The 134195-nt window shown below is 40.7% G+C and overlaps 3 protein-coding genes across 13 annotated transcripts; all 3 read right to left on the bottom strand.

Moving 5' to 3' along the window:
* Positions 1–25336: 25336 nt before the first annotated feature.
* On the bottom strand, positions 25337–59125 carry phactr4a (phosphatase and actin regulator 4a). Of its 9 annotated transcripts, XM_051390132.1 has the most exons (16): positions 54715–54737; positions 52947–53037; positions 50154–50201; positions 40025–40195; positions 39860–39940; positions 38671–39768; positions 36384–36746; positions 33165–33296; positions 32073–32670; positions 30811–31049; positions 29552–29714; positions 29259–29314; positions 27585–27646; positions 27326–27463; positions 26703–26779; positions 25337–26520 (listed from the first exon to the last, which is right to left on the bottom strand). In XM_051390132.1, exons 3-16 carry the CDS (start codon positions 50164–50166, stop codon positions 26505–26507), a joined length of 3207 nt encoding a protein of 1068 aa, XP_051246092.1. In that variant the 5' UTR covers positions 50167–50201; positions 52947–53037; positions 54715–54737; the 3' UTR covers positions 25337–26504. The 9 variants fall into 9 exon arrangements, with proteins under 9 accessions (XP_051246092.1, XP_051246089.1, XP_051246090.1 ...); XM_051390129.1 differs by lacking the exons at positions 50154–50201; positions 54715–54737 and adding an exon at positions 58786–59125; XM_051390130.1 differs by lacking the exons at positions 50154–50201; positions 54715–54737 and adding an exon at positions 57913–58005.
* Positions 59126–79265: 20140 nt separating this feature from the next.
* Positions 79266–82621, bottom strand: edn2 (endothelin 2). Its single transcript, XM_051390153.1, has 5 exons — positions 82447–82621; positions 81722–81875; positions 81503–81616; positions 80813–80893; positions 79266–80697 (listed from the first exon to the last, which is right to left on the bottom strand). The coding sequence occupies exons 1-5, from the start codon at positions 82511–82513 to the stop codon at positions 80598–80600; spliced, it is 516 nt and encodes a 171-aa protein (XP_051246113.1). The 5' UTR covers positions 82514–82621; the 3' UTR covers positions 79266–80597.
* A 7904-nt stretch (positions 82622–90525) lies between these two features.
* Positions 90526–131253, bottom strand: hivep3a (HIVEP zinc finger 3a). 3 transcript variants are annotated; one of them, XM_051390125.1, is made up of 8 exons: positions 130253–131253; positions 109057–109093; positions 100736–104960; positions 100005–100183; positions 97306–97475; positions 97140–97214; positions 94136–94737; positions 90526–91857 (listed from the first exon to the last, which is right to left on the bottom strand). In XM_051390125.1, the coding sequence occupies exons 3-8, from the start codon at positions 104570–104572 to the stop codon at positions 91321–91323; spliced, it is 5400 nt and encodes a 1799-aa protein (XP_051246085.1). In that variant the 5' UTR covers positions 104573–104960; positions 109057–109093; positions 130253–131253; the 3' UTR covers positions 90526–91320. The 3 variants fall into 3 exon arrangements, with proteins under 3 accessions (XP_051246085.1, XP_051246084.1, XP_051246086.1); XM_051390124.1 differs by lacking the exon at positions 109057–109093; XM_051390126.1 differs by lacking the exon at positions 109057–109093 and having other exon boundaries at positions 130766–131253.
* Positions 131254–134195: the final 2942 nt, after the last annotated feature.

Below are 134195 nucleotides of genomic sequence, written 5' to 3'. Positions count from 1 at the left end.
TTTAACAGTACCTCAAATATGGTCAAATATCTCTGGAGGCATAAATATGAGACTTTTATTTTGGCATTTCTCCACACTGGTGTAGTAAAGATACTTGATATAAACTGTTTTTTATTCATCAGGGGTGCATGAAATGTAACTTAAATGTAGGTTCAAATTAAGGCTTACGGTTCTAAATTATTCTTTATTTTGAAAACCGGAAGTAAATACGCTGTTACTCCGCATTTACCATAATGCTGAGAATACTTGTACACTCAAAATTTAAGTGCGGCTGATTTGACCACGGAGATCGGACTCACGGCTGGATTGACCGCAGACTACTAGCCTACTGTTTCTTCTACACAGCACGGTCCTGTAAATGACAACATCCGGTCTCAGAATATGAAAAAACAGGCCTTTTTTCCGTTTCTGTTTTCTCGTGATTTTATTTTTTGTTATATGAAATAGAAAATGAAAATCGAATAGTTTTTTTAATTTCACTCATCCCTTTTTGACCATGAAAAAGAAAAACACCTTGTATTTCAATTTTAATTTTTGTATTTTAAAACGAAAATCAAATAACTACTCGTTTCCTGCTTTTTAATACCCGTTTCTGAAAGGAAAATCGAATGACCAAATGATACACGGACCGTTGAAGTCCACCCGTAATAGACGGTGGCAGATGGATGGTTCATCCAATCACCAGCATTTTTTTAAAGTATCTGCCCTTTTCAAATTGCAGGAGGAAGGTACATTTGCAAAAACAGTTGTGATTGTTTTATAGTGAGAATAAAATGTTCTTCCAGTGAGAATAAAATCAATAGTAATTTGATGTCTGTTGTGCAGGGGACTGCTATGATTGGTGAAACTCGCAGGAGACAATGATTGGTCAAGTTGCGCCGATAGGACACAACTGCAAGGCAGAATTCACAGAATTGTTGCAGGGACAGATATTTTAATAAGTTAGTAATTTCCTAAAACAGCTCGGCACTGTAGTTTTCATCCAGTGTGACTCAAACAGGAGGAAATTGGTTGGGCACTATTTTCAGCCGCGGATTAATCCACATTTAGTGGTCTAGTCCAGCTGCGTAACTATCTTATATGCAAGGTATGCAGTTGTATAGCGGTCTGCAGCAATCCAAAGCCTGTAACAGACCACTTGTATCTGCACCGCTGCTATAATGTTGATTGACGTGATCTGAACCTACATCATATGCAGCCAATAAATGTACATGTTGTTGCGATACATATTTATAGTAGTCAGTGAGCTAATGAAACATGAACACATGAAACACTTTCATATAGAAAGATTTTATTGGCTCATACCTCTGCAGTATTTACATTTATGTTGTCCAATAATCAATCTACACACTTGTGTTTTATGTTTGTAATGCCTATAGAACACAAAAGAAACCGATAGGGTTAAGCATGCTAGTCTATCACTGTCTTAGTCTTGCTATTATGACTCATCTTCTATAGCACAGCTCTCTTTTTTCATTTATTTCATTTAAATGTAGGTGTCATCGGTGAAGTGAATCTCGCTGTTACTGGTCAGTTTAAAGCATGCTTTCACTTCTTTAATTGGCCGCTGAGATTACATCATGTTACAGCTGATTGTGATGGGAAGGCCTCCTCTGATCATCTTGCATTGGGGCCCGGCACTGACTCGTTACGCTGCTGGTCTAGTCGGTATCACTACAGTGTGTTAATGGTAATGAAGGAACATGTCAGCCAGTGCAACAGTGTGTCAGTGATGTGTATACACACACACACACACACACACACACACACACACACACACACACACACAACACTTATTAGTAGATAGATTCCATTGTTGGTTTTGGTCTTTTAATGGGACATACAATGTCCATACATAACCTCTATTACATAAATTGAAATTGTTCTGGTGGTGCATAATTCCAAATTCAGTTGTATGTTATAAGATTAGCACACATAAAGCCTTGGGGTCCTGTAATATTTCAACAGGAATACTGCACACATTGCACAGAGTGGGGAAGGAATAGGGTTCTCAAGCAGGTAATGATTGCCCCAGGGACTCCTAGCAGGTTAATACAGTGTAGTGTAGCCTCTTGTTCCATTGTGGGAATTTATAAGGGGAAGTATACTGTGCATAAAGTTACTCTTACATATAATGGTGGAAAGTAAAAACGCTGATTGCTTGGTTGACAATAAAAAAAGAGGATGTAAACATAATATATACAGGTCACCCAGGTACTTCGGCAAATTTGCAGCTACACCACCACACACTCTCTGCTTCCTGGCACAGTCAACAGTCTCTACTTGTGTTCTGAATTTGTGACCCGCAGTAGCAAGAAGGTTTGTGCAGCCAAGATAATTATCGGCATTTTCAGCTCAGGAGACATGAAACATGATCAATAGTTCTAAGGAGATGTAATGTCCTTAAGAGTCAGGCTACAAAAGCAGAGCAAGATCTAATGATTCCATAATGATCATGTGCATGACAACACCCCTGATTACTGCTAACAACGTATACCAGTAGTAGCTAATTAAAAGGTCTGTTGCTGTTAGCAACAAATGCAGATGGCTGTCACAATACCGAAGACATCTGATTTATGTAAAGCAGTGAGTTGTGCCCCCTTTAGGCACAGGGTCTCATTGGAGCTGCTTATTTGCATAGCATAACCACACATCAGTGACACACTATCCAATAAATACTGTATTTATACCTGTACATATTGATGTATGAAAGTGCAGTTTATCACCGTCACACATTCATGCTTCCAATAACATCTGAAATCGACAGCATAATTCAGGTTCATCTGTCAAGTGTTGCTGCAGGACAGTAAAGCATTTAAATGATTAAATATATAATGCTACATACTGCCAATGATACAAAATAGGTTTTTTTTTGTATTTTCTAGGTTGCTTAGAAAAACCTAGAAAGCATCTGGGTGGTGTTAGTAAAATCTTAGTGAAGCAATATTCAACTTATTCATCCAAAGGCTAATTGTTCTTACAGTCAGGATGAAACAGAAAACTTGAATATAATATGGAAAGAACATTATAAAATAAAAAAACTTTTTATTGGAACATTTTCCAAGCCTTAACATTTTGCTAACATACTGCAAAATGCCTTCACATTGCCAAATGACAATGTGCCAACAAGTATATGGCAGTGTGAAAGGAGTCACTGACAGAGATGAGCCAATTATCACCTGAACCTGCAGCTCCCCTTCTGCTTTACAGAACTTTATAGTGAGTTTCAGCCAAGCTGCAACCTCCATGGCTGGTGAAAGAAGCCAACACAGAAGTAGCAAAAACTGCAGTTCCTTGAACAGCAACTTGAGACTGGCTACATGTTTACAGCCTGGTACAAAAAAAGTTTTGGTCTCTATAGCTAATTTCCCTATTCATGACAACTGTACAGGGGTTGGGGGTTAGGATTAGGAGGTTCGAATTTTTATAGAAGTCACCCATTAAATTTATATTAAAGCTTAAAGTCATGCGTAATTAAGAACATAGCCTCTTTGAGTAACCACAGGTGGCTGTTTTCAGTAACCAGCCCGCCTCAGCTCCACCCATGCTGCACCATTTTTGGATTAGCTGGGAACTGGCGGAGTCAGAACTGCTAAAATGGCGACGGCCAGAGCAGACCTCACTGACCTTAGCGACGGCTTAAGGGTGACATCACAGAGACTACGTCCATCTTTCTAGAAGTAAAATACTAAATCACTCAAGTACCCCTCTGAGTTAAAACACAAAAAGATTAGTTTTTAGTATTAATCACTCACACACCATAGGCTTAAACAGAGGCAGTTACAAAGAATTTCAATACTGACACATTTTCAAAGCCAAACCGAAACTGTCAAAATGTCCACAGGGAATTTTCAAACCAATCTCACAGTCAATCTATTACTTCCCTGTTCACTCGTATTATTAAAATTATTCTAATTATATTGACAAAAGAAGCTTCTTGTAGAGGAAGATGTCAGATTTTTGTATTCTGAGCAGGATTCAATGAATTCCTAGGTGACCAATAACAGCAATGCTCTTCAGTGGGTAGAGCAGCAACACAGCAATGAGCTCTCACACACAAAAATAGTTTGAAGGGACAAAAGGAGGAAAAGAAAACAATAGAAAATCTTTAATAGTGTGACAAATGAAAAATGATTTAGGCCTCTTATGTCAAAGGATGAAAACTGTGCCCAGAATGTGTTCTGGACAAAAAATAAGAAGTGCATTGCGCTAAAGGTGCTAGAACATTGTGATCCTGCGAGACTGTGACATTACTTTTAGATGGACGGAACGACAGACGTGACAACATCATCACGGTTTAATTTAAAAAAGAAGAAAAAAGATGATCACAGAGAATCAAGTCAATGACTCTTCTCTGCAGCGTCCTCCTTGTTTATGTTGAATTAACACGTGGGATGTAACACGCACACTACACTAAAGACTTAATAGTTAGTTTAATTAAAAGCTCTCTACCTGAAAGCTCTCCATTCAGCCTTAGTGTTGGCTGCCCTGATTAATCTGTTATATTCCCAAAAATGCAACTAAATGGATCCCTTCAAAGAGATTCACAAATCATTCTAATGACCCAAGTTGATTAAATGTGACGTGTTCCATCAAAATGAGTCGGATGTCGCATTTGTGTAGAAACACGGTTTTACAAGAAAATACAATTTTATGCTATTTTCAGTTTTTACATGTTTCTAATTAAATAAAGTCTCAGCTTTAATACAATGTCAAAATTAATGTAAAATACAAAGGATAAATATAGCTAGCATAAATAAAACGAAACAGGTGTCAGATTTCAAAACATCGGCTAGCGTCATCATCTGCGTCATCTGTCAACTGTCAGTTTAGATAGACGAGGACACGGAGTCAGATTGACAGCCTAGACAAAATGAATTTTCGCGACGACCACATTGCTCGACTTTTAAATTCAATTCCTGTAAGACATGCTACTTCAGACGACAACTGGATCGACCTTATTACGGACTATTTCACCGCACCGGCAGCTGAGAGTGAGAGTGACAGCGGCGGCTCGACCTCCGAGTCTGACTCAGATTTCGCGCCACCGACACCGGCCGGCTCCGATCGTGATGGCGAAGAAAGTGAGTGTGACGGAGGCCAGGAGGAAGATATTCCACTCGTGGCTGACCCGATGGTAGCATACAATGTCTCTGATTATAATGATGTAAAGCATTTTGAATTGTAAGTTTATTTATTTGAATATAAACTGTTTATAAATGTCTTTCAATTCATTTGGAATATGGCGGAATGTTGATTGCTATCTTTAGAGCCCTTTTTCTCAAAAACAAGGTTTGGTGACAGTCGACCTTTGGAGGAGCGTGTCTCATACAATTTTGGAGTAGAAAAATAATTTGGCTTTACAGCCATGAAGAAAGCTCAAAATGTGTTTCTGGGTCAAAGTGACTCAAAATGATGGAGCAGGTGACAAATGCACTTGCCTTGTGTTTATCTTTTGCAAGTAGGTTTGTTTTTCCTTTTTTGCCACTTTTTGCACTCATTGATCAATAATACTGAATTACAACATTAAGTCGATTTCATTCCTTGCAGGCTAGCTGCATGTGGGCTCACACATTAAAAAGAAAGATATTCAATATCACAGCAACAGAAAACTGATGCAGATCAATCATTTAAACCTCACCTTTGTGCCTCTTGTGGAAATTTGGTTTTGGCAGCGCAATGGGTTTATTGTTGCCTGTTGTGGCCGTCAGGTTAAAAAAATATCCACTACTCGCTCTTCACCGACTAACGAGTACCAGTGAGTGTTCTCCAGCCTCTGGCCTCGAGGGGGGGGCAGAGATGAGCCTGTTATGGTTTGGCACACCACAATGCACTGAAAAAAGTATAACCTTGCTCAAACCAAAAAAAATGATGTCCAGATATCACATCTAAAATATTTGACTTCACAGAATCTAAATTGAGTAACTTCTTATGACCTAATTATATTATGTTGATGTAAACAATAATAATGCACTTAACTCAACCTTAATTCTTTGCCTTGATCCAAATTATTTTCTTAACATTTTAGTTATTGAACCAAACTAATAAATTGAAAGTGAACCAACCTAATGTATTCACTTTTAACTGAATTAACATGAATTAATGTTTGCATTGACACCAGTTAATTAATTTACACATATCCAAACTATATTTTTCACATTTTATTTGACTTAACTTCAAAAATAATTTGTGTTTCCCACCTTATAAACTCTATAAAAAAAGACACTTGGCCAACAGATTACGTTAAATGTATTTATTAATCTTTAACATATGAACATATTAACATTAGGTTTTAGTAGCTCAGATCGTTCTGAAAATGATTGCATTTCCACATCCGATAACTGAGAAAACAAAGGAAGAAATAGTGAATTCCCTTACAGGTGATACACTGATCTGTGTTGGCTCAATCAACAGAGCTAAAAAAAATACAGTAGTCCATTTGCTGCTATGAAAATGTATGAGTGAGGGTCTAATATTCAGGGTGATTTGTGAAATGGTTAAAAAGGCGATGTGCAGTGTAGATGCAATATGTTTCCTGTTCAGGTTGGATGAAGATATAGGCTACAGCCAGGGAACTGAAGAGAGCGGCCTTGTGGTTCTGAAAGCATACAAAATAAAATAAAATAAACAATTACTACTCTCTGAAGACCACATAATACAGAACCAAGAGGCTCCCGTTGTTATCGGCCCACGTCTCCAGCGCTTCAATCGGACTGTATTTCCTTTCCGGTCCTGACAACTGTTGCTGTCTACAGGAGGCTACACAGTTGAGTAGCCTGCTACAATCATGCCAGCTATCGCCCCATTTAAGTACTTAAATTGGGCTATTCTTTGCAATTTTGACACGCAAAACACTAAAACTTTAATTATCAGCAACTGCTTTGCTACTTACGTTTATTTTTGGACGAGATCCACCCAGGAGGTAAACGATATCCACGATGTTAAATGGTGCGTCTGGCCAGCATGCCGAGAGAGAGCTACGGGACTTAACATGTGCTCTGACTGTGCAGTGTGCAATGCGCATTCGACTCAAACTAAAAATATTACCTGCAGGTCATGAAGAAAAAAAAAAAGGAATTGAGAGAAATCAAAAACTTTGTTTTGGGTCATTTGGACGTATATTTAGTTCAGTATAAATCAAACTTGATGTCTCTAAATGCAAAAAGAATGAGTTTCACAATCAAATCAATAATTTTATCCTGTTTTAAATGGCAGTTATTAGTTTGAATGAACAACTGCATGTTACACTTTTTTCAGTGAGGCGAAGAAGAAAATGTACCTAGACAGCAACACCAAGGTGAGATTTATGTATTTAATCAAAGGAATAGTTTTATATTCTGGGACCTACACTTATTGACTTTGTTGTTTCTTGAGATATACGAGAAGATTGATACCACTGTTGCCTGCACACTAAATACTGTATGATGCTGCAGTTTTTTTTTAAAAAAAAAAAAAAAAAGATAGTTTTTTTTTTTTTTTTTTTATTAAAAAAAAAATCCCCCCCTCCCCCCTCCTTTTTTTTTTTTTTTTTTTTTTTTTATTTTCCAACCCTCAAACCATGTGCGGGTCTCGGCCCTCTCCCCCCCCCCCCCCCCCCCCCCCCCCCCCCCCTCATACCCCAAAGTGCCCCCTCTTTTTTTTTTTTTTTTTTTTTTTTTTTTTTTTTTTTTTTTTTTTTTTTTTTTTTGTTTTTACAATTCCTCTTTTTTTTTTTTTTTTTTTTTTTTTTAAAAAAAAAAAGTTTTTTTTTTTTTTTTTTTTTTTTTTTTTTTTTTTTTTTTTTTTTTTTTAAAACCATACCCACGTTATTTCTTTGGTTTTCATTCTAAAAAAAATTTTTTTGTTTTTGGGTTTGGTGTTGTGTTTGATTATTTCCCCCCACCCCCCCACCCACCCCCCCCCCCCTCCCTTCTTTTTTCCTCCCCCCCCACAAAAATATTTTTTTTTTTTTTTCTAAAAAAATTTTTTTTTTTAAAATTTTTTTTTTTTTTTTAAAAAAAAAGGATTATACAAATGAAATTCAACCTGGTGAGCGAGCATCAGTGAGCTGGTAGGTGTATTTTGTTACCTTTGGTGTAAACTGTAGGCAAGCTGATTCCCCCTGCTTTCAGTTTAAGCTAAGCAACCCAATTGTATCAATCAGCAAGTTAACATATAAACACATTTCCCAACATGTCAAACTGTTCTTTTTATTTAAAAGGAAAAAAAAACATTTAATACTCATATCTCTGTAAATCAGCCTGTCGATGGTCCCATGAATGTGAGCTGCCATGCATTATCAGTGTGACAGCTCAATGTTTTGCCTGTTGACAGTATTGTTAAGAGACAAACGACTGACCTGCTTGACTTATACATGATCAACAAAATCGATGCTGAGCACAGTAAAGACAAAAGAATAGAATGAGGAGAATATTATAACATGACAAAACTATATTAGGCAACTGTCTTACTTTAAGCCTAGTAATAATTTAGTCGGCAGGCAGTTATTTAATTTTAAAATGACCCACTTGCCCTTGTTTCTACTAATGGTACTGCACTGCAATAGAATTTTTGCACTCTTATTAACTACACCAGTTATGCTTAAAGGAACTAACTCCTATTACATGGACTGGAAATGTATTGGTTCCAAGCATCTTATCACAATTCCCTCTAGATGTTGAATTTGAGCATCTGCTGGGTACAAATGACAAACTGACAGGCTCCCCTGACAAATCAATGCATCTCCATGAGCCAATACTTATCTAAGCATATTGAAGAGCGGTAATAATCCTTACAACAAGGAAAACCCACAGAGGACACCTGAACTACAGCTGACTGGGGGGGGTTTTTTTTTGGGGGGGTTTTTTTTTTTCCCCTTTTGAATTAATAAATAAAATTATTTTGTTTTTTTAAAAAAAAATTTTTCCGTCACATTCTTACTGAAGCCAGTCTTGAAAAGCTATCAGCATTGTTCTTTGCTCTTTCAATGAAGAACTATCTTTTAGTTTTGACAGAAGTGATGATAGCAGCATCTACGCCAACCAATTGTTGTTTTGCAACTTTCTTCCCAAAATTTTTTTAAGGGAATGGTTTAAAGCGTGGGAAGAGAGGATGGGACAATATCCAACAGTATCTCCATTGTATAACATTTTTCAGAAATCACTGTCCTCAACCCATTATCATTGCAGTAAGTGTAAGTAAGTGCTGCATTTTCCCAGTTTGCACCATCAAATAATCAAAAAAATAAATTTTTTAAGAAAGTTTAAAGGGGTTAGGAACTAGGTCAGGTGTGCTGCTGCATGGTTGGAATGAAAACCTGCAGCCACACCGGCCCTTTCATGGATCAGTTTGACACCCCTGGTTTAGAGTCAGTGGAGTTCTGGGACACGAGGGGCTATTACTCACTTTAGTGAAGTTAGGAAACACTCACATCCATCTAGATCTTCAGCTGCAATTTCACCACTTCCAGTGTCTAGACCTCATCAGGGATGGCTCATACTGTGACAATGAAACATAAAATGATCAAATAATTTTATGATGAAGTCTAATCACTAAAGGCTCTTTCTTTATTTTTCCTATGTTCTGCAGCCTACATGGCACATATATTCATTTCACAAATAACTCTCCAAGTCCCCTCTTCAAATTAGTCTCTGCTGATTGAAATTTGAACTGAAACTGCTGATTGCAGCTACTTTATACTATTATATAATATATTCAAAGTTGGCCAAGAACATTTCAGAAAAAGTTAATTTCTGTGCCTGAAGTTGTCTTGGCTGACAGGTGGATAAAAGAAGTCCCTTGCAAATGTAAATACAAAAAGATAAAAAGCTCTTGCACAGAGTGTTGCTGTGTCATGACTGAAAGGTTGTATTATAGTTACTATTAAAGTATTAAAGTTGTTAGGTGCAGAGAGCATGAAGTTCTCTTCCTTACTGAAACATTTATTTCCTCCTCATCGTTTTTACTACTACTAGCTGAGACTGTCCCCATAGAGAAACAACAGGTGGTGGTTTGGCTGTGGTTGTTTTCATTCAGATATCAGCAAAAATGCAGCCACCTCATTCAATTTAGCGAGACGGTGACCAGACGTCCAGGCTTGTCCAGGATTGTCCCAGTTTTAAGCTGGGTGTCCAAAGTCCTGACAATTATCTGTAAAACACTAAAGTATCCTAGTTTTCATCCCTCACTTCCACACTGTTGTAACGGTCTTGCACAGTTTGGAAGGCACTGGCAAACTATGTCAGATCAGAAAACTGTCAAATGAGTTTAAAGGAGTTGTTACACTATACTTCTATAACTTCTATCCACTGCTAACTACTGAATCAATGGTCCTATTAGACATTGAGGTTAACTAGTGTGCCACTGATCAGTACTGCAATAATCCATGATATCAGATTTGTACATAAGCAACATGGTGCCGAACTGTTTTAGAGCCCGAAGCCTGCTCCTCTGGGGGAACACTGATGAGAACATTATGCAAGCAGATAAATGAGGACCTGGGGGACTTCAGACAGCTTTTTGTAAGAGTCTGAGAGCTGAGGAGTGCACGGCGGTGCAGTGATTGATCATCAGCCACGATGGCACTCAGCTGTGAGAACACGATGGCAACACCAATCTAGTCTCTAGTCCCCGCTACAGCTAATGTCACGCTGCTTCATAACAGTCTGTCTCTGTGTGGATTCTCCAGCTGTGCAGGCTGCACACTTCAGACACAACTAGATGATGAGGAATTCCTGGTAGAAATGAAAATGAATAATGGAGAGTTATTTGCTTTTCGAGGTTGCATTTAGTAGGGAGAGAGTATGTTCCTGGCATCTGTTTTCTTATACTTTATTTCTTTTAGACAGCAAATGAAAGTAGAAGGAAGTGAATAGACTTCAGATATTTTGGGCAGGACAGTCTGACATGAGTCTCGAAATTCAAGGCATCAGACTTCAGTTGAAAGTAAGTTGTCATTCAAGTTGAAGTAGTTCTTCCTGTCCAGTTTCTCCTCTTGCTATGACTGTTGTTTTTGAAGTGAAATAGTATGTTCTCTTTGTGTCTATGTGGGTTTCCTCACACAGTTTTCTCCAACAGTCCAAAGAAATGCAGTTAAAAGGGCCCCTCCACCTATTGCCATAGAGTTGGGGGACTTGCGAGAGACAGATCGGATAAAGTAATCAAAAAGGCAAAATCAGCAGATCCTGATTTTTAGGCCCTTTTATGAGGGAAGCTCTACAAACCCTACAAAAATGTCCTACATTTCCCAAAATGCAACTTGGTAGCACCTTTCATTAGACCCTCCAGATGTGGTAAATGCAAAAGCTTTTCAAATTTTAGAGCTCCAGTTCATGATGCAAGTACATTCTCAGACTTAAAGGACCAGTGTGTAGAATTTAGTGGTATCTAGCAGTTAAGTTGCAGATTGCAGCCAACTGAATACTGCTCACCTGTGATCTCCAACCTGTGGGTCGCGGGGTCTTCTTGATTTTTGAAGAAGCACAGTGTCGTCTGAAGTATCATTGTATGTTCCTTTTACTAAAACTAAGAAAACAGCCCCGGACCAAAAGTAAACTAAATTTGTCTACATAGTTCGGGCCACATAGTGTAAAACCCTGTTACTTCTGAAACTGTAGGTACGTTTCATTCAAACATCTTTATGTGTAATTCACTGGACTGAAAGACAATTTCCACAATAAGTGAGTTTACATTTAAATAACAATGGTATAAATTGAAGATAGTAAAAACAATGTATGACCCACTCCTTCAAATTCTCTGCAAACTGGTCTTCAGTTTCACTTATTTGAGCCTACATACTCGGAGCTCTGACTGTGAATTTATCTTGTTTTCCAGTGAGTGAAATTAAAAGAAAATATACTACAACTAAAAGCATTAAAGAAGCAGCTTCTAAGCTTCTGCACAGAGTTACAAAAAAAAAAAAAAAACATAAATATGAGGGCTTTCATATTTAGGAGTTGAGTAAAATTACACTAATCACTGTGTGGCAGGCGTGGGCTTTTTTTCTTGGGGGCTAATTTTCTAAAAGGTAATTGGTAGATCTGCAAGAATCTCTCTCTCTTAATGCCTGAGTGCTCCTAAATGGTGTTTTTTTTACATAATTTTACATAAAACACTCTCTCACATTTTAGCTGGAAACTAATGGGGAAGATAGAGCAAAAGCACACACTCAGGATAAATGAAGGCAAACAGTAGGTGCTGGGAGTTCAATTTCATTGAAATACAATGTAACAAATACTATAGGTGTAACTTTCACTATAAATGATACTTGAGTTCAAACATTATGTTAATAAGGCAAATTAATGTCAAATCTTGATCAGCTATCATACAAACATGTTGCCTTATGTCACATGCTCTTATTTCACTTAGTTACACTTGACAATGTACTCTTTTTGTAAGGTTTTTGAATTGGTTCCTTATTTTTCAGCAAATACCAGTTCATTGTTCACAGGAATGTGAGATTTTGTGCTTTTGGGAGGTAGTCACTATATTTCTCTGGCCAACTGCTGAATCTCCTACCAGATATTAGACACTCCTCACTGTATCACTTTAATTACTGGAGACTGCCAATAAAATGTTAAAAGTTACTTAGTAAAACTTAGTTTTGACTCAAAATTATGAGATACTAAATCAAAACACTCTACTCTTATTATCTCCTAAGTTTGCTTAATTGAGCCAAAAGGTTGACTTACGATCTCGTAATTATGATTTAATGTTAACACTTTATGGTGAGGGCACATGCATTTCTTCATGCAGTACTTCACAAACTATCAGGAATGTACAAGAATGAACATTATCTTGTGCATGACTCGAAGCAAGAATAATATGTTGATTAATGTAACAACTAATGTATCGTTCATTCGTTGATTTCTGGGTTTTTAACGATGCTTGTGTCTTCATTGGTTCAATTACAAGCATACCATAAAAATTCCCTATTTTCCAGAAACCAAGAAAAATATGTTCTCATACTAGATAAAAAAGTATTCTCCCGCTACTGGATTCTTTTTAGACGAAATCACTTATACAAACGCTGTTGCCACTAACTGAAACTCCACTTTCCCTTTGCTCTGGGTGCAATCAGTAAAGTATAAACCTCTTTTAGTTTGTAACAACTGCAGGTCGAGTGTACGAGGCTCCTGAAAGTTAACAGGCACTTTGAAGATTTCTTCACTGATAATTTGACACGGAGTTTTAAAGATGTGGGTGATACACGGGGCAAAAGTAATAATACAGCTAATGGCTTCAAATATGAAATACTAAGTGAAAGAGGTGCTTCAGGCATTTTATATGCATAGACTGGATTGTACGATGAGAGTTTTATGGAGAGAACGGACACATTTGTGGACGCTTTAATGCTTTCTGCTGACCATGATCTATTGAACAGAGAGAGAAATCAAAGAGAGAGTCGGATACATCCTCCCTTCTTTCTTTAACTCTTGTATTTGACCTCAGGTGAAAGAAAGATGTAAAGCAGAATTCATTAGATTTAGAAGACTAAAGGACTGTAGCCTACTTGAGCTAAATGCTAATGGCAGTATGCTTATATACTCACGATGACAACACTAGCATGCTGATGTTTATAAGTAGAGATGCACAATATGGATTTTTTTCACAGCCAATACGATATAAGTGATAATCTTTTTTCTAAAATGAATGGAAGAAAGATAAGGAAGGAAGCACTGAAGGATTCCCATAACTCTCCTAACTTAAAGGTCCAGTGTGTAGGATATTCAAGATTCAAGATGCTTTACATATCACAAGGGAAATTACTGTGCAACAGTTTCAATACAAAGGTAGTAAAGTACTATAGGGTTAGAGTAAAAATAATCTTACATAAAATAGAATAAAATAAAATAAAAGGCTAACATAAAATAAATCAAACAATTAACTAAATGCAACAAAATGCAAGCACTTACAGTTAACATAAGTAGAAAACAAGAAAACAAGTAACTAAATGTGACAAAGTGCAACAAAAATTGCAGTTAAACGTAGGTATATACAATATACAACAATACGCACTGTGCAGTTTAGCAGCATAAATTGAAATAAAATAAGTACAAACTAATTAAGTGACAAGGAGCGATTGGATAAAGTGGTAACAGTGCTAAAAGTGATAAAAATTGTAGCAGCATTTGTTATCAGCATAAATTAACTAAGGTACAGTACAACTAAATAAAGTGATGAAGTGAAAATTGGGTAAAAAATGATAAAGTGACATTTGCTCAGGGCACAGTGTCTCCACTGTCCCTTACGCAACCGGAGGTTGATGAGTTATACAGTCTGATGGCCACAGGAAGAAAAGACTTCCTCTGGCGTTCTGTGTTACACCGGGGGGAATGAGTCTGTTGCTGAAGGTGCTTCTGCTCGAGGTTAGCACCTGGTGGAGAGGGTGAGCGTTGTTGTCCAGGATACTGTGCAGTTTACACAGCATCCTCCTCTCAGACACCACCACCAAAGAGTCCAGTTGGACCCCCAGGACGGAGCCAGCCTTCAGCAAAGAAGATGGCACTGGCTACCACCGACTGGTAGAACATCCTCAGCATGATGTTACATACGTTGAATGACCGGAGCCTCCTCAGGAAATAAAGTCGACTCTGGCCCTTCTTGTAAACAGCCTCAGTGTTCTTGGCCCAGTCCAGTTTGTTATATAGTGGCATCTAGCAGTGATGTTGCAGATTGCAACTCCCTCACATCACCATTCTCTTCCAAATGTGAAGGAGTCACTAATAATAATGTGCGAACAGCCTTGTCTAGGGCCAGTATTTGGTTTGTCTGTTCTGGGCTACTGTAGAAACATGACAGACTCCATGGAAGGCAACCCACAGCGTCTGTAGATAAAAACAGCTCATTCCAAGGAAACAGAAACACAACTGTTCTTATTTTCAGCTGATAAAACAGTAATGAAAACATCGTATTTTGTAAATGCATATTCCATTTCTGCCAATAGATCTTCCAAACACTGGACCTTTAATACATTCCACTTGCTCTCATTATCTATTCACTCAAACAACACCACACAAAGTGTCAAAACCTGCCAGACTGTCACAAACTGTTGGATTCATAATGCACCCCACCACCCTTTAAGTTAAGTAAACAAAAGCTGGCTGGCTTATTGTGAGACAGTGTAAGAAAGCAGTGCCAGCATCTTTTTTGCCTCAGGAAATTGTTCTGGTTTATGTTCAGAAATAAACGACTACTCTTTATCGTGCTTTTATCACTGTTTTTATCAACCCTGTATTTTTCTCTGATATGCAGTTTGGAAACCTGTTTCTGAAACACAGAGATAGTCTGGGCACCTCACTGATAACAAAGGCATGATGTTACAACAAGCCTGTCATTACAGCAAAATTTGTTTAACATGGTGATCAGGGCCACATCAGGATTTAGCTCACCCTGATGGGCTTGTTAGGTAAGGTAATACATACACAACTACTTATCAAATGGGTTGACCTAAATGTAGATTAAAGCTGCAGTAGGTAACTTTTATAAAAATGTGTTTTTATCATATTTGCTGAAACTTTCACTACATCCTGACAGTAGTACATGAGAGATATTTTGAAGAAATCAGGTTCCTCTGGCTCCTCCTAGTGCTCCTAATGGCATTTGCAAGAATCCACCGGGCCTGAACGCAAACAACCAATCAGAGCAAAGCGTGATAGTTGAAAATTGGGCATCAAATACACACTTTGGCACTCTGGGAATGAAACTCATTGTGATGGCCCAAGCCACACAGGGTAACAGCCAGCAATGGTAATACAGTACACAAGGCTACCATGTTTCATTAAGTACACAGGTTAGGTTCTTTTTGCAGCTAGCCACACCTCAAACAATTCATAATTTCAAATTACAGATTACATAGTTTATTTGAGTTATAATATACATTTATTTGCTTTTGGCCATACACTGTTTGAATGGAGAGCACACATTTTCACATTGTAGGGTTAAGTAAATATTTTCTGTTATATTAATCATTGTTTCTTGTGTTACCATGTGGAAGAGGTCTGTCCTGGTGGAAGAAAGGCATGGCCAATGGTGGAGGATGGTTATATCCTGTGGCCTGTCAATGAAACCGTACCATGTGCTGCCATGTTGGAGGGGGATTTTGGGTTTAGTTTGTTTTACTTGTAGTAGTAGTTGGCATCCATTTTGTTTTCCCCTTGTGTGGAAATTGGTTTGGCCAAGCCACTATATATGTTCCCTTGTGTCTCATTCAGTTAGGTCAGTTTGTTCAGTTCATATTCTGTTTGTTGTATGCTGTTTTGAGTAGAGTTTTATTTTGTTGACCTCTTTTATAGGCCCAGACGTTAAAATTCTTGGTTTCTATTGTTTGGTATTTTTGGGTAAATAAAAAAAACCCTATTTTTCAACAAACTCCTGTTTTCCTCATTGCTTGACTGTTTGGTCCCTGACACTCATCAATCGACTATCTCCAAGCCTCCAACCCAAAGCGTCTTTGTATCTTTCTTGGCTCTGATTGGTTGTTTTTGTTCAGGCCAAGTGGATTCTTGTAAATACCGCTAAGAGCACTAGGACAGAACATAGTGGCTATTTTTATGAAAGTTAAAAAATTGATTTAATTCAGGCTAAAATTATTTACAGCTTTTCATTTAAAAAGCCCAGCAGGACAGCCAGCAGGAGCAAAGAGTAATGTCTTGAAACAGCAGTCTGTTATTTAGACCAAGAGGAATGTACAATGTCTTGAGCCAGTTAAAAGTAGGTTATTAACACAGGCGTTATGGCAGACAAAAATCAACTTCTTGTAATTGGGATATGCATTTTCCACTCTGTAGTGAGCTGGACTCCATTCCATAATGCTTTCAGCAACAAAGCAATGCAACATTTGCCTTATTTTCAAAGGTTTATTTGGCCATTATTTTTTGTGTTTTATTATGTAGTAATGACTGAGCTTTGTGAATATAGTAACATGGCTACAGCAAAGATGCTACAAGAAGGCAAAGTTGTTAGATCTGGGTAATAAAGACAAGCAGCGAGAGGATCACAGGTTGTAAATGAGTTAACTGTAGCCAGTTTATCAAGATAACAGTTCAGCCAGATAATCTAAATCACTTTTTTGGAGGTAAAACAGAGAAAATCCTTAATTGTTTAACACCAATAATACCAATAAGTGTAGTAGTTACAAGCATTTATAATAAATACATTTACAATGGACAGTTTGGGTCATAATTTTAGAGTTCAGGTGACAGACTGCTAGTGTTTCTTCCCTCTTTGAACACTTATTCTCAGTGATGAGTGACAGTATACAGAGTGTGAGGAGGGCCCACAAAGATACTACAATGACTATCCATTTTTGGGGAGAGGCCCATATAGATTGCCTGTGTACAGGTTCTAGAATGTTGTGCTACACCCCTGATTGTTTGAATTAAAGTTGAACTCATTCTTCTTTTGCCATTTTTTGTCACCTGGTACCAACCCCTGATTTACATGCAGCCCAGGAAATCCAAACGATGTGCTATAAATGTCATAGATAAGGAGCGCAGGACTTAAGCCATGTTCACGTCATATGGGATGGATGGTAGGGACTTGTGAATGTCATCTGACAAATCAAGGTGGTTGTATGAATGCAGAGTCGGGCACCTTCCTATTATTACTGCCTATAGTCAGATATGTCGGAAAAATTTGAGCTTCCCAGTACTTACTGGGACTTGAATCGTGACATGAATTCTATTTACAATTTGGAAACAAGTAATACGATTTCTCTTACACACTGGTGGGTAGAGTACTTCTATATAAAAAAATATTCAAGTAAAATTACCATTTGAGAAACAAGTGAAAGTAAAAAGGTACCTGGTTAATAAATTACTCAAATTACAAGTTACTGGGGCGGCCTGGTAGACTCCAACCTATGACCCTTTGCTGCATGCCATCCCCTCTCTCTCTCCCCCACTTCATGTCACTCTTTAGCTGTCACTATCAGTTAAAGACAATAAGTGTGTGCAGGATGCGTGAGGCTAAAATGAACCTCTCCTTCAGTGTACAATGCAGTTCACCTTCCTCTCTCTCCAGAGGAAACATCAAGTCACACTCACAAGACAGACAGACAATCAACAATATTTATACATCTGATTACCCCTCACTGAGTTGAGCATATTTTCTGTTTGCTCCATGTGGACTGAAAACTCAGCAAAGCTTTGCTAATTAGTCTGGTTTTCTAGGCACGCAGTAGCATTCCTCTAATTACACCACAGTTAGCATCATGCCTGTTGGAGCAGAGCTCAGCTCCTTCCTGCACCTCCCCTGGTGTTTTAAAGCGGGGACAAGGGGGGGTGGGGGACAATCACAGACGCTAAAGCGCAGGCGGGTAACACTCGCAGGGGCTCACGGGTAAAGATTTTTGAGAAGATAGGTAATGAAAAAAGTTTGAGCATAAAATTGTTGGCTGCGTTGAGAGAAGCTTGGCTGGAAAGAAGTAGATCAAATGAATCGTTTTTTGCACTCCACTGAAATGTATTCAATTTATGCTGCGGGGCAACAAAGTGTTCCCCGCCTAATAACCGAGCTGATAGGTTGTCACTGGAGATCCATTTTTTTGGAGAGCAGCACTGCCCTTACAGAGAGAGGGTCTATAGCACTCAAGCTTTCATCGCTGCAGCCCACATTTCAGTACTTCATTTCTGGCTTTTCTCTTCTATATCCCCTCTTTCTGACCCCCATTGCTTTTCTCCTTCTCTCTGCAGCTCCCATTCCTTTTGTAACACAGTCATTTTTCACGAGGGTCTTTCAGTGCAAAGGGCTCTGATTCAGCCTGTTGCAGGAAGGATGCATATTTCCAGTAGCCAGATGAAAGCTGAGGCAAATGGAAGCTTCACAATGGAGATGCCATGCAGGATACGGGTTCAGTACTGGCTGCATAGAAAATAAAAAGCTTCCAACACTGACAGGTCTGATTTTGAGCCTCAGGTAATTTCATTTTTTATTAAAAGAAAATTCTATAATTCGCACAATCATTTTGAGTTTAACGTAACTGTGAGTAGAATTACAAAGAGAGTGAGAAAGAGAAATCTGTAAGCCACTTACAGGCTGTGTAACTGTCTCCACAGTTCAGTTCACTTATCCGCCTTGAACACATCTGAGGTTATGACTCCTCTTTAGTGAAATTAACAAAGCTCGCCACGTGCTACAAAATTAAGGAGGTTTAGCCATGCTAGCAGTGGCATTTGGCGGTAAACTAATTTTATCCCTATTAGCATATAAAGCAGTTTGCTCCACCTCAACTAGCTACAATGTTAAAATGCATGCAACAATATAACACAAATTATTTTAAGTGCATTTTACTGACTAATCATTTTGTAATAGTGGTCAACTGATATGGGTTTTCAATGGCTGATGCCAATTTTTAGAGAGCAGGGCCACCAATAGCTGTTATATAATGCAGATATATAAACGAAGAGAAGTCCTGTTTAATTCTATTCTATTCTGTAGGAAAGTCATACGTATGATTACAGCAGGATGCAGGAGTTTTTCACAACGTTTCCAAAACTCATAAAGACGGAGCCCTGACATCGTTCCACAGCAGCTACACTGATGATACTGCCAGCAGATGTGTCTGAATCATTTTTTCTTCATAAGCCTCATCAGCCAGACATCAGCCAATGCTGATTATCTTAGACAGCCAGACAATAAGCCTATATATTATTCTAATGTAATAACTGATTTATTTTTTATTTTTTTGGTCACTTGAGGGCAGTGTAAACAACTTTTAATTCTTATGGCCAACTTGCTACAAAACCTCCAACAGATATGGTGTACAGTGGGTTTTTAGAGCTTTTCTTCTGAGCTGCCTGCTGGAGCTGAAAACAGAGCAATGAGAGCGGTGAGAGCAGTGAAGTTGCAGCCGGACAGCTAAACAATACGAGCAACTGTTCAGAATGTAAGCCCAGAGAAAGCTGGACTCATCAGCAATAGATGCACATTATCTTTTAACTGCCCCCACCCACCACCTTGGACATTTAGTTTAGAGGAGTGTGCACTTCACCGGTATTGTGTTTTTCTGGGATATGAAGTCATTTGACCTTTCAAAAACAGATAACATCAATAAAGTCAGCTATCACTTTACCCTCCAGTTTGTTAGGGTCATTTGCGATTTGAAATCTTACTCATTGCATTAACATCAGTGTAGTTCGACGCAGAGGAAGTTGAAATAGTGCCAAAAGGAATCCAATGCAACTCTTTCATCCTGGGCTTCCCACAAATTACATTCCAGGCAGCTGTGGAAGATGTGAAGAGAACCATGCAGCGTACATGGGAAATACTGAACCCATGCTGGGGAGGACATGTTTTAAATTGGTGTATTTTGATGTCTTCCTTCATCTACCTCCACCACAAATCGCCTCATCATGTGACAGAACGCAATCTCCTGATCTAGGGCCAATGCAGCATTCCCATGAGCTTCACGGGCTGCGAGTGCCAATCACCTGGCAGCAAGGCACCCCCGGGTTGCCTCCGCGGCGACAGAGAGTGGCAGCAGCAGGCTTTGTTATATTCATAAAATGTAATTACAGTCTTGCATCAGGAGCGACTGTTTGAAGACTCCAGGGGTTCTCTAATGATTCAGTGATGCCCCGCAGCCTCTTTTACAACCTATCTCTTGCTGCTTCATAAACAGCTTTCCTCCATTTGTGCTTTGTCAGCAGCAGTAGAAGGTGGTCAGCATTTGGTTTTGCTGTAATAACCTGGGATTTGATTAACGTAACTGGGACGCGACTAACGCATGGAAGCTAATTAATCTCTTCCACATTTAAAATCCCAAATCATGCATTGTAAAATGATCCATTATCATGACTAGACAATAGTGAAGCCTTAATGTGATGTGATATTGCGGTGAGATTATGAATAGTCCCTAATGGAGGTTTGTTATCTAAATGTGGCTGCCTGACGCTAAAACTCAATGCATCGATTAGTCCCCAGGAAGACAAATTGGGCATAAAAATTTCATCGACCCAGTGCAGTCATAAATATTCAATGCTCGTACTCGAGATGAAGTTGAGTTCAGCTCACGATTTCTTTTCCTTCTTTTTTTGGGTAAAAACATAATAACTCACAGACAAACACGGTCGATGTCAACATTTGGAATTCAGAGCTAATTATACATTCATGTCGTGCCGCTCTCCGAGAACAAAAGTACTTAGTGATTTTGTTTTTCTTGCTTGGTAATTTCTGAGGAGGTTTACGGATGCTGATAGGAGTAAAATGAATCAGCTTTTGTTTTGTGTCACATTACATTACATTTGTGGAAAAAAATATTATACAAAGTTTTGAGGTTGTGATGCAAAATTTAGCATATAAATCATATTTTGTCAAAAATGCTTTTATATATTCACAAGACAATGTGTGTTTATTAGAGGGGAAAAGTCACAAAGGGAACAATAGAACCAGAGTAGGAGTGTACAGACATGCCAGCTATGGGTCTATGGGACTTTACTTTTCTGTACTGTTCTGCTTTGATCTTAATGTTAAAGTCAGCATGCTAACAGGCTCACAGTGACAATGCTAACACGCCGATGTTTGGCAGGTATTACGTTTACCATGTTCACAATCTTAGTTTAATGTGGCGGCATGCAAATTTCATAGAAATCCATCCACTATTTGTTGAGACATTTCACTCAAAACTACAAATGTCAACCTCATGATTAATGTCTATAAACTGATATCTGTATATCAATGCAGAACTTGTTGGCAAGGGACCAACATTTTGGCATCAGAAGAGTTCTGGTTTCCATTTGTAGTTCAATTTCGTCAATTTACCTTTTTATGGGCTTCTTAAAAAATGTATCAGAGATTAGCTGAAGTCAGTTCATCATGTCGCTAATCAGACTTCAGAGGAAGTGTTGGGCCGGATGTCCTTTTCTCCAGGTATCTGCTGGCTACACCAGAAACACCAAAACATTGCCTGACGCCTACAGAGGATGAATCATTGTTCTGAGATTGACCTCAAGATGACACAAGAATAAATCAGAGGATCACCTGATCAGTCATTATCATCATCTGCAAACCATGAATGTCTGTACACAATTGTGCACCAATCCAACCAGTAGATATTTCTCACAAGAAACTTTAACCTGCTGCTGCTGCTGCTGGTGAACAGTCATATTAATGTGGTTGTGTCCAAACCCCAGTGGTTCTAAACAGCCAGCATCCTATGAGGAACTACTGGCAACTACAGGCGTATGACAACAGTGAAAACAACAATGGTGGCTCCCATATAGGTTAGTGTAGATGCTGCTAGCATCAGTTCTATCAGAACTGGGGAGTATTTCTTCATTGAAAGAAGAGCAAAGAACGACTCTGAAGGCTTTTCTCAATGAAAACGCTCTACTCCTGAATGCCTTTGGCAAGAGTTGGATTTACCAACTCGCTCCGCTGGAGGTCTGATTGGTACAAGTTTGCCTGTGATAGATGGTGATATACAGATGGTTCCTCCAATCACCCACCAAGTATTTTTTGAAAGTGCCTGCCTTTTTCCAAACAATGTCTACCCAGATGGTTCTGTGTGACCAACCATCTGGTGCGCCAGGTTAAAACTAACCCACCAACGTAGCCATCCATGCCACTAGCTGTTCTTCTCTGGCTGCATTTAGGCTACCAGCCAGGATGTCAGCAGCTCTAATTAGTTCCACACATGCTGCACTGTGCAAACTGTTCAACAGTGTGATAACTAGCTGACCAATTTAGAGATGAGATCGTCTGACAATCTGTTGAAAAGGACCTACATACTCAGAGTTCATGTAATTATAGGACTCATTTAGCCCTGGCTGTGAAGGCGCAGAGGCACCTGATCAAGCAAACAGGTTGACCTGATGCGGTTGGTCAAATCATTTTAAAGAACTAACGACTCAATCCTGTGAGTGATTATGACCAGCATTCAATCATTCAAGCTGCAGCCTTCAAAATGAGGCAGACTTATTTAAGTGGAGGATGTGTAATGGATGGAAATGAAAGCAGCTGATGAAGAAGAAAGTGAATCAAATGAGGCCTTATGGAGTTGCTTTCTATCATCACTGCCGGTTTGACATTATTACTAATGATTACTGACAGAGTGGGATTTAATATGGGCTCCAAGATGATTTATCAAGCCAGCACTTCTCACTCTCTGTGTAATCCCTTTTTTAAGCCAAGCTGCCAGTAGCATGTGAACAGAGCAGTACGGTCTGATCTATATACAGACTTGTTAGTGTGAATACATTAAATACACCTGCTCTTACATTACAGCGTTAGAGATAAAACTACAAACAATTATTTTCATTAGTGATTCATCTCTCCCATCCTTTAAGGAATTTCAAGGTCTCTTCTTTACCTTTCCATCATCCAGTGTGCTTTAAGATTAAATCTGATAAATTAAGCTGTGTGTGTATTATGAATGCTTTTCCAAACAGTATTACAATAATACTGACATCTTCATCTTCATCACGTTGCTTTGGCTAGCAGAGCTAACTGCTAACTGTCAGACATGGACGGAAAAGGTTTGTGAGCGAAACACACGAGGCCACAAGATTCTTCCTCTGCTCTCTGGACTTTATTTTACACTTTTATTGTAAAAACAGCGAGCTAAACAGAAATAGCGCAAATCTCCCGCTGTTGTACCTGTACGCAGACAAACCTTTTTCATTTACTGTTAAAACTCATTTTTAAAATACAATAAGTTTTGTTTGGTATTAAAACTTTGAATAATATTAAACATGATATGTGTATTTATATTGAACTATATTTTGTATGTTTGCGACCAGCACAAGGATACTTTTGTCTTAATGTTATTACCAAAGTGAGATTTCTGGATTGTATTTAATTGTACTGTACTTCTCTCAGTTAAGTAATACAATTATTCTTGTAGGTAAAATATTTATATTCAAAGCATATATATATTTAAATACATTGCAAGGCAAATATCTTTTGGGAACAATAATTACCATTAACCACTGCACATTAGAACAGCATAATAAGAGTGGGAAACTGCTGAATCCAAGGTCAGGAAGGAATTTTGAAACTTAACTTTTAGCCAAAGCAGTCCCTCAAGTGCTCAAATATGACAACATCTGGGACTCCATACTAGATGGACCTTGAGGTCGGGTTGCGTTTGTCAGCTCAAATATTGAATATGTTTTAACCCTTAAAGGAGAGGTTCACATTTTCTCAAGATAGTCTGGAAACAGTTTTTGGTGTTATCATCCAACCTCTTGCAATGGAAGTGATAAGGGTGCTGCACGTCATCCCCCCTCTCTCTCTCACTCTTCTGCTGTCACTATCAACAAAAAAAAAAATCCAGTCCTAATTCTGGCAAAAATACACTGCAGATTATCTGAAGTTATTATGAGGCCTCAGCAGCTGGAGTTAATTAATATTAGACATGTTCCAAAGTCGCTCTTTTTGAGCTGCGATAGAGGAATGCTAACAAAAAAAGAGAAAAGGAATTTTGTACTGGTAAGACTAAAAAGACTTTGGAAGAAATCCATTTGATTTGTCTGCCTCAGACTGATGAAGCCTCATATTAACTGCAGATAGAGGACTGTGGCATTTGTCCCGCATCACTTCCACTGGAAGAGGATGGATCTCCTCATGGCCACTATGGACAGGAAGAGTGATTACAGAAAGCAAAACAGCTTCAGTGTTCATATGGGCTTCTGTCCTTTAAGTCAATTGTTTTTGTATTTTTGTTGAAATATATCAATGACTGTAAAAAAGATATCAAAAGTTTGCAAGCAATTATTTGCAGCTCAGTCTGGACTGCATGAGTAATGGCAGACTCGAGGTTTGTGGTAATGTACCCATTCACTGTCATTATATCTCTAATATAAAATCATATTTAATGATTATTAGTCAATAAAACCAGATGAATTATATACTTTGCACCTTAAAGCGTTCCATTGTGCAGCAGGATGTACTGCAGTCTATTTGTTCTACACCTGAAGACACTAAAACAATGTATCAGATATAAGGTGCATCCCTCTAATGAGTTCATTTAGATAATTATTTGACATTCAGTTAGTGTCTGAACACTAAGTGGAGGAGAGCTGAGTCCCTGCCGACCATGTCTATTTCCTGCTAATTAGCATCCCAGTGGAGGTTAAAGGGACAAACAGCAGGTTTGTCCAAGATAAAGTCTGTTGCACTTGTTGTTCTGTGTGAGACATTGGAAGCACACAGGTACACAGCTCTGTGAGCGAAGACATGATTCCAATTAAGGGTCTCTTAGTCTTAGAGGACATTATTGGACTTTGTGAATCGGTCTGCACATTCTGTACAACACTGCCCTCATCTGGTCATGTTAAGAGGCCATACACTTACCATTTACCTCAGCTGTTTCCCCAGCAGACCAATGGATTACAATGTTAGGAATAATCACACAGTATTGAAATGAAAATCACAAGTTATTTTAATTTCTGAATGGATTGTTCATGTATTCAGTGTGGTTTGCAAAAACATGTTAAAGATCTCTGTATCAAAAAAAAAAAGAAATATTTTGTCTCATTACTACTTGGAAACAACATTTGAGAAATACTTTACAATTAAAACAGGTCAGCATTACTGTGGATGTACAATATAAAGTCAATCAAATCTACACAGTTGATCTATACAATTGCAGCCAACTATGGACTTACATATATAAAGTACCATAAAACAGCCAGGAAAATAAAAATATGTACATTTTCCTGCTTGAATAATTCAATTATAAACATAGATAGGCTCAAGACTTTTCCATTTTCTACACACCCAATTAAGGAACATAAGGTGCCTTATTAGAAAATAATCTAGTGATAATGTGCTCCATGAGAATCATTTAAAAATACAGTAAAATGCACGCTTTTCCGGATATTAGTTTGGAATCGGCGCTCTGGGGGTCTACACGCAGAGCGCAAACTGTTGATTCAAATAGAGCTACAAGTGAGTTTAAATAAGAAACACACTCCTGTACGCCGGAAGTCTTTCACATTATGTCTGAACCTTAAGTGTGAGATCATGTGAGGAGTAAGGCTTGGGTAGTACCTAACATATAAACACAGTGTTTAAACAGTCCAGATTAGTTTGGTGGTACCATCGACAGTGTTATAGAACCTCTTTATGTGCACAGTCTTCCTGTTCTGGAAGAGGAAGAGAGAGAATATAATGTGAAGGCAGGTAAAGGCATGGTGAGAGTGTGATAACCCTCCAATGGTTATCCTTTCAGTTCATTCTAATGCTCTCTGACCCCCCAGCAGAGGGAGGGCGGGAGGGCGGGCTACCTCGCCCCTTTTTAGTGTTGGCACCGGGTGCCTCCAACATGGACGCACCGACAAACTCCTCCTGTCCTGAACTCCAGTCTGAGAACTGGAGAACCACCTGAGGTTGAACTGATCCGCGGCCTCTTTCGCTTCAGTTCCAGTTATGGGCGTCTTCAGCTGAAGCAGATTAGCAGGCAGTCAGTAATAAAATAAAAAAACAGACCAAATGGGCCACACGTTCAGTTCATAGCAGGGGAAGAGGGGCTTGCGCCTCCTCACTGCTCCCAGTCTAAGTGCCTTATTGGTCAGCGTGGACAGCTAAGGCCGATGGAACCTAGCGGAAAGAGAGGGAGACATTGGTTATTCTGAGCCTTCATCATTCAAACGTCTTCAGAGTAAAAAACTGGAAATCTTTTAAAGAGAAAACAGAAGTCATAAAGTATTGATGACGCAGCTGAATAAACTCAGAGAACAGCTGAGGTGAATTATTGATGGGACGTTGTATATGAGCCTGACCGGGTGTAGATCCTGCTTTCTTCATGAACCTCCATCTCGGAACTCTTGAATTCGTTGAGCTCTTTGCGGATGGCAGCCTGACAGGAGACATGAAAGAAACAGCACTTCAGCCGAGATGGTTTCATCCATTTATAGCGAGGCACAAAAGAAGAAAGGAAGTGTGTGATCAAAGCTAGATTATTTCTGACTCCAAAAAACACCTGTTTTTACTTTTAGTGTAAATTAAACATATACAGAAAATGATGTAACTTCAACATGCATATCATTTCTGTCCCTACATATTTTCTGAGCTTCACTGGACCAGGTAATTCACTTGGTAAAGCCATTAAGCAGCGTCTGTATTGCATTCCTGGGATTTCTCCTCGATACTGAATCTGCTTGGAATGCAAATCCTCTCAGAGTCGACCATAGTTGAAGTTGCTGTTGGGGCTTAGGCGCTCTCTTGCTAAGATACTCTAAGCCTAAAGCACCCTGCTGGTATAAAGAGAGGTGTTGAGTGTGTGTGTGTGTGTGTGTTGTGTGTGTGTGTGTGTGTGTGTGTGTGTGTGTGTGTGTGTGTGTGTGTGTATATATGTATGTATGTATGTATATATATATGTGTAAGGTGAGGATGTGAGCCTCACCTTGTCAGCAGGAGTGAGCTTGGTCCACGGTTTGTCCGCTCGCCGGTCATAGTCGTGGGCGTGGGTGGACTCGACGTACTCGTGGAAGCGCAGGATCTTCCTCGCCTGGAGTTCGGCCACTGTGGGTCTCTGCGACAGCTGATGGCAGAACGGACAGCAGCACGTTAAATAAATGAGGTCTGTCTCAGTACCATAGGGGTCCGTTTCTTGTTCCTAATAATAACTGCTGTATGATAGAGTTTCTTGGTTGCATCCTGACCTTTCTCGTGAGCCTCCGTTTGATCTCGCATCTCTCTAATCGGCGATCTGCTTCATTCTTGGCTGCAGGGAGAAAAGACATTCCATGAGAGAGGGGAAACACTGCAGCCAGTCAGGTGGATTTCACCCGAGCTGCCGTCGGCACGCTGCGGTAACGGGAGTCTTTAATCACCGCCTCGCTCTCCGCACAAGGCGCTGCATTGTTTTAGCGCGGGCGCGGTGCGTCGTCTTGGCCGAGTCATTTGGGGACAAGCGAGACGTGGTGCGGTGGTATGAATCCTGGATCAAAACGTGTTGACAGATTCTGAGAAGTATTATGTTAATACTCGCTGCTGGGATCCAACTTGGCATCGCAGTGATGGCGCAGTGATGTTTCACCTGATTTTCACTGCGCTCGGTCTGCTGGTACACTCTGCTCATAATGCTCATGTGTTCATGTAGTTTTAACAGTTCGCCACAAGGGGGGTTCATTTTGTACAGCTGGAGCCAGAATCTGTGTGGATTTAGTCTAGAAATAAGAAGGCATATTTCTGTTTGTGTGATGGTTATTACAGGTAATTAAAACTAAATTGTGTAAAAAAAAACCATTTTAGTTAACTGAAACTAAAAAGACTAAAAAAAACACTACAGGAAATGTCTTTAGTTTTATTCTTTGTAAATTTGGTCAAATTTGTCAACACACAAAGCATGAGGACACATTGGAGCACATATTTATTGAGACAGGGATGTCTACATGACTATGAGTCATTGGGCCTCATGCAAGGAGTGATATATGAACACATTTGCTCTTATTTTTGTTTGTACCTGTGATTTGTTCTTATTTTGTTAGCACTTCTGCTGATTTCTGATTCTGTATTTTCTCATACTTGCTAACCTATGTAACTCCTCCGTAGTATTTTATCTAATTGCTGGAAGTACATTATTCAGTTATTGTTCTCTGTATTGTCACCTTTATCGAGCTTGATTAAAAATGTAATAAAATGTATTTCATTCAAGCAAGTTGCAAAACAACTCCCTGACAACAAGTGTGGAGAAAATCTAGTGTTAGCAAAACTGTATGGCAGTGGAGCTTTATCTCAGTCTTGATCATCAAACATCAGGACTAATCTGTAAAAATATACTTTATAGAACTGATAGCACAATAAAAGAGAGGATTAAAGTATTAAAAACACAGAGAGGTGATGAAACTAGAGAGAACAAAAGATGCATGACAAATAAAATGTAAACGCTCGCTGTGTAGACTCCATACAGTGAAACAGCCTATAAAATACTGGATGGATATTTGATTCAGTGTATCATCTTATTTAATCTCCCCATTACTAAATCACATGAACTCCATCTAGAAAAACATGTGCAAGTCTGGTGTGAACGATTGATGAGGTACCCAAATTCTTCTTCATAAATCCCAGCGTTTATCTATTATTCAAATCAGAAACATCTTAATAAAGTCAAATCACTAAAACTGCACAAACTGCAGTGTGTTTAGTGACCATCAATATGCCTGAGGCAAGAGGGGAAGAAAACCAGAGGACGAATGACTAATGCAAACTATTGATTGAAGCAAAGATGAGAAAAATGAAAAGTGTGCTTTCTGACCTTGTGGTGCAGAGATAAATCGAATGCAAATAAACACACCTGAGCGAAGAAGTGAGGGATGGAGGACGGAGAGCCTTACCTTGAAGGATGTTCCTCTGCTCCAGCTCGTCTGCTGTCGGCCTCTGACTCAGACGCCTGAGGACACAAAACACTGCTGACTACTCATTTTTAAAGGCTGATGGAGATCATTTAAAAAGGAACAGATTTTGTCTTGAGAGGTGACCCGTTCCACGACAAACTAAAAAGGTATGAGTGTGATTTATCCTTGGAGTGTCTCTCAAACGATACGAGTTCCACTATAAATAATGGATGTGATCGGTCAAACAGTGATGGATGGGTGACATATTGAATACAATATGACGATTGATTTACCGGTTCAGTGTGGTACCGATCCTGTTCCTCACTGCCACCCACTGGTCCCTGTTGTGCCAGCTCATGTCTTCGTGGTTCTCCTGCGCCTCCCTTTCCTCTCGCTCTTGTCTCTCCAGCTTCAGGGCTAATGTGTCTTTCCTCTTCACGCGGCTCGCCAGCCCACCTGTTACACATACGACCCATAAAAAAACATCATTAAGCGGCACTTGACACAATGAAGGGTTTTACATTAGGAGTGGTTCACTATGAAAATAAGGCTCAATGTGCAGTAAACAGTTTCAAACAATGAAACAATTCATATTCCTGGGTGGAAGTCAGTTTAAGAAAGTGAACTTTGATTCAGGTCAAACAGAGTCAGGATGCTCCTATTGTGCACATTGGCTCACTGGAAAGGGTTTAATACACTAAATGGAACAGAACCGTAGTATCATTAGTAACACCTGCATTTACCCTACTATTTCCTGTCAAAATGGCTGCTGTGAAAAAGGTCTTCTGATTCAGCTGCTGCTGGAGGCCCACTGTATTAGGCCTGCTGTATGTAAGCATTTGGCAAACAACATATGCAGCATTAATAAAAAAGATACACGATAAACTAATAACTATTAATATCGTATATTGTCCCATCCCTATTTCAGCAGAGCAGATTCATATTTGTGTGCATGTTAGCGTAAGTTTTATTTTATTTTTTTCTCCAGATATAGAAAAAAATTATTTTGAGATTCTGCTAGGCTAAATCCTTTTTTAAATTACATTTTTAAATTCAAGCCCTTTCAAGTACTTTCCAGACCTGTGGCAACTCTGAATAATTAAAACATGTAGTGTGTTCAGTTATTGTGCTTTTGGGAAACGCCTCTAAAGCTTAAGATGGTTCATAAGATGGTTGTAGCAGCAGTCCAAAACCCAAAGATACTTCATCTCAAAAGCAGTGAGTCAAGCACAGACGGGTGTTTTTAATCGCAATATATATTTTATAATATATTCCTCATTTTTTTGTTCTCTTATGAGTCTTGCTCTACTTGCTAGCCTGGAGCTCATTTTATTCTCGTTTTTTCATCCTCGAGAGCATTGTGAAGCTCCCCCAGTCTCACAGCACTCTTTAGCTGCACACATTTTACGGATCTTATGAGCTTCAATTACATATTGAAGACAATGATTACTTTGGAAACTGCAAATTAAAAAATCAGTTTAGGATTTAAATCATTTTGTTGTTTTTTGTGAAATCGTCACCATTTGTTGCACTTGAAGAAAGACCAACTTACTCGGAGGGCCTTCCTCGTCATCGTCGTCGTCGTCGTCGTCGTCTCTGTACAGGATGGGGCCGTCAGAGTCAGACTCCTCCTCGCTCTCCCCGGGTCCTCCACCCTCATGGATGACACTCACTCTGGGGTCTCCGACCAAACCCCTCCTGCTGCGGGGCTCCAGCTCGGCCTGGCGAGGAATCCTCTGAGGCTGTAGCTTCTGCAACTCTTCCTCCATGTCAAAGTCATCATCTTCTGGCCTGTGAACAAGCAGAGCTGTGAGAGAGCTGAAGAAGCTCAGACACTCAGATTCAGTCCTTTGTTCTATTGTATCCAAGTGTGAGAATAAACTAATAGTTTAGGCTTCTGGCAGCTGCAATCTGCCCTGATCTGTGCTAATCCTAGTACTGTTAGGTACAGTCGCAGGCAATTTGCAGCCTGTTCGCTAGGTAAGGGAATAAAGCTTGATTGTTTGCTGAAGAGATTAACAAACACAGTTCTACATAATGCTCATCTGGCTGACTAAGGAGTGTGGCTCTCTTGCTAGAAGCCTTAGAGCAATAGACTAAGAAAACCCAGGAAACAAAGTCCTCATGTCTTTTTTTTTTTAATTACAAACATTTACTTGAAACTGGGCAGAGTGAATGTGGGAGAATAGACCAGTGGTTCTCAACTTTTTTCCTTAAGGGAGCCTTTTTCTGTCATTGAGTACTGACCACCCCCGTGTAATCTTTACATCAGAGATGTCTCGAGTAGCCATTTCAAAATCTACGTCTTTGTTTTGGTTTGGCTCCTACAGCGCACTGAATCATGCAGGTGGGGGATCCCTCTTTGACCTGGCCCACCCAAGGATTCTTCCATTTGTCCTCTTAAGTTTTTCTTTGTTGATATTGCTTGTCTCCTATTACAATTTAGATTAAAGTATGCTTGTTATGTCTCTTAAACATGTCCGCCTGTTATTTGTTGAATTATGTCCTACTGCGTTTGGTCCTGTGACTGAGTATGGAATAATTCATCTAAAACAGACTCTTAGCTGTATAAATAAAGCTATAACATAACTCAACTTGTTTGGAGTGGTGGAGAATGATACTCTTTGCCTGAAAACCCGGGTCAGATACACTTTCAAGTTAACTGCAACATTGGTTGAAGTTGGTTTAATACAGGTAAATGTAACCAAATCAAAAACTGAAATTCCACAAAGTAAACGTAAGGCAAACTGCTCTCCTTCATTCTCAGCTTTCATCATTGATGTTTTATGTCTGAATATAATGTGGGCCACTTACAGCCTGAGAGGTTCGATGGTGATAGGGAGAGAATGCCTCGAGTTGCCCTGCCCCTCGATGAGGAATTCTGGAGGGGACTCAAACAGCAGTGAGTGTGCCCTCTGGGAGCCGTCTGGGTTGGGCTGAGCTGGGCCGGGGCTGGCAAGGGCTCTCTGGATGAGGATGTGTAAGGGGATGGCTGGAAGCTGGCTGGGAGGCTGGCTGGGAGGCTCGGTGGTCGGGCTCGGGGGATCAGCTTGCCCGGCGGGCACAGGACCAGAGGAGGAGATGCTGGGCGGCTGGGGTTGCTGGAGCGACTGAACTCTGGGAGGGGATGGAGGTATGTGGGACGGCAGTGAAGGCAGAGACTCGGCGGAGGTCTGAGGAGCTGCTGCAGTTGGCTTGTCCTCGCTGTTCTCTCCTTTAAGGACAGCAGGGGGCACCAGTACAGGGGCGGACACTGGGTCAGTGGTGGGAGACTCTGGGGCCTGACTGGGAGGAGATGGGTCCACAGAATGGCGCTTGGTGACAGGGGTCATCCTCTTTGGTGGCGTCGGTGGAGAGCGCTTAGTGGGTGCTGGCACTATGATGATACCACTGCCATGCTGTGAAAGCTCCGCTGTTTAAAAAAAGCAAAACAGCAGTAATCAATACTTTGTCCTATAGAATGATGGCCACAAACAGTGAGAACATGAAGATGCACAGTCAGTCTGTAGCAGGTGAAGTTAGTTTCATTAACAAAAACAAGCCAAAAAGCAATAAGAGCTTTGGAAGATGTTCCTGTTACTGCTGAGTCAGTGGAGGGTGACACACAAACATTAACATACAACTGTATCATCAGTCTGCAATGAGCATCCAATGGGACCAACAAACACATTCAATGCTATCCAGCACACTAAAATGTCCATCCAAGTTCCATGCAATGTTTTCTTGGTAGTATTTACATTAGTTCAGCTGTAAACGGCTCCAATGGCTGCAATACACATGCAATGCAGTACTGGTGTTAAAATGGAGGTGAGGTATTCCATTTGCTATGACGGTGAATCAATACGACCAGTCTTGCAGGCTCTGTTAAGGATGGATGGATTGAGATCTGGCTGCTCCACTGGGTACCTGAGCAGGTCTGGGCAGCCCTGTGCCGCAGGTATACAGGTAGAGAAAGGTACAGGCCGAGCTCACTCTGCCGTCTCCAGCTGGTCCAGTAACAAGGCTGCCTGACCTTAGAGCCCCTGTTCAATGAGGAGGCTGGCAAAAATGAGTGGATATGTCAGGGATAGGGGCTGGGTTTACATTCCAAGCTGGGAAAAAAAATACAAGAGGGTTTCCAGATAATGTTTGTCTTGGTTTTACACTGTCCAGAAGCAAAGTTTACTTCCATCCTTGGAACAACTTCTGTGGAAAAATAGCTTTCTGAGAATAAGATTAGGGCTGCTCGATTATGGAAAAAATCATAATCACGATTATTTGGGTCAAAATTGAAATCAAGATTATTAAAACGATTATTTTTTTAAACTTCAGCAACATGCTGCATTTATTGGACATTTGTCAAAAACACTTTGCAAGGAAGTCTTCAGATACACTTTCCTTTCCCCATAAACATTTGTAAGTCTCCAAGTTACCTGTTCAAACGAAAACAACGTGACAGGAGAAGACTGCAACTAGTGTCGCGACCACCAGCGCAAGTATAGGTAGTTACGGTGCTCCCTGGACTTCACATTGTGACTGATGTCACATTAGTTTTGAGATTGTTTGGCCCCAAAATTGTAATCATGATCAAATTTCGATTAATTGAGCAGCCTTAAATAAGATAAGAAATACTTTTGTTAAAGTCCCCCTCCACTCAGAAATCAGTGTGGTCCAGTATGCAACTTCTACAGCGTGATGTAGAAACTTGAACCCAGCAGTGCACATCCACTGAGAATGGACTTTACAGTGAAGAAGGAGACATCTTGTATCCAGCAGGAAAACAAAAATTTGCATTCATAGATTCTGGGACTTTTAATAAAGTAAAAAGGAGTAGAGGTCTTTTTAAGGGCTTCAATGCAGAAATTATAATTTTTTTTTTACAAAAACAGAGACACATTAGACACCAAGCAGTCTATTTGTATATGTATTTGACTGGAGGGGATTGTTAAGTACCACTGCAGACACAGTTTCGTTTTTCTGACATTCCTGCTAAGTCATTGGAGTAAAACGGTTATCTTGCAGGAAATTAATCTAATTTTTCCTAGTTTCGGCTAGTTCATCCCTATATGCATATATTTTGTATAGGCAAATGATTTCTCTACCAGGGAGCACTGACAATTAGATTTTATTGTAAAATAAGGGATCTATATCAAGATGTATTCATGTTATGTGATAACTATTGGCCCATATATTAAACTCCAAAATCATCAGTTTAAACCAGGCTATAATCCTTATAATCTGTTCAACATAAAAACCTTGCTTGCTAGGAACCATATTAGACAACACGTAATATATTACCCAACACACTGGAATGAAAGGGAAAAAATAGAGAACAGAAGATGTATTGTGGAGGAATTGCCTGCATGAGGCATGTGTGCGTACAGGAACAAGGTTCACAACAGTCTAATACACTGAAACACACACACTCTCCAATGTCAAAGTCCATTACCAATGTAATCTCAGACTGCCACTGAGGCAAGCTACTTTGCAGACTGTTGACTGTGAATGTGACAGTATGAAATGAAATGTAGGAACATATGTATAGAAACCTCGTCTAGTACATGGTAGTGGAATGTGTCAGCCTTCCCTGCCACAGACACTGTTTCAAAGAGACAGCGCTGGGATGGGCTGTAAACAAGAGCAGCTATGGCATGCTGGGACAAAGGATATGAAATACTAAAAGCCAATTCAGTTTCTATCTAACCTCCAGAGGAGTGCTGGCATTGCATAAATGGTGCAAAGACAAGCTGGTGCGTGTCCTCTCCTCAGAGACTGGTGGCTGTACACAGTGAAACTGCACACTAACAACATATTGGAAAACACCTACACAGCAATGAGCCACGGACTCACTACGCGACTCACATCACAGTTATTGGTTTTATTTTTGACATACTATACTTTCGAAGAATATCCTGCTTCACCACCTGCAGTGTTTTCCTCAATCCTTACCTCACACACTAACCATAGATGATCAGGTCTGTCAAAAAAAAACAACAGCCACACCAAACCGGCATCTTTGAAATAGGTGCGGGCCAAAACCTTGCACACCCAACATACCACGTAAATCCCAACCTTAACAGACACCTCACAACAGCTTTTCTGCTTGAATAAAAGAGCCTTTAATCCACAGGAATATTTCAGGTTGAAAAATGAGGTCAGAAATACACTGTTATCCACCTGCAGCCTGTTTCACCAGCTAAACAGAAGTCTGATGTTAACTTCTACCTTATAAATGAAGTAAGCGCTTTGTTTAGTTGCACCGTAATGGAAACAATGACACTTATGATAGCGTGTTTTATTGAAAAAGCAAAAGAGCTTCATTTTGTGGGACTGCTCTGTGATAAAACCTTTATGGGAAAAGAATATTCACTTCTATGGAAGACTGTGTAGGGATTTGTATACCAAAGTGCCCTAGGTTACGTTTATTGTGTGATTTGCCTATTGCGCGTACACTGAATCAGACACAGGCCAATATATTATATATGGACTATAATATGTGATTATTGAACTGTAGTCCAGAAACATGATAGAAAATGGAATAATGCAAAATATTATTTTTATTTATTTTTGTGTAACTGGTTTATTTGTCTTACTTCTTCACATAGGTGTCATTTAGTAAAACTGGGACATTTTCTATTTGCTCATGATGTTTGTACCTTACCTCCTTAGCAGTTCAACAATCATTTATCAATCACTTTTGTTGTACTTGTATGTTTTTACTGAGGTGAAGAGCCGTAGGCAGAGGTTATATGGAAATTTTATACCTGCTCGTGGGATGGGCAAATTTTAAATCCTATGTCGACTTATGTTGTAACTAACTTTTGTGGGGCAACAGGTTTTTAATAAATGAACGCCTCTCCACCAATACATTGTTCAGCAGTATTTTGGTTTGATACTAAAATGGCCAAATGGTCGATGGCCCTCTGTGGAGGTGACTGCTTAAATCCAGCATTTGACATAAAAATTTGATACCACTGTGTCTCAAAGATTCAATCCACAGTTTCCCTATACTTTATTAAAACTCTAGAAAGCTCCTTTTGAGGTTGTAGTATAAAGAAAGGTACACAGACCAAAGCAGCTGTTTATAGAAGGAAGCTAACTTTAAGTGTGCCATAAAACTGCAGAAGCAGAAGCAAACAAACTCACCGAGCAGTGCGGGGTTGCTGTTGCGGTTGGTGGGTTTGGGTGGAGGGACAGGAGGCTGCTTGGCATGGGGAGGGACGGGGGGCGGGGTGTCAGAGTCAGCAGAGGAAGGAGCGGGTCGAGGTGGGTCGTCGGCTATTAGGGAGACCGTCCTCGGCGGCTTGGCCACAGCTACGGCGGCGGAGACAATGGAGGAGGAGGAAGAGGAGGAGGATGAAGAAGGGGTGGGGGTTGGACTCCTGCCGGACTCAGTGGAGGGAGTGGTGAGAAATTTGGGGGGAAGCAGAGCCTGTTTGCCTGGCGGAGGTTCCTGCTGAGAGTCTTGTGCTGGATGAGGGTCAGGGGCGAAGCGGACACCAGCGGACTCTACAGAGGGGGTACACACATGCAAACACAAACAGTAAAGGAGAGCTCACAACAACAAGGTTACTACTGTTGCTCTACTAAGCAAGGGAAACACAAAAGGGTCATCACATACAGAGAAGCACTGAAGAGAATGCTGAGGTGTTAGTGAGCAGATGTTTCGGAGCATACCCAGAGGGCAACTCTGATCAAGGCTCTGCAGTCATTAGAGGATGAGAGGTAACATGAATCAGATGAACACACAGCAGACGCGGAGAGAGATCAAAGAAGCACAGAGAGGTCCTAAAGATTTGTTCATCCTTCTTTTCATGTTCACCTAAATCCACGAATCAAAGCTTGATATGTACCGTTTCAATGTCTTGAGCTTGTTAGCTTCTTAACCGCTGTCAGAATTACAGTTCGATCATTTACCCAAAATGCCTTTGCACACGTGTTGGTACTGACTGACTGTTTACTTGGAAAACGGCGTGCAGTACCCAAGAGACGGGACGACTGCATGTCAACACAGTACAAACAGGACATAAAAGTTTCCATGTACTAACACTTGTGAATAAGGCAGTGTGCAATAAAAGACATTATAATCACAACAGTCTATTTTTGGTTGATACTCAACGAACAAGTATCCTGTATTTAATGGGAAACTGGCCAAAAGAGCTTTTGACATACACACACAAACACACACACACACACCAGTCAATGGAATTGTACTCTTTAGTAAACACATACACTTGACTGATATCTCGTCTAGAAAAAATGTCTCCTCTTCTCTGCAGGGCACATTGTACTGGCTGACTCATAGTTGCTTAGATCGCTGCTTTTCATCTTGATATTACCTCACTTATCACTTGAAACATGAAAGTCACTGCCAAAGCGAGAGAGGTTTAGCATGAAGTTCAGCTCTGTTTCTCTGTTTCTGATTCCCTCTAAGACTGTGAAATGGCCTCAGCACCATCAGTACAATAAATGTTGACTGGTTCATTATCATGCTGTGTTCTACATTCATTGCACAACGCAAGTAATTGTCAGAAAGGATAGAAGGGCTGCAACTCAGGATTATTTTCATTATTGATTCATTTGTTGATCATTTCCTTGATTAATCGATTTGTTGTTTGGTCCATAAAATGTCAGAAAATGTTGAAAAATGTTGAGAAATGTATCTAAAAAAAACCAACTCCAAATAATTATCAATTATCAAAATAGCTGGCAATTAAATTAATAGTTGACAACTAAACAATTAATCAACTAATCTCTAGTGGCTATTAAAAGATCTCGCCCTAAAATGTTTCCAGAGGAAGTGATGGGGGACAAAATCCACAGTCCTCGTTCGGTGCAAAAATACATTCCACTTTATCTGAAGTTACTATGAGGCTTCAGCAGTCTGAGTAAATCACACAAGGTGGTTATCTTCCAATGTTACTGTCTTTTTAGTACAACATTCCCTGTGTGTTTCCTTTCTGAGCTCCAATGGAGAGATTGTAACTCAAAGGGAATGTTGTAACACAGTAACACTGGAAGCTACACACTTGATCTGATTACCTCAAAAAGCTGAAGTCTCATAAGTCTCAAGATCAAATTTGGAATACATTTTTGCAAAACACTTTCAGACTTTACCAGGATCAACAGAAACACAGATATATAAGGGAGCTGCCTTCCAGCAGAAATAGTTTTCTTTACATGATAAGAGCTGGAAAAAAACAGGGCCAAGTATGTGTGTCTCATCGGTTCTTTCCCCCGTGTTGTACAGTTTCAGAATCAACAAAAAGTCAAAAAGTATGCCAAGATGATTAATTCATTTTCTTTGGTAACCCTGGGACTCAGATTCCTAAGAAATTACAAAAGAACCATCAGTTTTCTTACTAGTAAAAAAGTGGAGAAAACACGAGCTACTTCGGTTTGTATAATTCAACACAAGAGAGGGAGATCTTACCTGAGCGTTCTCTGAACTCTGCAGCTGGGATGTATCTGGGCAGGGTAGTCCTCTTGTCAGCCTCTGAGGCTGGACGAGCCCGTTTATTGTCCTCCGAGGAGCTCTTCTGTAGAAGAGGCCGCAAGTCCATCTCAGAGACGGGCCTTGTAGGCCGCGAGTCATCCACAGAGCGCTGAGGATCCAGCTTTTCTCTCCTATCCTTCTCCTCCCTCTTTTCCCGGTCATCTCGTCGCTCTCTTTCATTCCTCTTGGCCCAGTCGTCCCGTCTGTCCCTTTCCTCTCGTTTCTCTCTGTCTTCTCGCATGTCTTTTCTCTCCTTGTCTTCTCTTTCTCTGTCATCTCTGTTGTCTCTCCTTTCCCTCTCAGGCCGCCGATCCCTATCTTCTCCCCTGTCCCTGCGTTCCCTCTCGTCCCGATCTATTCTTTCCCTCTCGTCCCGATCCCTGCGTTCCCTCTCGTCCCGAGTTTTCCTCTCCCTCTCGTCCCGATCCTTCCTCTCCCTCTCGTCCCGATCCTTCCTCTCCCTCTCGTCCCGATCCTTCCTCTCCCTCTCGTCCCGATCTCTCCTTTCTCTATTGTCCCTGTCTGGTCTTTCATCTCTTCTGTCTCTGTCATCTTTCCATTCTCGCCTTTCTCTGAAGTCTCTGTCTTCCCTCCGGTCCACTCCCCCATCCCTTTCCCTTTCCTCTCGCCAGTCCCTTCTTTCTATGTCTTCCTTGTTTTTCCTTCCTCTGTCCTCCCTGTCATCTTTGCCATCTTTCCTCTCTTCTCTGCGGTATCTATCATCTTGTGGAGGCCCTCGGGGTAAAGAGCCACCTCTCTTATCAACATCTGACGGCAGACGGCTCCGTCTGTCTACGTCCACAGAAAGCCGTGCGTGAGAGTCCACATCCAGAGGTGCACGGTTACTTCGGGAGGCATCGGACGGCGCTCGGTTCCTACGTTCATCTGCTTGGGGCAGCCTGAGGGCATTCGCCTTAGTGTCAGACTCCCCCCGGGACACTCGCACCCCTGCTTCTGACACCCTGTCCATGTCCATTGGCACAGGGTGTCCATTTTTCACTGGTGGAGCTTTGGAGTGGTTTACATCATTGCTCTCTGCCCCACAAAGACACAAGAGGGAAATACAGTAAGTGTCATCAAATCTCGAGCCAATTCATTCAACAAAAACAACTAAGGCTCGGCCTACCATTCTCTGGGATATCCTTTAGAAGCCCTCTTGCAATCAGCTCTTGCCGACTTTTTCTGACAGAAATCTTTCTTTCCAAGGCTGAAAAAGAAAAAAATATATCAGTAAGTCATGCATTAAGTAACGCACACAAGTGAAAATATTAATCTGTTGTGCCCAGCATACCTATCGATGTTTCAGTGAACTTCTCACTTGGCTTCTTCTTTCTCCATTTCCAGGGCTTGAAGATCCTTCCCATTTTGGAGAACTTGCCTTTGCGTTTAGTTGGAGGCGTTCCCCCACCCGAGTTTCCTTCTTCACCCGGTGTTGTGCCGTGTTGCAGGTCAACCTCATCGTCTGCAGGAATATGACATGGTGACAAACAGATGAGTCAGAGTCTGACTGGAGGAAAAAAAATCATTGACTGAGGCAAATACTGCCCTGGATCAAAACTGATGTAACAGCTGTTTTATTCCTGGAGATAAACCTCTTTAACAGCATTGGGTGTGCACTTAATTGCACAGCTCACACATGAATTGATATCATTTTTTTTTTGTAACATGAATGTAACTGATAAGCCCCTGCTATGTTGTACCGACAAACCCACATATTCTTTAGGCTTGTCACAGAGCTCTTGGCAAGCTTCTTTGGGCACAATGGAATTTAATCTTCACTCTTACTAAATGCCCATATCGGGATGACAGCTGCTAGTGGCCTGTGACAACAGCAAACACTACAGTTCAGTAATCTTCTGCTCCAGTGCAGAGTTAGTGACAGAGTCCTGAACACTAATGATGAAAAAACCAGAAGACAAAAATATTCCTTCTTGTAGACTACCAATTGAGCATGCACTAATTACAGGATATAAACAACAGCATTATATCCAACATCATTCAGATATAATACCATAATGACTGTCTGATGTATCAACAGTCAACCAACGGTTATCTTAGATAAACATAAAGTAGTCCCTCTTTTCTGTCTAACAGTCAAAGGTAATATTCCTGATCAGGTATGCACATCCAAACGTAGGGCAGGGCTCCAGCTCTAAGCTCCTGCTTCAATTATTTGTCACAATACAGGAACAAACCTCAAAAACAAGACCGGTCCAAATTCCACTCCTACTGCCTGCTTAGCAGTCTCAGCTGTCACATGAGAGCCAGACAGAGAAATGTGGGCACGACTGCTTTGGCTATTATTTACAGGGTGGTGTGAATTAATGAGATTTTTGCCATAGCAGGGATGGGTATAAGATCATGTTACATTTTCTGCATTTTGACATCAAGTTTAGTGTTTTAAAACACGGTAATACCACTGAACAAATAAGTGAACAACTTTGACAGATACTGTGACTCAAAATTTCCAAGTAAGGCTTGATATCCTATTGAAAAACCCAAGACAGCAATAACTGGGTGTGAAACCACTATTATAATTCTTAGGTGATGAGTCGTATGGCAGCGGTTGCACAACCAGGAGCATACAGCCATGCAGAGGGCCTGTGGCTGAAGTGCAGGCTGGAGGGAAGTTCATGTACAAGCTGACAGGTGAGCTCCTTTTCTCATTAGAGCAGTTACACCGTGTGGCATGTGTGAGGGGAGACTCATCCCTTTGTGATGGAAGAGAAGAGAAAGAGAAATGTGTGCAATGGAGGTGGAATGGCTGGCAGTTATATGGACTTCAATCTAACTGAATGATTCAGTTATAATATTGGCAATATTTGTATGACACCGTTTTGTCCATTTTGAATGAGGCAAAATATGAGCAAATATATAAAAATGTAAATACACACACACACAGGGCTGTGTATTGGCAACAATCTGGTGCTACGATACGCATCTCAATACAGAGGTTACGAGTCAATATATTGTGATCATGCAAGCAAGGCGATATATATTGCTTTTTTTTATCTTTTTCATTTGAATGAGTCGTGAGATCGGCATTTGTATTTATCAGTCAATTTAACATCCAACAGCATAGCGCTCAGTTTACAACACTGCGACCTAGGAGTTGGAGGTTTAAATATAAGAAAAAGATATTGTTTTAGATAATTGATACAATATCACAAAACAAAAGACTAGATACGATATTTTATTACAACCCTACTGTCTACTAAAGCTGACCAATGCTACAAGGACACAGACTCAGCAAACATTTCTCAGAAACATTAACATCACTGACTGTTGTGACGATGATGTGGTGGAAAGGTTTCTTTAGTGTAACTACATTGCTTCTTTCAAAACACAAACAATATCATTCAATTATTAAATATCAGCACATGAAACCACATAATTATAGTATCAAAGCAGTCATCATTGATTTAATTGTCACTTTGATCACAGTCAGAGTAAGTATAAGTTGTGGTTAATAGGATGCAAATAAAGAAAGAAAGGGGACAACCAACATAAAGTGGGTTGGGAAAGGCAAGACATGAGAACCGATGCAAAACAAGGTGAAAAGCGGTTTCCTTATAGCAACACCATAACTGACTGTTTTCAACCGAACGATGTCTGACGGAGGAGGGGGGGCAACCTGTCTTACCAAACATTCAGCGTAACACATGTGACAAACCTGTAGCATACAGTATCACTGACAGATTAAAAGGTGGATTGGTATCTATTACAATCACTACAGAACTCATGTCCTGAGGAGGAGTTTTTCAAGGTCAAGGAGATAACTGTAGCCAGTATGAGAAAGGAAGGCTTCTTTGGAAAATAAATTATTTTTGTATATTGAATGAAGGTGTTAAGAATTATTGCATGATCTATTAATCACCCACTAGAATTTGATCAGTCAGGAACATAGGAGCTGATAGACATTGGTTCTGTCCATGTGGGTTTTTTCAGTGGCTGGCATTCAGTTTGAGATTAATGTGCAGTGCGTACAGCGGGTTACCACAGTCAGACCACATGCTTTCAGATAGCACAGAGCGAGTTCACCTATGTCCTGCATCTATGGCTTCTTTTAATCACTCTCCTTCCTGCAGAATCTCTAAAAAAAAAAAAAAAAAAAACACTCAACTCAAAAATTTGTTCCAAATACAAGTTAAGCTTAAACTAAGTAAGATTTAAGTCTGTTGTTAAGAGAGAATGAGAGAGCCCATTTTAGTTTTCAACTTGATTAAAGCCATTTCTGGGTTACAGCCACTTTCATTGATAAATAATTGAGTTAGCCTTTGTTTTAAGAGCCCTTCATGCCTAGTCCAAATCATTTATGTCCTTGGCTAAAGACCACCGATCTCTTGCTAGCTGGGCAAGATAGTCTGTTTGTTTACGAGCAGAAATCTCCCTTTTACAATTCATTCATAAATTGAATTGAATTATGCCTCCACTAATAGTTGCCTAGCTAGACACTAGCTAGTTAGCGGTCCTATTAGCTGTCTGAACCCGGACTGGGAGCTCAAAGGACAGGGGGAGCTCAAACACTACTAGTGTGGGAGTGGGAGACCCAGTGGCTCACAGCCTCAATGAAGGGCAGCTGATTTACAGCAGCTCAGACAGGACTATTCTGGGGAGGTAGACACAGCGGGTTCAGGCAGGGACAGGACGAAGAGGAGCACGTTTGTAGCAAGTTAATTTGTAAGTAACTGATAACGTTATACATTATCTATGGTATTGATACCTCCACCCTATCCCCCTAGCTGACTATTGGCTTTATCTAATGACAACTAGTCGACTAGGAAAATGTTCAGTCAGGGGCAGCCCTAACTGTACGTCATCTGATTAGAAAGCGAGAAATCATGGATTGCAAGTTTGTTGATTTATAATCTACAGTAGCAAATAATGCCAGCTATGGGTAACAGAGCACTTTCACATCCACACTGGTATTCTTTTTCCAAAGCCAGTTAGAGGCCTGGTCTGGATTTTATACAAGTACTTTGGATGTATGACCTCTTACAACCGACTGAATTAGCTGTTTGAACGCCTTAGATGCTTAGATCACCTACAAAAACATTGTTTAAAATGTTGTCAATACGGACATCGTTAGATCCGTTTGATTCTCTATAATTCAATCGTTCTGTTCATTTTACAGAAACTACGAGCACCAAAGTATCAAATAAACATTCTGATAGGATTTCCCAACTGGGCAAGAGTTTTATGCAAAAGCCAGTTGAGTGCAGTGACTGAAGCAAATAAAAGCCTGGGTTATTCATTGAAGTTTTAGGTAATATAACGGCAAGTAGTAATCTGATATTAATATATCGTCCGATCATAATTGGTTTTTAATTGTCATACATATTTAGACAAACTATGTGTCTAAATTACCTCAAATCTAGGCATTTCTGTACTGCAATTTCTTGTTAGCTGATATATCCAACTGCCAAATTTATCAGCTCTGCAGTATGTGACATAACCAATTTCAAAATAATACTCTTATAGCTAACCAACTTCCAAATTCATATAGGATATCTCCATCATTTGGAGGGGCCATGCTTATCCCAGACATCTGTCCTTTCACTGTCAGTATCAATGTGTTCAGTTCGACTGCCACTGCAGCAATGTCGTACCATCGCTACTGAGCACAACACAAGATTCAACACAAGTTACAACACAAGTTACAATTTGAGAATGAGAAAATGTCCAACTTATTGTAATGCTACACTCTATCATGTATCACAGGGCAGGGCAGAAAGACGTGTTCTCTTCAGCCTTGACCTCCCTTTTAATTGGCCCTTTGTCTTCAGACTTAGTTTCATTCATCTGGGAGCAGAGCAAATAAAAGTAAAACACTTCACAAAGGCAGGTAGGATTAGTTTGTATGTAACAATAAGCAATCATTTGACATTCTTTACTCTGTGTATATCCCTGTTCAAGATTCAAGATTCAAGAAATGTATTTGCCATTTGGTCTGTCTGCTACCTTTAATGTGTGATCACTGTTTTTCTGTGTTGATGCAGTCTGTTTTGTATACATTGTATATAATGTATGTACATTAATGAGTTGAGACTGTTGAGCCATACATATTAAAAATCATTCTACACTTTTATTGACTGATAAACCTACAATTTAAATCACAGATACTTCACCAAACCACACATATTCAAGTGGTTAACTGGCATTTAATCTTAAATGAACCACCATTGCAACAATGTTTGTTCATGAAAATGTCTTTCTCCACAAAATGTGAAAATGATGTCTACCCATTGTATGAAGTAAAGAGGCTGTTGCACGTATTTGTGAAATCCAAAGCTGAAATGCAGGTCAGTGAACTGTGAACAGGTCCACACAGCTATTCCTGACACATAACACAGACACCAGTGGGTGTTAAACTGGGAGCGGTGGGGTGGCAGTGAACTCGGAGAACACTGATGTGGCTGCAACAGAAGCAAAGTGTGATGTAGTGACCTTGTGTTACAGTAGAGCGTGGCTGCTTTTCACAGAACAACCAGAGACTTAAAAAGGCACAGACCCCTAACAGATGAGATGAAAGATGGAAAGAAAATACTGACTTTAAACAGGGGAGCTTGTTTATAAAAACCAAAGACCGTAGTAACAGCCTATGCTTCTATAGCTGTTCAGCCATTCAAACTCAAAGGGCTAATAAAAGCATGAAACCTGCACTAACCAGCCGCCACTAATACAGTACCCCCGTCACATGACATGTTGACACCAACTACCCACACTAGCACACCAGAGACAAAAATACATTTTGCATGGAGAGCTAATATGTAACGAAGAGGACGTTCTCGTGTAACGTGTTTATTCAGGCAAGAGTGTTGAAACATGTTCAAACAGAAAACCCACAGTAAAATATTAAGTACATAAAACCAGCCAATAGCAGGCCACGACCTACAGCTATGTGCTGTGAGATTATGCAGAAAAGAGGTGACAGACGGGATGGCCTGACAGCAAGCTGCAAGCTGTATTATTAAAAGGAAAGGCCAAATAGAACCGGAAACAGGACCCTCCATTTGACAGCATCTGGTTGAAACTGTTATTATCTTAACCAGACAGACAGGGGCTACACTATATACCTGTGGACTAGAGAGAAGCCAAGTCATTTAAGTTTAAAGAAATAAAAACATCCACATGGGGAGAGCTGGTGTCAGTTGGTGCCTTGTACCCCCAAATCTCATTTTTCCGAAGCTCCCAGAGGGAGATGGAGCGCTGCGTGCTGACACAGAGAGAAGTTTGTGTGGTTCGTACATTTCACAATCACCACATTCCATCTGCATGCATTCTTCTCCACCTGTCTGTGCCTGCCGCCCTCCACTTTTCCTCTGGTTTCAAAACACCTGCTCATATGTACTGTATGGTTTTGTTGGCTCTTTACACAAACGTAAACCTGCTGTTTCCCCAATCTAAAACCAGTCTCAAAATGTTCACCGCAACCATAGAGCGCTGAGCCTCTTGGTCTCGGACTCACCCGTGTTGTGCTGGGCTGGTTGCTGGGCCACTGTCTCACTGCTTGCACTGTGTCCCATGCTACGGCTCCTGTCCCCGGTGGCCTGCCGGGTCCTGCCCCTCCCAAGGCCCACGGCAGGAGAGCAAAACCTAAAGCCACCTCACTCTTATCCAACCAGACATAGAACTCCTTTAACTCAAGACTGCCTTGACTGCTCACTTGTGTCGTTTAGTCTCTCCTGTCTCTGTGGACTTGCCCTCCCCTCCTTTTAGATTTGGTCTCTCCCTCCCTCTCTTCTTCCTCCCTCCTTCTTTCGCTTTAAAAAACACAAACACACTCACACTCAAGTTCTTAGGTCCCTCCCTTCTTGGAGCTCTGACTTCATGAATAAGGTACACCAATAAGGTAATCCAGCAGCCTTAGATGCCTTTCATTCCTGAGAGCAGATTTTTCATGGGCAAAGTTCACAGCAGGCGAGCTCTGAGGTCCAGCCATCAAGCCTTGAGGGATTTGTGATGCAGTGGGCCCCCCGCTAGCAACATTTTACAGACTGACAAAACACTACTCCCTGAAGGACGAGGGGCGGGATCTGCGGGGTGAAGTAACACGAGAAGTGGAAGGTGAGCCGGGCCTAGGTGGAGCTCAAGGCCAGAGAACAGGAAGTGACACAGTGGAGGTGTCCGATGACTCTCCAGGGATTGTCCTTTTAAACTATGAAGTGCATGTGCAGCTTGTGCAACACTTGTAGTACATATTAGCAACTCTGTTTTACAGCTACACCTGAAGCAATCCCTTGCCTATATATCTCGCATGTTACAAATGTTTTTACTATAACTTAATTGGCACTGGTTTCAGAAATACAACTTTGGACTAGTGTGTTTAAATGTATTATCCTATTATATTATATTAATGTTATTCAATTTAAGGATATCCCGATTAGCTTTTTTTTTTAGTCCGATCCACGTCATTTAATATTAAGTATTTGCCAATACCAAGTCCAAATTTTGAACTTGTATTTTATTTGTAGATAATCCAGTGCGCAGTGCACACTTCAAGTACATTAAAGTTATTCAAATAAATCCAATGTATACGCTTGACAATTAAATAGCTCTGCATTGCATCAAGAAAACAACAACTGTTCCTTGATATTTTTTTTTTTTTACACAAATAAAATATAAAATAACAGACCTTCTCTGTAATCTTTTCGCTCCCCAGTGTTTGGTGTTTTGCAGTTACCTGAATGAAGTGCCTGTATTCTGCAGAGTGATTATTTTCGTCATCTGTACATATTTTGTGCAGATTAGGTTAATCGCTCTTATTTGAGGGGTTTTCTGTTGCACTTGCAGTTGTGTTGACAGGCTCTGTACTGCTCTCTGCTCTGAGAAGGAGTGAAACTCTGCAGCAGGCAGCTGTGTGACAGCTGACGTAAAACAAACAATCGGGTCATTAAAGCTCAATACAGCCGATACCGATCAGTTAAATAACGCCTTGATCAGTGCTGATACCGATCATTGAGATTGGATCTGGACATCCCTAAATAAATTAATCAACTCTTTACTGGAAACATCTGCTCTTTACTAGTACATACTGTATCTCTCTGTACGGGGCAGGTAATATGCCAAGTCGGGCTAATAAATCGAGCGAATGGGCAAGTGGTAAAAAGCTGATGATGGAAGTAGCAAAGGAGAGATCCATCTCGCTTCCTTCTCCTCTCTGTTGAGAGTTGCAAATGCACAGTACTGATCAGGCAAAGAAGAAATATGTCAGTGGGTAAAGTTTATGAGGAGAAGCCAAGCAAGCGTTTCAATTATCGTGGAAATAGTTGGGTGGCATTAAAGGATGTGGCTGCAATTTTGTTTTAGAGCATGGTGGATAAACAGCTGTTGTGTTTCAAAGGCACGTGGAGTGAAACTTTAGTCTTTTTTGTTATTTGATAACCTCTAATAAATAAAACAATTCATATAGGGTCAAAAATTTACTTTGGGAAAGTAGATTTATGACCCACTTGCCCAACCGGTCAAGTGAAAAAAACATTAATGCTGAGCCTGCACAGTAAAGTGCCAAACACATAACACCTGAGCAGGTAGGCCTTAATCTCACATACTGTACATCCTCATGCAGGACAGAACCAGGGCAGCCAGACAGTCTGTGTCTGAACATTCCTATCACAGCGCTGTGCCATTAGGTTATATGTAATCAGTGTGTGGGAGTTAGAGGAGCTCCCCCATGCATAGTGGTAACAGAGGAGAAGTAGGAAAAAGGATGTTAACCATCTTTTCTACTGCTAATAGACAGAATTATTTTTGCATAATGTTATCCACTACTACGCATACTACTCAAAGAACACAGCAGTGCAATGTAATAACCCTGTTCCTACATAACATTTTTTCTCTACAGATGGTGGGATGGGCATTGGACATTAATAGCTTTCCATAAATTGTAATACGCAAGTGCTATAGCATTAGAATGTAAACTTGCTGTGTTTTCAGGACATCAAGAATCATAGCTGACTTCATAATATGCTACATCACTGTTGCTCCCTCTGCAGTCAAAGCTACAGCATAGGAGCCCAGCTCTGAAATAGGAATGTGTGGAATTTAAGACCCCAAGTTGGCCTTTTGGTACAAGGGCGTTAATTAGGACAACAACCCTGGAAGTCATTGGGAAACAAACAGGGACCACACAACCTGTGACATTTTATAACTAATGACTCATCTCGGCACTGAAATCCTTCTCACTCTTTCCAGAGAGCAGCAGCAGATGGAGACAAACACATGTTTTTCTTTTAAACAAACCACTCCATCATGAGAACATGAAGCCCAGCTGAACAAAAACATCATCCTGATGACTCACTAAAATACTATCACACTATGTCATCATGACAACTCCAAAACATGCAAATACTAATGTAATGTAACACGTGCCATCATGCTAAATGACTTTGCCCTTTCGGGTCAAAATACAAGGACAAGCTCTCCAGTTGCTCAACAGTCATGCCTTCATGTCAGAAACACATCACTTACAGAGTAGAGCAGATGAGGAAGTCCAGTTTATTTTTTACTGCTTGGCAAAGGGGCCAGGCAGGGATGAGTAGATCAGACTTCCTTAATCTGTTCCTGCCGTGGCCCAGTTGCCTAAGAAGTGATCATGGCCCCGTTCCCTGTCCTGTCTTGGCATTTCAATGGACCAAAGCGAGAACTGGTGATTTAAAACTATCTCAATTCTGCTGTAACTGTTATTTGGACAAAGTCAAAAAAAATAACATGACGCCATGCCCTGTCCTGTCCTGTCTTGGTATTTCAATGGACTAAAGTAATAACTGATCATTTGCTTCAAATGGTGTCTTAATCATATTGTAAATACTATTCCAACAAAGTCAAAATATAATACTAGTTTAACAAGACTAGCTGAAATGTAAAAGCTGGTTTACTCACGAATATATTCAGACTGAACCGCCATCCCAGGTATTTTCCCCACAGATGCAAATACACAACAGTTCAGCCTAGGAACAAAGATCCTCTGGCCCGCTTGAGTGTACACTATGTTGAGGTCGTCAATGATCGAGGTCAGTGGTGTAATGGACACAAGGCCATGTGTGGCAGTGAGAGAAACCGGCTCTCCTTCCCTACAGGTGTGTCCTCTGGGTAAGGGCCAATCAGATAGCTCCAGTGTCAACAGCAGACTGCGTCACAGGGCCAACCCCTTCACGGGACAGCTTCATAACCTAACACTTTGTTTGTTGACTCACCACTTTCTGTCATCATGATACTGTGGTTGAGATAACGTCAGTCTCACTACAGCCAACATGTACGCTAAAATAAACTTCATTAAATCAGATGGTAGCTTTCAAACCTTGTTTAATTTATTTGCTGACACATTCATCCAGCACGGGTGAATGGAATCAAACTGGAACTACATGGAACTACAACTAATCCTTAATTGCAGTATTAGTTAAAAATTGAGTTTTTCTTACCAGGATTTTCCATATCAGGGCACAAAACTCAAAAGAGGTCAGCAGCTCCTGTAACAAAGGAATAAATAAGCTCATTGTGAAACCTATATGACAAAATGTCAACAATATAAAACAATGCAACACATTGCTTCATTATAAGATGTGGGTGCGTCCTATTACAACACTTCTTTGACAGAGTGTACACAAATGTTTAACTTAATGAATTCTTCTCTGTTGTTGTCATCACTCTGAAAACAATCTAGCCGATCTAATTCACAGCTAAAAATGATCACGGAAACAAAATAGCATTTCATCCAAACAAAAAGCTGTGGGGTTGGGGGACTGCGGCCTTCCAGAGCAGCTGATATTGAAGTTTAACTTTACAGGAACTTACATAAGTTATTCTAAGCACACTGAATACTCCAGATGTCCATTATTACTCAGTAAATCAATGAATGACTCTCAGGGCACTTCAACAGATTGGATGTTCTCTGCAGCTAATGGGGGGCAGATTGAAGCTCAACAAAAGCTCTGTTGTGTTAGCGAAGATAAAATAGTGCATTAATTAGCCCACACACCGACTGGAAATCCATTCTGAATCCAGCTGGACTAAAAGGCAAATCTACTAGTGAAATTCTGAATTTCTTTTAAAGAGACATGAAAACAGCTGTCCCGATTACCAATTAATCATAGCACACTGTCATGTCCATTACTTCCAGGTGACTCTGAGCGGATTGTGGGACTATTCATTTGTGTTTTAGGGGGCTTATTTTAACATTGTAATACAACTGTACCACATATAACGTGTTGTTTTACATGTTTTTGTGTGGACGCCAGGAAGACTAGTCACCACTTTGTGGAAGCTAATGGGGATTTAGAGATGGAAAAATAGGAGACAAATAAAGAAACAAATTTAAAAAACAAATCTGTCCTCTGGTAATTCAAACTATTACATTTTTTTATATTTTTCAATAGCTACCTAGAACTTCAATTAAAAACTGTCAGTGCTCAAATTTGCCTAATACACTGTTAAGCAAATGTAGCAGGACTCTTGAGACCTTTATAGTTTTATACGTGATCGTCCCTCAAGCAGGAATACAGCTATCAAGAGGTCTTTGTACAGGTAATTGTCCCTGTTAAAGCTACATGTAGCTCGATCTTGAATCATGTTTTTATACATGGGTATATTTCTGTTGTACTGTACAAGGCATCTGAAATTACAGAAAACATCAAATAACTTCTAAAATACAAAAGAAATTCTAAAGAACTAAAATCAGACCTTTGAAGTCCGGACAAAAGGATTCCCAGTTGTTTCTTTTTCGAGCAAACTAAATCAGAAACTCCATGTAAATAATGCAAATGACCTCAAGATGTCACAATACAGCACACAGCAGCAAAGGTACAGAGGAATCCCTTTTGACAACTACAGAAGCAGCAGAGCAGCCTCTTTCAGCTTCTTTCAATCCAATATGTGAATAAACAGAAAGATTGTTTGTGCTGAACACAGCTGAGAAATGACACCAGCTTTATGTTAACTTCAATTCAACACAGCAGTCCAATGAATAGCTAAACAAGCTTGGTATTGTGTGACAGTTTGAAGCAGAGACAAATGGAGAAACCTGCAGATTTAGTGCTGCCAACATTACATTTGCCCAAAGCTACAGTTATAACAGTAAAAGTGCTTATTTACAGTTAAAATCCAGCCAGGTTTCTCCTGTAATAGTCCTTGCATTGTTCAGCAGTGGTCAGCAAGTCACAACTTAAAGGCATACTTTGCAGGATGTTCCTAAAGAACAATGTATAGACTCATACAAACATAATCCCTCTCAATCTTAACCCATTAGAAGTCAGTGGTGGAGTTTGTACCTGCAGAGAACCTGCAGCCCTCTGCCTGTATTTTGCAGGATGTTTCTGGGCGTCAGACTTTGGGCAGCGCACAAGGTGTGAGTGTCACCTCTATGTGTTAGTGTCTGTTTGAGCGATGGCATAATTAGAATTAAGAATTAAGTTAATTCCAGAAATATGACACCTTCCTGCAGGGTTGTGTGGATGTGTGGCCGTGTATATTTGTGCTTTAAAATGTAACCGCTGTGACACAATCAGAAAGTAATGTTTGATTTCCCTGATTAACTGCTTGTTCTCACTAACGTCACTCCCTCTCCTCCTTCTTTCTCTATGTATCTCGACCAAAGGTGCTCTTCATGCCTGTCATTTAATGTTTCACAACAGTTCATAACCAAGTGATTTCAAACAGGAACAAGTTGAGTTGACAAATCACAGCTTTGAGTGTTCAGTAGCTTAAATACAGAGCAGCTTGGCAGGGGGAATGATCACAGTGTCAAGATCAGGATCACAAGCACAGATAAGCAGCTCCCACTGACCAACAGATAAATAGTGTTGTCTCTCCCAGTGAACTTCACAGTACTCTAACTGTTCAAATGATGCCCTCCCCTAATTGGTCAAAATCAGTAGGTGCAGCTACATCATGACGCTGACAGGGGAGGGTCTCAACAGCAGTATCAGGCTGCACTTTGGAATGTCAAAAGTTCTTTGACAACAAACTGGTGAAAGCCAGCCTGCGAGATTGAATAGGCTGCAGAATGTGTACACTGCAGCGTATAAAGGAGAGTGCAGCCTGGCAGGAAAGTATTTGACCTTCTTATCAGGTGGACTCGGCCAAGTTCTTACGGTGTTTTGATAAAGCACAGGTTCTCCGTGAATTCAGCTTTCAAATGTAATCATGATGAAATAATTACAATAAGCAAATATTAGTTGCTTTATACAGCTACAAGTTGTGTTGTTTCGCCTACTTACTTCTATTGCAGGTCATTGATAGGCGATGAAATAGTCCCCAGAAATGCTGTCCTTGCAGTTCTTCGACTTAGCAGCAGTTATTACGGCACTCCTGTGAAATATACAAACACAAAAGTACATAAAACAGGCAAAAACAAAGTCAACTTCCTTCTGGGTGCGAGGTTTTTTCAAATCTCTAGCCTGAAAACATGCTGAGGTAGCTCAGTTTGTTAGATAAGGTTTTAGTGGGTGCCGTATGTGTGGACTGTAGCACAGATCTTCTTTTTGTCAGCAGACGGTCATCACCACTGACTAAAATACCATCAAGTTGTTAGTTCATCACCTTATATGAAAACTAAAGAAGCAACTCTGTGTTGAACTTTTAAATCAGCTCGTTTTAGCTTTCTAAGAGCGGAAAACCCCTCTCCCTGATCAGCTTTGGTTCAGTCCAACTGGTTTGACAAGTCCTGGGCTGTAATGTACACACAACACATGCTCAACAGCTGCAGGCAGGAATACATGTCCGTACTGTACACCACTTCAAATGGTCCATTTTAAAAGGCTTATGTCCACTACTCCAGCGTATATGTTACTGCCACATATCACCCTCAGGTTGTCCACCAAATGTCCACAGGGAGTCAGCCATTTTGAAAGACTAATTCAAATGCTACACTGTCAGAAACCACATGCAGACCACGTGTAGCAGACCCCTGTCCAAGTTGGTAGTGTATTGTTGTCCTTGTTGTCTAGCTGGCTTTATCGCCCTGGTAGGCTATATTGTTACATAGCCTAGCTATAGCAAAATGTCACGGCAGTGTGCAAAGTTTCCATAACTATGATGCAGTTGATAAACGAGGTGAAATGAGGGATTGATGCGGTCTCCGCTCATGTTTTCTCTCCTGCCCTTAAGACTTGTAATCTAGAGGTTCTGTAAAAGAAATGTTATTGTAATAGAGTTGTTTTTTAAAATGTAGGTAACTTTTATAAAAACAACCTTTAGTCATATTTGCTGAGACTTTCACTATATCCTGACAGCAGTACACGAGACAGATAATCTGTGAATAAATCAGGTTCCTCTGGCTCGTTGTTTTTTTCATGTACTGTCAGAACAAGTTACAAAAGGTTATTTTAATAAAAGTTACCTTCTACAACTTTAATAAGCTATCGCTCATTCTCATATCAAAATCTAAATTCAAATCCAAGGGAACTGATAGATTATGACAGAATTTGTATGATGCTGTCTGTCAATATATATATATAATAATAATAATATCTCTGGCAACATCTGAATTACAGTGCAGATGATTCAGAGGAGTGCCTACAAGATTTACATTATTCAGTACAATGACCATCAATCAAAAAGACTGAAGATATGTTTTAAATAATATAACTGCTCACTGCAGGACATTTTTGTTAAAATGCAGTTGAAATTTAGATAGTGACTTGATTCACGAAACTATAATAATTACAAATATTTACTATAGGAGGTACAGAGCAGACATTACAGTTTCATGAGCCAATAATCCTTCATTTACTAGTTCCACCTGCTGGTGCTAATAAATGGGGTGATCCTGTACATTACTTATTTGTATTTATTTACAACAAATACACACGTGTGGTCAATAGTAACAGGGGACATGTTTTAAAAAAAAAAAAAAAAAAACTGATGGAACTACAGTCACTTTGGTCACAATTACTGTGGTTTGTATGATTTTCTCTGGATACATATGGCATAAATTACAACATATCTGAGCTACTTAACAATGCCCTATTTAGTTTATGGTCTTACCATTTAAGAAAGGCTTAATCCATTTATTATTCATTGATTCCAACCTGCCCACAGAGAGAGAGAGAGAAGTTGATACGCACTTGAACCCACAAATAATTCACTAGATAAAGTTCAGCACCACTGCAACCCAATTCTGCTCTCAAATATCCTCGCGGTGCACAAGGCTCCAGCTCTGAAATGCAACAACTAACTGGTGCAGGCTGGCAGCAAAACAAACAGAGGTGAGTTAATGTGCACCCACTTTGTGAGCATACGAGCGAGTAAAGTAGAGCAGCTGAGCCGGTAGACTCAGTGCCCTCATTGTAATGCTGAAGCCCTCAGGACACCACGTGAACAAACGCACACACACGCCGGTTCACACCCAGGCCTGTCATTATTTCACAGAGCATCCAAAGGTTGAGCAGGAGATAGTCAGGGCTGTGAGTTACCCTATGTCCGGTTTCAAGTCACTGCTTCCATGTTGTCTTTGTGACTCAAGCCCACATCAGCATTAGCAAACTCAGAGTAGAATTTAAAGAATGGTAGGCAGAATAGCAGCCAGATTTTCAGGTTGGGTAACAGGATCTAACAGCAGTATTTCAGCACTTTCACATGAGTGCAAGTGTATGCCTTTTTGTATTTTTTAATGGAGGTGAGCCCTCCTATCTTTTTACACAATTGGGTTGCCATACCTTGAGTAGCGGATGTTTAAATAATCAAGGACAGCTTCTGACTGACATCTCAGTATAAATAAACTCTTCAGCAATGTCAATACAATGCAACATTTAATGTATAACAACAATAAACAGAGACTAATAAATCAGGTTGATATTGAAGAGACTGACAATTAGGTTTTGCATGTCTGCATAATGCTAATGCAATTGCATTGTAAAAGATTTTCAATTACTATTTCATATCAATGTAAACTTTTAGTAATTTTACAGGAAGTGAGACAATCAGGTGTTATCTGGATTTTATGGCTCAGATTTCCTATTCCTATAAATCGGCTAAGCCTACCTGCCTGGCACTAATGTCATTATAACACAGGATATTTATCCTCGGTAATGGGCATGCTGCTCGGCATAAAGTGTCAAATATGTGGCATTGCTGGAATTTAAGCCTGTGTTTTGTAGAAAGATGTTTCAGCATATTGCTGGTGTTCCACCCTTTTACAGCCATTACACTGTTGTCATCTCTCTTCCTGAAACAAAGCCACACTTTGGACTAGTGGTCAACCATTATGGGGTTTTCAATGGCCGATGACAACGTTGATATTTAGAGATCATGGCTGCCATTGGCCAATATATAATGCCAATATGAAAACAGAGAAACATTATATGATTCTATTCTCTTCTACAGGAAATTCTGACATACATTTACAGTAAGATGTATGAGTTAGAGTACCAACCTTTTAACCACCTTCCTAAAACTAACAAGGATACCTGCAGACGTGTCTGAAGACATTTTTCGTTTATCGCCCTATAATTCTAGATATTCAGCCCGATTAATCAGCCAATTTCCACTTTGGACCGTTTCTTCCTCTCCGCCATGACTCTTTGTTGTTTCCAGTAGAGCAGACACAGCAGAAAAACATGCCAGCACCAATAAAAGGAACTGAGGCATACAATTCGAATGAATCAGATAATTTGGAGCCAGTTCGCAATTCCCACACTTCTTGAATTCAGCAATAATCAGATGCTTAATAATAACAAAATAAGATTTTTGGCCAAATTTTCTTCAAACGATGCTTTGAAAATCCCACCAGTAACTAAGCCATTGGTAACCAGGCTGTAATTCACTCTCATAAATCAAAGCACGCTCTGGAAAGCCACAGAAAGATTTGCCAACCACCAATGTCAACCACTATCATGCTAATTGGATAAGCTCACTGCCAAGTTTGCTGCTGCTTGTCCTCAAAATAAAAAAACACACAAATAAATGCACCTGATCTACGACTGCAACAGCTCACCACACCTTCTCAATTGACTGCGTTCATTCACAGGAATCTGAAAAACACTCCAAGACACTTCCCTTTGTAATACATTTTGCAATCCAAGCTGTAAACAGATGTTGTTAATGTAGATTTACTCAGTTCTAATGGAGCCAAAGTGCTGATAAATGATAAAAGATTGTGTTGCCTTAGCAGAGCAGTAATAACGCCTGAGATTGCTGCATGACGAATGATGCACTTTAAACAAATGTCACAGGCATTTCAAACTCCAGCTGACACACTTCATTAATATGAGTCCTTTGAAAACTAGATGTTTAAAATCAGCTGTGCTCGGTTTGCACTGCACTGGTAGTTCATCAGTTTTACACAATCCTGTATGTTCACTGTGAACTCCCAATTAGCTCATTAAGAACTCCCAGTTCATCGGATAAAGACGGACAGAGCTCTGCAGAGCTGAGACGAGTACAATCAACCACTGGGCCAAGTTCATTCCGCAGACTTGGCAAAGGCTAAATGAAGAGCCGAGCTGGAGTTTGTCAGTGAGCGAGCTGCATGGATCTCAATGAGCCACTGTCAAGAGCTAGCTGATGGCACACACATCGGATTATGTAAGTCCCACACAGACCCACAATATTCAAATGTGCAAACAGCTTCAACTGAACACATCTCTGTTCTTATTTCTATTCTACCAACCATCACAGCGTGTTTCACAAATCCAAACACTTTTACAGCTCGTTTCCTATCTCAAATGGGACTGGAAAGCCCAGAGCCGACCTCTGCCAAGGCTGCAACAAAATGCTGTTTGTTAGATTCCCATCCTACAATGTTAAGAAGCCACTCCTGGATATGCACCAAAAACGTGTTCCTTGGCAAAAGCCCCACCTTTCCACCAAATGTTTTTCCAAACTTTAACAAGTTTTTGAGACATACTCCAAACTATTGAGCAAATTGGACCGAAAACATTACGTCTATGGCTGACTAGGCCGAGGTAAAAACGACCTCCACACAACAGTTGGATATCTGCCAAAGAAGGTGTTATTGTGAGCAGGATTACAGTTGCAAGCTACAGTAGGCCTCCATTTCTCACCATTTGAATCCCCCTGCAACATCAATCTTTCAGGCTCAATCCAAAAATGCTACCCACCTTAATGTATTCAGATTGAGATTAAATGTACCAACACCTCTTCTGCTAGATAAGTGAAGTGTAATCCCTGTCAGATGCACCAATCCACAACTATCTGTATACAAAGCACAATAACACGACTGACCTGATTACAATGCTGCCAGTCTAGAACAAATACAATAAGCTGCAGCTTCTTTTGTCTTCTCTCTTCTCTAACAGTCCGTGTTGTCCTATTGGGCGTATTAGTGCTCTCAGTCAGTACTAAAAGCACTGGCTGCCTGTTGGAACAAGCAGACCGGCCTGTGAATGGAATGCAGTGGAATGCTTCACAGAGAGGCGAGTTGCTTCCCTGGAAGACAAACACTTTCCACCTGAAGCCTCCAGTCGTTATAATGGAGTATAACAGATTTAATGCTACAGCTCCCATGTAAAGGTCCGAGGGCTCAACGACGATTCAAATGCCAATATATTATTATTATTATATTATTCTAAGTTAGAAGAATTGCCAAACAATACAAAGTAATAATAATGACGCTGGTTTAAACATCGTGTCAGTGGTGAAGTGTCCTGTAAACAGCAGCCAGCCACCAAACAGCGTTAATAAATCATTGTGGAGGTATTGTCCGTTGTTCAGTACCGCCCTGGCTAACGTTACATGGACACTAGCAAGCTAACGTCAGACAGGTAGCTTACAGGTAGCGGATAACAGGGCTCATTGGGAAACTTTGGACATACTGTAACTGTCTGAAGAAAATAATTGACACTCTTTGTTTTCTTTTCTTTTGTATTTCTAATTTGACCAACCCAAACTAGCTTTGAGAGCTAAAGATAGAACCGTATTACAAACAGCACTGGCATAATGCTAATCCCTGGCTGCTGTTAGCTACAGTAACTCCAGCAACAGGTGGCTACTGTCCCCGTACTGTAGCATTAGCCTTGTTAGCTCAAGTGAATTAGCTCCCACTTGTCGTCCAAGCTCAAAATCTCCTATGTAGTATGACGCACAAAGGCTACTCACCTTTTCTGGCAACCGGTCAACTTGTGTGGAAGTGTATCCAAAAGGCAGGAGACGTGTTTCTCCTGTACCTCGTTGACCCCTGATTACTTTTGACACTTGTCGCTGCTGTCCATCACAGAGAGAGAGCGAGGCGGAACTAGCTCCACTAACTACCTTTTGACCCAAAGCGACTCACAAAAGTAACTTTCTGGAGCCGGCGACAAACATAAAGCATACAAACATACCCTGAGTTATACACCAAATGCCAAGAGTGTCGCTAATGTAGTATTTCAAACTTCTTTGTTAACACTTTGCTGTCAAAAGGTGTTGCACGTTAACTCGGTTAGGAAGATTAAATACTGTTGCGCATGCGCGCTGCGTCGCAGGGGTGGCTGCTCCCCCACCTGGAGAAAAAAGAGGCAAGCTGCAGAAACCACGTGACCCACTGAGCTCTGAATGCCAGCCAATTACATTTGTTGTTTAAGGTTTGGTAAAGATTGTTGTCATGGTAAAAATACGTATAGTTATTATGGTATGTTTGTCCCCGTCTCACCTGACTGTGTCACTATTTGATTACTTCGAAACAAAGGTGTTTTTTAAAGTCGATGCAAATGTGTGTTATTGAATAGAGTTTTGTCAAATGATATCTTTTTAAAGTTAATTTGGCTTATTCCATTGAAAAAGATAAAGTAATTAACTTTTTTTTCCCTCCTATTTTTCACAATAGACTTTGAGCTTAATGAGTATGCCACACTGCATTTCAACATAATGTTTAACCCTTGCACATGAATATTCAATACAAAACATCCATTGTACAAAAGGGTAGTCTGTATTGAACAGCTTTTAAACAGATTGTCACCTTTATTAACATAGGCTATAACTGCTCTAAATTCGACTGGCCAATTTTCAAAAGGTGTAATACAATCTTTTGAAAGATTCTGTAAAGATTGGGTCCAGTTTAATTACAGGGGTTGCTGACATAAATATGGGAAATACTGATATAATACCAGTATAACCCTTCTTCTGTGGAGATTTTGACTGAGAAATACTGAGTAGTGGGATTATGATTCATTAGGGAGAAATAGGTACAATAAGTTCTTTTTAGCATTGTACACTAAAAATATCAGTAAAAAATGAGGTTGAGGTCAGATTTGAAATATGAGGCCAGGCTTAAAGTTTTTGTCTTCTTTGTACATTTGTTATGTTCAGTGTTCCAATTACTGTTATTTGAGTTGCACTCAGCTGAAATTGGTCAAATTCAACTCTGCTCTCATACAGCCTTTTTCTGCAGAAAGTACAGCAATCAAAAGTTTGAATACTGTGATCTCTTCTGGTCATTTGTTGAACTACACGGCAGGAGCACAGTGCATGTTTTTGTAGGTCAGTCTCCCAGATGTGTCTGCCATCTACTGGTAAAAGACTATGTCACTGAGTGCACATGAAGTCACTGGAAACAGCAACAGAGTCCAAGAATCATCTGAACAAAGTCACCCATCTGATCCCAGGAATAATTCCAACCAGAATATGGATCTTTTATGTTTTATAAGATGTACCTGTGCTGCTAAGGTGACATTTATTAAATCAGAAAAAGAAAAGATCCTCCAGATCCTTCTCCAGGAACTCCTCTAATGTTTGCAGTAATCCAAGAATCGATGCCAGAGCTGATAGTCGGGCAGCCCAATAAAATTTATGTGCCCTTTGTTTGCCTGGTTATTAGGAAGTAAACACACCATGCATGCAGCGCTGCCTGCTGTGAGAATAGCTCCTGCAGCCATTCCCAGTCTGGAGTTGTGTTTTTCTGCTGAGCAGCTCTCCGTGAGAGGAACTGCTGGGCATGAAGGAAAAGTTACACAAAAGCAAAGCCCGCCAGTGACCTTTAGATGCACCCAGTCTAGTCTTACTGCCCGAGACAAGGGTTCCCACCCTCTTTAATTATAGCACCCTTGTATGATTTGCTCCCAGAGTGTTTTTGCTGGGTCACTGGTGGAGGTTTATGACACTGGGACAGATCTTTTATTGTTTAAGTGCTGGGATATTAAGATTCAGAGGAAAGAGGAGGTGGACCGTTAACAGTAACACTCTGAATGTTGGACAATGTTGGACAAACTAAAATAGCTTTAATACAAAACTGCACACACAACATGGCAATTGCAAACCATTGTGTACAGGATAACCATGGCTGTGCAGCATCATTAAAGCTGCGGGGAATAAAAAATAACACCCTCTCCTTGAGGTGGTCACATTGTGGACTCACTGCTCTGCAGAGAGGCTTATTAGATTCTACACAGTGGAGCCTTTGGGCCTAAATGAAGGTCTGTTATGTTTTTCTCTAAATTAGTTCTTCCCAGCCCTTTTATCCAATACATCCACAGGCAGATCTAGAGAAATATGCATGGGGTAGCAGAAATATATGCTGATTTAATTGCAATCACATACATCAATATTTATGTGGAAAAGCCTTATATTATTGTGGTACATTGGTAAAGTATAGAAAGTGTTAAATTTGACAATATTTGACACCAATGGCTTTTTTTTTTTTCTAGATCCGCCCCTGAATGTACCCCCACAACCCTGTCTGTGAACTAAAGGACCCCCTTTTGTCGACTTCACCTGTTTTGAACTGATTTTAGACTGGATGTTATACAGCTGAACTGTAAATAGTTTGGTCAGTTTGGACAACTTTGCGTTCCACTTGGAGTGGAAGAAACCGGACATTTCAGGCATTTATCCATTGCTTTTAGCAGTGTGCGAACTATACTGTGGCTTTTGGGGGAGCTCCCTTGTTTTGGTAAAAATGGCGATTTGGTGAAAAAAATATTTTTCTGATCTTTAGATGACAGTGACTGAAGTTTAGGATATTGCGCCGCCACACTTGGATGGTGATGGCAAGATTCCTTATTAAAGTGAATTAGTGATGAATCACTCTCCTGCTCGAATCAAAGCTCAGTTTAGCCTAAATTTATGCATGATGATGAAGATACAGAGAAATATAAACACATGGCAAAAATAGCATTAAGTCCCACCCTTGGATATATAATCCACACATTCATAATCATGCTCAACCAACTATCCAGTGACAATTGTGCACCTGTTCTAGGATTGCCTTGTGGCTTTGTCCATTTTGACTTTGACATTAGTATTGAAACATTTGCCCCTTCGGATTATTAAAGCTCAATCATCATCATTATACGCTCCAGAATCTTTTTTTACCCTTGGAATTTCTTAACAATTAGTGTCTCCTTCTATTTTAGAAATGTTGACAACAATTTAAGAAATCCACCCAAGTGCATTTAAAAATAGACATTTTCCACATCAAAGCATAGCATGAAAATCTGATTCAATTGCCGTACATGGCAATCACTTCACTGTAAATGTTTAAAATTTAAGAATTATGTTCACAGCCCAAATACTTCCTAGTGACTGACCTCACAGTGTAACTGAAGTCAATGTGGTCACAGAAACATGTTGTTCTTGAACATATTGTACATGCACTCCTCTTTCTGGTGTTTTTCCACAAGGCAGATTCAGTTTCATCATGTTTAACATCCCATCATGGGCACATTTCCTCTTTTAAGAATCCTTTGCCAATCGGCATTGTGATCTTGCACGGACCAGCCTCATATTAAACTTAGACAGTGAACAAACAGAGGAAACCTGTGTCTCTGAACCCTGAAAGGGCTGACTATAAATATGCTAGATAGACCAACAATTTCATGGTGAATGGAATTTGCACAATGCATGTGCTGTTTGATTAGCTACACCCACGTCTTCAAATCTAAACTTAGTCAGCAGGATTATATTACAGCTTTTTCCGTGTGTCTTTTTTAGACGCTCACTTCCTGTGACAAATTTGGATGATCCGACCATAGAGGCTTTGGATGAATACGAGGGGAAAGGCGCCGATTCATATCAGCTTAACTCACTCAACTACCTGTCAGACTTGAGAACATTACAGATATCTAATAGATAAGATATCTATAATAGATAATAGATATCTAAAAGGAATATCTATTTTTATCAAATGAGATATAGCATTTCCTTTCTTGGTATTGTGAGTTAACGGGTCATTAAACATTTATGACTTTCAGACTTACTGGACTGTTGCATGTTGTGGAGGAAAAACACTTTCCAGACATAAAAAATTAGATATTAACTGGATTGTAACAACTTTCTCTCATAACTGGCATTCCTGATCTTGGAAGGGCTACATTAACTACTTTAAATAGCTGCAGACTTCTATTAGCTTTACACTGTTCAGGTGGCATCTGCTATTTTGGTCTTCTAAGCTAGCAGCTAACCCATGCTAAATAGCATATTTTACTGCATTCTTTGTCAGCTCTTGCTTTTGTCTTTTTTTGAACCAGAAGACTTTTGTATAACTTAAATACAGTCAACCAAAACTTGGCAAAAGCAACATTTGGGGGGGAGCTAATTTAGCTACCTAGTATACTGTTTGATAGTTTAATCAACAATGCATCATCTCATATAGAGAGAGAAATATAGAATACTCCAGTATAGTAGGAGAGAACAGGGTTGGTTGACACATTCATTAGATCTCATTCCCTAGAGGGCGCTGTTTAAAAATGTTGCTACTGAAATGTTCAGAATTGGGGTCAGAGGTCACCCACAGTTCAGGAGTAAGACAGTTCTTCTATGTCTGGGCTTTTACACAATGGGTTTATAATAAAACAATGACTACTGTTAAAACATATGAAGGGGGAGCAATAGGCTACAACATGTGGTTGTTAGCTTAGTTGCTTGCAAGTTGGGGATGCTTGTCACATTCTCGTTGGGGTAGGTTGTTGCACGCGAGTTACAGTGAGTGACTGACATAAGGATGAGTTGAGTATATTGTTATATAGCCTAAGGATAAAAATCTGAATGATTTTTCCTGTTGATGTTCTCTGGATGCAGGAGATGTGTCGGGTGATTAAGCTTTTAAATTCAGAAACTGCCAAAATGTTTTTACTTACCAGTAATAGGAGTATTTCCACCCTCCCTGCAGAATGGTAACAGATGCTTACATGTAAATGCAACTAATGTATCTCCATGTAACAGAGAAACTTTGCAAAACATCTAAAAATAATACAGTTTTGTGGTGTGATTTACATTCTTGGACATCCTACCAGGATTTCTCTTAAAATAACAACTAACTACTCATAACCCAAATATAAAGGTGGAAAAAGTGAAACAGCAATCACACAAATGTGGGTTATATTTGGTAGCATGGGTGAAACCGCTGTCCTGTGATAGAGCCGCCTACACTTTCCCTGTGTCACCCTGCAGGAAACAGACCGGGAAAACAATAAGATCATCACTGTGGACAGAGGCTGATTATACACTGATCATGGTTTCACTCAAACATTAGATAAGCCAACTCTAAGTAATCCTGAAAAACAGATTATGGATGACTCACAATTATAACCCTCATTACTGACCTTTAGAACCTGCATAACAACATTAATCCATGACAGTTTACAATGAAACTGAACACCACTTTCCCCACCACCGCATGGGTTCATTACAAGTTGTACCAAACAAACTATTATCCAGTACAGCAAATTACAACACAGCACACTCCAAATGTCATTGTTTAAATGGGATGTTAGATCAAATACCTATAAAGCCATGACATCAACAAGTGGCTGGTGAAGTGGAAACTAATAAGATTAGACAAAGCTTACAGCATAATTGGGTGGTTACAGCAGAAATACAGGAATATGATGCGACACAGCAAACAGAATGTAAATGTAATGATATTCATTAACTGCTTTAATTGGTTAAATTTAAGGTACTTCACTTTACTAAGTGTTGATGAGCTTGTAAAATATGTTGCATTTCTATTTGACTGTTTCAATTTCTGTTGACTATATCTAAAGTGGCTTCAATAAGCTCCACCTCTACAACAATAAAACCTCTGCATTAATGTGTCAGTATCCACTAATATAAAATACATTGGTTTGTCCATTCTGGGCTACCATAGAAACATGGTGGTTCAACATGGCGGACTCCATAGACTCCAGAGGACCCACTCCCTCTGTAGATAAAAACAGCTAATTTTAAGATAATGAAAACACAACAATTCTTTTTCACAGGTGATTATAAACTACTAAAAATATATCTATGAATCTTACTATTCCATTTCCGCCAATAGATCCTCTGAATACTTCATCCTACGCTACATGAGTGTAACATACTGAGGCCTGTCATTTCAGCCTTTCAAATAGTAAGCGGATGTGCAAACCTGCTGAATGAAAATATGCAATTGTCAAAAGTCCCCGTTAAGGAGTCACATGATCACATCTGAGGCAGGAAGGACAGCCCTTAATCATTCTCTCTTTGCAGAGCTAAAACACACATTTGTATATACCCAGACATTTACAAAGACATGAAAATGAAACAAAACCACTCTGCAATCTGAACCTTGGACTTCTGCCTCACCTATGGGTCTCTGGTACACACTTGGCCTACCAAGTAGGTCAGTGTACTCTGCAGCCAAAGGATGTTCGTTTTAAGATGAGAAAAAGGCCATTTTCCTTTTTTTGTTTTAAATTTTGTTTTTCTCATTTCAAAACAAAAATGTGTTGGCCTCAAAGTACACTGACCCAAGTAGCCATTCGATTTCAAATCTAACAGTGATGTAAAAATATAACAAAGGCACTTTTAGATTAGGAGCATGAAATATGCCGTCAGTATTCAAATTTAAGCAATCTTAACAAAGGAAAAGGGGGATATTGAAAACATATGAGTTGCAGATAATATTCAGTGACAATATAATCTTTTATCAGTTCAACAGAAACTTGGTTGACAGAACAAACAAGGCACTGTGTCTGGTTTCAACACATCATTTGCAACTCTATCTCACGTTCCCTTGTTGGTGGAATAAGCATTAGTTTGGCTTTATCACAGAATGAAATGCAGAGGTGTGAGTTTGAGCACCTGGTGCCTGGAGGCTACTACCTCTGGAAAACATCGGATAGGGCATAGATAGTTGTCTTACCTTCCCTACACTGAACCATCTTATCCAAGCCGGTGAAAAAGAAATAGGCACCTGACACTTCAGTGGCTAGTTGGGTGCTCAGCTAACAACGTTGAACCGCCCGTCAGAAGTGATGACCTCGGTTAAGAGGTGTCTCAGATAGATAGGAGAAGTGAAATTTGAACTGACGGGGAGATTGAAAAACTGATGACTGAGTGTATGAGCTTGAAGGCAATCTTTAAGGGATCAAAAGAATGATACAATTCATGCACGATGCAATCAGACTGTGACCTCTCACAGAGCTTGTGAGTTTGATCTATTTTCTCATTTTTTGTAGTTAGAAGGATAGGCGCAGATGCCTTTTATTGTTGCTTGTTGTGACCGATAATGTGACGACTGACAGGATGATTTGGAAACAAAAGGGTCACCTGATGGATCACCGAGATAGGACCACAGAAGTTGCATCACAAATGTAAAAACAGTCCCATTGCAGCAATTGTAAAACATTGAAACCATTTTTTTTCAGGCTTTCTATTACCCGACAGCTCAAACTGAAGATGATTAGCTTTTAAGCACAAAAAAATCCACAACTTGTAAAAGGGTTTAGGGAAAGTACAAAAGCCTAACAGGGAGGGCACATGTATTGATGACACATCGTCTGGTTATGGACTCACAAGAGGCAGCAATGTGACTGTACAGAATAGTTTGATGATGGGCAGTGAGCTAGACAAAAGAACAGCATCAGTCACATGGAGCGTTACAGTGGCACACTGTTGAGTCAGGTACTAGAGTTTGTCTGGTCCCTCTGTGGCTGCATTTGCTGTGGAGAAGGTCAAATCTTTATTCTACTGGAGAGTACCATGGACCTTTCATGTGACAAGCAGCCACAGCCAGTGAGGTAGTGCTGAATAATAAGGGGGTTTAATGAGCACCAATGAAAATCAAACATCAGTGGCAGACACACCTGAATTATGCCTTCTACTCTTTAAAATAACCAGAATTCACATAACTTACAGCGGTTTGATATAACTGACCGAAATGTTTTATTCATTGATTGATTATCTTTCCTCTCCTTGTCCCTGTCTGGGTGTATGTGAGGGATAAGGTCAGGGAGACTCCCTGATCTTGTTTCCAGTCCAGCACAGAACTGACTACAAATCCATATGAATACTCTTAGTGTCACAAGTATTTATATCAAGTAGCTAAACTGAGTTCAAGTTTCATTTACTGTCAGTTACATCCCCACTTGCAAGATGTAGGTAGTCACCCATTCACCCAGCTAATGCCTTAAAGGGACAGTTCAGCCCAAAAACATAAATACAATATATATTTTTCCATCTCACCTGCAGTTCTATTAATCTATCTAGATTGTTTTGGTGTGAGTTGCCAGGTTTTGGAGATATTAGCTGTAGAGATGTATGACCCAGATACTCAAGATCATCCACAGACCATGTTATGAGCAGTATATCCTTTCAACATATGACTGTTCAGAAGGAAGCATGCATCTACTCATGGATGAGAGTCTTGTGACAGTGAAGGGTGTAAACATCAATGGCATCCTCCTGGCTTGAGCTGTAACGTTAGCTAGCTCACCTAGCACCACTAAGTTAGCTAATATTCAGCTACAGTTGGCTGGTGTAGTTCAATGGAATGATTGCAGCAATATATATATTATACCAAAACTAGTTGGTACTATTATTTCTTAGTATGAAAAAAATAAGCCCACATTAATTTAACTGCATAGCAAAGCCTCTTAAATAATAATAACCCTTTATTATGGACATTATTGACTCTGCAGGATGCATCATCCTCTGTAATACAGTGGCTTCCTTTTGCCAGCAACCCTGGCCAAGCCAGACAGATTACCTCATTGTGATAATGAAGCTTTTAAGACAACCTCTGCAAATAAAACCCAGCCAGCTAATAGGCTTAAGATTTTAAGGTCCAAAAATTCCACCAATATTTATCAGCATCCAGTTTTGCAGTGATGTGACACCCGATGACACAAGCTAAGCTAATATCGGATTTGGATTCATTTAGATTAGAATCAAGATTAGATTCAAGATTAGATTCAACTTTATAGTCATTGCACAAGTACAGGTACAAGGCAACGAAATGCAGGGGGCAAAGTCGATGCATTTTCTGTCAAGTTCAATTTTGGTGAACTTTGACCCACAGATTCTCTCAGTTGACCAATAGCAAGCAGTCTTGACAGCGTTGACCTTTGAGGAAGCTATCGCAGCTTATTAGTGTTGCATCATTTACTTTTATTACATAAGACAAAAGTCAACAGTACAATACTTCTTTTGAATAAACTGTGTGAACCTATTGTCTCATTAGAGACAGAGCTAAGCTATCTCAGAAAACTTTATTGTCCCTCTTCAATAAATTTTTATTGAACCAAATAGTGCACAATGGTAAACAAAATTCCAGGGAGAGGAAGTTGAATAGTAGAGAGGCAATAATCTCCAGGAGGTATTGTGACTAGCCCGGACAGCCCATTATCGTATGTCACATACAGTATGTAGAGTAGAGGTGTGAATTGTCACTGATCTCCCGATTCGATTCGATTACTATTATCATGTCAGCGATTCGATTCGATTCGATTCCTCGATGCATCACGATGCTTCAAATACATTTTTCTATTAAAGCCATATAAGATATTTGACTTGACGCAATGCATTAGGATACTGTATAGTTCAATATAATACAGTTTTCTATATTACTTCATATGGTTGTTTTCATCCAAAAATACAAGTAGTAAGATATAAACAATCTTTTTTATTTAACAGTCTGAACACAGCAGACAGCACACACACACACACACACACGTCTCCCGATTGTGTCATTAGATAGAGGGACAGTATTCAGTGTCTCAGCACTTTTCTCACCTATGATTGTGACCATGTCCAATGCTGCCGGAGTATTAGCTCCTCTGCTATTGTGTGATGGTTTTTTGCACCTTGCGATGTGGCGGTGTTTGTACGAGGCTAACGGTGGGTTTTTATTTACTGATGCTGCGCTCACTAAATGACCGGCCTGTTGGCGATACGCATCGAGTATCCAGTGAAAAAAGTCCAGTGGCTTATTGACATAACTGGGGTGTAAGGTCTCCAGGTGCCGTCTTGTTTGGTTTCATGCTGTCCACTGCCAGAGTTTTTAAACATAAAACACACACAGGTCTTTCCTCATTTCCAACCGTATTCACGGTAAACCCAAAGGCTATGTAGGCTTCGTCATATTTCCTGGTCTTATTAGGTTTATGCCGGTTACCGTCACTTGCTGTTCTTGCCTCTGACGCCTCCTCCGTTTTTCTTTTTATTCCTGTCAGAAACTTCTCCATCTCTCCTCCCCCGTCAGTCCCCCCTGCCTGTCGCGCCCCACTATTTGAGAAGTACTGGTCTAGATGAAACGGGTTATCATCATTATATCATCATTGCGTTATAATCGATTCTGGCCGGCCACTGCATCGATGCAGCATCGTCCATGTCTGCATCGTGATGCATCGATTATTTGATTAATTTCAACAGCTCTAATGTAGAGCAACTTAACTGAAGTACTTATTTGAACTCAAACCATGATCTTTTCCTAAACCTAATTAAACTGCAACGCTTTTACTACGTTAACCACATGTTTATTGTTGTTACCATGACAACGAAGGCCACCTACCATTTGCACGTCAAAATACACAAAAATATTAAGAGCAAAAAACTCACAGAGTGTGTATTTTTGGAACAACAGGCCTTCATAGAAGTGGGCCTTTGGCTGTCAAATAAATGGGCTTTCGGTCCATCAGGACATTTTTCAGACAATTGGTCTTTCAGAGTCACGGGCTGTCAGAAAAATGGCCAGTCCCCAGCCTGGCCAGCTAGCAAGTTAGCGTTTAGCTCACCAACCACAGCAGTTCACATGGTCATCCAGCAAGTATAGTCACTGCATCACCAAGGCTCTAGAAACGAATATTTCACTAAGACATTCGGATTAATTTTGCTGAATGGTTTTCTGTTGTGACCAGGCCTTAACACTAACACATTGTGTGGCACACGGATTGTCATCCAATGCTGGATCCACCCATCCTACGTCCACCCCCTCTCTTGTCATCACGAATAAAGGTCACCATCCCCGGGCGTCCCCGCTCGATAACACCAAGAATGGGAGCACGCCCACAGGAGCTAGAGCATCATGGAAACTTGATAAAAAGGTTGTTCAAGGCAAGGGTCTTTGTATTGATGGAAGATTCCTGAGACTATAATTAGTTACCCAAAGATCTGCAGAGTGTCAGGTATATTTAGGCTAGAAAATAAAACAACGGTGTCTGAAGTTACGGAATTTGTGAGAGCGTAGATTGATAAGATCGAGGTTTCGAGCCAGTGTCTGTAATGTTTATAAGAGGATAAACATTCTCAGCAGGGCATTAGATCAGTTTTCCCCCACATGTACAATGATGACATGTTAGTGTCTAGGACTGAGATGGAATTTACCCACATACCCATCGGTATTTACATTCCTTTGTGAACAAGGTCATTGGTTTTACCTCCCACATTTTCGGATCAACGACATGTTAAAACTAGAAAAATCCAACCAGGGAAGCTGAGGATAAAGGCAGTGTCCTGATCACATTATAACAAGATTAGATAGTTAGGTGTGAGACATTTGCTGCACTGATGCTGAGGACCACAGTCAAATAATACCTGAAGGCAGTGTTAATGTTTCGAGATTATCTGCTTCATTGTGTTTACTGCGATTTGAGTATGCGGCACAAATGAAGGCTGTCATCGCCATGCAAATAGCACCCACCCTTTGATTTTCAATGGGCTGTAGCATGTTAGCTTCAAGACGAGCAGAGGGCCTGAGGCTGAGGTAATAGTTTTGGTTAGATAAGTCGAGATGTGGGTCAGGGTGGCAACTTATGTGGTGCCCCCTGGTGACCACTGGTTCAGGGAGAAAAGGGCCCCTAGATCCTGAGTGTATGTGAGTATGTATTTTTGTATGACGATAGCAATGTATGTTTACACACACATTATTGTAGACAGTAGTTAAATATGCTGCACTTTTATACAATATATGTTCATTCAGTAAAAATGAATTCCCTGATTCCCATTAATGCAGTACCTCCAAGCTTGGTGACTTGGGTGCTAAAATAGATGAATTTAAGGAATATTTCAACATTTTGTGAAATGTGTTTGTTTGCTTTCTTTAAGAGAGTGAGATAAGAAGATATGTCTTTGTGATACACAGATAAAGTCAGGGCATTAAACAAAGAGCCAGACTAGGTGTCTCCCCCTTCTTCCAGAATTGTCCCTAGCTTAACGTATAACATGCGTACAAATACAGTGAGATTAGATGATTGATTTCAATCAATCCAGGAGAGAAAGCGATGAAGTATGTTTAAAAAAGTTTAACTTTTCAGTTACAGTACAGCAGATTTGTTCGCTTTGATCCCTACTGCAACTGAAAGCAAGACTGAATGCTCAAAATTATTTCATTCCTGCATGTTTTGTCTCGGCTCCTGACGCCTTCCCAGATAAGTGCATAAAAATGAAACCGTGAGCAGAAGCTCCTCGATGATTTCTGAAGCCTATATGTCTACTTTGCCTGAGATAGTGATGATAGTGCTTTGATGGGGTTTTGCAAAATGCTATTGCCTTCCTTATTCATCAGCGATACATGATAAACAGAATTTAATGTCTCATTAGCTGTTTAAATTATTTTAGAAGATCAACAAACATATGTAAAACTCTTATCTCACTGGAATTTTCTTTGAGTGAGTAGGACATTTTTCACAGCAGACATTTTGACATGTCACAGCAGGGAAAGTGTAACTAATAACATCAATGATGGCTTCATTCCATTCAGGTGAGCCGGTTCCTGGGAGATGCTATTGCTGCTGAAAACCCCCCAAAAACTTTCAAAAATGAAATGTAGATGGACCACACACTCTCAGCCGCAGATTTAAAACCTTTTTTAAGCTTCTGGTAATGACAAATTACAAAAAGCAGGTATTTAGAGATGGCAGTAAAATAAACAAGTACCTGTCAGTCCAGACAGGGTAAAACTGATGGTTTTCATTATCAGTTATACGTTTCAGTGTTGACAGACATATTTCCAGTTAAGCACTACCCTACTTGTGGCTGTTAGTGGCGAGATGTTTTGAAAAGTTAAGGAGCATGCCCAGAACTCACATGAGAAAACAATGATTTGTGTGCGGTGTCGCTACATCCGTAAACATCCTGCAGAGATGAGACAAAAACAAGATGGCACACTCGTCAGCTACTTCCATACACTACACATTTACATAAGAGTGGGACTTGATGTTTAGTCGATAAGAAAGCTAGAAATCTGACCTTTCTTATCCACCATACATCAAGTCCCACTCTAACGTAAAAGAATAAGTCTGTGATTATTAATGTTTCTAAAGCCTGTTATATCTTCTTCCTCTGTGCCATAGAGCTCCATTGTTGTCCAAAAACTATTAAAAACACATCAATGAGCCACACTGTTGCACTGGCTGACATGTTCCCTCATTACTATACACACACACACACACACACACACACACACACACACACTGTCTGTTTTGACTCAACCATCCTGCTGCCCCAGATACTCACTAGTGCACCAAATGTGTATTGATCCACAGCTGAAAATAGTTCCTAACAAATGCACTATTTCTTCATGTATGAGTATCGACACTACTGACATTTTCTATTTTTTTTAACCAATGGGCGTGGAGTGCCACAGACAGGGCAGAGAGTTTGAAAGTATTGAGAGATAGAGTCATGCATTGTTGGTTTTGATATTTGATAATAAGAATAATATAGAGGTACATTCAATTCCTCGTCACGGCACACGACACATTCTGTGAGGAATGACGTCACCCGTACCAGGTTCTTCACCTTTTAAACAGCATTCCTCGCAGATAGGTATGGCAAACACGGCAAATCCCAGCCTTACTTGGTTACACCTTCAGAGACTCTTCCTGGATGATATGAATCAATATGCTAAACAGTTTGACCAAGGTAGAAATAATTCCTGTGAAACCAGCTATAACCGTCACATCTATTTTTGACAGTCACTTCTAGTTGACCTTCTGAGAAAGGAAACACTCTGTACTTTAGTATCAGATGACATAGACCCTATGAAGAAGAAGAAGAAGAAGGTTAATCTCTTTCACTGGGAAAACAAACACTGCTTTGTTAGATGAGGTGTGAGGCAAGATCTGTGGAGGTTAAGGTGTGAGGGAGTGCGAGCTCCAGAAAATCAAACAAGCTCTTCATGCCTGTTGCCCATTTTGGTAAGATTAATGGACAGCTACACTGCATTACATTGATCCACTTCCCACTCTCTCTCCCTCTAGCTGGAGGTGGTGGGAGGGTGCAGGAAATTTATGGCATGCATAATGGTTAGAACAGGTGAGGACTAAATAAACAACTGAGTGGATACCCCATGTGGAGGTAGAAATTCTTATGGCATGACTTCTGGGTATTTGTCTCTGTGCGCAGGTGGAAATGCAAAACAGTTACTTCCTTTTTTGGAGATTGGCTGTGCAGATGGCAATACCACTGACACACCATGACTCAAGCGATATCCCTTGCTTTAAGTACCAAACACAAATGCATGATGTCACTGGTGTGAATTATTAAACATAATTCCACCTCCAGCTCCTGCCCCGCATTCAGATAGGAGATTGGTCCCTGTGAAACCGAAAGACAGTGTATAATGTCAAACTCAACTCACCTTTGCTTCATCTAAAAGTCTAAAACGATTTGTGTTAACAGACGTTGTGGCCTTGCGTGACAGTGAGGATTGTTCTCGGAGTGAATTTCAATGTTTTCTGAGTTCTTCCAAAGAAAGCAGAGGCTGTGGCAGTTTTTTCCCCCGCCTTTATCATAACGGCTGGAAAGTTCCAAATCACTGTGAGCTGTCAGAGCTTTCCAAAACTCACATACATTCAGTCATGCAAATTATGGCGTGTTCAGCTTTAGGTCACTGATAGTTATTACACTCAGTTCAGAGTGCTGTTATTCCACCATGACTGAAATTTCTAGCCTTTTTCAATATTGCTTCCTGTTACCTTCTATCATCAACTATTCAAGAAAAGTAGAATAAAAGTTAAAAACTTTTTTTGAAGCTCTGACTATGCTTTACCTCCATCATGAGGTTATTATTATTATTATGCAATTTCAGTATGCACATTGGCATATAATTTTTTTTTTTCATGTCTCCGTTATGCATTCATATCAGGCTGTAATGGTCAGCATTAAAGGAGAACGCCACTGATTCTAAAGTCTGTTTACAGGTTATGGGGAGTAGTACTGCATATTTGTATATACATATACATATATATATATATACAGTTGTATAAAACCTTTAGTGTTTCCAGAGGGAGCTGTGTGAAGTCTGATAAATGTCCTTACATGATGTCACTTGAGTCAGCATCTGTTGAATCTGAAGAAGAGTGAAAATGATAAAAATCTGTAGGTCTGGAGTGATCTTACCAGACCTCTGTAGCCCGCTCCTCATCTCACGTGGCATAAAAAAATCTCAGTATCTCCTCTGCTGCATTGATTTTTTATAAACTGTCCATCATGAGTCTGACAATGTTAGAGGAGTGCACAGCTCAACAGGTGGAGTACTCTTTGAAGTAGTAACATACAAATACACAATGTGTGTGTCATTTGGGCCTGACAAATGTAGCATGTTTTTGTCCTGGACATGCTTGTTAAATAAAGTTTGTACATTTTTTAAAAAAAATGACCAACTCTAATATAAACTACACATTTGCATTACTCCTTCCTCACTTACTTACCAGTGTGCTCAGACCTACTGCAAGGAGTTTTTAACTGGTTATTAATTTAATACTGATGCCTCTGTGTGAGCTACAGAAACAAAAAAGACCATCAGTGAGAAGATTGGCTGTTTCTATATAGTTCTTCCTAAAGCCTGCCCCCAGATGACATAAGGTGGTGGAAACATTACTACTTTTGTCCACAGGGGCCGCCAGAATCAACACAAAATGAAAGTTCCTTGTAGAGGCTTTAAGCATGACATATGCCTACTGACAAAATAGGGAGCCACTCAGTAACACATTACTCCATATATGCAGCTGGGACAGCTGTGATTGATGCAGTCATCCACAAAGTATGTGTCCATCTGGTCCTAGTGGACGTGCATATTAACACTGGCCCTTTGCCCCCATTTGCACTTATCTGCCACTGTTCATCATGTATTCCCAAGTATTTTACCTGCCTGATAGCAGATGGACATCGTCAGGTGTCTGAATGGCAATTAAGATTTTAATCTGCAGTGTCACACAGAGGATGGTGGCGGTTGACACAGATTGTTTATGCTGTTGCAATGTAAGACGCAGATGCAAAGTGAGCAGCTATCACCCGCTATATCTGGTGTACGTGTGCCCGGACACAGCAGAAGATGTGATGACAATCTAGACTATAATGTGAGGAATGCCATCCAGTACAGGCATGCCAGCAAGGAATGTCAGGTCGTCTGGGACCATTTCTGCAAAAAAGATGATACACGGGTCATTTCTCAATGGAGACACTGACCACATATACTGTTAAATATACACACTTCTGTCTTTGAATGATTAGACTGCTGCTGCAGCTTGATGAAGCTCACCTTTGAACTCGGTGAGAAAACATCCAGGAATGCCCGCTATTTAAAACAGCTATGTAACTGTTTATTCACGAGGCTGTGAGCGAGGGCTTTAAAGTCATGACACTTGCTCTAAAATGACTGGAAAGTTACCCATTTATACAGCGGGACGTCTCCTTCTCTCCCTGACCAAGGCTGCTTCCTTCCTGCTGGTCCTGGCTGTTTGGTTATGGCTAGACTTCATGTTTTGGTATCAGCAGGCCGGTTTGGACCGGCGGTGCTGATAGGCCACTCTGTCCCCTGTCTGTCCCCGAGCAACTCTGGTCCCTGCAAACAAAACCAGGAAGAGGAGGAATGTACCAACACAGGCTTTTACTGTAATCACAGTCAGTCTGGACCGGAGCTGTACAACAGCAAGTGAAAACAAAAAAACAAAGTTGATGTGTCACAAAGTTTTATAATGCACAGATTATGTCATAACACATATCACAATATATTTTTGTACTATTCCCAGCAGCACAAGTTCAAACAACACCTAATCCAAGTGATGATGCCAATGCCTTCATGCTTTGTATCCTGTTATTGCACTAAAAGACTATATGCAAATTATTAGGGTGAGAGCAAAGAAAGTTATTAGAAAAGCATTATTTATATTTCACCATTGCCTTCAAAGATCCATTAAAAAAGGAATTAAATAGCTGCAAATGACAGTTCTAGTGTGCACAGTGGGTTGTACATCCTTCGCCATATGCAGAGAACAATAATGCTGTCTCAGTTTCAGGGATTTAGTTTTCCCATCACACTAAATGTTATCTCTACCAAATGTTGTTTCCTCCTCCACTTTCTTTGGCATCATAACAAGCAGTTTTAGAAAACAGATTAAAAGATAAAAATGTTATGGTTAAAGTTGGCCTGTATAACAATTCAAGTTCAGCCTCTTGTTTGCTCATTGGTGGCTATTGTTAAAATGATGATTTTAAGCTTTCACCATCTTAAATTCTTTATGATTTTCCTTTTTATCTGGGGATGATAATGTCAGTTGGTTGGTCCATTACTTTGGTCCAGACTAAAATAACTCAGCATAGACTGGATGGATGGCCATTACAATTTATACACACATTCACTGACCCCAGAAAATGAATCTTCATGTCTCTGGTCATCAGCTGATGCGCTTTTCTGACGTCACTAGCAAGTTAACATCTTTGGCTTTTCGTGAAATGTCTTGACTTCTATTGGATGGATTGTCTTCAGCTTTCCATCATCAGGTCAAAATAAACTGGTTTATGACCAGATACCAGCAAAACAATCCCATACAGCCTCAGCTGTACTTTGTGTTGAGTGCTAATTAGTCAATGTGAGCATGCTAGCATTTTAAACTAAGATGGTGAACATCGTAAACAGTATAACTCCATCATCAGCTGTTCGCATTGTCATTGTGAGCAAGAAGTCTTTAGCATTTAGCTCAAAGCACCACTGTGCCAAAGTACACCCTCACTCAGCCACTATGGCTCACTCTTAGTCTCAGTTAGTTATTAAAGGTGGAATGAGTTGTACCGACCCAGTACTACAATTTGAGATATTGGGGGGTTGCGGTTTTTCAAGTCAAAGGGTAGAACTAAATATCATTAATTCTGGGGAAGGTCTTGCAGTTTTAAAAACTGAAATATTTTGGCGGAACTAGTAAATGGAATAATCTTAACAAGACTACCGGATTAAATACAATTTATAAAATGTAAGATTTAATCCTGTTCTCCACCCTAGTCATTTTTGTACACTCCCTAAGTCAAATACTATAATTGCTAAATGCACAGTAAGCAATGAAACATGGTTTAAAGTGCCCTAACCCTTTATGAAAAACAACAGACAAGCGTCCAGTGACACTTTCACAAACAATTATAATCACGCAATTATGATTTACCATCAGCCAGCATGTCTTAGAGAAAAGAAATCTGCATAACAACATCAAATAAGGATTAATACAAAGCAAAACAATGCGACTGGTGTTATGACAACGGCATGATTAAGGTTGCAATCTCAACTCCCATCCAGCCCATATCAGTTCATGCTGTTGTTTTTCCTTTGTTTCTTTTCCTCTCCCGGTTCTCTCCCGTGCTAAAGGAATTTGGGAAGAATGCAGAAAAAGCATCCTGTTTTCATTCCGTGCTCTTAGTCAGCTATTCACACTCTGTGGCGCACGTTAGGGGGTCTGAGAGTTCTCACTGACGTCAGGGTAAATAATAAGGAAGTCACTATGAACTAATGGAGACACAGGTGCGTATTATCACTGCATTTCTGAGTTGTTGTTTTTTTTTTCATTTTAGCATCCTACAATACCTCCACTCCTAGAGCATACTCAAACTCAACCCTCAGTTTCACCAATAATAAAATACAAGCAAAAATCCTCATATTAACCTGTGATTGACTTTGAATTGTGCCAGTGCTTAACTTAAAAGGCCCAAACACATGACCTGTAACCTAGGACGTCCTGTAGATAATTGGGAGCCAAAAGTCTCCAACATCCTCTATAATAAACACTCACTGCTCACGTCCCTCCCGCAGAACAGCCTATCTAAAGTAAACATCAGCATATGGAGCAACAAGGGGACAGACCTCCTTCCATGTAGAGATAACCGCCACATGTTACATTACGAACAAAGAAATCCAATGTGTAGTAACCACATACTTCTCTTTATTTTGCTCTCTCTGCCCCACAGCAGGTTCACTGTGTACTTGTTCTAAAGCAAAACTTCAACAACACCTTATATTTTCTGCCCAATCAGGCAGGAGTGAAGGCCTTTTAATCCTTGAACCTTTTAGATAGGTGGTAGGTAACCTGTGGCTCTTTCGCCCTTCTCCTGTGGCTCCCTGTGGCTTTGACAAACAATTGTATGGAAATGAATGACGGTTCTTTTTTATTTTCATTTATCATTGTTGTAGGCCTAAAGTGATACTTACATTCTCCAAATAAGGTGCAACACACTCAACACCTATTAAAACATGACCGGGTGCTGAATCCTAAATGTGTCAACTAAAATGTGCATCATATGCTGGTGCCTTTTCCCTCTATAGTTTGTCGAACCTCAATAGTGGTGGCTACTAGTCTTGATTTTGAGCTATGGTTTCCAAATAAAAAAATGTATAGTCTCTGCAATGACCAATAATAAATTCAATTATAAACCAGTGACAAAGAAAGTGGAGAGATTAGCCAGAAGGATGAGACTGGACCATTTACATTTATTTGCCGTAAACAGTACCAACGGTACGTTACCTGTAACCTGTGTCCACTCAGCCTCTGACTGAACCGAAGCTAGTTCATTAAGCCACAGGATGCAGACTTTTTTTTTAATGAAACACTTTCAAGTGTTTGTACCAATTGGAATTTGCATCCAATAGCATCTTTCTGTTAACTGTCCAATGCAGTCACATCGCAACGGAAAATCACTTTGCATTCTGTCTGACCACACAGTAACGCTTTTTATAGTATGCATATATTTATGTTCTCTGGTGTCACAAAGAGCTCATGAGCATTATTAGACTCAAAAATGACTGTATGTTGTGAATAATGACACACATGCATGTGATTTGCATAAATATGATAATCTGTTGTAATGGGGTTTTGATGGTGGCCATCTGAGCACCTCATAATTATTTCTGCAATTGCAGAAATGATCATAAGACAAGTGAACAAAACCTCAAACAAACAGATATTTACCATCTCTTGAAAAGATTTCTTCTGTCACATTTATAGGACTTGCTGAAATATCTGAAAGAAAACGTGATCATGGAGGAACCTCCAACAATAGTGTCATATCAGTGTTGGATAAGTTCAAATAATTCTGTTTGCTACGAAGATCCAGTGAGTGACACAGCAATTGTCAAATAATGAAATCACCATTCTGCAAAAGAATGTTTTCTTGCATTTTTATTTTCTCATGCACAATTCAGTGCATCATTCATACAAATATAAATCCATTCCTGAATAAGTTATTGAATAAATAAATTGTTCCATTTACAATATCATTCAGCATTTAACAGTAAACGTCCAAGCTGGTAAACTGTCCATCAGATACAGCATTGAGATATTTGAGGAAGAATGTTCTTTAAGTGACAATGAAGGTTTATATTTGCATGTGTCCATGAGTCGACTACAATCAGACATGGTAGGGTAAACATAGATAAATAGCTTTTGAAGTGCATAACACAAGTTGAGAGTCATACTTTCCCAGTGACTAATTACAGAGGAATTAAGTGAACATTTGTTAGGGGAGAAAACAATTGTTGCATTTTTTGGCAAGCTGCACATCATTGAAACCTTCTGGCTTATCTTCAATCAAAACATTAAATAGGAGCTATGCAATAAACACTGCAGCCAACACAATAGGCCTAGTGTAGTTGTTATGCTAGCAGAAAGTATACTGTATATGTGTGTGTAGAGGAGACAATGGACCTTGTATAAAGCTAATTGTTTGTTAGATAAATCCCAAAGAAATGACCTTCATTTCACTATGAGGCAATGTGTGCCAAAAGCCAACAAGCTGCCAGATTCAAGTACTGCCTGATAATTAAAAAGCTATTTGCTAATTTGCCCTAAACATTAGCAGATTCCAGCTCTGATACAGAGGAAATAAAACTGAACCAAAGGTCAGCAATGACAGAATAGTTACAAAGAAATGCGAGTAAACATTGACAAACAATTCCTAAGTGAATACAGAGTTGATATGACTCTGAAATATGTAATGATCCTACAATCCTGTCATAGTGCATGTGAGTGGTGGATTTAAAACCATTCCGAACGAGTCACAGGCATGTGTCCATGGAAACCAAATAAGCACAGACGGGTGACTGATAAGTGTTTCTTGATGTGGTCGCCCAAAAGGGCAGACACCAGTTTCCGTGTGCTCAGCTTTAATTGATCCTTCCTTGACATGTGTAGACTGTTGCCAGGTTCAAAAAGTTCGAGAGTTCAAGAAAGGATTTTGTCTCCACCCAACATTGCTCCTGCCGTAGAGCTTCTGTCTTGGTGATCTGCCAGTCGTCTGAAGCTCTACTTTGTTGATTAAATACTTTATCCACTGCCTCTTTTGTCCTCCATCTTTCCACCTCCACATCCCCAGAGTTGGTAAGACTTTTGACACATGTCTAAACCCTGGTGCTGGCATTGAGGGCAGCTGGAGGAGTCTCCGGTCCATGGAGGTTGAATCCATGGTGATTGAACTGCTTCTGGTATTTGTTCAATCCACTATCTCCTTGTTCTGCTCCTCAGCCAGTTGACCCATCCTGGGTTCTTGTTTGATGACAGAATCTCTTTTGCGATCACCATGTTGGACTTGACCACAGATCTGAGGGAAAAACGAGAAGACAAACAGGTAAGAGATGCTTCATATGTCATAAAAACAACCAACACACAACACAATATGGATTTCAAAGTTCATCCTTAAAGTCTTCTTCATGTACCTGAATGATGCCAACAATTTGTTGCTGCTTTTGCTTGATTCTGTCTTTGGGCCCACGACAGTAGTCCTTGGATTCTCTGAGCTGTGGAAAGATAGAACAACAGTATTAAAACAAGCACATAAACCCGCCAGTGCCTCAGGGAATTAAACCCGTACAAGCTGAAGCTTTCATCTTGTATTATTACTCTACTTGAAGCAAAAGCAGTTCAGGTTCAACTAAGCAATTTCCTTGGAATTCCAAACTAATATAGCTTTAGTTGCCTTTTGGGCAGGAATGCAGGGCACACCTTGGAAAACACCACCTAGGATAACATCTAGAGATGGTGTCTAATCCATACTGGTGGTTTCATGACCACAACAAGTCAAAGACGCAACATGCATTCCCTTGAGCAAATTGTTCCAGAAATAGCAGCACTGCTATTAAACCATTGGTGATTTCTTTCAAGGCCTTCAAGGAAATGCAGGACATTCTCTGCACTATGACTACTACCCCTATACTACAGCAACATTATCACACACTGAATCATTTTGCCTCCTCTCTGACTCGTCCTCTACATCAACGTACTGTTCAGGCTCTTCACACATGACTGACACTGGGAGGAGACACAGAAGCGACTTTGATGCTATCTGCCAAAGGAAGGTATGTGATTGTTTTGCAGCAGGTCTAGGTAGATAGAAGGGTGGCGCTCACCTTTTACGGCAGAAACCCGAGCAGGTTTTATCGGCTGGGTTGAGGCATTCGCAACGGTCAGTTGAGCGGCGGCGGCGAGACAAGGGACTTCCAAGGCCATAAGGAAGGAGTTTACTGTAAAGGAAAACAAATTTTCTTAGGACAATGTTGTTGAAAGCATGTAGGAATCTGGGATTCTTCCGGTCTAAATGCAGCTTTCTGAGTATCCTGCAGCCTCACCTTGGCGTGTTGACCCAGATAATATCCAGGTGGCAGAAATAGATGCATTCTTTATCATCCCAGCTGTTACAGGAGCAGCGTTTGGTCCTGACGCGGTGTGGATGTGGAGCCTGAGCTGGCAGCTCTGCCCGGTCTGATAACGGGAGTCCACAACCTAGAAAAACACAAAGGATCCCGAGATTAAAAAGTGCCAACTAATGCTTTGCAGTATGACTGTGCAGTTAGTGAGTATCACAAGTAAATACAAGGAAATCCATATGGCGGGCTAACACCCACTGCTGTGGTTAAACAAATGTGATTGTGATTAATAGTGGAACATATTCATCATATTATAAATCAAGGAACTTAATCCAAGTCAAATAATCCTGCAAGTGGTTGTGTCAATAATGCTAAGAGATAATATTCTCTGGAAGGCTGAACCCACAGCTTGTATTGTACTTTCTGTGGTGACTGGCAGAGTCAAAAACATGAAATTATTTATTGCGCATCTCAATTATTTTGCTCAGCTAATGTTTGCGGTTGTTTGCTTTTTGGTAACATTATTTATTTTGGTAAACCTTAACCCTGGTCCTATCAACCTTATCTAAAGCAGTCAATAAACAACTGGTAATTCAATGCTGCCAAAAGGAATATATTATTAAAGAAGATTTTCTTTACAAAAATCTACAAAATTAGTCACAAATATGAAAAAAAAAAACTTAAAATCCACCAAACAAGTTACTCACCCTCTTGCAGAGCCATGCAGATGAAGAATAAAGTCAAAGTCTTGCACATGAAGGCAGCCATCATCATTCTGTGTCTGATGTTCTGATGTGTAAAAGCAGCAGTTTATGCACTCCAAGAGGTGTAGAAGAGTCTTGTGTGTGTTGGAGAGCAGCAACAGGTGCTTTGTGTTCACGCTCCTGCCAGGACATCTACTTTATACCCACACACTCATGATTGCCCCTCCTACATCTGTGCACTGGCCTGTCTATGCAGAACAGTGTTGTTACACAACACACACATACTCCACCTGCCTTCCTCGCATTCCAGCAGTGACCTTAACATACAGCAGTGTCAGCGCCCCCAGCAGGGCAAGAAGGGTAGGGAGATCAACAAATGCAGAGATTTTTACAGGTCGGAGATGTTGGATTAACAAATCAGAAGCTGTATTTGTTGATGGTATTCAGCAAAAAATGGACAGTTGTCAGATGGCTACAAATCATTTAGGTCATCATGTGACATCAAACCTAAACTAAGAATGTCTCAGACTGAGACAGAGACTGACATACCAAACTGGAAGTAGTGTGTGGTGTGCATTCACTGTCCTGAAAGTTGCAATTTGGACAGAGAAGACGAATGAATGAATGAAAATGAGGATTTCTGTGGCTTTACCCAGGTCGGTGAATGAGTGTGTGTTTCAGTCTGCCTGTATGTGTGAGGGCGAAGAGAGAAAAACAAAACAGTGTGAGACAAATTGCAGCAAGGGAAAAAACGAATGAGGTGACAGAAAATGAAGAGAAAAATAAATAGAGAATGAACTGGCCCATGAAAGAGAAAACATAAATGTGATTGTCTGTGGCTCAGTTAGCACTGTGAGTGGTCTCTACGTCAGCAAGCTTCTATAACCATACATTTATCAACATTTCTTTGTGCCACTCTCTGATGTGACTGGACCTTAGACATAAGTCTAGTCTAGACTGCTGAGTAATATCCCACTACATAGCAATGATTTCTTGAACAAAAAAAAAGCGTCTGATCTAAAGAGAGTTTGAATTTCACCTACAGACAGTCAGTCTGGCAGTGGGTCATACGGCCCACAGCGATCCTTCGCTGTAACAACTAATTACTATTTATTAATGATTAACGTCTGATAATTGGACTTGAAATATTGACATGCTGTAGCTGCAAGCTGAGACAACATGTAAACGGTATCACTTTCCTTTTTTAATTTTGCTGTATAAACACTTAATAAACCATTTATAACAGATTAAGTGTTAGCTCATGTATTTGTCAACAGTTCAGTTGGGGGGTAACAAAAGTAATACTGTAACTAATTACTTTTTGGTGGTAATTGTAATATTATTACTACATTTTATTAGTAATTAGTTACATTAAATGAATAATAATAATAATAATAATAATAATAATAATAATAATACTGTATTAGTAGAGTAAGAATAGAGTACTAACTGTTTACACACATACCAGTCACTCACAGGCAGGTCTAATACAGATTATAAAACTCTTCAACTGAAAAAGTTCTTCATGTTCTTTATTAAAACATATAAAAACAAATATTTCTGAAAATATGAAGACGTATTCTATATAATTACACTATATCATAACAAATACATTAAGTGTTTATTCAGAGGCTTAAAGAAATTATAACTACGAAATGTCCTTATCTGTCTTAATCATACTGTATTTACCATTAAGTCATTGTTTATATACAGCTTATAAATTCTAAATGGGAAATGGTTCATAGAATGACAGCAGGCAGAATAATAAGAATACTTTGTGGAGCCAGTGAGACTACAGTGCCAGCAGATGATTGTCACTCAGACAGGAGGCCATGTGAGGCCACACCGTGTGTTTTTCTCTCTCTCTTTTTTTTACCAGAGGCGTTGGGCATTCAGGATGAGGCCGGAGGCGGCAGAGGAAGAGATGAGCAGTCGCAGCAGGAACAGGGTTTGCATGTGCCACACAGCTGATACGAGCATGATGAAGTCAAGGAGAGCTGTCAGCACCCCCCGCAGGAAAGTGAGGTCATGGCACAACTGTCACACAAACAATCTTCATGAAGAGATATGCACCCCCCACACACACGCCACCATGCATACAGGGTACTGACACACACTGTCAGTCGGTTTACACTGCCTATCTCTTACCGGCGACAAAAACAGACATCATGGATACGACCGCAGCCTACACAGTCTTAACAGTTACAGTATGTCATGCAAACACCCTTCGGTATTCCTCGCTCTTATCAGCTATATACTGGATTATATCATTCAAATCAACAGGTATGTACAATCATAAGGAACCAATGAAGTATGTGCATCTGATAACAGGATGCCACAGGGACAGAATGGATGGATTAGGGTGAACTTGGACGCAGCGATGCAAAGAACAAAGAGACACATTATTTATAATACACAGATAATTCAGCATGTTTTTATTCTACTGACTTTAAAGGCTTCATATCAGGAGACTATAGTAAACTATATGTCATATACTATGTGCTGCATATTGTAGGCTTTATGGTGTATACTTCCTTTGTATAGAATTCACCTATTACCCACGTTTCTCTGGTCATTTAAACCTTTTAACTTTAATATACTATATCTGTTATCATTATTTGTTGTTTAAAAAAACCTATTGACAAATTTTCATTTTAAAACCTTTTCTATAACTCATCTACAAATATTTTTCTTTGTATTAAATACATCTTTAAAAAAACATTTTACTCTATGGCTTCCAAAGAGGACTCCTTACTACTAAATTACTTAGATTTAATATGAAACTGTTGTAACTTTGTCTTTTATTATTCAAAAAGATTTTAAATTGACACATTTGATACATGCGCAAGTCAAATTCCTTGTAAGAAGACACCTCCCTGATCAACTTAAGACATTTTTATTTCATTTATTTATGATCTATTTATTTAAACCCTGTCAGAATCTAAGTTTGTGTAAACTGTCTATCTGACGACAATGACTTTTGGAAGATTACAGAATAAAGTGCAATGAGCTCCATGCAGGAAATGTCTCTGGAAGTCAAGGAGTTTCTAGTAATTCTGAATGGGTTGGTTTTTCAGCCACATAGTACAAAAGAATACATTTATTTCACATGTACATTACCATAAATGGTTGCAAGTCAAACTGAAGCCTGACCAAAAAGAAAAAACAAAGCAATTGGAAACAGGAAGGGGTATAACTGTTTAGGTTACTGAAGACTTTCAACTGGAAAATCTTGCAAATGTGAGGAATTTTACATCACAGCTCCAGTGAAAACCCCAGATTATAGACAGAGACACCTACAGGAACAGGAAAAAACACTTCTGAACCATGCATATCTGTGTGTGGTCACAGTTTATGGGGGTTAAGGGGTGGGGGAAATGCCAAAAGGATGTCACAATGCAGAAAGATTGGCATTTGACCAACTATTTGTTACAGTGAAGAAGAAGAAAAAAAAACCTAGAGCAAATATTTGTCCAGTGGTGCAGACTGGAGGAATGGGCTCAATCTAAAGGTACCCCCACCTCCTCATTTCCCCTTCCCCTTGTCCCTTTCCCCTGCTGCTCTCTCCAGACAAGGCAGCAGAGAAACACAGTGACTCTGCAGTCGCAGTGTAAAAAATGTGCCCTTATCTATTTCCCACTTCCTGCCGCTGCTGGAGGGCGACAGAGGAATGTGAGGCGGCGCGATGACAAACAAGTAACGGAGCCACGATTGCAGAATCCTTTGAAATTCCTCGAGGATGAGATTAAACGTATGGGCTGTGACACAATAACACACAAAGTCCTCACATTCAGCACGCAGTGAAAAAGTTAAAAAGAGGTTTATGTCGTTGGAAATTCAGAAATTATGACATGAAACAGCAAAATATCTGCTGACTGTGTAAAGTCCAGGTGAAAGGAAAAATGTCAGTGTGACCCTTTAAAATCTTTACATTTTTATATCAAAATCCAATCATTTTTTTCTTCACGTAAAACAAAATATGACGCATGCTTACGTATGTATGAACTCATTTAACCCAATAATATGACATTCAACTGTCAATCAATGTTTAACTTTCATTAGTTAGCTATCTAGCACCAGCATGGCTGGCTACCGGAGCAGAGTGTTTCTGGAGGGCTGGGTCTCTCTGATACTGTACAAAGACATTATCAGCACTTTATCAGTGGTTTGGGTATAACTGGGTCAAATGTATGGTCCTATGTTCCCCGGGTCCTATGTTCCCGGGTCCTATGTTCCCCGGGTCCTATATCCCCCAGGTCCTATGTTCCTGGGTCCTATGTTCCCTGGGTCCTATGTTCCCCGCTGAGGTTAGGGTTAGGGTTAGGTTTTAGAGGGAAGATTTTTAAACGGGCATGGGCAAGCAGCCACTTAGTGTTTAATCCCTTTCTCCTTTTATGTTTCAGTTACACCTTGGTGGTGTATGCTTTTATAGTCCAGGTTACCATTGCTGGTATCCTGGACCTTTAATATTTTCTTTTCTCTCCATTATTTCTTTAAAGCCTCTGTAATTTGATTTGAGAAGGGACATACAGTCCCATACAAAGCGGGGAACATAGGTACGCTCCCCTATTTGAAAATACAAACAATAAAGCATAAATCTTACACCAGCTGGCTGTACACAGTTTGTATGTATTGAACTGCTCCAGATCTGTAACAGTGTAGAAGTTGCTAAGCTAGCTAGGTTCTCCTCCAGGAAAAGGTTGTTTTCATTCTGCCAGCATGTGTGCATGCATAAAGGGGGGCTGGGTTAGGCAATCTTTAACTACATGTTCTACAAGATAAGCAGGGCTCACTCATCTTGGCTTTGATTTAAATCATTGCCAACATCAGTAACATAACTGAAGAATGCCAACATGTCACTGTTCTTCCTTAATAGGTCAAAAAATGTGAAGACAGGAAGCAAACATGGCAATTATTGAGGGAAGAAAAGAGCAAGTAACGGTGACTCACACACACCCTGATGTGAGTGAGGTGAAGAATATGGGCCATACCCTTGAACAGTAAGAGTACTCAGACCGAAACTACAAAAATAACCACACCAACACGATGGCCAACCAGTCGGATACATACCAGATAGACCAATACATGCAAGAACATCAGTGATACAAGCTCTGAGTCATGTGAGGTGTTTCTTCTTAGATATGATGACTAAGATGTTATATGGTATCATTCATCTCCTATAGCAGTGTTTCTCACACCTTTTTCACCATGTACCACCTCAGAGGACATCAGGCCCCTTTATGTACCACCGTTATGACCAATATTAAAGTACAGTAGTCCGACCCTATTCAGCTACAGACAGTTCACGCAGGTGCATTTGGTGGAAAAAGGGGAAAAACTCCCGGTAGCCGTTATGTATAAATTACCTGTGTTGTGTTTAGATGTACTTGCTGTGTTTAAATGTCTATCCTGTGTTAATGTTGTGTGTAAACGTGTATGTACAGACAATAAAGAATCTATCTATCTAACCCATGGCCTTCAAGGAATAGAGCTTAGGTGTCAGGGGTTATGATCCCCCCCATAAATGACCACTATGTGACCTAAATATGGCATTTCAGCTGCGTGAGGACAATCGAGCTAGATCCATTCCCCGAATGAAGACTGTGTGTTACGGTCAAAAGCTCAGGAAAAAGGGAATCCTTGAGTTCCAAATATTTTATTACAGAACACACACTGTGCAGGATGGTGCCTGTCTCATTTTCTTTACATTCCTCACTAGACATAATACCATACTACTATATAAAAGCTACAAATTTAATTTAAATGTTACATTTTGTTTTCAACTGTATCAAAATACATTGATAACAGAAAAACAAAACAGTGGGAGATTGATGATGAGGAATCTGCATGCATACTTTAAATGAAACAGGACAAAGCTTCCTTCCATCCATCTCTATTTAACTCTACTGTAAGAGCTTTAATATTTTAATGAACTCATCATGTTTAAATGGCAACCATGGGGGCTTAATGTCATTACTGCAAATGGAAAATGATGCATCATTTAGTAACGGAGAAATTAAGTTGAGAAAAGTGGAAAACAAACATCAGAGAGATTTGTTTTCAGTGGAGGATTTGTTTAGGGTCTCCACTTTGAAATGAAATGAACCTATGATGACATAAATCCTGTTCCTGCACTGCAGAGAAAAGGAAGGGGGAATCAAACCAAGTCTTTTATGTTCATCCTCTCTAGTTTTTTTTGTTTTAATTAAATGTAATCTTTGAGCCTACTTACTTACATGTTATTATTGAGATGAAAATAACAATATAAAGCATGTTCACATAATCTGGTCTTTAATAAACTCAGTTTTGCTGACATATAAAAGTCAAGGCCAAAGATATTTCTTGTTATTGACCTGTGCTTTCACACTGCATATTCTTGGCTCAAGAGTTGACCCTGGAATAACTTAGCCCCTTTTCACACACACACTTTTAACCATATCGTATAGTATTATACGATTCACACTGTACTTCTACTAGCCCTGAGTTAAATGTCCGTTGAACCATGCGACTCATTTTTACATTTCTGTTCACATTCTGTTTATTTTAGCCCTGTTTCACACTGGCACCTTTTAGCCCAATATTTAGGCTCGGGGCTGACCCTGCTGCAGAGCTGGGCCAGCAAGTCCTAGTCCAAAGTCGGGGTTAGAATGTGCCACTGAGAAAGCTTTCTTATTGTGCAGTGTGAAAAGCCCTCATGACACTGTTGGGCCATTTGGCTGATTCAAATCTCCTTTTTGGTGTCCATTCGCGACAGGAATCCCCCTTTCAACGATGGTTTCATTTTGCACACAGAGGAAAAAATCCCCCTTGAAATGTTTCCCATCCTAATTTGTCATATTGTTTAGATCTCCTCTACCTGTGAATTCTATCGCAGCACTCCTCCTTTGGAAATGTCACAAAAGTTCATTTGTTTGTTCTAATCGCATTGTCATTGTGGAGATGACACACAATTCCAAGGTAATCGTTGGCTCTTGTTATTTCTGTTGCTGTGGACTGGCATTTGTTCAGTTCCACCACCTTCGTCATGGACACTGGTCTGTAGAGTCCCAAAAAAGGGGGGAATGATCATAGTGAAGTTAATCATAGGTCTAAATATGAAAACATTTCTCCACACCTCTGTAGACCCCCCCCCGGTTGTGTGTGTGTGTGTGTGTGTGTGTGTGTGTGTGTGATTTCCTGGATGATTTATTACAGGAGAGGCTTTCAGTATATGGGCCACTACCTCCAGTGTGTGATGTCATTCCTTTCCATACGGCAGCTTGAGCCAAGATTAAAGTTGCTTACTGCTGCCACCCAGTGGTTACATTTGACTTCTTCAGCTGTGGGAAACAAAGACGAGCTGCCTTCATGACCACATGAGGAGGAACGGGAACATCACTGTCAAAGACTACAAAATAAAAAAATAAAACAAATGAAATAAAGGGCGGCCATAAAACAGATTCTCAGGAAAATGAGTGTTCCACTCTGAGCAGTGGAGTTTAAGAATCAGGAACAATCTCACCGTATTGCCACAGGGTGGTGCCACAGTCATCAACACAGTGTCTGCTCATCCCTTTCTCTATTCTTTTATCTACCTGGAACTGAATTGTAAAGAAAAGCAAAAAGAAAGAAAACTGATTGTATATTACACCATTAACCCTGATGTTACAGTGGACAGGCACTGAAGTGTGAGCTGTTACTATATGCTGGATAAGACCACAAAGGTATGTTATATATTTAAAGTCTTTAAATGTTCAATTCAACCTAATAAAAAAATGACCTCCACTGTGGAATCTTTTAATTTGTAGACTAGCAAATAAAACATTAGAAAATAAGACAAAATCTACCCGCGCGGCGAGATACAACTATGGGGTTAAAAAATATACAAAATAGAAAATAGAAAAAGGTTTTGAGATTTGAGTGACCTGACCCTTTAAATACAAATGACATACTTTACACTCCTAATCATTTTCTTCTTCAGGTTTTCCTGCCTCCCAAGCAGCCACTGATTCCCATCCATTTCCACAAATCAATTAGCATTTGAAAAAAAAAACGTATGTTTCCCTGGAAAAGAAGGCTAATAAGACCACACGCGTAACACAGTTTTAATATAAATCTGTAAAAATGAGAAGTTTAATGGTAAACATGAAAATGACAAAGTGATTGTATCATTTATAAAAGCAACAACACAAAAATACATGTATCTGTTTATGAAAAAAACTGCACCGTAGCTACCATGTACGTGAAACAGGTTTCCTCTGGATATCAAATTATTTGTCAGTGCACTCCAAATGTCTTGATCTGAAACTTCTTTTCCTAAAGACATTAGAAAAGGAGGTGATCGTAACCCTGCTTCTTTGAACACAAACAAAGACGACAAGAACAACAACAAAAAGAAACTGACAAATAATAATAATCACAGCCTTTTAAGAATGACATTTCAAACCACGATCTCGACATAAAATTGCACTTCAAAATACTGGTCGGGGTGAATAAATATTTGTAGTACCTTTCTATATCCATTTTGGTAATACAGTACATTAACACAGCAATAGTATATTAGAGCTGTCAAAGGGGTTAATAGGGAAACTGATTAAAACTTTGTCTATTTTCATTCCAGCTGCTTTTGCATATAGTACAGAATTTGCATAATAGCACATAAATAAATTAACACCGATGACATCAAACAAGAGGGTAAAAAAAGATTTACAAAACATACTGCATATCTAACATAGTGTCTATATATATTATTCATATAATTACATAATAGCGTCATTCAGAAGCGGTGCTGAAGTGCTCTTGCCTTTTGTCCCCGGTCTCCAAACCAGTGCTGTGTTTTTACAACAGACTGCTTTGTAGACTTTTGCACTGTCCCAGACTGTCAGACTCTCCCTCCTATCAGAGTTGTGTCTGGGAGGAAGGAGCCTTTTTTTGGCCTTGGGTGGTCTCGGGGTAAACACACCTTTCTGTGACTCTCTGTGCATCTGTGTTTACCTCAGGACGCCAAGTCTCCGTCCCGGGACTCGACGGTTGCTGTATGCCGAAGCACCCTCGATTCTTTCTGCGCAACAGGGCGTCCGATGGGCTGCTCCCGGACGCTCCCCCTAACGCCTCGGGGTCCGGCGGGCTGGCTGGACTGCGGGGCGACGTCTCTTTGAGAGTATCCTGGCGCTGCAGCAGAGAAAGCCTCCCCTTTGGAGCGTCACTCAGTCTCCAGGATGTCCCTGCGGGGTTAGTCGTGGCTGGCGCGGGGCTGCTCACCAGGCTGTACAGAGGGAGCAGGGACCTGGGCTGAATCATGTGAATCCCCCCGATGGGAATCAGGAGGCTCGGGGCCCTGCCTGACTGCTGGGAGTGCAGAGGGAGGTGACTCAGGAGGTTGTGGGCTCCCCGAGGCCGCGTGGGATGTGGGGTCAGACCAACATCATCCATGGACTGCAACAAAACAAGATGAAATGAAACTTGAATGTTCTGCTGACACTAGGTCCCTAACAATATAGAGCTGGATATGATCACAATAGGTCCCCTTTCATTTCCTGTGATTTAGTGGTTACAGGTGCAACAAAGACCACAGACTCTGAATGGGCGGGGCAACTGTCAATCATTTGTCAATCATTTTAATTTGATCAATCAGAGGCTTACAATCCTCTGTGAGTCCGTCTGTCAGAGGTGAAACAAGCGGAGGTAAGTGAGACACTGCTTTTTCAGCCTGCAGTTACGTTCCTCTTTAAAGACATCATTATAAGACCACCTGCCTGAGAGCGAGGGGAATGGAAAACAACAAACACCTCTCCTGGTGAGGCACTGAGGTTGAGTCCAACACTTGCAGGCTCACTGAATTAACAGGCGCATTCCTGGGAAGAGCCGAGGGCTCTGTCCAAATCCACAGAGACTGCTGAGGATGCAAACTCCACCAGACTTTGCTCCAAAGACTAACCATACTTCATAGTAATATAGAGGTGGCAATGTAAAAGAAAAGGAAAGAAAGCAGAAAAACTAGTCCACCTATGCAAACACAATTCATATAATATGTATAGCTTAAAGTCCAAATGTGTGTACCATGGTTTTTTTTGTAATGCCTTTATGAATTTGTGTATTATAATCTGCAGGAAAGGGTTGATGAAAAAAAAGGATGTCCAGAGAATGTAATGATTCGCAGTTGAGGATTTCCTCTGAATAACAGTTTAATACTGCGTATATATATCGACCTTTATCTTTTCATGTCCATGGAAACAATTAAAGAAGTCCTACGTTAGAGAGAAGGGACAAAGTAGTGAGATAGTTTGCTAACATCAGCTAACATTAGCCACCATAACCAGACCAAGTAAGACTGCAGCAGTGTACTGAACTGAGCCAGGGTGCATGTTATATCATAAAAGAGGAAAAGGGTATAAAAGATTGTGTTATTTCTTATTTCAAGTACATAGTCTCGCTTTAAATATGACAAATAGTAATTCCAACATGCTTTTGGTATTTTACGGCAAAAAAAGAGTTAGAGCCCTGATACTGAATGTATAAAGTCAAAACCGATATAAAACTGATATTGATCATTTGGGAGAGGTTTCTAACAAGTATTGGTTATTAAAGGAATGTGACCAAGGATACTGGATGGGAGATTTTACAGTTGAAATAAACTTGTCAGTGCTCTCTGGTGGCCAAACTTTGTAATGTTTCTAAATTTCCTCAAACATATCCTTGGCATTTTTGCACTGCAATACCGTACTGCCAATGGTACATATGTGAAGATACTGATACATCTATGATAAGCTAATGTGGGCTAATACCGCTCTAGTATAACTGACAGTATCAGAATGCAAAATAATATTGAAACATAATCAAATTTGTAAAAATATGTGCGGTACTATTTAAAACATGTATTCAGGTCTACAGAAGTTCATATATGTACACATCAAATATTTAGGCACATAAAAATGGCTCCACTCACCAACGTTTCCAGCTGTAGCTAACATGTGAACAGAAATGTCTGTGAGTGCAGATGTGAAAAACAACCCTGTAGAGAACGTGAATTAGTATCTGCTCCTATGAGACCTATATTAGTGTGAGGAGGAAGCGGTGAGGTTACACCATAACATAACCACAAGTTTGGAGTAGACATGTTTTTTTTTGTTTTTTTTTTATTAGGGTGAACTGAGATATTCACCCACGTTGTTTACGTCGCCGACATGTGGTAACAATCTTCGGTATTTAACGATCGGCCTGCTTCTCATTTTATCAGCGGCTGCCCAGGGAAAACATGTTGTGTCTATTTGGGAGCTCTCCTGCATTATTTTAAGGCATCGGAGCTGCAGGCTTGGTTTGAGTGATATAAAACAAGAGAGTTGCCTTTCCTTCCTTTTCCAATAAATGTGCGACTTTAAAATAACCTCATATGTACCAGCCTATCTATATTTGTTCTAGATGTTGACTTACTGGGATTTAACTGAGCCACACAAGATTAGCCTTGTGAGCCAAAAGCTGATTTATTTAAAACTGTAGGCTAAACTAACAGAGATGGATCAAGTCACAGGTGAGTGAAGACTGCGGTTTGAACAAAAGCCACGTTTTGGCCAGCGTTAATTATACATAGGACAAAAACGGAACATTGTGACAGATTCAGATTGAGATAAAAACAATGGCTGGGTTAGGTTACAAGTAGAAAACTTATGAAAATGTGAAAAGATGTTATGTCACCATGTTTTTTTTTTGAACTCACCAGTCTTGCTGTAGAAGGTCGGTCTCTTGGGTGACACTGAGAAGAAGTGTCCGCCAAGGAGCCTGGAGGCCCAGAGGACTCAGATCCATGGGACTGGACTATTCTAGGAGAAAGACCTCTAACAGGGGAGACTGGTCTCAGGGCGGAGGTTGAGACATGGCAACTGGATGGCGAGAGAGAGGAAGGGGGAGCAGGGGACTGGTGAGGCCTGGGTGATGGGCTGCGAGGTGGAGACGGCTCCCTCTGTGGAATCAGGGATGGGGCACTTGGAGAATGGGAGCCTCCGGAGGACGCCGAAGCTGAAGCGTCAAGGCGTCGGCGGGCAAACAGGGCCCTCCTGGTGCTGGCCGAGCTCTTCTGGGTAGAATCCTTGGAGGGAAGCGGGGCAGACTGGCTGGGTTCAGGCTCCATCGGCTGCCCTCCTGGATGAGATGTCTCGCTGTCAGAGGAGGTGGTGTGAGAGCTTTCAGCCGCCTTGGATCGGTCTTCATCACATCTGCCATCCTTGTCCTTTGCATTGGCACCCTCATCATGTCCACCCTTCCCCAGATCAGAGTACCGATGATCTTTTCGTTTATGAAATGAAGGTTCTTCACAGACTCCTAGAACAGAAAATTCACTTTTCAACACATTTGACTTTGTTATAGCCAACTGTAGCAGGCTGTTATTGGGCAGGCGTCTCTTGTGCATACAACAGATTTCTACCACGTCAAGCATAATATTTTGGTATAATTCTCTGTATTTTTAATGAAATGTCACATGGGTTATTTGAAGGAGCTATATGTAAGAATTGACCACCAATCGAATTCATACTCCAAACAAATTGGGGGCATCGTATCACCAGAAAGTTAAGTTGCCGTTAGCTATTTAGCTTAGTTAGCTCAGTTAGCTGTGCAGCTAGCGGTCCTATTAGTTGACTCTTCCCAGACTGGGAGCTCGGAGAACTGAGAGAGTGTCGGTTTTATACCACTAAGACAGGGGCTTTGGAGTGCTGGGAGGAGGAGGCTTTCAGGTCTGGCGTAGGAGGGAACCTAACAGGGAATGCTGATGGGATCTGGCGGCAAAATGGGCACCAGAACCGGAGAACGGAGAGCGGACAACGGAGCAGTAGACATGGCCGGACAGCCTCCAAGACCGACGGAGGCCAGTTTGACGACAGGGAATAGAGTACCGAGGTGATTTACCGCGGCTCCGACCAGGACTGTCACCGGGAACGAGAGGAGCGAGATGGAGGTCGGGTATCAGTCAGCGCCCACCTCCAGAGGCCTAAGCAGGGGTGGCGGCAGGGCAGCCCCGGGGTGCCAGGAATCAAACCTGGCAAGAAAACCACTTCAGTGTTGATGGACTGAGGGAAGACTAGACTCTACAGTGACTTACTATTTCCTCTTTAGGTACAAAGTGGTATTACAATACATAATGGACCGGGGCTAGCTGGTTAGCATGCTAACTTCAGTAGATATCTCTGCAACACAATACATAATACGTCTTTGACTTAACGTCAGAACTGTTTTTTCCTTTTTTCATTTTTAAATGTTTCAAACTAAAATTCTTACAAATAGCTCCTTTAAGTCATAACTTTCCTAACTGCACCCATTTGTACGGATGTTCAGGAATAATGTGAAAGTGTATAGGCATGAATGGGCTGTGTTGTGACCAGTACATTTTTTCCCTGGGTGTAACGTATAAGAGCCTCTCCCTTGTTTTTTCGTGGCAAACCTTCTCCCACATATCTTCCATCTTGTACGCCCAAGATCTTGATATGCTGCTGACCAATGTTTACACTTCTCTTCAAACAAATGTGAAATGTTGAAGCTCGATCAAAGTGACAGAGTATATAAGCCGACAGGATTAGTGCACTGTTTGAGGCTATTGGTCATTTCAATGTGTTGAAGGAAGGAAAATCACGTGGCTCGGGTTACAGCAGTGGATAGAATTGTGGGTAGTCTCCATTAAAAGCAGTGTTGGGCATCTTAACAACTTAATGCACTCTGTCTAGCTTACAGCTAGCACACTGTGTGTTGCAGCAGTACATTAGCTTGATGTTTCTATGGTGAACATTTTAAGAGTTCTGATGCTAACGTATTAGCCAGATGATGCAGGTTATTAAGTTGTTTCATTCTTTACAAACAACCACTAAATGATGCATTTTTAATTAGTTTGTCTGGAAGTTGATTGAACATGAATGAAAAAACTTTTTCATCACAATTACTAAAATGTTCAATGTGCTGGAGCTGGACGTTAGCTATGTACAGCTAGTTAGCTATGTAGCCTGCAAACATTTTCCCTCAGTGGATACTGGCTTTGTTGCTCAATCAACAAACCAAGGTGCAACACAAGACAAGTCCATTTGGGATGAGCGAGTACAACATTATTTGTATCTGTGTCCGTACTCGGAATGGGTGGTGCTTATGCTGGATGTGGGTCTGGCTTCCGGAAGTTGTTCATTTAAGCCTGAAATTGGTATGGGTTGATCAGAAATGGCTATATTTATTAGAAGACTATTTACAGAACAGCCTCAGAATTGAGTTTCAGGGCAATTTTTTGAACACCAGAATAAGAGAACTATTTACAGAACAGAAGTTTTTTATATAAAAGCCGCTATATTTAGTTTAGATATTGACATATTTTACTCTGATAATACTCATACATTAAAAGTACATTATCTATACCAGATACTCGTTTCAGCCAAGTACTCCATCAACTCTAGAGTCCATGCTCATAGATAAGGAGATATTAACCAGAAAGCTGTAACAACTGTTAATATGAATCACCTAAAAATAAGGGGTGGGTGAGGTGAGGGGTATTCAATTGGTTGGAATCTGCAAACCTCACCGCTAGATGCCACTAAATCCTACGCACTGGTCCTTTAAGTTCAGTGACCTTTATAATGTTCTTAGCATAAATATGGCAGAAAATACTGGTTATCAGTACATTAAATTCAAAAATATTATCACTGGCACTTCAGTATGAAAACACACTCATAAAAATGTGTACCATAGTGTACCTTCATTTGTGCCATCTGGGTAACAACAGATTTCTTTTCCATGTGCCTTAGATCTCAGGTGCCCAGCGAGTATTCCTGTAAAATACAAAAAAAAGGGGGAGCTCATACTGGATGCACGGACATCACAAACTTTAAAAGAATAAAACATTTTTTGGTCTATCCTTACCCTTGGCTTTGACGGAAACGTTACAATGCTTGCAGGTATATGGTGGCGATTCTGTGATGCAATGGGTGCAGGTGTGCAGGATACTGGTATTCTTAAGGTGGAATCCACAATCCTCACATTGGCACTTCCCTCCACTTCCACCGCACGTGATTGCATACTTCTCATTTGATCTGTAGGTGTGAGGAGAGCAAGAGGTTTCAGTTTCATCCTCAGAGCCTTTCCCTGTCACTTGTCTATTGATGCTGCTCCTCTCAGGATGATGGTCACAATCAATATGAGTGTAACTGGAGCTGACAGACGGGCTGCGGGCCCTTTAGCACCTGTAAGCAGCTTTTTAGTGCCTGTATTTATCCAGTGTAAGTACGCTATCTGTTTGGCCTCTACTACACAGTGAGCTCACACTGTGGCAGCTGGGTCCGGGGTCCACCCCTCCATGTACACTGAGGGTCCCTCAGCGAGGCACCCACTTCACCTTCAACAGAGCAGCTTTCATAAGCCAAAACCAGACCCCCCTCCATCCCTCCCACTGCCTTATAACCCCATCACAGCTCACACCACCACTGAGTGCAAACAAGGGGGAGCCTACGATGTGGCCCAAGGTCCGGGGTTTACTGCAGCCTGCCAATAAAAACAGGCCAGAGAGGGAGGGAAACCCTGGCCCAGACCAGCTGCTGCTCCAAATAAGCATGAAAAAACACAGAAAATGAAAACACATTCCTACGACAAATAATCCTGTTTTTTCTTCTATTTTCACTGCAGGCTTCACGGCTGGATAAACTGGGCAAGTATCATAAACGGTGGCTTTTACAGTCTCGAAAAACTTTCGAGTTAATGAAAGAGGAACACTTTGCCGTCATGCCGGGACACTATACCCCTACACCGGAAAGCAGCTATATTCAAAGGATTTTCATGCAGCACATTTTCACACCCAAAATCTGAGTCCAGGTCTCCTTTTCCTTGGCCAACAAGGAAAAATGGCAGTGTTCGACTACGTTGCTGCCTCAGTTTCGTCTTTTTGTCCCTCAGACAGACTGATCAGACAGAGAAGGAGAGAGCGAGCAGGCGTGAGGATGACTCACTCTTTTAGGAAGGCTGTGAGCGTCAACATGAGTCACAACAGGGATTTGTTCACAGACACACTCCCAAACCAAAAAGAGACACACAGATGGCACCTCTCTGCACTCTGCTGCGTCGCAGCACTGTTTATTTCTGATGGGTAACAGAACTACTGAGCGTGTCTAGTTTAACCTTGCTGCAGATTCATGTGAGAAGATGCTTCAATACAGACAAATAAGAGGACTATGTCACAACTTCCATGTCTGCAGACTGTATTCGTCATTGCTGTTCTTGTTATCTTTTTAATGTATTGAATTTCTCCGTTCTGATCTCTAACTAAAGTACCATTTACAGTTCACATCAAATTCAAATAACAAACAAGGGATAATACACCACAAGGTGTCTCTTATTTTTATTAGGACATTATGTGTTATTATGCTGATTAGTTTGGCACTGACAAAAAGGATAATATAAATCATTTTTCAAGCTGTTCAGAGTTAGTTTTACACATCATTAGGTTCATTTGAGTGAGAGTTATCTGAAAATGTAGCATTAAGGAGAAGAACGGTTGCTACGGTTACTCACATTTTAACATACCATTTAATATACTTTGCATTGCAAAGATTTAGAACAGTGGTTAAACTGTAAGTTTGCTTGAGGTGTCCTGTTTGTTTTTTATATATGTTTTGGGGGCTTTTTCCCTTTATTGATAGGACAGCTAAAGATAGACAGGAAGGGAAGAGAGAGAGGGGATGAGACGCAGCAGAGGCCCACAAGGCAGACTCAGACCCATCGCTGCTGCAGCAAGGACTCAGCCCTTGTCCAAGGGGCACCAGCTCTGCCAGGTGAGCTACCTGTCCATTGATAGTAAGATGCATTTCGTCCAGACATTACATTTTATAAATATTTATGTTTTTAAAGAAATGGCTTTATACACACTATCAAAATATAGGTCAGTCTGAACAGTCAGGTGCCCATATGGACATTTAAAAAGGTTTTGCTTTCAGTAATCATTCCTCCTGCTCATACTAATATGAGGCTTAAGAAGTGTGACAAATCACATCATAGATATCCAATATATCCAAAGTTGCAGTCTTTTTAGTATAAAATTCCCTCTTACGGAATTCACTGACAGTTGAGCTGCAGTAGAGGGATATTAATTAACAAAAAGAGGGGTTTTGGACTGAAAAGACATTTGGAAGATACACATTTTTCTTTTTGTCCGTTTTCCAGCCCAACTGCATTCAGTATGGCAAGCTCTCTTTAATGACTAATGCACTGTCTGTACATGCGCCTACTGTATATTTTCTGCTCATTCCATTGACGTCAGTGTAAGGGAATGAAACGTGATTCCACTCCATGTGAATGGCTGTGATGGTTGGTGTAAATGAATCTCTGCAGGCGCAAAGGAAGCAAGGTAGTTTCCTGGCTTCAGCCCCTCAACAGACGGGCTCTGTTGGTGCAGACAGCCAACCCTTGGCCTCTTCAACATGGTGGACAGACAACAGTTTCCACAACATACCACAATATGTGACGCAAGCCCTCAACACTGTAAGTAATGAGATGCATCAGATTTAACACTAAATATGTACAATATGTCATGTAGATACTCTTATGCTGAGCTGTCATAAGATCATACTCACCCACTCTCAGAGATCCAAACTTCGGAAGGTTGTTTATTGATGGAGCATGACTGTACTTCCTCCTCCTTCTTCTCCTCTTCCTCCTTCTCCTCTCTTCGGTTTGACCTGTTGTCATCTGCTGACTGCTGTCCCTTCCTTGTTTCCTCATGGTCTCTGCAGTATAACTGGCTGATGTAGACCTATACTCGAAAGAGACATGGGCAAATTCACCAACTCTGCTCCAGCATGCCCAGGGAGACAAGAATTGGGAATTCTCATTGAACGTTGTGTTTAATAGCATTTGTTAGAGCACATATACATTTTTTTCGTTTTGCCGTCATTGTGAAGATATTGATACTCAGGTCTTTATCATTTAGTGCTGGATAGTTAGCAAAGTATTATTTCCTGCCCTTTTAGGGTTGAGGCTACCATAGGAATTACAAAGATATAATCTGGCAAAGCTAACCCACCCATTGCTGCACCTTCTGTACTTTCCTAGAATCAGAATCAGAATCAGAATGCTAAATCCAGGATGCTAAAACATATGCTAACCTACCGAGAATCTAAACCATGCCAGGAAGACCCCTGAATCAATTTAACCTAACATCTCTCGCAGACTTCCGTGTCCTTCTTCATTTTGATCAGTCTAATAAATGTGAAAATTTCCAGAAATTCTCTTGGGGTTGTCATTTTACTTTGTGCTATCGTACAGATTTCCTTACAACTGTTATCAGTGTTAGAGTTGTAATTACCTCAGTGGAGCATGGTCTTTTGTTTTCCTCTTGCTCCATTGACTCAGCTGTCCTGACTGACATTTGGGATGTGGTGTAGATGGAGGGACTGAGCCTCTGCTTACAGTGCAGCAGAGACAGAGCAGTCTTGCTGGAGAGGCCGGGTGGGTTGGGGTCATAGCCGCTAGTCGACCACGATGAATACACAGAGGGCTTCTGTTCATCCAGAGTAGAAGGGTTTGGTTTAATGTAGTTCAAATAGCACCAGCTGTTACAGGTGCCGGACAGCAAACTGGGAAATGATGGCCCAACATGTGTGATGGGAGTACAAACGCTGGGCAGACATGACTGATTCTCCCCTTTGAGTTCCTGATTGCACGTGTCCACTGCTGCCTTGTCAGCACATCCCCCCTCCCTCTCCTCTTCTTCTTTTACTCGTTTCTGCTGTTGCTGAGACTCAGGGAGGATCTCTATACTGTTTGAGGGGGAAAGCATCCGCTTGTTGCCCCCTGAGCCTGATATCCTCAGGCCATCGTCGGACCACAAGTCATGGTCTGGACTCGTGTTCCTATGGTCTCTGTAACCAGCTGCTGGGTTACCTACGTTGTGTGGAAAAGTATCAACCTTCTCCTGGGGCTGGGGGGAGGTGGACTGAGACAATGTGGTGTATATGGCACATGCTAGGGTGAGGGTGTCTGTTTGGAGACGCACTGCTACTGCTGGAGATGTGACTGGTCTCAGTAATTCCAGACTGGAAGTGATGTGAGGGACAGAGTGCTGGATGTGGGAGTGACTTACTCGAACCTCTGAATGATCATCATGTAGTAAAGGAATCTCTAGCTTCAGCCCTGTAGACATAGGGAGGTAGCGAGCTCTGGCTGCCCCGGATGGTCCATGTGTAGGATAGGGTTGTGGTGCTTGAGGAGGTGGCTGTCCTGTATGGATGTGTGAGGCCTCTTCTTTTACAGGATCAACAGATGGGCAGTGAGTAAGGGAGAGTTCTGTGCTGCCTTTCAACTGAATATTTTGACTGAGTTTCCACTGAGAGAAGATCTCTTTGCATTGTAATTTGGCTGGATTATGCAAGACTGTGTCACCTGATAAAGGAGAAGTAGGGGACCTACTGCAGTACACAGAAGTCGGGCTTGCTTGAGAAGATGTGCTAGGGCTGACATGTTGAGGACTACGGCTCAGTATGGTACACTGCTCCTCTTCCTCCTCATCTGGATCTCTGATAGCAGTGTGTCTCATGAGGAGACATTTTCTTCTTTCCCTCCAGCCAACTGCAGAGCGCTCAGGGGACAGACAACTATAGTCAAAAGACTTACTGCGGGTCTCAGCCATTAGGACACTTGGTTGTGGGTCATGAGGCGCCTGCTCTGATGCTGAGCGCCTCATCTCCCTATGCTGATGAACCCCAGGCACTGTCAACATGTGAGGAGCTCTCGATCTCCGCAGTGGTGTTGCTATCTCCATGTCTGGTCTATTTGACTCTTCAAAGGATGTGGAACGACTGGATGCATAAGATGTACTACTATCCTGACTAGGGCTGCGGGGGAGGGATATAGAGTCAAAACTGGATTCACCGGACGACTGGGCAACCTCGGCTAGACGTAAGCGCTTCTTCTTTGGAGGAAGCTTTTCAATAGGAAGCTGGGCCAGAGAGGGGCTTCTCTGTGGCCACTGAAATTCATCAGGTTTCTCTGAATGTTTTGCTGTGGATGCTGGCTCTACTCCGGTCCCTGTGCTCATGTTGGAATCCTCTGTGACCAGTATTTCTGGAACCAGCACATTGTGTTGGCGGACCAGCTTCCGGTTTGTTAGTTTTGCCGACTGTTGTTGGGGCTGTTTCTGAGGCACCAGTTGATATTCTTCATGAGGCGGAGAGTTTTTTGTTGCCTCAGTGCCTTGATTCTCATTGCACAAAGATTCCTGTTTTTCAAATGAACTAGTATGCTGAATTACTGAACAGGTTTGCAGTGTAGGTCTTCTGGGGCTGTCATAGACTACATTGCTTTCATCTTTACACTGTCCTGAAAAGAGGTCAGGAGAGGGTAATGAAGGAGAAGAGGGGTCATCAAATTCAAAGCTCTCTTCTTTTCTTCTCTTGCGCATTGCTGAAGCTCCTGCTCTGACTGCATGGTTAATTAACTGTGAGCTCTCCATTTGACTAATTACCACCTCATTTCTGGGATGATGTGCTAAGCACAGGCTTTGCTTGTGTTTCTTATAACCTTCCCAATCTTTGCATCCAGTGCCACAGGCCTCACACTCATATGGCTGCGGTTGACTTTGCTTGTGGTCAGGCACAGTGGTTACGCTGTCAGGGTAAAATGAATGAGAACCCTCTTGCTCCTCTTTTGTAAGTTCAGCACCAGGTGGGATTTCAATAGCTGGCTGCCGTCTTAGCATCCCATAGCGACGGGATGCCTGCCTTTCAGAAGGCGGTCGTTCATCAAAGGACTGACTTAAGCGGAACTTACTGGGGCCACCACTGGAGGTGTCAGATGCAGATGGCATAGAGTGACTTCTAACCAGAGGGGCTGATGTTTGGCCAGCTGGTTGCTCCACATTTAGGGGTGGATGATGAAATTTTTCACATGGGACTCCCATGGTGATGGAGCCACTGTTTTTATAGCCCAGATCTCCAGCTTTAGGGCTATGAATAAGCGGTTCTTTCATAGATGAACTCTTTTGAGACTCTGAACTATTCTTTCTGGAGAGCGAAAATCTCCTTGGTTTTACACTGTCAATTTTACTGGTGTCAACCACTGCCTCGTTGATAGTGATGAGTTTGGTGATATGGTCAATGACTTGCTTTTTGGGGACTGTGAATGGGATGGTTTTGTCCTCTGGACCAGAGGGCTGCTGGTTATGGTGCCGAGGCATCCTCTGCAGGTGTCCGAGGCGTCCATACTTGCCGAGGATGATCTCTGCATAGCTTTTGGCACTTGTGTTTGGGGGGCTGTCCTGTGGCTGCTCAGTACTTTCAGAGCGAGAGAAATAGCCAGATTCTGTGCTGCCTTTACTCCCTAAAATTAGAGATGAGGCCCTTTCATCAGATGAGTCTCGGGGACCATGTTTTCCTCTACTTAGACGCAGGGCCAGTCTTTTTTTCACTGCGTAAGAGTCATCCTTTCCTCCAGTGCAATCTTTGGCCCTATCTGTTTCATGACTCTTGATTGAGGCCACACTGCTTTGTCTTTCTGTGTGAGAAGATGCTGATGATAACTGTCTGGTTTCATCCTCTGACTCAGTGACTTGTTCCTCTAAAGATCTCGGCTCTGCAAGTGCCAGACCTGCCTTCACCCTGTGTGTATGCGATTTGCGGTGTTTGTACAGGTTACTCTTGGTCTTAAAAGAGAAGCCACATGGGGCACAGGGATAGGGTCTTTCACCTGTGTGCGAGCGAATATGTTTCTGTAGAACACTAGGCTTTGCACATGCACGGCCACAGTAAGTGCAGACATATTTGCCTGGTCTCTGAGGCTTACGCTCACGTTTCTGTTTTGGGGTCCCCTCCTGGGTTTCTGGTTTAGACTTGGTGGGGCCACCTGCTGAGGAAGCTGAGACTCCTGGTGACAAACTAGCTTTTGTTGCGTCATGTTTCTGTTCCAGCGCAGTATCCGAGTCGATGCTCTGCCGCTGGTGCCTGAGACGTTTACGTTCAGGATGCTGTCTTCTGGACTGTTTTGGTTGCTGTAGTGTGCCATGGGGCTTCGGGGAGCCAGTTTCCGGTTGCTCACAGGGCTGGGAGGGAGACTCAGGCTGCGGGCCTCGATGATGAGACTCTGGTTGACAATGCTCTTGACCTCCGGACTGCTCCCCAGTCGTCAGGGAACTATGCAAGGCCTCCATAAAATGGAAGGACAGCCTCAGGTAGACAAGTGTGATGTGTCTGCCTGTGCCAGGCTACAGAGTTCAAGCCAAATCATTAACTGGATAATGGGTGTAATGTGAGTGAATTCTATCAAATTATATCCACTGTAGTAGACTGTCACGCTTCATATTTTTCACTTGTTTTGCTTAAACTCTATTGCTTGACAGCAGAATGATGCCATCAAATGTAGAACAGTGGCATCAAAGAATGCAGCTGTAATATGTTGTGTGCTGTGGAGGAAGTCCTCTGCCATGCTGACCTAAAATATCCCATCATGAAGCACTCAGCCAGTCCTGCTGCCACACACTCTGATGCTCAGTTGACTCAGTTGAATATGTGATTCTTCTGTCTTCTCAACATAAAGATCTGTAAACACAAACATCTCATTATATAGAATAGTGCATATAATTCAAAAAGACACAGATAAGCCTCCGACCCTTGGCTAACCAAATATGGATATTTATGTTTCATGTGTTACATAATCACTGTATGTGTCATAGCATTCAGCTTTCACTTTCCCCTGGCTGAATCCTTTTAAATTAGAATAGTTTATGTAATATTTCTGTACAGAAATGCATGCAGCAAGTAAAAATGATGATGCTGCTAACGTTCCCAGAGAGGCAATATGTCCAATGGCTGCGACAGGAACATTCCAATAACAGCATAATCTGAATTTGTCATGGTCTTCAATGATTTCTAATCAACCATGCATTACTTATTTCAAAACCTAGGACCACAATATCTTGCTGTCGGACGGAATTATGCATCCCACCCACTCCCATTAAAATGAGTCAGATCTTCCCGCTGCAAGACAGAGCAAAAGAAATGATACCCAATGAAGAGTTTACCAATTTCACAAGGAAATACCAGATCCTCCTAGTTGAGGATGGGGGGAGTTACTCATATTAAAATGTGTTGCCATACAAGCACCTTTTTCTTTTTTGGTGTTAATGAAATTGCTTTGCTTGAATATTTCTTTGCATAATTAATTACACTGGGATTAACTAAGCGACTATGGCATGTGAACCCGGTAGAGTGTCTCAATGTGCTCTAATTAATGCTGCATTTTTGACATGTTGTGTCGTCCAGTATCAGGCCATGCTTGCTTCAAAATCATGATCATCAGACAATGCTACAGCACAATATTGCTGCATTTAGAGCACTTGTGAATGACACTGCCTCATTACTTTACAGCATATGGATAACTGTATTTGATTTACTGTGATTTTAGATACTTGCAAAGGCCAAGCAAGAGAAGGCAAGGGATGGCTGTGAGCTCTGAGTGCATACACAAGGCAACTCAGTGGAGATACTGAAGAAAACTCCCAGTGTTTTTTTGTGCCAGCATACTGAAACAGTAAACAAGGCATCCCACGCACTGACCAGCTGGTTTCTACACCCACGTTCTGGTGGAAGACGGCAAAGCTGCTGGATTGTATCCAAATTACTGATAACAGGTTGATAGCCATCTTTGGTTTAACTTGTGGGAGTATATGCCAGTATTGGATGAATATTAAACCAACATTACTTTTTGTTATAACAAAAAGCAGGCGTACTAAATACAGTAGGTGTATTATATCTGTACTCTGCAGAAGATCATTCAGATGTCCTAGGCCTAAATCTCTTGCAGTGACACTAGTAAGTGGTAAATGTAGGTCAGACAGGTAGTGTAACTGGACTAAACTTTTGGAGGAGAGTCAGAGACTCAGTCGTCTCACTGAAAAAAAAAAAAGAACGCCTCAGAGCTCAGACTGTGAGACCCTGCATACTCTGCACGAGGGTGACGATGACTGGAGTGAAATTAATTTCAGACGCAGCACTTGCAGCACAGAACTGGCACCTAAAAGCAAGTGACATTTTTAAAATCATGTAATACCTCTGCTCATTTACACTTAGACGTGTCACACATGTTCCAGAGCTAACATAAGACTTGTCATTTGCACCTCTCGTGGTGCAAATGAACCTAGCAGGCAAGGTTTTTTTCTTCAACCCTTCTCTCCACACGGATCCTGTTTTCCCCCTGTCCTTGGCTCTCAGCCTCGGTGATTCTCTCTAGGTGAACCGTTGCACGGCTCTGCTAGAAAACACACGTCGAGGTGTAATGTTCTCAGAGTCAGACAGCTGTTTGCTAGGACAAATTACTACATATTTATTACAAACTGAATATCAGTATAGATTTCTGTAGATCTCCTCTTAAAGGGAAACTCCAACTATTGTTGTATACTATTGTACTATTGAGCAATGTTGTTGTAATCTGATAAATTGCCTATAGTCGTCACCTGAGTCAGTGTCTGTTGGGTCTGCAGGTTATACATTTGAAAATGAAATTTTAATACCATTGTGAGTCCGACAGTGTTAGAGGAGTGCAATGCTAAATGGGTGGAAAGCTCTTTATGGACAGCAGATATGATAACTAATAGTTCATAATCTGTAGTTTACACTCACTTGAGGGTGAGAAAGAGAGCAAAGATGGATGATTTAATATTCCATAGCTCTGACCTAACCAAATATAACAGGCATCACTATTATTAACACAACAACAACAAAAACAACAGTTCTGACATTTAAACATACTTTGGCTTTCATAAATCCTTCCAGTCAGGGTGCAAAATATCAAGTTCATGGAACTGGCATACTTTAATGTAATACAGCCATCATTAGTTACTAATCACACCAGGGTTTTCAGGCTAATATCTACCATGATCATTAGCCTATAGCCAGTCTACACAGCCTACAGTAAGACATTAGGCGGGGATATGAGCACTGCTTGCAATAAACTGTATTTACTGCACATTGCAGAAATCTGTAAACGGGCTACTACAGTATATAATAACACAATATAAAAGTCATTTTTTCAGTTTGTCTAATGGTTGCAGTGTACATATTTGCAGTGTGGGCATACACTTACAGTTACAATCTGCAGAGTGTGCTCTAAATCTGCAGGTACTGGCACACATCACCTCCAGTAAAAAAAAAAAAAACCTCTCTTATATAAATTTGTGAAATGCTGCGTCCATTCACACACCACACAGAAAGAGAATATTGTATAAATGGCTTTTTAAAAATCTTGTCAATTTCCTCTTCTCACACTAATGGGCACCCAGCGGTGGTTCCTATGGTAACGGCCCTAAACCATGTGGTAGCAGATGGAAGGAGAGCTGGAGGGCTAAATTTATCTTCCAGCATCCTCACCGACTACACAGAGAGGGAGAGAGCGAGGCAGGCGAAGGTGCCTCCCTCCTAGAAGCTACGGCTTTTTGAGGAGAGAACGGTACACATCTCAAAAAGAAAATCAATACTTTGGGAGTCTTGAATTCATACTACACTGATACTCTTCTCTCTTCTTCTTTCAGGAGGAAGCAGAAAGGAAAATGCATACTGTACATGAGGATGACAAAGAACACTGGACCAATCTCCATGAACTACATTATTCTAAACTATTCAACCCTATTAAACCATTTGTTTGTTTTTTGCTATTAAGCTTTACGTAAAAGGCAATATTTTAAGTAAATAATATGCAGTATTTAAAAGGGAAAATACTACAGATTTATTTGTAAAAAAATGTAATATGTATGTTTCTTGATAAGTGATTTCTAAAATTAGTTTACAACAAAAAACTAAAGGCTTTCAAAGCATCTGGATGTTGAGGAAAAAGTAGTAACTTTATGATGGAACACAATGAAAACAGCACGCTACTTTGGACTTACTTCACCGTCACCCTAAATCATCATCTTGCAGACTCATCTGAACTTAGAAACAAATGCCCTCATCTGTTGTTGTGTTTCCACCACAATGTCAGCTGAGCATTAGCAATGCTGTCAAGTCAGAGAGCGTAGCTTCATCAGCAGCCTGATAGCGGCGCTCTCCAGGGACAGAGGAGAGCCCTCTGAGAGTCGGTGCGTACACAGCCATTCCTGTATGTGTGTGTGTGTGTGTGTGTGTGTGTGTGTGTGTGTGTGTGTGTGTGTGTGTGTGTGTGTGTGTGTGTGTGTGCGTGCATCTCGGGAGTGCTCCCCAGTCCACAGGAGGACATGCCAAGCATAGGAGGTTGGAAGCACAACACAGGGAGCTCATTCACTCCCAGTCTGAGCTGTGAGCTTTAATACATACACAGCCCACGGACCACTCACTATATGCACTCTCCCTCTCCTTCATTCACACACAGACACACAAGCACAAACACCCTCACTGCAGAAGCTGCACTGTCTGCATTTGTTTAAAACAACCCAAAAAATATTCAGCTCATTTTTTAAACATCTCTGTTTGCTCAGAGTATGTTCCCACAAATCACTCGTTTTTTTCCACCACTCACTGGCTCACTGATGAAGCAGGCTTTTGCAACAACAAAGACCTGAATGGAGAACCCCCCCCCCACAACCAAGTCCTCACATCACGTCACTCACATCACATCAAAATCACTGCAGATGACAAAAAGAATATCAATGGGTTGGTTCTCTTTTACCTGGTAGCAGGTGGTGCTGTCCTCCGATTGTGAATGACTGGAGACGGGGAGAGCAGAGAGAGCCAGAGAGAGGTGAGGGGAAGGAGAGAGAGCGAGAGAGAGAGAAAGGATGAATGAGAGTGACGGTGAAGAGAGAGGGGTAATCGAGTCTCCGCTGTACGTGCACTGGGCTGACAAACAGGTAGCTGAGTATATTATGCGTATGAATGAGGAGGAGGGGACACTCTCTCCCTGTCTATCTCCACCTCTTTCATACCCCCCACCCTCCCCTCCAAGTGTCTCTCTTTCAGGTCAAAGTGAAGTAGCAGCTCCTTATTTGGAAGTTGACGTAAGCTTGTGTTTCTTTTGGCAGCGATCTTGGGCTGCACAGCTGGCAAAGCGGTAAGAGGTAGAGGGGCAGGGTGAGTGGTCGGTCTTTTAATTTGACTGGGAGAGGGGTTGGAAGGGGGGTTACTTCATATTTTTAAAACACAGTTTCCCCATTCAGGTCTCATTTTCCTAGCATAGGTGAGAGCTATTGCTTCTGCATTCTGAGAAAACCCTGGAAAATTTGAAAACATATAAGGACCCGCATGGAAAAAAAAAGGGGGGCACAGGGATCCAGTTTTTAAGAGCTGCTCTGGAGAATGTCCACACACCACGGCACAGCGTTCATGCTCCTGCCAGGGGTCCGGCTGAAACGAGTCCAGGCAGCTCTGACGTCACTCTCTGCTCTTTTAAGCCACGGGTTTCCCCCTCCCCTCCGCCGACTGACTTTTTTTCAGCAGCCTGAAAGCTTGCAGACATGTGGAGCATTGAGGGAATACCAGCCGGTGGGATGAAGGCAGGCGGTCAGCCACTCATCTGGCCGGGCGTGAAAAGGGGAAGCTGAGAGGGGGAATGGAAGAGAGCCCGGGATGTCCGTCCTGTACCAGGCAACAGAGGGTCTTTGTGACTAAAGCTCCAAATTTGAAAATGGTATGTGGAAGGCCAGCTCTGATATGGGCATTTCTGGATTAAGGCTGCTGACATACAATTCCATGTCAATAAAGCCTTTTGAAACCGCATTTAGACCAATACCTGACACTAAAAGTAAGCTCTAGATCCGCACTTTGCCATCATCAGTTTGGATATGATTTCAACCTACAACACTACCTTTTCAAATGAACTTAGTACTAAATGTTTTTAAAGCATCTGACATCTGAATTGAGATAGGAAAGGGGGGGGGGGATGAACTGCAACAACAGTAGGTTGAGGTGGAAAAGTGGATTTATCAATGAAACTAAATGCAAAAACAAGTGCAATGGAAATGTATAATGATATACATGAATCATGTGACTTTGTCCAAGTATCCATGGAAACTTCTGCCCCACTGGAGAGGCTAAAAATGGCTGCATATATTAAAGGACCAGTATGTAGGATTTAGTGGCACCTAGCGGCGAAGTTGCAGATTGCAACCATTTGAATACAGCTCAGCCTCCCAGGCTTGTAGGACAAACTACAGTAGCTACTGAAGAAACGGCTCATTCTAAAGTAACAACAACACAATGATTCTTATTTTCAGGTGATTATACACTAATGAAAACATACCTATGAATATTACAGTATATTCCCTTACTGCCAATATCCTCCTAAATGTATTCACAAAACAATAGCAGATAGAAACAGGTATTCATTTTTGCATTTTCATTTCAGGAATTCCGTTCAAAATTTGTAATACATTTTGACTGAAACCTTGTTACCGGCCAAGAAAACGCTATACACATCAAAATGGCATTTCCATGGCTGAAAACTGTTCTGAACTCTTCCTTCAATATCCTGTGTTCAGTGCTAAAGTGCATTTGAGGTCTAAGGACGCTCTAACGCTGCATTCATACCAGTTTGAAAGAATGGGAAAACTTCCCATTTGATCCCACTGCTAGCCCTGTGGTCATACCAGATAAATGGAATTAAACCTAAATTGGCTACTTTTGTCATGTTACCGACCTGCAGTGGTTTGTTAGCAAGTGGAAACAGATCCTAATAAACAGTGTTAGGATCCATTTGAATTAACTTAATTAACTGTCAGTGTTAATAATAGGTTTTACTTGGATGTCACTGATGGAGGCTTTGTAGCCACTTTGCCACTTAAAATATTGTAGCTATCAGAAATTCCTGATATTTCCGACTCGGAATTACAACATAGGAGGCTGATGTGAATGTTTTTCCCAGTCTGCATGATAGGACATAAAGGCACCATGCACTATCCATCTTCAGAGCCGCAGCCAACACAACAACCGGCTGTGGCTAATATTCTAGCAAGCGACAGTAAGATTTGTGTCAGAGCAAGTGTTCCCCCATTAGTTACAGTTAGCAGCTAATGTTACACTAGCTACTTTTAGCAACCACAGCTAATTAAATGACATGCTGACCCTATAGAAGACGGGCTTTTCTTGCATGACAAATATCCAAAACAATATAAATTACAACACAGGACAAGTGAACAATGGCTACTTTGTGTTGCAGGTGGAAACAGCAATGCCCCCATATGTGTTAGTAACATTATTTTGTCAACGTCTACCGCCCTTCCTGTGTGGCTGCATCTGCAAGCCAGTTCTTGGTGCTCATCAAACCCCCGGGAATTGCACCGAGTTATGAAGCCAATTTGACATAGTGGCTAGGCCGTGTAATTACAACTTCTGGGTCCATCACAGGATGCACACCGGCCCAAAAACACTTTTTTTCGGCACACAAACATTGGAAAAGAAGAGGCTGTAAACGGCAGATCAATTTGAGTGTCACAACGGCCACAAGATGACTCGTTTCATTATTAGAATTTGATCCATTATTTTTTATTTGGAAAGTCTAGAAGAGCCGGATGACTATCCCCATTCAAGTTAGCGGAGTGCATATAGAGCATGCGCAAAACACATTAATCTGGGAGCAACTTTTATAGGAATGAACGGAGCCCTGCCTCTACTTGCTGTATCCAGTTCTCTTTATACATCCATGGTGCTAATGGCTGAAAAGATAAACCTGAATGGAAAAATAAACGCCAGATCTCTATTGCCTGCCTGATAGCTTCTCATGTTTCTACTAGAGCTGCACAATATGGCAAAAGTATCATATTGCCATTGTTTTCACAGGTACTGCATTTGCAATATGATTCAGGATTTGAGTGGGAAGTATCAAATTAAAATCATGATATTGTTACATTGTGTGTTACAGTCTGTACCAAGCAAACATGTTTTCTTCAATCTGCAGAACAAGATTTGTTGGCCAGATTCTCTTCAACACTATAGTACTTATATTATAATGTTGTCTTGTCATATTTCACCTTCATCATACAAAGTGCAGGCTGTGATTTGCATATTGCACCTGACAGTATTGCATTTTTTTTATTGTTTGTAACTATGTCAATAATACTGTCCATTAGGGGTGTAAGAAACATTGGAAAATATTGTACCGCGATATTTGGTTTTGTGATATTGTGATCTTTTTTGTGTATTGTGTCTTAAACGAAGCGACTGTGAGAAATACAAATGCAGAGCGCACCGTTCTGGTTGCATAATGGTGGTGTGCTTTTATACAATGACAGTTTTCCTTCAGTTTTTTTTTAAATATATTACTTTGTTTACAGTATCGTAATATATAGCAATGAATTGAATCGTAACCCCTGTATCAGATACGTATCATGTTGCCAGATAAACAGCCCTTCTGTCTATTACGGAAAACTGGCGCTTGATCTGTCATAACTTACCAAATCACATCCCTGCCGGGATCTCAAGAAGCAGCCAGTGTCGCAACGCACAACTGACTGTATTTCACCGCAGGTGTTTGGGATTAGTTTAAGTGTTCAACATTTTCCTTTGGTATGGTCTAAGCCTATTGCATTTTGCTTGAAAAATAATAACTCATTAATGCATTATCAAGATAGGTGCAGGTTATTCTTCTGTTGATTGGCTAATGAATAATTCAACTAATTATTGTAGCTTTAATATACTAAAGTTTAGTTTGTTCTGGATTATTGTACAAAATACTTTAGCTCTACCTATTACTAAACTATTTACTTACATGATAGGATGCATAGTTTGTTCCTTATCTAGACTTAAACACTGGCCTGTAGTAAGAGCTGACTGCAGTCAACATGGTGAACTCAGCACAGCTCTGTGGTATAGTCTGTGGTATAGTCGTATATGTTGCAGACTCCGTTCCTGGTGGCCACGGGCTGAATTAGTCCTCAATAGTTTGTCCAAAAATACGATAGTTCTGCATTATATAATTATTTGGGTTTTGGCAACACCTGGCAACTCTGCTTCCCACTACATGTGGCAAAATCTTCCCACACTGGATTTGACTGTCTGTTCTAACATTTGATACAAGAACAAATATAAACATGGTGTAGAAAGAAACCCATCATATCGGAGGCAGGGTTGGGTATTGAAAACCTGCTCTGAATTTGAACTGGTTCTTTATTTATAAAACTAACTAAAAACATTTTTGTTCTGCTTCCTGAATCCTGAATCCTTACTCTAATCCTTACTGTTAATCCTATTCAATATTGAATCTGGGACTAACAGCACTTCTGTCTGTGTATATAATCGCTAATAGATGCATCAACACGGATGGTCTTAGCTGGTTTAAGTGGCCTGAATAAGTGAAACAGAAAAATGTAATTACTGCAATAAAATAATTGAATGCAAACGGCAGAACGAACACTTTGGATCCCGGTTGTTCAAAGCAATGACATTTAATTTTTGCATGGCAAGATAGAGTATATTTTTGTTATTTCCAGTTATTTTTACAAATGACATCTATAAAACCTTGCCATTTATGACAAATGAATGTTTATTCAGGCTCAAATCTGCTGAAAATAAAGGTGGTTTTTGCTTTCAATATATTTTGGTTTGTTGTTGTATTATTTAAGTATGACACGAAGACTAATATTGGCTCAGTAAATCGGTCTTACTCCACTTGTCAGCCTTTTGGAGGTGACAGAGCTGCCAGTGTCGAGCTCTTTCACAGGGGAGGGTTGCCTCTGTGCAGCTGGGGCTTGTCTGGATGGCCTTGTCACAGTGTGAACATCATGCTACCAAACACATCTTCTCAACGGGAACATTTCTTTTTGTTAGGAATGTAGGACGAGGAAGGGACGGAAACAAAAAGATAAGGTCTCACAATACTGCCCTCTTTTCGCAAAACCGAACGCTGCAAATTCACTTTGTACCTCCAGCAATACAATACATTAACATTTAAGCAGGGGCTGAATAGAAATGATGGGCTATTTTTAAAGATGCAGATATAGAGGGTAAATCTGCCTAATTTTAGTTTAGCCACCATTTTATTTGCAGAATGGCATTTATTCCTGGTGGAGGAGAAAGGGTCTTTTAAGAGAAAAAGCACACAATAATGCTTTCCTGAAATTGAAAGGGGTTTATTTCTATTGTAGTTTTTGGTCTTACTCTGTAATAATCAACAACAAGAGAGCCTACTTAATCTGTCTTTTATTTACCACTGGCTATTGTGTGAACTACTGTCAAATTGCAACATGACAAACGCATGGGCGTGTGTCAGAATAACCAGTTATGGGTGATCAGGCTTTAAACAGGTCAAGCACTTTGCCACTCTCGACACTGCTTTAAAGTAAAGCCTTGTGTTTTCATTTTGCATCGTCCATCTCATCAATCGAGTAATCTCTAGCAGTGATCTACATTAGAGCAGACTTTTTGCAGGACGAGACCCGGGACAGATAACATTCAGCCTAACAGACCGCAGGATTCAAGGGAAAGCCTGGAGGGAAAATGCCTCTTGCTGGATGAAGAAAGAATAAATACATGCTAGTCTATCACTTGTTCTACTACTCATGCGTCGCTGCTATAAACTCAACAAGTGCATAAAGGCTTTCATTTGGCGGTGTGCACTTTTAATGTGGATGTCCCTGGTTTGTGTCTCAGAAAATTATTGGAGTAAGTGAGTAAAGCTTGAGGTCCAAAGTGCTTCACAAACAACAAATATACATATGGGTATAACCATACCCAATCAAACATACATAGGGAGCATGTAAATACAAACATAAGGAAGATAAAAAACAAGAGGGAAGGATAAGTAAGGAGTGACATCCCCCCTGAGTATCTGGACTCAGAGACCACAAATGTACAACAGAGAGCCAAGTCTGTGTTACAAACTATGGATTAACTCTCGTTCAGTGGCACAGTAGGCGTAGAGCCAGAATATTTTCAGTTAGACAAGGTGCCACCCCCACTTGAAGGTGGACTATGTAGTGGCCTAAGTGCTGAACACGTGTCTGTTACTTGATTCTATTGGTTTTAATTTACTATATGAAAAAACGTTAGCATATAGCCGTCATCGATCTGAACTATGTTCAGAAAACAAGCATTTTAAAAGTTATTTGCTTGTCGTCTTACAGACAGACCCAACAAAGTATGCTTTTTACAAGTCGCCATCATGATGCAGTTGTTTCGGCATCCTTTTGATCTGCAATTCAATCACAGCCCAATTTGTTTATTTTGGGCTGATACCACTGTTGTAAACCAGATTAAAGAGCAGATATTTACTTATGTTAGTTGCGCAAGTAATGCAAGTAAATAAAAAGTATCCCAAAAGTAAACTTGAGTAACACGAGGCAAAAATCTACTTTGGCGTTTGGTGGTCACACATAATCTGAAAGTATGTGCATTATGTTTGTGTGTTCAGATTTGACCGAGAAGAAGCAGCTTAATTTCCTCCATGAGCTGTGTCTCACAACCACTGCTGCTGCTGTAACATGCCAGATCAGTGAGCCACACTACAATAACTGACTTCCTGATGTTTTTGGAACTGCAGTTGAGTATAACCCTGCAACACCACAATGAAATCATTTCTCTGCTTAGACGTTTGACGACTGGTCAATATCTGATTTGACCAAAAAGGCCAATACTGGCAAACACACATATTTATATCGGTCTGACCCTGGTTGGTTTGTGGTGGAGTGTCAGCAGCAGCATCCAAGCTTAGGACAGTGCTGGCTCCATCCTGCAGTGCCACAGAGGGAGTTTCTGGGCACTGTGCCACCTGTCAGAGGGGAGGAAACACAGGCAGTGTTCTCCTCAGCATCCCAGCAGTCCAAGGCTTCACATATGGCCCTTAAACACCACCAAGACAGCAGAATCTGTCACTGCCACTGCCTCCTACAGCACAGGGTGGTCTTTACCGAGTCAGCCTGTAGTACTTAATGACCTCTGAAATGCATTATCACTGCATGTTGAAAAAAAAGTGCCTGCTGTAGGTTCAGAATATAGAAAGCGAAGAAGAAGAGGGCCTTTTCATGTACAGTGTGTGTACCTGGCTATAAAAATGACAGTGTGTCTGGATCTAGAAGGTTGATGTGTACCTTTTTGCATGTGTGTAAACCCAGCCAATAAATCCCAACACATAACCCTAACCACAGGTCGCCTTGCCTCCCTCCAGATGCCCACCACAGACAGACCAGAGACCCCCCTGCCTCCATCTTCACCATACCACCAACAACCAGAACGGAACAGATGCCCCTCTCAACCTCAGCGTGCCCTGGTGGCCACAGAAAACAGCAGTGTGACCAACACAGGGTAGGCTACGCTGCTGCAATTTATGGAGAAAAATAGCTGAGTTCTAAAAAAAATGCCGCTTGCTGGACGACCTGACTTCCCAACAGTAGACCATGTTGACAGATGTTGTGCAGAGCACAGCTGTGGTGGGTGGTGCTGGTTCATACCCTACTACCAAATGTTCCAATAACATACTTATTCCATGTATGTACAAATGTACCTTTATGGACCAAAGAGGCCTTTGTGTGTACTCAAGGTGCAATAATTGAGATTTGTACAGTGCAACACAGTACCATGACCATAATATACCAGCCCATTATCTTTCCAGGACACTCCCAATGCTACATATACTTCATAAAACATTTAGGTGTTATTTTTTGTCACAGCCATGGTTTTATGTTTGGTCCCCACTAAAGGGAAACTGAAAAAAGATGAATGGTTAATCCTTAATGGGGACAAATCTGATATTGTGACAGCCCTATTTCAGACAGAACCAGGCTAGCTGTTTTGGCTAGCTATAGCTAACTCTTGTAACCTAATGCTAAGCTAAGCGTCTTCTGCTCCAGCCTTTTTGCTCTTTGGTGTTCAAAAACACAGACAAAGATCTCAAATAGCAGTAAACTACCTGAAGCGCTACCCAGTGCTAAAGTGTAGCTGGAATCCCTCTGTTATACTTTAAAATACCTGTGAGTACGCCTGCAAACTACCTATTGATTTCATTATCAATTAATCTGTCGATCATTTTTTCAATTGAGTAGTTGTTTGGTCCAGAAAATGTTGAGCCCAAGGTGACGTCGTCAAATGTCTTGTTTTACTCACAACCCAAAGATAGAAGACTAAAAAATATTGACATACTGACATCTGAGAAGATGAAATCAGAGGATTTGGACATTTGTTCTTTAAAAAAACGATTTATCGATGATAAAATAGTTGGCGATTAATTTAATAGTTGACTACTAATGGATTCATCAATTGATTATTGTAGCTCTAACTGTCAGTCTGGGAAATATAACAGCCAAAGCGGAAACTGAGGGCTTTCAACACAATTTAGACCACCTAGGCACGCTGGTGGTCCCAATGTTGTGCAGCCCCATACCAACAGACTGTGATGTACTGTGTGTTCTGACACCTTTCTATCAGAACCAGCATTAACTGTTTCAGCAGTTTGAGCTACAGTAGCTCGTCTGTTGGATCAGACCACACAGTCCAGCCTTCACTCCCCACATGCATCAGTGAGCCTTGGCCTCCCATGACCCTGTCTCTGGTTCTTTTTCTTCCTTGGAGCACTTTTGATAGGTACTGACCTCTGCAGTTACTCAAATCCTCACATTGCCCATTGTTCCTGCTTCTAACACATCAACTTTGAGGACAAAATGTTCACTTGCTGCCTGATATATCCCCCCCACTGACAGGTGGTATGATAACAATGACAATGACAATGACAATGTTATGGCTGATTGGTGTAACATCCAATGTAAATGTCAGACATGTCAGAATGTCAAACACTGCAATATATCATCATTTTAAATAAATGTTGTTTGTTTTTTTACAGGTCACTTTTAGCCATGTATGAATTATTCATTGTTGTTTTAGTCTATCTAGCAGTTATTTCATCATCTTTGATTCTATTAGATCATCTGAGTGTGAGTGACACATATGAGCAGTATTCCCATTTCCTCATAGTTTGTAGACAAAGCAACGTCTGAGAACTGCCAACTAATCGGTCTGCCAGTGAAACTGTGACCAGTTGTCTGATGTGACTCAGAGTCCTGTCAATAATATGTTATGATTTTATTTTTTTATTTATTTTCAACCACACGTCTTCGTATCAGAAACAAATACTGACACATGCTTTTCATTATGCTTGTAAAAATTTACAGGACGCTGATGAGCATCGACAGATGTGCAACATGGACCACCAAAGCGTTAACCAATCCCTTAGCAGTTTCAGTCAATCATGCTCTGCATACTGATCTGCACGGGTGGTCCACCACCAAAGCCCTATTTTGAGCCAGGAAAAACCCTGCTTACAGGCCACTGGAAGCGGTGCCAGACACTGGCTGATGTTTCTGCAGTTCCTTGGTCAGCAACGCAGGCTGATAAAAGTCGATACTTCATGTCCTAAATTATAAGAACGGCAGAGGAAAGGATCCCAATGACTAGCCGTGTACTGTGGTTGTGACTTCCAAATAGTGAAACAGTTCACAGTAATCATTCTGGTCATTGTAATTTTGCCATTACAGCCAAAGTATTTGACTGGAGATTCCTTTTCTGCTCTTTAAACTTCACTAAACTCAATATAGCTAAACCAAGGGTAATCACTCCATAAATAAAAATGATATTGACAGACAACAGGTTCATTTACAGAAAAGTGGGGAAAAACACGTATTCAGAGCACCAGCAAACTAAATCAGGAACAAGGAAAAAGGCACAAAGAGCCATAGAATGGGAGGCATTGTGCGAGCAAGGAGAAAACAAGTTGAAAATAGAGGAAATGCTAAATATAGGAAAAATGACCGGCCACTTGCTATATTTGTCCCCACATCTAAGTTAGGCTGGTTCTGCGAGGGTTTGTGGTTTAAAGGTGTGAGCGTGGGTTTCGGTAAGGCCGCTGACTGAAACTGTGACACTGTTTGCACACACTCATCACCATCGTGGTGACAAAGGCAAACTGCTAAAGGCTACACCTGCAGCCAAATGAAGAGGCAACATCTTGTAAGAATGTGTGTAACAGTATTTCTGGACTTGAACGAGTAAGAGACAGAACACCAACAAGTAAGATTCATACTACCTGGTGACGTAACGAGTTGCACCTACTTACACACATTTTCTCAACTAAAAGAATTCATGTTTGAGGTTTTTACTCCTACATGTGATTCATTCAAAAGCAATGACACCAGCTCTGTTGGTGGAAATTCCAACCGACGCTCTCTCCAAAACTAAAAACAAAAAGTATCTTTGTAAAGACTGAATGAGTTGTGAATGTGAGGATTTGCTGCTTTTCTCTGTCATACGTGGTAGTAATCTATACGAAACAAAACAAAACAGGTAATACACTAGAGCTAGTACCATTTCAAATATTTGATACTTTTGAGGTTCCTTACTTTATGAAACTCAATCATGTATCTCTACAAAACCCTCCTTGTATTTAACAATCATCTAAATGAACATTGCCATTTTGGCAAAATGATTATCAAAATGAGAAAGATTAAAGATTTTATTATTAAAGTATCTGTGTGTGGGATTTAGTGGTATCTATCAGTGTAGTTGCTGACTGCAACCTCCTCACGTCACCCTCCCATTCCAATGGTTTAGGACAAAGAACAGTATTTACAGTACCCCTATTTAGAGCCAGTATTTGGTTTGTCTGTTCTGGGCTACTGTACTACGGTTTAATGTGGCGGACTCCGTAGAAGAGGACCCACTCCCTCTGTAGATAAAAACAGTTTATTCTAAGGTAACAACAACACAATGATTCCTATATTCAGGTGATTATACACTAATGAAAACATACCTATGAATATTATATTTGATTTCTGCCAATAGACCCTAGAGATACTTGAGTTCTACAATTACGACAGTGCTTTTGGCCTTTGTAAGAAGAGACCATAGGTGAGGGTGAGATGCCATAAAGATGCTTCAAACCAAATCACTACCAGTATCCGAGCAGTGAGAGTGCACAGTGCATGAAAAGAGCCAGAGTGAAAAGCCAAATCAGGAAGCTAATGGAAACCAGTGAATAGCTGATAACAGCCACATGCAAAGTCTTCACAGGAGCCTGAACGCATGCAGCAGGCAGCAGGCAGCAACTCTGCATGATGTGATATAACTCAGATGGATCAATACTAACACTGTTGAGCCTGATGCATCTGGCTGGGCTGTGTGCTGGGTTAAGCAGGATACAGAGCACAAAAAAACAGTACACCCCAACCTGCTTTTATTCCAAGCAAAAAAAATAAAAAAAGTAGCTGACCTTTTGTGCATCCACTTCATTAAGACACAGTTCATTTCAGGCCAGCGTGCCAATTTTCATGGGAAACGCAGCTCGGATAAAAACCTATCCAAACACAATGAGCTTTTTTTTTTTTTTTTTTTTTTGCTTGAGCTGGGCTGTAAATGCAAACCAATCTGCTTGGATCTCAAGGTGATGTAATGCAGGGAGAGAGCAGCCATATGTTCTCTTATTTCACCAACAGTGGATCAACAGACAGGGATGAGGCAGCTTGCCAAAGAGCCTGCCTGTCCAAGAATCTATATCTTCCACGCGGAGAGACAGGCAGAAGCTAGTGTTACTGTAGGCAGCTGTAATATTTTGACATACACTCACGATGCAAAGCAATGATTGGGACGTGGCTGCCAACGATACTGAGGTCTACCTGTAGGTGCCAGCTGAGTCAGCAGTAGCTCTGTGTGAAAGCCAGGCTCTATCTACCCGCGCTGCAGTCTCTATCACAGGAGCATCATAGACAAAAGACCTACTGTGGGACAAATCCAGAAAAATAGACACAACTGCTGTTACATAACACTAAAGCCCGCGGTCTAGTACCATATACTCCTCTCCGCTCAGAGAAAACACGACCTTGATCGACAATGACAATGTCAACAGGAGGAAGCAGGGGACACATGGTAGCTGTGCTGTATGGACGTCAGTGTGATGCACTCCGGTCTACAGCTGCAATGATCAGTTGATTAATTGATTAGCTGTCAACAATTAAACGAATCCCCAACTATTTTCATAATCAATCAATCATTTTGATTCCTTTCTTAATAAAAATGTCCAAATTCTCTAATCAAATGTGAATATTTTCTGGTTTCGTTAGTCCATTTTTGGGTTGTGGACAAAACAAGACGTTTGAGGAGTTCACCTTGGGCTTCGGGGAAAAGTTTTTCAGCAGACATTTTTTGGACCAAACAATGAATCAATTAATGGAGAAAATGATGGACAGATTAATCGATAATGATAATAATCATTAAAACCCACAAGACTATCTGGGCCTTATTTTACATACACATATTTTGGCCTTAAGCAAACTCCATCATTTAACCTCTGTACAGTGTCATACCACACAGGAAAAGCTGTGCCACCCCGCCACTGCGTCTTTCTGCTCATTGTTGTGTTCTTGTGGTCTGCAACTTGATTGTTTTGGTACACTCTCACTGTCAGCCTCGCTTCCAGCAGCAGCAGGAAGACGTTTTTTTGTGAAAAAACTACCTGTCTAGCCTCAAACAGCAGACAGACACAGTTAGAGACTCGCTGGTGAGCACAGTGGAGCATTCAGCAGCTACAGAGACATATTTCTCTCAGGAGTTAGTGGAGGCCAAAACAGAGCTAAAAGGAGAACAAATACGGAATTTACATTCATTGTGTAAAATAAACACAACTCACAATGAATATTAAAGTTGCTTTGTGTGTGGGTACTTGGGCAAATGTTTTTTAACATTTTTAAGTTAATAAAATGACAATGTGTTTGCAGGTTGATGAGCTCTTATGAGATTTTAAAGACTGACTGACTAACTGACTTTGTAGTAAATTCTTTTGATGGGTCATTTTCGAAGTCATTTGGAGCTTTGTACAATCTCTTGAAAATAAAATGTATTAAATGCCAAACATATGCTGGTTCCAGCTTGTCAAACATTCCTCTTTTTTCTATGTTTTATAGAACTGTAAAATTACCATAATAGATCTTGGACTGTTTTTCAGACGTGACCTGATAACTACTTATTGCTTGGACCCATTAAGTGTCCCAGTAAGTCATTCCAGTGAGCCATCATACACAACACCAGTTCAGCTAAGGATGCAGTCATAGCAACATCTATGTATGTTTCCTGCAATTAGAGCTGCAACTAATAATTATCTATCTTATACTGTATATCTCATATATCGATTAACCTGTTGATCATTTCATCGATTAATCTGTTAGTTGTTTGGTCCATAAAATGTCAGAAAATGGTGAAAATGTCTTGTTTTGTCCACAACCCAAAGATATTCAGTTCACAGTCATAGAGGACTAAATAAACCAGAAAATATTCACTTTTGAGAAGCTGAAATCAGAGAATTTGGACATCATCAAAACAGTCAGTGATTCATTTAATTGCTGACAACTAATTGATTAATTGACTAATTGTTGCAGTTCTAGCTGCAATAATGTCAAAATATCTGCCGTGAAAAAGAGCTATTGGACACTCTTCTCAATTAAAGGATGATATTATGAACAATAAGAAAAATATGTAGGAGCAAAAATAAATCCCTCATGCATATGTGTGTTCAGTCTGACTGGAACATACTGGCTCTGTAATAATGCCATAATAATAACAATTTAATGTTTTAGGAGAGCATGGGCAGGGTTGGACATGAATGTGGCCATATTTTGTGGCTTATGTGTGTGCGTGTGTCCACTATTTGTGAATGAGAAGTGCAGCTGACAGGCCTTCTGCCTGACAGGCTGCTCTCTCCATGGGGGTCGCAGAAACCAGAGGCCCTTCCACCTCGCAGAGCAACCCAAGCTGGGTCCATACGCTCGCCTCCAGGGTCACTGACGGCATCCAACCCCTTCCAGCGAAGGGCTGCAGCCCGGCCAAGGGCCTAACAACTCGCAGCGAGCGCACACACGCTCTGATTCCCATGCACCTCTACACATACACACGCATGTAAACACTACACTTAACACCCGAGCATAAGGTGCTCACAAAGCACACGTGCAAGCATCTGTGCCAACCCTTTGCACGGGCAAAGGATGCAAACACACACAGAAATCCTTTCATTAACAAGGAGGAGAGGCAATTTCCGCTCCTGTCGTCGTTAGGCCGATTGCCGGCAGCGAGGAAATCTGTTCGCTTACGGCAGTTTTGACATTTAAGCTTGTGTCTCTGCGGCTGGGGGAAGTCCTAAAGATTGATGACCGGGGCCACCCTTGGGTCTCCTGCTGCAAGACTAGCTGGAATGCTGTCACCCATATCAACGTGTGGCTGTGTGTGTGTGCGCTACGCATCCTAACTCGCATGTGAGTGCTGGTTACATGACACATCTTAAATCATAAACACGAGGTTTTGCACATGGAATCTATGATTTATTACTGCTGTAGTCGCTTAGAGTTAAAAAATGGTATTTTCCAGGTTGGAAAGCAAGAACATGGAGTTTGATGATATACTGCATTGGGAAGAGATTTGTTCCAATAAGAGTAATGCAGGTTCAGCATTATGTACAGTAACCACTGTGGGGAACGGTGAGTGGTCATTTCCTGCTTCCTCTTTAAAGTGTAGTGGATGGTCAGAATTAATGTTGGGATGTCCTGAACTGGCTTCTTAAGATCAAAAGAGTTTATATCAGACCGTGTATTGAACCTCAGTAGCAACCGACCATATGGGTCCAATGAAAAGAGCTGAAAATGATTCATCTGTGAACAAAACTCATGTGCAGCAAATTTGATGATCAATTAATCATTTATGTCATTTCATTAAGCCAAATTGCCACAAACTTACTTCCAGATCCAAACATGAATATCCTCTATGATAAACTAAATTCATTTCAGTTTTAGACTGCTGGTTGGACAAAAACATTAAGAAAAAATATGCCACTTTTGGCTCTAGGACAAATATAATGGTCATTTTTTATTAGTCGTCAGTTGCAGCCAGGGTCCAAACTTAACCCCAATGCGTGTAAATTTGGGGTTTGGCAAAAAAAAATCAACTGGGATCGCGGTTGAGGACTAATGTGACCCCCACTGTCCACCGTATCTATTTGGCGCTTTCTACACAATGTCTGTCTTTTACTATAAGAAACGTTACATGTTATTAGAAATGTGGCGACACATTCCCCGTGTTAAGCCACCAAAAAGCAAACATGGAGACGAAGAGTCTCATTTTTGGTATCATCCTGATGTAACATAAAACTTCTAACTAAGGGTACCCAACACTAATATTGACATTGTTAATATTGGAATAAAGTGAAACCCGTTTATCTTAGGTATTTTCTGTCATCCATGCATTCCACTTTGTCCTCAAAGGCTTCACGCTGGCACAGTTTTGAAGGACTATTCCACATTTTCTTCTGGGTAAAGACATTTCTACTCCCTCGCCTGGAAGACTGTTCATTCGATGTTTCAATAAGGTTCAGATTGTATACTTGCTTAACATTTTCTCCCATCGCTAAGTGCCTGGAAGAGTGATATGGACAACATCAGCGGGGCTCTAGAGATACAAGTGCCCTCACATTTCACCTGCTACCAAGGACACTGTAATGACTGACATTTGAGGGATGAGCCGCCCGCTGGTGACTCCATAAGAACAAGCTGCATGAATATCAATGTTGTCCTCTCCGGCTCTGCTGCCCTTGGCTGAACAGAGGGACCTTTGACAGGGCCATAGCAAAAACCAAGAGTGTATGCCATTTCATAATGCAACAGCATGCCATGGGACTTCAGGACACACTCTGAGACTCTGCACACCGCATAAATGTTTACCATACTACCACTGTATGTGTTATGAGCTGGGCAGGGTTAAGTCTGAGACTGGTTGCCTTTTGAACCGTGCTGCTCAGTGTCAAGAAACCACACACACACCATTCTGGCTCCGGTGGCAAACACAGTGAAAGCCATTTGGGCTTTGGGCCTATCAGTGCCACAGTAAGGCCATTATGCTTCCACTTTAGCACCCATGACACATCAATATTGACAGAGGCTACTCTAACCTACAGGGATCCATAACAAACTAACAGGAACTACAGCGTCGATAATGGCCATGATGATGGGTTTGTTTGTTCTTGATACACTGGAAAACACATCGAGAGCCTGGTAAGTTGTTCTGGATAAAAGTGCTGACGAAATGCACCACAGCAGGCAGCGTTTCTTGCAACAAACATGATTTAACCTATATCCAGGTATACAGGATTCTCTAATGGATGTTTTAAATAACTGATGTCTGGGAAAAACACTCTAGCTTGTAGGAAATTATGCATTTTATATTTTACAACAAACAGAAAAATGGGTATCTCAGGTGAGGAGCGATATTCACCATGGCTGTACAGAGACAAATAAGCACCATCAACAGAGTAATGTCACAATCGGTGTCATATATCATTTATATATATATCCATTCTCCAATAGATAATAAAAATTCTTGTTCTGTTAATAGCTCTCTTGCTACAGTATGGTGTCAAATGCTGTCAGATGAAATACATTAATTGATGTAAAGAAAATGGAAATTAATCTAATGATGTATTACGGCCATATTTCAGAAGAAGTGATGGGCTTCAGTTCAATAACAAAAGAATGAAAATGTATTTGTAAAAAAAAAACAACAACAAATAATTGATTTCTAATGCCACCTTTAGCTATTTCTATTCAATGCTTTATAATGTCCTACAATAATGTAATGCTCAGAAGAGTTCTTCATTTGGGGGCTTTTCCAAGGAAATATTGATATATGTGATTGTTTGCTTATTAATTAGCAAATGACATCATCATTGTTATTTTTTCAGACTTGAAAAAAGCAGATTTTTTTCATGCTGAGCAGTGCTCCTTATGGCGAGTAAACTGATCTCTCTGTGTACAACTGGTGAAGCTGTACGTTTTTTTTTTTGTTTGTTTGTTTTCCAGAAAATGTAAATTGTGACACAAAAATAATCTTTCCCCCTAATTGACAATCATATTGCAATATCTGACAAAATAATGGCAATATAGTGTTTTTACCATATTGTGCAGCCCTACTTTAAATATGTACACATAAATTGTACAATAAAGAAGCCATCCTACAACAACTAGTGACAGTAGCTGCCTCCTGTTCATCATGTGGGTGAGTGACTGATGCAGGTACACAACATCAAACCTGACTGCCAGAACACACAGTAGTGGATTGTTATGTCCCCTGTGCATCCTCCCTGAGGTGAAGGACAACTTGGAGGGAGGAAAAATGATAACAAACAACCCCAGTCACAGCCACTGGCTTCTCCGCGGAGCCTCTGAGGAAAGAAATTCCCTGTCGAGGACGCAGTCTGACAGAAGAATGCCAAAAATCTGAGCCCTCCACTACGGAGTGAGACAGCAGGACAGCATGACACACTGAGAGGCTGCCTCAGGTTCTAGTTAAAGGATGAGACTGCAAACAGTAAGACTTAACTGTAGGTTTGGTCTGAGTCATTCTGTGCATCCGTCTGTCTCTGATGTACAGCGGCAGACTGCTGCCAACCACATTCTCATGATGTTTTATAAGATCCTTACAGCTGTTACAGGAACATCATTTTCATGTTACGAGGGCTTATTTGATTGTTATTTCTAGATACAAACATTTCCATTTTACAAGAAACCTTTCTTATATCAACATGACAACATATCACTGTATCTTGTTATATCCCAATTTAGTAAAATCACTCTCATTAAAACAAACTCAACATGACACGTTTGTATAACAACAAGCTTACATATGGAGTGTGTTTACATGTGCTCTCGTATTGTGGTTATGGACAGGTTGTTGGAGTATCCTGGTTATGTTTTGTGCATGTAAACAGCTTATCCTGGTTTCAGAAACCTGGATATGCTACCTGGAGCACAACCAGGATACTGTGGCATGTACCTCATACTGGTTTCTGAACATTTTCTGTTGGGACAGATGATGAGGCATCAAACACACCTGCAGGCAACCAGAAACCTGGATTCTGTTATGATCATGCAGTCTCTACAGGAATATGAAATATGAAAGACTCCAAGTATGCCAGTACACACGTAAACACACTCACATAGCCTTTAGAGCAATCATATTACATGACTGATGAACATTTAACATATAGACACGGGGCAGGTTGTTTTTGTGTATCATGGCTGTGGTGGGTTGCCTTTGTTTTGTTTGTGCACTGACAGTATGCATTATCACCATGTGTGTAATTGTTATCAGTGACAGTCAGTGAATCAGGCTGTGAGTCGGTACAGTGCAGTGCGGACCACACACGTTCAAGTATCTAACAAGAATGAACATCTCCTCCTACCCTACCCAGCACGAGCAGCTCAAACAAGGACAGCTACCGGAACTGACATCAGGGATGACGGTGCGTTTAAATGTGCATTCAGTGTCTCTCTTTCATCAACACCAATGCTCAGTTTCCCCACCCTGAGACCTGATCTCTCCATCTTCTTGTTATAACAACATGCCAACTTAAAGATCCCCTCCACACACAGTAGGTAACTTTCATAAAAATAACTTTTTGACATCATTGCTGAAACAACCAATCAGAGAAAGAAAGATACAAAGACGCTTTGTCGCTTTTGTCATCTCTCTGTCTTTCTCTGCTCTGATTGGCTGCTTTCGTTCAGGCCCGGTGGATTCTTGCAAATATCATTAGGAGTTCTAGGAGGAGCCAGAGGAACCTGCTTTCCCAACAGATTATCTGTCTCATGTACTGCTCTTAGATCAGTCAGTAGCCTAAAATGATCAATTAATCTCCAGATCAATCGACAGAAACATTAATCAACAACATTTCCATTCATTTCAATCAGTTATCAAGGAAAATATGGAACACTTGCAGGTTCCAGCTTCATAAATGTAAGGATTTGCTGCTTTTTTTCCTCTCGTATATATCAATGTAAACTGGATTAAAAAATAAATAAATGTATTGACTTAATAAAAAAGGTTATTTTTGATTAATCAATAATGACCATTTTCAGCCCTATATTACCAAACTGGACAGCTTGACAATAGACAATTTAACATAATGATCAATACTGTACACAGACTGTGGAGCTGCACTCTTCCCAGAAAGGCTGTGTGCCTTTGGAGAATTAGCTTATTCTGAATCTTATGATAAACCAATCAACAGGAAATGAAAAAGGGGCCCTGTTGTATCAAGTGTTTCTGCAGCAGAGCAATGTTACCAGCCACAGCTCAGCTGTCCTCAGATGCCCTCTAATCCAGCGGGCATCGCGGCAATGAGGAGCGTTTCAGGGCTGCACAGTGGATCTGTACAGTGGGTCGTTCTCTCGCTCTGTGGGAACATCATCGTGTACGTTTGTTTTTACTTCAACCGGGATGGAAACAGCAAAAGCACAAGGAGTTTGCCGAAATCCACTGTGACATGGGACGTTCAAGCTTATCCACTTGGCCACTACACATCCAAATCAACCCACCAATTTAAGCTCGGTTGTGATTATGTAATATTATCGGCGATTTGATCCTGCGGCCACACACACACACACACGCACACGCACACGCACACACGCACGCACAAATCCTTCCGGACTGTTTCTCACGCATGATGTCATGTTGGATTCCTTGGAAGCAGGTTATGCAGAAATGTCCGAGCAGCGGGGAGGCGTTACGCAGGCAGTGTTGCTTTCGTTTTCTTTTACATGTGGTAAACGGCAACGCCAAATTCCCTTAAACGAGCCACACATTTGAACCTACATAGGCTCCTCAACAAGATGCTCACATTAAAGAGCACGAATACTAGTATTTCCAAGTAATGATGGTCTGTTTGTACATCCGGCTTTCATACATGAGGTAAATGTGGCCCTTTGGCACTGGTTCTCACAATGATCTTCCACCAAAATAGAAGAGGACAGCGGGGGCTGGACTGAATAAAACATTGGGAGAAAGAAGTGCGACCTGGTGGGTGATGTATGTGCACAGATACTCATTTATAAAACGTCATGTTCTTAAGGGGCATGCGCGCTTGCGGACGAATTAATAAAATATATTTGAGATTTTTTGAATGGAGGCTGGTTTGCTACAAACGGGGCGCATAGCGGTGCCCAGTGCAACACAACGCGCTGCCGAATCCAACAGCCAATAACCAAAATCTATGACAAAAAGATACACACGCCTGTAAAACACTCTTATTTTGATGGTTTTTTTATAATTGTGTACGTTGGTAAAAGGCGCACACAGTTGCTGCACCCCTGTGTTTTAAAGAACAAGCAGGAGTAATACTGATACTGGGCAGTATTGATTAATAAAACACTTGGGCAACGTACAGGCAGAATACTCCAGTTTTCCTACGTAGCGCCACAGACCGAACCATGCAGTTCTGCTACTACAACCAGCATCAAGCTCACAGCAACAGCAACGCCTCCAAATAAAACCGGTTTCAAAATAAAACCACATCGCGAAACCGAATACGTCTACTCACGCCAGTGTTACAGCAATAGGTCCGCTTTGTATTTTTACACGAGTATTTTTGACACCACCTCAGTAGTTGTAAACGACCAACTATCTATTGTACGCGTTTTACCACACGACACAAATTAAAGAAGTTTATTTTGAATATTACATCACTACACTTCCTGTGTCGTTGTGTCCAATTCTGGCTAACTTGCCGCAGCTCACCTCCTCCTCCTCCTCCTCCCTCTCGCAGACAATGAATGGAGCCAGTTTTGGGGAATGGACTAGCCCAGGACCAGTTCAGGTAGCTTAACACCCTTCTAACATGTTAGCCAAAAACATTACAGAAACCGGACAGCACCCCGTCTTAGCTCGGGTTACGCTGTCCCTCTTAACGTTAGCTATCTTTATCTTACCACTCCGAACAAACAGCGACAAGAAAAAAAAAACATGCTGAATAATAATACTCGTCCTGCAACACCGTGTAAAATATTACAGTAAAACAAAGCTACAAAACACATGGTAACATTTCCAGCAGCGCGTCACTGACACCATGAATGAGCTTACGTTACCTGCAGGATGCTCAACTTCACTTCTCTGCGGTGCGGCCACGGCTTCTCAAGCTGCGTCAAGTCAGCAGAGGTGGGTCAGGACCAGACCGGAAATGTACAGATATGGCGTTCAAAATAAAAGCGGAAAAGTACAAGCCTCGGGGCGTTGACTGAAGAGCTCAAGTGGAGCTCAGATATAAAAGCATTATATGCTATTCGTGTCTTTGAGTAAACTTTAAAACGTATTTGCAGCTTTAACAACTGTTGTGAATACAAACACATTCAACTGGTTTCGGTCAGCGCTTCTTTCAGTGCGTAGTGGTTTAATGGTTACATTTTAGACCGGAAACGCCCTGTTTCATTTTAGCTAGTTTGATACTGGCATCTTCAGCAGCACCCCATACAGTACCTCAGATAATTTATCATAACACCTCCAGCTGCTGATATGTGGCTCTCTAACCGTGTCAACTCGGGTCTATTGCTGTATCTTTTCGCTTATATCAGCCTGTTATGGAGAAGTGGTTTAGTTGTTACCGGCTTATAACGTGAGTGGTCCAGTCCAGATGCTGTGGTGGTAGTGGGACGGGTTGAATCCTCCTTGTAAGTTGATGCAATTTACCACCGCGCTAGCATCATCACTGTCAATGTATGGTAAAGAGAAAACAGCATTTCCGGCCACAACTTTTTTAAAACAAAAACCAGTGAACGTATCTATGTAACGTTCAATTGTCCTCCACTTTTAATAAAACACAAAACGTACGTGGGGCGACAGCCATAGCCTACACAATGGGAAATAAACGACAAAATAGCTCTGAGACCCAGGTTATTATCCTCATTATATAAGGTAACGAAAGATATGAGAATGACTAATGTAGTTATGTTAATAAAAACTGGTTAAAACCTGTCCGTTGTCACATTTATCGCAATTATAATGAAGGTAAAATCGCCTAAAATCCGCTTTGTATTTATCTTATTGAAGTTAGCTTCACACTGGCAACATCCCGGCACAGCTGGAGCGCGAGACAAACACGCTGCTGACCATAACCCACGCGCACTACCGCCAGACCCCGCCCCCTTACAGTCGCGTTACAAATAAAGGGCAAACCAAAACCGTGGCTCTCATTTAGGATTTAATAAGCTCATTTGAAACTAGCTGGTTTAAACTTATTTGTTTCAGTCATTAATACATTTTATTCACATTATTATTATTATTACTGTTAGGTTCACACAGAGGTTTGACTTCGGCTCTTTAGTACTAAAACAGTGTAATGGAACACTAATAATATGTGAATGATGCAGCACGAGTAAAAGATCAATCACAAAAACTTTATTCTTTCATCAGTTGAACATGATCTCATTCCTAATGTGGTCTCATTAGAATCATTAAGAGTTGCACTTATTAATTATTCAACAAATATTTGACTCTATAATTGATTTGAATATAGAAGTTTAAAATGTATTCTAATATCTAACCACACCCACATCGTATTCCAGGAATGTGTGGTGTATCCTGACATCATTTGGTCCTCACGCTCTCAAACCTGTGACAACGGGTGCGTCATGAACATCGTACCGCCGTCTAATGAAGACTACAGGGGCCACCCGCATTGAGTCTCAGGGCTCCATTTAGCTTGTTTTTCTACCTGGTTGCCCGGTGCTCCGAGCCCTCCGAGGAGGAGGGTGCTATAGCTGTTGATGATGATAATAATGATGAAGGCCCCCCCAGGGCAGGGCCCAGAATACCAAACCACAACAGGCAATGAGGAGAGTAGTGAACCCCCATTTAAAGCATGATCCTATAACTGGCTTATGCAACTGATCAGAGCCTCATTCAGCATTATGTAACAGCATTAGGTCAGCCTGCTGCTCACTGCTGGGCCGGGGACTTCCACCGTCGCTGTCACCCATAACAATGTGGGTCAGATCACAACTTCAGGCATACAGCTCCTGTTCACAGTTGGGTCCGAGTGTGTGGAGAGAGAGCCAAGGTGCAGCAGGGGTGTCGACGTCCCTGCATCTGAAGTCATCCGCCACCAAATATGAAGTGCAGAATGCACGAGCAGGCTGAATATCCGGAGAGAAAGTGGACCAGCGACAGATTACTGACATAACCCGTCACTGTGCTGAATTAGCCTGCTTTATGTTGTGTATGTCAACAAAACTATCAGCTTAGAGGAAACACGGGTACGGATTTGATCTTTACTCTATTATGATGAAAAAAAAAGATCTAAACAGACTAAATAGATTAAAATAAGTCTAATTCATTCATTGACCAACAGAATTATTTCTCACAAGGTTAAGCTATTTATGTTGTAAGATATTTCTGAATATCTATAGTGACTTCCTTTCAATAATGAGGTTTAAAGGTCCAGGGTGTAGGATTTAGTGGCGTCTAGCAGTGTAGTTGCAGACTGCAAGTCAGTCGTTTCTCCCTCCTATGTTGAGAGGTCCTATCTACAGCCACTGTTTGGTTTGTCTATTCTGGGCTACTGTAGAAACGGTTCAACATACCTATGAATATTATATTCCATTTCTACCAATATATCCTCCTAAAGGTTACACACTGGACCTTTAAATTCTAACACGCAGGTACTCACATTTGTTGATCTTGATGTTTCTTCTGTGGCTCAACTCAAAACTCATTCATAAATAAAACAGGCCCTAACAAACAAAATTAAAGCTGCAGTAGGTAACTTTTGTCATATTTTCAGAATTCTGCTCAATATCCTGACAGTAGTACATGAGACAGATCATCTGTGAAACAATCTGGTTCCTCTGGCTCCTCCTAGTGCTCCTAATGGCATTTGCAAGAATCCACCAGGCCTGAATGAAAACAACCAATCAGAGCCAAAAAACATAGCTGATTGTTGAGCCTCATTCCCAGGGGGTCAAAGCATCTGTATTTGACGTCCTGGGAATGAAACTCAACAATTAACTATCTTTTTTTTTATCTGTCTCATGAACTATAGTGAAGTTTCAGCAGTTTTGATAAAAAAATATTTTGATACTACTGCAGCTTTAAATCTAGCAAAACTCCATAAATAAAACATGTGTCTCTAAACACTATTTCCTTTAGTAGTAGTAAGTATATATTTTGGCTTCATTATGGCGCCCTATAGTGATTATTTCATTCGACAGAATACTGTTTTGGTCTCTGTCTATGTGGATGGAAACCCTATTTCTATACAATCAATCAAATCTTGCCTCCGAGGACCAGTGTGTAGGATTTAGTGACATTTAGCAGCGTAGTTACAGATTGCAACTCCCTCGGTTCACGCTCCCATTCCAAGCGCCAGTGATAAAATGCTGTGGCTGCGAAACGCATTACCTTCATGCTAAAGTCTCCTTATTTAACTTACAAACACACATCTTGTCCTGCGCCTCAGCTTGCTGAACGAGCACCCAAACAACCAAGCTGGGGAAAGTGCCCCGCTAACATCAGTCTGCAGCAGAGTGGGGCTTTTGGAAAAATATATCAGCGACTGGAGTTTTCTGGAGTCCACTGCCGCTAAAACAACCCCTGATGTTATTTTAGTTGTTACAAACTGGACGTGGGGTTTGAAAGACATTTTAAAATATAGTATTGGTTGCATTATGGGAAATGCAGTAGTTTTTTTTTTAGCGTGACCTATTCTAAGGACTAAAATTCACCATATTTCATTCTCCAACTTTAATCCATTACTATGTTTTATGTGGTGCATTGAATTCATCAGACCATGACATAACTGAAAAAAACATATCTGATGCATTTACTGTCAGTTGCTTCTGACGTTTTCTCGACAATACAGGCCAGCACTTTCTAACAAACAGTAATATCATTTACCAGTAGACCTTGTATTAATACATTTACTCCCTGTTTTATTCATTCCATACAAAGAAGAAGTAGAAAGTGTTTGTTGCACTCATAATGAACATTTCTGTGCATGTATTTATTAACTGCAAAAACAAGACATTTCTCCACCGG

Source organism: Dicentrarchus labrax, unplaced genomic scaffold (genome assembly GCF_905237075.1).
Source record: "Dicentrarchus labrax unplaced genomic scaffold, dlabrax2021, whole genome shotgun sequence".
Taxonomy (NCBI): Eukaryota; Metazoa; Chordata; class Actinopteri; family Moronidae; genus Dicentrarchus; species Dicentrarchus labrax.
This window is presented reverse-complemented; position numbering and strand designations above follow the sequence as displayed.

What these genes read in the sequence shown, in the direction of transcription:
- phactr4a (XM_051390127.1), bottom strand. Translation starts at nt 46,259, where the DNA reads ATGGGACACAGTGCAAGCAGTGAGACAGTGGCCCAGCAACCAGCCCAG. An exon ending in AACGGAGGCTCACGAGAAAG is followed by an intron (nt 27,464 to 27,584) that starts GTCAGGATGCAA and finishes TTCTGCCATCAG; the next exon opens with CTGTCGCAGAGACCCACAGT. An exon ending in AGCTCACTCCTGCTGACAAG is followed by an intron (nt 26,780 to 27,325) that starts GTGAGGCTCACA and finishes GTCTCCTGTCAG; the next exon opens with GCTGCCATCCGCAAAGAGCT.
- edn2 (XM_051390153.1), bottom strand. Translation starts at nt 82,513, where the DNA reads ATGATGATGGCTGCCTTCATGTGCAAGACTTTGACTTTATTCTTCATC. An exon ending in CTGCATGGCTCTGCAAGAGG is followed by an intron (nt 81,876 to 82,446) that starts GTGAGTAACTTG and finishes GTGTTTTTCTAG; the next exon opens with GTTGTGGACTCCCGTTATCA. An exon ending in TCGGGTTTCTGCCGTAAAAG is followed by an intron (nt 80,894 to 81,502) that starts GTGAGCGCCACC and finishes ATCTTTCCACAG; the next exon opens with CTCAGAGAATCCAAGGACTA.
- hivep3a (XM_051390125.1), bottom strand. Translation starts at nt 104,572, where the DNA reads ATGGAGGCCTTGCATAGTTCCCTGACGACTGGGGAGCAGTCCGGAGGT. An exon ending in GTTTGGATCTCTGAGAGTGG is followed by an intron (nt 97,476 to 100,004) that starts GTGAGTATGATC and finishes TCACACCTACAG; the next exon opens with ATCAAATGAGAAGTATGCAA. An exon ending in CGTTTCCGTCAAAGCCAAGG is followed by an intron (nt 97,215 to 97,305) that starts GTAAGGATAGAC and finishes TGTATTTTACAG; the next exon opens with GAATACTCGCTGGGCACCTG.